General features: G+C 46.1%; 1 pseudogene; it reads left to right on the plus strand.

Moving 5' to 3' along the window:
* Nucleotides 1-44,883: 44,883 nt before the first annotated feature.
* Nucleotides 44,884-119,455, plus strand: LOC144805429 (uncharacterized; annotated as a pseudogene).
* The last annotated feature ends 18,637 nt before the right edge of the window (nucleotides 119,456-138,092 follow it).

Here is a 138,092-nt window from a genome sequence, read left to right on the forward strand (position 1 = left end):
GCTTGGAGGCCTGGAGGTCCTCAGTGAACCAGCTGGCTTTCTTGCTGGTGTGTCTGTTGGAGGGTTTCTTGATCGGGGCAAGGCTGTTGGCGCAGTCGTCGATCCATTGTCTGAGGTTGCAAGCGGCGGTGTGGGGGTCGGTGGGGTCGCTAGGTGGGCTCCGGGCGAGGGTGGTGGTTAGCTGGTCTTCAGGGACTTTGCTCCAGCAGCGTCGGGGGATCTGTTGGGTGCGGTGGTGCATAGTGGGTTTCCGGAAGGTGAAGTTGATGCAGCAATGGTCGGTCCAGTGGAGTTTGGTGGTGTGGTTGAAGGAGACATGGGAGCTTGCGGAGAAGCTGGGGTGAAGCGTGTGGCTGGCAGAGTAGGTGGGTGTTGTGACAAGTTGTCTAAGTCCGAGGTTGGCATGGTTGGCAATCAGGGTGGTGGAGTTGGTGTCGTTGTTGTTCTCGAGGTGGAAGTTCACGACCCCGAGGAGGATGTAGTCTGTGGAGGCGAGTGCGTGTGAACTGACAAAGTCAGCGATGGAGTCGCTGAACTGTGGTCGGGTCCGGGGGGTCAGTAGACGAGGGTTCCTCTGAAGGTGGTGTTGGGATCAGTGTGGATCTGGAAGTGCAGATGTTCGGCGGTGCTGAGGGTGTCGACAGGCCCAATTGAGAGTGTTTTAAGTAGCATCAAAGGTAATTATCCACAACATAATGTTCAGAAAAGCAGTAAACTGCATGTTTTCATATGTGCTTGAAGTGCTATTCCCAAAACGTGCACACAGAAAATAACAAGAGACAAAAAAGGGGTTCCAAGTCCCCAAATAGCAAAGAAAGCTTTGGGGATTCGTGGCTAGGATAACAATAAAACACTTTAAAATATGAGCACTTTGTAAAGACAAAGAAAGGAAAGGAGATAAAGGCATTCAAGCAGCAAGCATGGCGCTGCTCGTTCCAGAGGCAATACTCTATGGGAATTAATTTGCAAGAAACTGTAGTGCATGTTCCAACCATTAACCAATTGTAGGCTATGATTTTGGAATGACACAGACATAAGCTGGGATGGATCAGACCCCACAAAGTTCATACAACAGATCTTCTGGCAGCTGCGATGTCTAGGCTCGACCTAAAAAAAGAAGGAGGGATGACAATAGCTCACAGCTGAGACAAAATAATAATCTTCACAAGAAGCACCGCTGCCTAGGGAGACAAGCATTTGCAATGCATTAGGTCTCTCGTTTGCAAGAGTTTGAGCTATAGGCATTGTAAATGACAATACCTTTTATGTATGTGTTGGTTTTTAAAACATAAATTAAAGGCATTGTCATTTATAATGCCAGTAGCTTAAACTCTCGCAAGTGCAAGACCTATTGCATTGCAAATGCTTGTTTTTAGTATTGGAGTCCACCAGTGCTGGGAGCCATGCCCGATGTCTTAGGCCATCCCATGCCCATCGCACAGTCAGTCATGGTAACTTCTGTTCTTCTGTACGGGTGGGTGGTAAAGTGCCGTGGATAGGGGGGTGTGATGTACCAGGTCTGCCTCCACTGCTACGTGCGGTTGAAATTTGATGGGATATGTCCAGTTGTGGGCATAGGGAGCCTGCGCACATAGTGCATATAATAATGATAATAAAGTAATTTGTAAAGCGCCCGGCTACACCGACTGGTGTGTCCCCGCGGTATGTAAACTGTTATATGCAGGAGTCAAAGCGAGAGGCACAGCTTATAACCGGTAAAGCCAGGTTTTTAGGCCTCTGCGGAAGATGTTCTCAGATTTTTCTACACGCAGCAAAGGTGGCAGAGTGTTCCAATTTTTGTCTGCCAGATAGCCAAATGAGCATGCACCCATCCTTGCCCTTTTAAATTTCGGTACTTTGAGCACATGTGCTCCTGTCGATCTCAACTACCGATTAGGCTTGTAGTGGGTCAGGAGATCATACAGGTAGCTAGGGACTTTCCCCTGTAGACTCCGGTGACAGAAACATAAAGCTTTGAAGAGAATTCTTATACTGATTGGCAGCCAGTGAAGGGAGTCCAGAGCTTTTGTCGCTGAAGCCCGTCTAGGTAGATTGAGAATTAGGGTTATCGCTGCATTCTGAATGTGTTGCAACCGTTGCAGGCTTCATTTTGATGCTTCCAATTATTGGACATTCCCATAGTCCTGCTGCGAGGTCACCAGAGTGTGGACTAGAGTTTTGCTTGCAGAGGCGGGAAGATTGTCCAAGGTTTTCTTTAGCACTTTATGGGTGCCAAAACATATAATGTCATATCTGGGGCGTTTAATCCACCCTGCCGTAGGGGAAGGTGAGGACTTCTCATGCTATAATAGGCAGTTTCCCAGACCATGCAAATGTTATTAACAGTGATCTTAGGTGCTTTAGGAATTTGGAGGATAGAGTCGGGTTGACAAATTGATACAGGAATTTTGGTAGAACCACCATCTTGGCTATTGCCAACATTCCCGAGAGGGAGAGTGGTAGAGTCTGTCCTCTAGACAGGTGATTGCCCTACCGTAGTTTGCGGTCCACAGATCTACGCTGTTGTGGCTGAGCCATAACCCCAGATATTTGACTGGTTCGGTCACCCATGTTAGTGAGTATTCCGATTCAATTTGTGGGGAGTTTTCTGTGAGGGGGAAGATAATTGACTTAGTCCAATTAATTTTGACGCCCCACAATTCTCCGATGTGTTTGACCTCTCAGATAACCGCATCAAGGTTAATATGGTGTTCTAGAACGTTAAGGGCTATGTCACGTGCATACATGGAGACCAGAGCACTCTGCGGAGTCTGAAGTTAAACCCTCTGTGTGCGTGGTGTTGTCATAGTCGGACTGCTAGTGGTTCCATTACCATTGCAAACTTATAAGGCGAATGAATTGGGGGTAAAATCCTAATCGCCGGAGGAGACCAAACAGAAAAGGCCAATCCAGTGAATCGAACGCCTTTGTGGTGCCTAGGAGGGCAGCGCCTGTCACTAATGTGGGCTCCACACATTGTATGACTGTGAACTGTGTTCTGAGATTATGTGCTATCGACAAAGCTCGATTGGTCGGGGAGAGTTATGTCTGATAAAACGGGCCATATTCAATTGGATATCAGTTTAGCTAGGATTTTGTTATCAATGTTAATCACTGACAAGGGGCGATAAGAGTCACATAAATGTGGTGATTTACGGGGTTTCGGTATGGAAATGATCATTGCTTCTCTTAAGGAGGGTGGCAGCATTTGGGCCTCTACATAACAACCATATGGGGGACTAGCAGGGTGGCATATTCTTTATAAAAAGAGGCAGTTAGGCCGTCCAGACCAGGGGCTTTGTTGTTCTGGAGACTGCGGTTGACTTGCAGGACTTCCTCTTCAGTGAAGGGTGAGTCCAAGTACTGTCACCTCACATCGTCATGACACAGCAGTTCAATGGTATCAGAGTATTCTATTAGCATTTACTCAGGTATCTCTCCCGTAGTATGTTATGTTATGTTATGTTAACTCCATTTTTAAGCGCACAGCTGCCCCAGCTAAGGGGAGTCCCGGCGCTGCGCCTGGAAAGGAACACAACACGAACAGAAAAGAAAGAATCACAGAATGAAAAAAATTAACAGCTATTTGGGAAGATAAAAGTTTTTACAGCCTTCCTAAATAACAAGAGGTCATCAATGGCACGAATATGAGCAGAGCAGGAAGGGAATTCCACAGTTTAGGGGCAAGCACTCTGAAAGAGCGGCCACCAAACCTGCTTCTCAGAAAACGAGGGACTATAGTTAAGTTTTGTCCACAGGATCTCAGCTGACGGGAGGGAGTGTAAGGGAGAATGAGATGCTCCAAAATCAGAGGAGAAGCAAGTTTTAAAATATTAAAAGAAAGACATAAAGTCTTAAATTCTATCTTCTGAGGCACAGGCAGCCAGTGGAGCTTGGCAATATGCTTCTAACAGAACAAAATCTGGGAAGGCCAACCAAGGCCCTGGCTGCAGCGTTCTGAACATGCTGCAATCTCAAAATTTCGGCCTGATTGGCTCCAAGCACCAAAGATCTCGCATAATCGAGCCTGGAGAATATAACTGCCTGAATAATCAGTTGACGAGTCGGAGCATCAAAGAATTTCAACACCGGCCTAAGCCCACGTAAAGTGCCAAAACAAGTCGCAGCGACTTTTTTTGTGTGGCAGGAGAAACTGAGCGTCGAATCCAGCCAAACACCCAGATTTTTCACCTCAACGGCCGGGCTCGGGGTAGGGCCGAGGTCAACTGCCACCACCTGTCACCCCAAAGGTTGCTCTGTTTGCCCACGATCAATACCTCGGTTTTATTCGCATTGAGCTGCAGGCAATTTGCCACCGCACTGAGACCCTCACGGAAGTTAGAGGCCTCAGGATCAGAGTTGCCACTGAGTGCCACCGCAAGCTGCGTATCGTCAGCGTAGGACACCATAGTAAGGTCCCAACGCTTGGCGACAGCAGCCAGCGGCTGCACATAAAGATTGAAAAGCGTTGTGCTCAGTGCTGAATTCTGCGGAACTCCCTGTTCGATGAGGTGGGATTTAGATTTAAAGGGAGGTGTAGAAACCCGAAAGGTACGATCAGAAAGAAATGATCGAAACCATTCCTGAGCTAGACCCTTGACACCCACCTCATCTAGCCGCTGCAGAAGTATTGCATGGGAAACAGTGTCAAAGGCGGCACTGAGATCTAAAAGTATCAGAGCCGCCGTTTGACCCGCATCCAGCGCAGCGCGCAAGTGTTCAACCATGGAAAGAAGAGCTGTCTCAGTGCTGTGCCCAGCACGGAAGCCATTCCGCGAAGGGTCTAGTATGTTAGCAGATTGTAAATGACTGGACAGAATGCCGTTAACATGGGCTTCTGTCACCTTCGCAGTCCACGGGAGGAGGGAGATAGGATGATAATTCTCAAGCTTTAAGGGGTCCAGCGACGTATGGTAGTGATTAGAGTAGATGGAGGTCATCGTGTTGAGTATGGCCTGTGGGGAAGTCTGGTTTGTTGATTGCTCATCCTGGAGTTCCGTAATATAGTGTTGCACTCTAGGTCTGCGCAACATATCGCCTAGGATTTTGCTAGCATCTTCGCCTTCCCTGTACTGTCTCGCTTGGGATTCGCGGGTTAAATAGAGAAGTTAGTGGTTTGCTTCTTCCTCGCATTCGGTGAGTTTCTCTCATATTGACGCTAGTGTAGCAAGAGATCTCATGTCACAGAGTAGCGTTTCATTATCCCGCAGATCGTTTTCCAGCAAGTCTGGAATGGATTGCTTTTAGCACCCCAGTCTGCTTTGCGATACAAACCCCTCTTACCACAGCCTTGAAGGTTTCCCATAGTATCGGGTGAGGAGCTGACTTAGCCCCCATTGACTACAAAATATTCTGTGATGGCCTGGTGTATTTCAGCCTAGAATACCTGATCATGCAGTGCGCCGCTGCGCGTGGTGCCATGTGAAGGCGCAGTTTGAGGTCGAGAGAAGGGTGAGCACTAGAAGTACTCGAACATGGTCACACATTGTCCGATGGTGGTGTGTCATGGCTGTTGCTGTTGACCATGTAGTCACGTCTCTGGTGGTCAGCCAGTAGTCTATGCGTGACCAGGCATTGTGTGCCAATGTCACGCATGTTCTCTCCCTACGGGTCCCGTTCTTATATCTACATACATCATTTATGTTGAAATCTTGCATTAAAGCATGGAGTTGTGCCGCTGCTTTAGGGTGGGGCTGCCGAGCAGCTCCCGATCTGTCTAGTTCAGATCTAGGATTACATTAAAATCACCCCCCCAGGTTATAGCTCCATGGCCCATTTTCACTATTTGGTGCCACAGCTCAGTGTAAAAGTCTGGTTCGTCTATGTTAGGGCCACATACACAAACCAGTATGAGGGATTGCTGTTGGGGTTGTCCTGCCGCTATAACATACCGCCCCTCAGTATCCTTTTTAATCTGACTGAGCATCCATGGGATACCTTTCCTTATAAGTATTGCAGTGCCGCTGGCAAAGCTGGGATTCAGGGAGTGGTGTACCTCTGCACACCAGTGCACCTCTAGGCGAGTGGAGGTGGGTGGGGTCAGGTGTATTTCCTGAAGGGTCATCTTCTTGGTGTGCCATCTACTCGATTGGGGTAATGGTGAGCTTAGTCTGGTGTCTACCATGTTACTTTAGGGCAGTAGTATGGGATCTGTCCTATAGACTGTCTGCTTCAGTGTCTTACCTATATGTATTTGACAGGGGCCTCCTCTAAAATAATAATAATAATAATAAAACCATTTATTAAGCGCCTGGTTACACTTAACAGTGTGTCCCCGCGCTGTAGAACCACCTCATTAAACCCTCAGACCAGCCAAAGCAGTAAAATCTCCAACGCAACACAGATCATTAATCAGTAGGGAAAAGATGCGTCTTAAGTTTCATGCGGAATCTCCTCTCGGAGGTTCTATCCGTAATTCAAGGGGCAGTCTATTCCAGTAGGAGGCTGCTAGATAGCAAAATGAGCGGCCGCCCATTTTGGCTTTGAAAATGCGAGGGACTGAAAACAGCATGCTGCCCATTGATCTTAAATGACGTTTCGGGCGGTAGATGTTAAGAAGCTTGTTCAGATAAGGAGGACCTTTCCCTTGTGCAATTCGATGGGAAATGCACATGGCCTTAAAGAGTATACGCTCCTTTATAGGAAGCCAGTGCAATTTAGATAGAGCATCTTTCCCTGAAGCTCTACGGAGGAGGTTGAGAACTAGGCGGGCAGCCATATTCTGGACTCTTTATAGTTGTCTCAAGCCTTTTTGGCTCAGCCCTATAAGTAGGGCATTGCCATAGTCAAGATGGGGGGTGACTAAGGCATGTACAAGAGTTTTCCTAGAGCTCATCGGTACTAGGTCCAGAACTTTACGCAGGATTTTAAGAACTGCGTAACATTTGCCAGTAACCTTTTCAATATGCTTCACATACGAAAGTTTGGTATCTAGTAACATACCTAGATTTCTGGCTGAATTCGTAGGAACAGGGGTCTGGCCAAGTTCTGCAGGCCACCAGTCTGATGACCACACTGAAGGAACCTTCCCAACAAGTAACACTTCGGTCTTGTCTCCATTAAGACGCAGACAATTACCATTCATCCAACTCGCTACAGCTAAAAGACAGGCTGAAAAGTTGGTTGCTGTCTCTTCACCGTCTTGACTGAGTGTGATCATCAGTTGCGTATCGTCGGCGTAGGTTATAATATTAACACCAAAGGACTCAACTATACGTGCAAGGGGTTCCATATACAGATTGAACAAAGTAGGGCTCAAACTTGAGCCCTGTGGAACCCCGTGCTTCAGCTGTCTGGGAGTGGACTTGAATGGCGGACAGTGGATTTGGAAATTTCTGTTTTCCAGAAATGACTTTAGCCACTCATATGCATCTCCTTCAACTCCGATCTCAGATAGACGTGACAGCAGCGTGGAGTGTGACACAGTATCAAAAGCTGCGCTTAAGTCGAGTAACACAAGCGCTGCTGTCTGGCCTTTGTCGGCTATTTGCCTTAGTAGTTCAGTAGAGTAAATGACTGCCGATTCAGTAGAATATTGAGCTCTGAAGCCTGATTGAGTAGGGTGAAGGAATTGGCCTTGCTCAGACAAAATCTAATACTCTCAAAACAGTAGAAAAATGAACCCCCCTCCCTCTCCCACTCCAACCCCCAAAATTGGTTCAGTAATCTATCACCACCCGCTCACCAGTCTGAATAGAAGAGCGGGGACTTATCCCTGGGGGTGAAGAAGAGCCTCGCGTACACCCAGCCTTCCTCCGGCTTGGTGGCTGAAGCAGTGGCTCATGCCTTGTGGATAGCTCCATTGGCGGTAGATCACATAAACTGTGTTAAGGAACCCTGAAGTGTGCTCTGCACAGGTCGTTCCTGCCAGTTACAGTGCCGCTTTGTACTGTGGTGATTGTTTGAAGTGGATCAGAGAGGTTTGAGTTTAAAGTTCAGTCATTTTCGTCCAGATTCCCACGATCTTGATCCCTTGGAGAGTGTCTGGACAACTTTGCAATCAGCAAATCAGGAAATTTGAGCGCTGCTTTGGCCTCAGGAAACTGATGAGCTCTACCACCATGTGCTATGCGTCGTTTGGGTAGAGGGGAGTAGATTTTATCACAGCTTTTTGGAGTAATTTTTTAGTTGGTAAAAATTCCTTACAGTCAGTCTGAACTATAATCGTGAAGTCCGGGTAAAAGGAGATCGTATTTCCTTGGTGTTGTAGGTTGCCGCGTTTACTTGAAAATCGCAGCACTGTGTCTCAATCCTTGACGTTTAGGATTCACGCTATAATGGGGCGGGCGGTGCACCTGGGGGCAGTCCGGGGTCCAGCGTTGTGTGAGCCCGCTCTATTATGAATCAGGAGAGAGCACTTCTCCGAACTGTTCCTTGATCATGTTTGTTACATATTTTTCCATATTGTCAATGGCCGTGGACTTCTGGACTCCAATAATTCTCAGGTTATTTCATCTAGATTGTGCCTATAGGCCTTCGTTTTTGGCTCTTATTATTTCAAGTATTTTCTCCATCTTGAGCAGTTGTTCATTCCACTTTGTTTGGTCATTCTCTACGTCAGAGACTCTAGTTTCAAGGTGCTCTAGTCAAATATTGTATTTATCCACCTGTTCCTTCATTCTGTTGAGGTGACTGGCCATGAGCTCTAGTTTGGCATCTATGTTGCAGAGACTGGAGTTAATTTCCACCAAGATTTCTTTGATGTCGACATTATGGGTGTCTTCCTCCTAGGGGTTGTCTAGGCTGGTCGCGGGTTGTGGTGTGTCCACTTGGCCTGTCTTTTTTTCCCTTTTGAAAGGGAGTTCGGTCTGCCTAGTGTCAGGTTAGCCCATGTTGTTGAAGATTCTAGTTATTGCTTTCACTTTCCAGCCGCAGCAGGTATCTCCTCTTCTGTATGAAGATCAGCAGGGGGTCCCACGGACACTCAAAGTGCAAGTTTCACAGGTTGAGTTTTGGGTGCTAGCGCCATTGTTCTGAGCGACCTCTGTCTCATCCGGGGGCCGTCCCAGAGTCCCACGGGGCCTGCGCTCCCAGGGAGGGGGGCCACAGGAAAGCGTATATACTCTGCCCCGGTTTCTGGGTGCAATGGTGGGTCAGCTTCTCCTCAAGTGCAGCCCCATCAGGGTGAGCTGCCGGACCGCCATCCCCTCCAACAGATGTCGCGTCGTAGGAGTTATAAGGGGCCTTGCACGTCCCGCCTCGGCTTCCGCTTCGGCCGGTCTCTGGTCTTTGCGAGACCCAACCTCGTCAGGCCTGTTGCTCATCCTCAGCTTCAAAGCCCCCTCTTGTGCACTTTTTGTGGTGGGCCAGCTTGTATGTTAGTATAGCAGGTCATCTTCCTGGCATCAGTGTCAGTGGGTATTCTGTGGGTTCTAAATAGAATGGGGTGGGCAGCCGCAGCATCTATCTGCAACACTGAGGGGCATATGCTCAAGGAGCTATTGTGGAGTTAACGGCACTTTATTGCAGCCAAAGTAGTGATAAATGCATCTCCCCATTCACAAGCAGGTGTTAACAGCCCACAGCACCAGGAACAGGAACAGGAATAAGCTTTATTGTATAGTTAGTTAAAACCAGCGCCAGTTCAACTGCGATAGCAGCTGCAAAAACATTGCCACAGATGACTCCCGCAGCTATTGCTAATGAGATGCAGAGTAGGCGTTCCCGTGCCAAAAGCTGCGACAACACCACTCCACAACATTTACAACGACCAGACAGAACTGCAATAAGAACACAAAACAGGTGATAAGGCACATTACCACCAGGAAAATAACACCTTCTCTGACCTTGTGCAAATTCGGACCACAGCCTGCACCACAAAAGGGAGCACAGCCCACAGCCACATCGGAAGGGCAACAGATGCCATGGAGCCACTGGTTTTGCGGCTTAGACACCCAAGAGGGCCACATCACCCACCGCCACCACCCCAGGACCCCAACCCCCCACCCAGAACACCCCCGCTCCCCGGAACACCACAGAGGCAGCATAGACAAAGACAGCGGACCCCCAGGAACCACACCAGCCTCACAGAACCAACATCTGACAATGTCATTGCCCACTACAGGCCCAAAAGGACAACCATCCTATGGATCTTGACCAACAAGGCCAAACAGGCCGACTGAACCACCACAGCAGACAACCAACATCACACCCCACACAAAGCTGCTGGCTGTGCTGCACCTGTTGGCCCCTGGTACCCCCCAACCAAACACTCGCCAGAGTCAGAGGAGTCATACATCCAGCCACATCCAAGTCCATCACACCTGTCCTGGACATCACCACAGCCTGGTACCCCAGTCCCTAAATGTCCAACAGAATACGCAGGATCTGATGACCACTAAGCAGGGACCATAGCTGGATGCACGCACGTCTTGGGGGCAACCCACAGAACACATGTCATACCTGTGCCCCATGCCGACACAGTACACAATCACCGCAACAGAAAGCACACATCTCACATCAATGTGCAGGCAACAACAGAACACCGTGGAACCTCCACCAATGTCGCCTCCAAATACCCAATCAGTGTGCATGATTCCTCCATCCTTCGACAGTCCATCAGCAACCAGCATTCCCAGAATGGCACCAAGGGAGATGCACAATCCCTTGGCAATTTCCAAATGAACGCTCCACTCACCTCAACTCCACAACCATGCAACTCACAACCCAGGCAATACACACGTCACAAATTCACAACCAACATGCAAAACAACACGTCCACCCACCAGACACGACAGAACAACTCACAAAGATTACCTGGGCAAGCCCGGCACATGAGCCATCAATGGCATGGCTCCTCAGCTACACGCTAGCTGAATGTGGGGAGAGGTGTGGAAAATGGATATTTTTCGTTATTTATGTTCCATTATACACCCTCTCTTTCATGTCCCGAGCTCATCATGTCGGTAACTAGAAAACCCGGGCACATCAACGCAAGGTTGCACGCAAAGCAAACACATCTCTTCCTCAAACTGCAACTGTACATTCTTATGGTCAAGCCGATTCCGAGAAACGAGCCCCCGTTGTAACCACCCCGCTTATGGTCAAGGCAATTCCGAGAAATAAGCCCCCGTTTGCCAAGACACGACAACCAATTCCGAGAAACCAGCTCCTGTTTACTAAACACATGACACCAGACATCCTGTCACGACCATTTCTCCTTTTCTTATCCAAGGAACCAGCCTAGGGTTATTTCTTAACTCTCTGCCTCTGCCTCTGCCATGACTTCCTCTTTATTGTGACACAGTTTCATCTCAACTGCCATGATCTCTGTATGATCGCCATTCTTTGTAACTGACATTACTCAAGGGAAGCTCCTTCCTCTTTTTTGTGTATAATTGCCATGTTTCTGTGATTAAAGTAGAGACTATTCCCGAGCCTCCTTAGGTGACGGAGCTCTCCCTTAACTCAAGTTACTGAATAAAGACCTGAATTCTAACCACCACGGACTCTGCTCTTCATGCTTGACCTTATTTATATTATAGAAATTCCGATCAAGGTAAATTACTAAAATATTTACCACAGTTAATTGGCGCCCGAACAGGTACTTCCCTTTCTCCCCACACGCCGGTGATGCGGACCCGAACCTGTCTCTCCAGACACCGACGGACTTCCAAGTGCACACTGCAGGGTGTTCCTGCATGAACTCCTTCGTGTCGAAGAGGGACCGAGCCGTGGCCTAGCCATCCACACGAGGCGGTGAGGACGACAGCGGAAGTCTCGACCCAGAGCCCGAACATTGTGAAGTTGCCGAGTTCGAGGTCTTCAGAACCCCGACAAGTCCCTGATCAAGAGCGCAGCACAACTAGTCCAGTGACCAGATCTCCCAGATTTTCAAGGTCTTCAAGTTCTCTGCACCTCAGTGAGTACTGCTGGGAGTATATCAAGACGGGTTCTGATTTTCAGAGCACGGTCAAGACGGGTTCTAGGCTTCTAGAAAACGGTATGTTTGTATTCTGATACTCAGGGTATATCAAGTTATCAAGTGTAAATTTGTGTTTTATTTATTGACGAAAATGCCTTTGTTTTCTAAATTGTGTAATCTGGGTACCCGGAAGGGGTTACTGGAACAATCTGTACCCGTCCCCACAAAGGATACTCCTGGTTACTTCATGTATACGAAATATGGAATTGGTGCCATCTTGTATTTGGATCTTTGGGAAGGTTACACTAAAGATTTAGAAATTGCGATCAGATGGCCAAAGAGTGGCACATGGGATTTGAATTGTATCATGGCGGTTGAAAAGAAATGTTGGGAAAGGAAAGCAAGACCCTCGATGTTAGAGAGTGTCAAAATATGGCGAAAGGAAGCACATCGAAGGGAACAGAAAGAGCAAGGGAAAGTAGAGAAAAGAAAGAGAATTTCGGAAGAAAGTAGGATGAGAAAGTTACAGTAACAGAATGATGATATTAATTTCGAACAAATGAAAAGGGAGGTCTCGGCCTCTGTGACGGGTGTATATCCCGTCCTCTCGCAAAAGACAGGGTCCGAGGATAGTTCAGACCCAAATATCTCCACTGCACCTCCACGTCCTAAGGTTCCTTCCGTGCCCGAAGACTTCATTACCACCTATTTAATGGAACCCCCTTCTGCTTATACTAATCAAATAACAGCCAGACGAGTAGTTACCCAGACGGAACCCATCCCTGACACTACGGGTGGCGTTCCACCTATGTTAGAATATGAGGACGACCCCATTCCAGGGGAAGGTTCACAAGCAAATTTCTCCTATCGCTTACGGGAAGCTCTAGAAGGCATACGGGAGGTACCAAACATCACAAATTGTCTGAATAAAATTTACGAGGCTCTCCGAACAGGAGAAAATGTAGAAGTCCTACAAGAGGCTATTAAAAATAGACCTATCGCTCATAGAAAATGCCTCTCCTGATTTATGCTTACCTGTTTTATCCGCATGATCTCAAGTGCTGGAAAAAAGGTTCCCGATGATCTACTTCAGCTAGATCAAGCAGTGGTAACGGGAAGTTATAATAAAATAAAATAAATAGATCTATTTATCCCTCTCTTTACCAGTAAGGTTTCCGACTCTCACCAAAAAGATGCCCCTACCCAGGAGACCGAGAATGAGGGTACAGACGAAGACAGAGAAGAAGAAAATGCTTTTCACAGAGCAGTACGTTCCCGTATCCCTCGCTCCCTAGGTAGCGGACAATTCAGAAATAAGACTAAAAAATTGTCAGCTTCTTCAGATAGATTATTCCAACAAACACAAGAAGCTCTGGATGATTTTGATGGACGACGATCCTCCACTCACCACACAAGAAAAAGAACTTGCTCGATCAAGCACCCATTGGGTATCCCAATACTCCATATACGGCCCTGACATAGTCGCTCAAATGTTTTTATCGATCCCTCTGGCCTCTCAAAGACTAGCTAGCATCTATATGGTACAACACCTCATTTCCTTGTACGAAGACACTGGCTACCCGCCCAAAATGTTACGTCCTCTCTTACGGGATTGTCTAGAAGGAAGGTGGGTGGCAAGGGGACAAGAATTCCTCAATATTGTCCTGGATTAGCGACAACGCTATGTCCAATGCTTTTCTGATATATATGACTCAAAACCCCCATGGTACAGCCAAGGACAATTTCCCCTTCGAGAAGTACACCCTGTCATGGATTCTGCAGGAAAGCTACAACAGACATTTGTCTACACTCCCTTGACAAAATTTGAATTTTTAGAAATGAAGAAAATGGTCCCTTCACACGAAAAAGATCCTACGGGTTTCCATAGGGAACTCAAGGATATTCTTCAAATGGGTTCCTTTACTTACAAGGATCTCAACATTCTCCTAAAAGTCCTGCTACCTCAAGGAACATACGACAAACTAAAAGGAAAAGATTGGGAGGTTGAAGGGAAAAAGGTAGCATGGGCAGATTTAGAGAAAGAAGAAACTTCTCATGATCCTGTACAAGGCCTGGGATCTCTAGTTCTGGAACTCCCTCGCCTTCTCCCAAAAATACTCTCCTTATCAATAGCGGTCTCTCCTCAGGTGGAGACGCCTATAATCGATTGTTTGTCTCAAAATTTGTAGAAAATGCCTTACCTATGATCAAAAATAGAGTATTAACAGTTGAAAGCACTTGGCAAGCTAGTCCCCCTTCACAAGCACTTCAGATGCTCCAGTATCATCAAAACAGAATTAGGGACGAACAAGAACAAGAGAAAAGAAGGACAAATGATACTAAGATGAAGGTATTGGTAGCACAGACCAATACAAGTACTCAGACCCAAAAGCAACCTCCAGTACCACAAGAAAGGGTTACCTGTAATTATTGCAAAAAGCCTGGCCACTTTGTACGTGACTGTCCAGTATTACAACACAATATTGCCACTGGAAAGACACAACCTCGCACCTATACCCCTCGACCCTCTGCTCCCACATCAGCTTCCCCAGCTGATACTAAACTAGCGACACAACTCTACCAGTACCCAGTGTCGTCCTATCCTGAATTCCCCACAATTTCATGAGACAGCTGGGAGGAAAATGACAGTCGTCCACTGATCCCGATCCCGGTCGACCAAAAGGGTCCCTATGAGCATGCTAAGCTCCTAGGTAAAGAGACCACATTTCTGATAGACACCGGGGCCAGTAGGACGACAGTGCAACACAACGAAGTTCCCAAGGTACCTCTCTCTGGCTCAAATAGTATTTCCTTGGGTTTTTCAGGTACACCAGTCATCAACAAAGTTTCTGAACCAGTATCACTTCAAGTTGGCCCTCTTACAACTTCCACCGATTTGGTACTTACGAAGTCCTGTCCTGAAAATTTACGTGGCATCCAGACACTAAACCTCTCACCGTATCTTCCCGGCCAATGGGAGAGTATGCGGAAATGTTGCCTGTTATGTCCTCCCAGTAAGCGTTCGTAGAGTGGGATGGCCCGGCGTATGCCAGGCCAACATAAGGGTGTGAATAAAAAACACGTAACCCTGGGTGTGGTCCTCTGCCATGGTGGTGCCGCTCACCATTCCACAAGGGCGTCCACGTGAGCGGAGTTGCCTGCGATCCTGTGCACCTGCTGTACCCTGGCCCGCTGGACCACGAACCCATAAGGCCCGCCCCTGCACATCCAGGCCACACTGATTACCTCCCAACACCAGCGTGTGTCACGTAGGGCCCACCACATGCAGGCACAAGCTCCAAGCCCAAGGTCCACAACCCTGGCAGCCTCTCAGACCATCGCTGGCCCACATTACTCCATTCTCATTCACATACTACACCGGCATCATCTTCGGCCCAGTAGGTACCATATGTAAAACTGTGCCCTGAGGCCTGAATAGCAGTGACCTCAGCAACCCTGCGACACATGGATGAGGGACCAGTACTACCCTGCAGGCCAGTAGTTTCCACATCCAGCACCTAGTTGTGAATCGCGAATGGCAGAGTCCACACCAGTGGTCGAACGGAGAGGAGTAATAGGAAGATGGGGCTCAGTCCAGACGAAATCCGGGTCACAGTCACGAGGTGACCGAACACTAACTGACCTGGTGCCATCAACCCTGTACATCACAAGTCCACGTCCCGTGGTGCCACAGAACCTGTACTACGCAGGCTGTGGGGCCATCCAACCTATACCAGCGACACTCGGTGAATGGCCCGTGCTGACCGCTGCCACAGGCCTACAATGCGGTCCATTAGGTCACACATGTAGAACTGTGTCTTGGGTAAGATGTGGAGGACTCCACACCATTGGACAGGCCGCATCGCAGGAGGCATCCCATAACAGTACTGGTGTCACTAACTCTGTGTGCAATGAGTCATGGGCACCATCTAGTTGGACCTTGGTGGCGTCAGAGCCCATGGCCTGGTGGTTTTCTGCATCTTCTTCTGGCTGGACTGGACTTGGTGTCCAACATGTGTCTGTTCCATTTATCTCCACAATGGTGACTGTATCAGCGTGGGCCTGGCCTCTGCATCGTGCCCTGGGGGTACACCTTCCACTGTCCAATGATACACTCCGTGACAAGGTCCCTAATCATCACATGAACCTGCTCAGCACCTGTGACCTTGCCCCAGTGCACCGCAAGTCAGCGGCCCGTGGCGGCAGGCCCATGCGGGACGCAGTGCATTCGTGGCTACTAACTCTGTGCAGCACAAATCATGGGGCCTTTATGGTTGAATGGTTGTGTCCTTTATGATGTACACTGTTGTCGGTTTTTGACTGTACCAGGCCGCCCTTGCCAGCTGGTGTGCACACACCCCACACACGTCCAACACAGGTGTCACTCTGAAAGTGTTCCTAATAATAAATGTTGCCGTACGCACATGCCCGTAGCCATTTTCTCCATCTGAGCAAGTGTGCCCGTATGTTCATTGTGTCAGAATGATGGGCACGGGCCCTGCAACATCACAGTGTGCTGTCTTCATCGGACGTTGCCATGTCACCTCAGCGTTGGCAGTGACCCTTGACATGTAGCCCACACCTGCCCCCTGCATGCACAGGCTGCGTGTGCTAGTTCGGCAGTGGGGGGCAGGTTGTGGTCCGGACATGTGCCGGTGCATGAAGTATGGTAAGTGTGTCTTTGTTTTGGGGTATTGTCACCACCAGTGCCACAGTACACGATGTTGCAATGTCGCATGTACCAGGAGGGCAGGCCCGCAGGGACTGGGACATGTAGGAGCGCAACGACACTTGGTTTCTTGGCACCTGCATGCCTGGTGTCATGTGTATCAGTCTTGCGGATGCATTAGTCTTTTGCCTGGCCTCATTCGCAGCACGATCCCAGTCAGCCATGGGCTGAACACCTGTGTCCACCCTGTCCGGACCATTGGCCTACACCCAAGTGGGCGCACACCTTTGAAGGCCAGTGTTATTGTTGGCATGGCGCTGGACATGCGCCGACAGACAATAGAATGAAGTCCCGTAGGAGTGCACGTGATGCAACCGTGCAGCGCACACAAGTGTGGGTGCCCGTGGCAGGGAGGAGCAGCTGTGTGGCAATGTGACACACAGTGAGTCCGCTCATGTGCATTGTGCTGGGCATGTCATCCATGAATCCCAGGGTCCCAGACGTCCCACCACACCCACGACCGGCCTCTGTACGTCTCTTGTATGCATGCAGCTGTTGAAGTTACTGTAGGGTCGAAAGGTCTTTTCTCTGTACTATCAAGCGGTAGCACATCTGCAGCTCCGAGCAGGAACTTGCATGTGCCCAGCACCCCCTGAGAGAGGAACTTGCATGTGCCCAGCAACCCCTGACAGATACCATAGCATTTGTTTGTGACTCACACACTATGCACTGCCCGACGTGAGACCAACGTGTACACATTCCACACACAGTAGTCCTTGGTCATAGTTGGCGTGCGTGAAATGGCATTCACTCGTACTCCCACCCCAACCAAGGCCTGCACCCATTGCACACAGACACTGCTCATTGCACCGAGCTGTGCCATTTCATCCACCGGACTGTCTCAGGCCAAGCCAGTGCCGCTTCATACAGAGCCACTGACGCAATGGCAGACCATCCCAGATACATGCTGGACTCCAGTCACGTGGAGCTGTACCGTGCACGTCTGCTGCATGTACTGGGGCACCGCCGTTGGCAGGGCTGCTGGTCAGTTACCGGCTGAACTTCCGTTTGCACATGCCACCTGCATGCAGCCTCTGATGCATTGTCACTCGTGCATATTCGAGTGGCCCATGGATGTCTGCCTCTCCAAAGTAACGGTAGCTGACCTGGATTACTAGGCGTGTGTGCACCCCCTGTTGGCCCACGACCAGGAGTATCACCAGGATGACCGCTTATGGCATGCATGGATGTTTGGCCTGCAGGCTGAAAACTGGACCTGGGAGATTGCACGAGTTGTAGTGTGCAGGGAGCATATTGAGCCACTACCCGAATGGGCTTTGGTGCACATTGGGTTCAGTGGTTGGAGTCAGCACATCTGTCCGGGTCAGCTAATGGATTACATCGGCAACATGTCAGATGTGGTGGACGACGATCGCTCATTGGAGATGTTGGCCTACGCAGCTGCAGTCGCGTTCATGGACGACTGACAAAGTACCTGCGGCCACAACTGGATGTGAGCCATTGCATTTGTCCCGACACATGGTTGCATGTTGTGGGTATGGTCACCTATCCCAAGATGCCATTGGACATGGCTGCATTGGCCAGGACTCATGTTCCAGGCGCGGACAACCAACGCGGGTTGGCACTGACTTGTGTTGGGGAGGTTTTTCTTTCCTCATTCAAACATGCTGCTGCTGTTGTTTACATATCGTGGCACTTCTCTTAGCCGTACTGACTCGCACTTGTTGATAAAGTATCCGCACTTTCACTTGTCTCCAACGGTGTCGTTTCTTGATTTGTATGCCAATGTGTGTGTCACAGACTCTCTGGCTCCCTGCCATACGTGCATTGCTACACCATCAGGACAGTGTGTTTGTACTTGGGCATTATCATGTCCCTGTTTCATGCTTTGCCAGTTGCGAATGGCCGTTTACTGGCCACAGGCGGTTGCACTTGTGTCCTATGTTTGTTTGTGCACAAGTTGGTGTTTGTACCACATTGTGTTCGACGTTGGGGTGCTCTGCTTCCTATGTGTATGTGCTGCATTGTGTGTGAGATGTTCCTTCTGCTCTGATTTGGCTCACCCTTCTCCCTATCAGGCAATGTTGTCTTCACTTCCGTGCTTGTTCAGTGGTGTGACATTACCGTGTTGTGTGACTTGTGCTTCTGGTTGGTTTTGTTACTCTTGAGCATGGTTTGTCTGCAGTTGTGCTGTGCTTAGGTGTGCACATGTGCCATTGTGCCCATCTCTCCCCTTCCCTCAGTCCCTGCTGGTTCCTCTCCCTGTTGCTGTTGTGTCTGTTGTTTGGTGCAGTTTCCACTCCCTGTGTCCTGCCACCGTCTCCAGACTGATGTGGTGGACATCATTTCCTCCATGTCATCCAGTTCCTGGTGTGGCGCTGGACTCCCACCTCCAGTGTGCATTGCTGCCTTCTTGTTATTGTCATGTTTCTGCTTGTTTGTGCATTTCGCATAATTTCTGGAGTTCTGGTTTTCTGCAATTGTCCTCCTCCGCACTCAGGCTGCATTCATCTTGTGCAAGATGGCCTGCCATGTCTAATGTTTTGTTGCAAATGGGTTTGGTGGGGTTGTCTGCTGTCTCAGGTTGCCTCCATTGTATTTGGCTGTTGTTTTCTGTTTGGTCTGTCTAACTTTTTCAGGCTTTTGTTGTGCTTATTCCTGCCTGCCGTGTGTTTCATGGTCCTGGTGGTGCTTATCCCTGCTTTCCTCATCGCGAATGGGCTCATCGCACGATTTCTGGTGTTGTGGTTTGTGTTTTTATCTCCATCAGGGTGGTTGTATCTCTGACATTGGCCGCCTTTTTGGCGGACTATCGCATGCTCCTGTCATGTTGTGAATTCCATGTTAACACAGAGTTATTTTCCTGCGATGGGCTGCGATGTGTAAAGTTGCGTTAGCAATTTTTGGTGATGTTAATCAAACGTTCTTGTGAATATGCCCCTGAATTTTAGTCCTAGGCGCAGTGCATTTTTGCCACAGCCCTTAGCATGGTTCGTTTCTGCTCAGAATTGTCCCAGGTGCATTGGAGAGAAGGGGTCCCAAGCGGGATGTCCGCGCAGCCCCTGGCCCCCACCGCAGCCATATGTTGGGCACACCTCACCAAGCCCCTCAGTGGATCGTCGCTTATTGAGTGCTCTCTGTTCATCCCCCACCGTGGGCGTTTGCTGTGCCGTATCACTATATGGCCAGTGTTTGTCATTGTGGGTCAATGTCCCCGCCGATATTTCAAGTCTCCCTTTTTTCTTAGTGCTGTGTTAGTTTTTTACTAGTCTGACTGGGATCCTGGTAATCAGGACCCCAGTCTATCTGTTTTCTCCTTAAAACTGTTACACCAACGCCAACGACATCCCGCCCTCACAAGAACTGTGCGACTCGCTGGCCATCTTCTTCCACCGCAAGATCGCGAACATCCACAACAGCTTCAACACCACAACTGCCCCGACTACGCCAGACTTCACCTCCCCTGTGAACACCACCAGCGCCATCCGCCTGACCTCCTGGTCCACCGTCAATGACGACGAAACACGCAAGGTCATGAACTCCATCCACTCAGGATCTCCGTCAGACCCGTGCCAACACCACGTATTCAACAAAGCAGATGCAGCCATCGCACCACAACTACGGAAGGTCATCAACATCAAACAGCGACACGGTCTGCCATCGCACTCTAAAGACACACCTCCTAGAAGCTGGTATCCAAGAGAAGGCCCTTGACTGGACCACGTCCTTCCTCTCCGGCAGAACACAGAGCGTACGCCTCCCACCCTTCCGATCCGAAGCCACCGACATCATCTGCGGCATCGCCCAGGACTCATCCCTCAGCCCGACGCTGTTTAACATCTACATGGCCCCCCACCCACAAGTGGCCCGCCAGCACGACCTCAATATCATCTCCTACGCCGACGACACCTAGCTGATCCTCTCCCTCACCAAGGACCCCCACACCGCCAAAACCAACCTCCACGAGGGAATGAAGGCCGTCGCCGACTGAATGAGGAGCAACCATCTGAAACTGAACTCGGACAAGACGGAGGTACTCATCCTCAGACCCAACCCCCTCAGCCTGGGACGACTCCTAGTGGCCAACCACACTGGGAACAACCCCAACACCCAGCGACCATGCACGCAACCTCGACTCCTCCCTCTCCATGGCTACGCAGGTCAACGCCATCTCCTCCTCCTGCTACACCCTCCGCATGCTCCGCAGGATCTACAAGTGGATCCCGACCGAAACAAGAAGAACGGTGACACAGACCCTCGTCAGCAGCAGACTGGACTACGGCAACACACTCTACGCAGGAATCCCAGCCAAACACCTACAATGACTACAACGCATCCAAAACGCCTCCACCTGACTAATAGTCAGCGTCCCCCGCCGCATCCACATCATCCCCACCTGAGAGACCTACACTGGCTCCCCGTCGACAAGAGGATCACCTTCAAGCTCCTCACCCACGCACACAAAGCACTCCACAGCGCGGGACCAGCCTACCTGAACAGCAGACTCAGCTTCTACACCCCACGCGCCAGCTCCGCTCCGCCAGCCTCGCCCTTGCCACTGTCCCCCGCATCCAACAACCTCCAGCAGCAGATCCTTCTCGTACCTCCCCGCCAAGACCTGGAACACCCTCCCTACCCTCATACGGCAGACCCAAGACCTACTCGCCTTCAGAAGACTCCTCAAGACCTGCCTCTTTGAGCAGTAGTATTAACCCGTCCCCTCAGCGCCTTGAGGCCCTCAGGGGTAAGCAGCATGCTCTACAAGTACTCTGATTGATTGATTAATTGATATGTACTAGGTACACTCCAGATTGGATACTGGGGTACCCTTGTCAGTCCCTAGTATACAGTACACCAGGGCATAGGTAACCCAGAGGCCTCTCATGGGCTGAAGCATGTATTATGCCACCCATGAGAGGCCATGCATAATGGAACTACATGTCTGCCATAGCAGTCTGTGTAAGATTTTACGAAAGATATAGGTTTACTATATCTATTGGTCACTACACTTAAAACACCCCTATAGCAGACCTTGACAATCCTGAAGGCAGGGTGCTGGGTTTTACGTGAGAGGGTGCCCCTGCATGAGCAGAGCATCCATTTAGCATACGGAGACCCTTCTCCCGGGCTGTTGGTGACGCAACCAGACATATACATGGAGGTGCATGGTATGCTTGCGTAAAATGCTATCTCGAAAACGGCTGCAACAAACCATGTTGTGTTTGGTATCAAACACCTTGGAATCATTCCTCCATCCCAGTAACCATTGTGGGAGGTATGATTCCACCATTTTGATGCGAGCTTCGTGGGTCCCTGGTCTTTCCGGTACCACCCTTCTCGACCCAGACAGCACACAAGGGTTGCTGCCGACCAGAGACACAATTCTGCCCTCCTGCTGCTGAGCCAAGCTCAAGAAGAGGAAGGCAGAACAATAGGCATCCTGTCACAGGGAGGTGTGGCCACCACACAGACAGGATTTGGTATTGGGGTTTGGTGGGTGCACTTCCAAAGTGTCTGAAAGTCTGCACGAGGGGCACACTTGCTGTCCCTGTGCATAGTCCAGCTCAAACCATTTCTGGGAGCCGATGGCTCCCACTGTGGCGCGAACCTGGACACAAGACAGAGGAGTATCCTCCCCACTGTACAGACCCTCTCCTGGGAGGATCCCCTGAATCTGTCCAACCATCTCATTGGGTACAAAGGGGCGTACCTGGCTGTAGGACCCTGGATTTGACATGGACAAGATTCTGAACCAGAAACCACTGAACTTCGACCGTCGTGACACTTGGACTTTGCTGGACTTTGTTTGGGCCCGACTTCATCTCCCACTCAGTCTGCCGCATTGTCTGTGCCCGTGCACCGTACAGGATCTGTGCAGGACCTGTGGACCATCAAGCACAACTGAAGACATCTCCCTTGGAGCAGAGGAGTCACCCCCCTGCATCAACAGGCACCACATCCCAAAGCACCAGTCTGCTGTTCCTGAGCTCCTATGGACTCCAAAGATCCCAGCAAAACAGGAGGTAGGTCCCTGCATCTCTTAAGGCCCAAGGTGCCCTCTCACCACCTTTCAGGTCAGAATCCCTTGTGGGGGCTGCGAAACCCCTGTGCACTGCATACTTTTGCAAGTGCATATGCTTGTTGGCTGTTGCCAGACAAGTGCATTGGGCTACTGATATCCCCAATCTCTGGGCACATTTCTTACCATGATCTTTGTCCTCCTCACACTGAGTGCTCCATGGACTGTCCTCTTGTGAATCCACCTGAGGTCCTCTCGTGACTCGTGTGCCTCTGGCCTGTGAGTCCACTTGAGGGTCAACTTTGTTTTCCATTGGCTTCCCTAGTTGCTCCAGGCTTGCCCTGACTCCCCTTCCTGTGGTGAATCTCCTGGACTTTGCTGGTCCAAACTGTTACTCTTTTTGACTTTCTGCGTGGGTTGCCATTGCCAAGGCTTGTTGGTGCCCATGCAGGACACCGAACCCCCAAGCATTTGACATCCTTTATGGGACAGCTCTCATCCGGCTCCTGGTTGTCTTCGACATCTATGGGTCCCCGTGGCTGCAGATTCAAAAACACCGTCAACGCAGCTGAAGCGCCCGACATCGGCGGGCATTCGTCTACCGTGCCCCTGGTCACTCCCAGTGACCCAGACTCTGTCCCCTCTGCTTCCAGGTACACTTCATCCCAAATACACGTTTGGATTCCACCGGATGTTCTTCATCCTTCCAGCAGTGACTCTTCTTTGAAGTCTCCCATTGAGATCGACGGCGGTTTCCAACGCTACTTCAGACCTATGCACCCGGCTTCCCTGGGATAGGTAACTCTGGTACTACGGTATCCACAGATGGGGTGGCTCTCCAACCTCCTAACTTCCACGGGGTTTCTTTGAAGCACACTGAAAAGGGTCCTTAAACCTTAGAACTTCAACCGCAACTTCCTCATAGGATTGTACGGAGCACGCAGTCGTGTTCCGACACTGCACCTGTCCTCCGTGGGGGTTCGCACTTACTCACCTTGGGTGGTTCCTTGGGGTCCCAGCGATTCTACTTACTCTAGAGCTCGTCTTGACTCGAGTTGTGGTTCTTATACCACTATTTATATATGGTTTGGTCCCTCTGTGGGCTATTTGGATGGATCACTATAGGATCGAATTTAATTTGAACCTACCTATAAAGAATAAAAGACCTTTCGTTCAGTCGACAAATTCCACAAAATGTTGGAAAAAATTCTCTGTGGAAAAATTTAAAGAAGACTTTGATTATAATTTTAGTCCTGGAACTTCCAGTGAGGAAGAAATTCGTCAATTGCTTAGCAACATTGAGAAAGCGTTGGATCATTGTTCACTATCCCGTACTATAGATCGACCTAAACGAAAAATCTCAGAGAAATGGTACGGCTCAGATCTAAAAACTGTAAAAAGAAAATGTACCACATTGGAACACAAATGGAGACTAAGTAAAACGCTCGAAGACAGAGCTACTTATAAACATCAGCTGAAAGTATACAACACAGCTATACGCAAAGCAAAGAAAGACAATTTTTCCAAAAGAATACTAGACAACAAAAATTCCTCGAAGGAGCTTTTTAAAATAGTAAAAGAACTCTGTAACCCACCGTGTCTCATCTCAAACTTGACTCCCTCACATGAAAACTGCTCCAAAATTAGTGATTTTTTACGTGAAAAAATTGATAAAATCTATGCTTCCTTTGTAAATAATAGCCAGGACCATGTAGAGTATCATGTTGATTCTACTATGCAGGCCAGCTGCTCTACTTTTGGCACTTTTTCTGAAGAAGAAGTTAGCAAAGCTATATTAGAAATCAAATCAGGATCACCATGGGATGTCTGTCCACACTATATCTTCTCCCAGCTTACACCCGTAATATATCCAGCAGTTACAAAAGTTCTTAATCTTTCCTTGGACCAAGCTGAATTCCCAGAAGTCTGAAAAAATGCAGCTGTAATACCACTATTAAAAAAAGCCGGCGCGGACATAAACGATCCAGCCAATTACCGTCCCATCTCACAGCTTCCATATCTATCAAAGGTTTTAGAACGATTGGTAACTAAACAGTTGTCAAGCTTTCTGGAAACCAATAACCTGCTGGATGTTTCTCAGACTGGTTTTAGATCGAATAACAGTACTGAGACAACACTCCTGGCTGTGATGGACGACATTCGAACGTAGATTGATAAAGGCAAAACGGTCGCCCTGATATTACTTGATTTATCAGCGGCGTTTGATACCGTTTCCCACAAACTGCTAATAAATATGCTAGCTGCTAAAGGAATTCATGGTAAAGCCCTGAACTGGCTGGAGTCTTTTCTATCGAATAAATCCCAGTCCATCTGTTTAGGAAACCTTACCTCCACTCCTCGGAAGATCAAATATGGGGTGCCACAGGGAGCAACATTGAGCCCAACATTGTTCAATGTTTATGTTTCTTCATTGGCATCTATAGGCAATAAATGGGGTATCAATATCTGCTCTTATGCTGATGATACTCAGTTGATGGTAACCCTCAATGGTGAAGAGGACGCCAAAAACAGGTTACATAACTGCCTGTCAGAGCTATCTAACTGGATGCATAGGCACTACCTGAAATTAAATGCTGACAAGTCAGAAATTCTTTTATTCGGCGGATCCAAACAGCTTTGGGACAGCTCTTGGTGGCCAAATACTTTAGGTACACCACCAAACCCAACCCTGACCGCTAGAAACCTGGGAATCCATATGGACACCACTTTATCTATGAAGCATCATGTTACCACAATCTGTGGCAAAGGATTCGCCATACTAAAAATGCTGAAACGTGTTTTTCCCTGGATTCCGATGGAATGTAGACAGATTTTAGTTCAATCTTTACTGACTAGTAGGTTGGACTATGGCAACTCGCTGTTTGTTGGTATGGCGGATTATTTATTTTCCAAACTACAGCTGGTCCAGAACGCGGCAGCCAAAGCTGTCTGTGATAAGAAAAAGTACGATTCTGCTACAAACTGCCTGAGAATGTTACATTGGCTGCCTATGAGGCAAAGAGCAGTATTTAAAATGTTGTGCATTGCTCATAAAACTTTGCATAATACTGGCCCTTACATCTTGCGGAACAGAATCAAGCTCTATGCCCCAGTTCGGAATTTACGTTCACAAGCCACAGCTAAAGCAGTCACCACACGAATAAAACTATCCAGGATGGGCGGGCGGGCCTTTTCGCACCTTGCCGCTAAGTGTTGGAATGACTTGCCTATCGATCTTCGATGTACTCATTGTTACCTCACTTTCAGGAAAAAACTAAAAACTGCATTATTCCCTAAATAGAATATATAGTAGTCCCTGGTAATTTGTTTATGGTTTACTGTTTAATTTTAGCGCCGTGATATCCTTGTTGGATGAGTGTCGCGCTTTAGAAGTACATATAACAATAACAATAACAACTGTCTTTTATTGCTACTTACTATCGTTTCTGTGCTACAGTATTGTTTGCTTCGTGAATATATTCGTGTAGAAGATATTGTGTCATACTAGTGAGTGTTATATAAATAAATACATATTTTTATAACTACTGTGTGGTTCTCCTTTCATTTAATTAATACAATAAGATTGCATTCTGGTAAAACAAGCTGCTTAGCATTCCATCAAGGCTACGCCTGAAGGCTGCTCTCCACAGCTACCTCTTGGATAGCTTTCTAAGGTTATCTTTGACCTCTTAAATCAGCATAAGGGCGGTTTGGACTGGCGCGAGGTGCCCACTTTAATCAGTGGACAGCATATACCAGGTCAGCTAATCACAGGGAGGCTACTGTATTCACTACAATTGATTTGGCCAGCGCATACCAGACTCTAGGCATTGCACAGCTTTTATAACAACTGAAAGCAGGATCCAGTATAGAAGAATGCCTTTACGGTCATCAGGTGCATCTGCTGATTTTCAGAGGGAGATGTCCAGAGTATTATCAGGCATAACAGGTGGGAAGGTGTTTAGGATTACATTTTGATATTTGGAAAGGACAAAAAAGAGCATGATGGGACATTGAAGGAGGTTTTACATGCTCTAATGAAAAATGTTCTGAGTGTGAAGGAAGAGAAATGTGGTTTTGGAAAACGGCAGGTGGAATACTTGGGGCACATTATATCTAAGGAAGCCGTACGTCCAACAATCAGTCATGTTGAAGCTATCGTGAATGCTCCTGAGCCCAAGCCTAAAGAACAGTTAATGCCTTTTTTGGGGCTAACAGAGTTTAGTTCCCGTTTTGTGAAAAATGATGTCTGGAAGGTGGAAAATTTATGAGCGTTATTGAAGAAAAATGCAACATTTGGTTGTTGGCAAGGAGGAGTTTGTAGCAATCAAGAATGAGGTTGTAAATGCGCCATGGGGTTGGATTTACTATATCTGTGGATACCAGTGGTTACGGAGTAGGAGCTGTTCTATCACAAAAGAAGGATGGTAATGAGTCAATGGTTGCATAGGCATCTCGGACCCCGACACAAGTCGACAGAAATCTTTCAGTGATAGGGAAAGAATTACTCTCTCCAACTGGGGCTGTAGAGTGTTTCAGGATGTATGTTTGGTCGCAGGAAATTGGGAATCTGTGCAGACCATAACTCTTTAGTGAATATTTCAAAACCAGGAAGTAGGAAAAATATAACAACAAAGTTAGCATGATTGGCTTCAAAGTTGCAAATGTATTATTATGATATTGTATGTGTTCCAGACAAAAATACTTGTGTTGCTGATGAATTGTCACAGTTACCAGTGGAATCGTGCAATGCACAGGAAATGGATGAGAGTACACGTGATGTGGGGTACATGTATGAAGATGTGATGTGTCGTAGGGACAGAGATGTGGCAAATGGGTTAGAGTTGTCTGAGTTGAAATGGATAGAGGAAATGAAAAAAGATGTCGTGCTGTTGGTTGTAAAAAAATAATTGTAAATGGGTGGCCATTGGAATGGCAATTGCAAGCTGAATTTAGCACATTTTGGAAGGTAAAGGAGGAATTATCCGTATGTAATGGTATTGTCCTAAGAGGAGATAGGTTTGTACCTCCTATTGAGAAGCGCAAAAACATTGCCAAGTTAGGACATGAAGGCCATTGGAGGATGTCAAGCATGAGGCGGAAGGTTTAAGAAGAAATTTGGAGTCCTGGTTTGGATGGTATGGATCATTGGGTGCGGGAATCTAATGCATGCAAGTCAAGTGACAAAGTGATTAAACCAGTGGTGGTCCCTTTGCAAACAGTAGATTTATCTGATGGGCCATGGCAGAAAGTAGCAATTGATATCATGGGGCATTTTCCACGTTACCATCCAAGGAGGCATATGCCATTGTTCTCATTGGGCATTACTCTAAGTGGGCGGCAGTTCATATGGATGCCAGTGTGACCACGGAGGTGGATATTGATTGATTTTTTGGAGGATGTATTTTCCAGGGAAGGTGTACCAGAGTCGTTGGTGTCTGATAATGGGGTGGAGCTTACATCAAGTAAGATGCAGTCGTTTTTGGAAATATGTGGTGTTAATCATGTAAGGGCGTCTTTGGATTATCCCAAAAGTAATGGCCAGGTTGAGCGGTTCAATGGAATTGTCAAAGAGTCAATACAATTGGCACTTAAGTTTGGGTTATCATGGAAGAAAGCTCTTCAAAGTATGTTGTTATCAAACACGATTACACCTCATTCAGTAACAGGTAGAATGCCATTTGAGGTGTTAAGAGGAAGAAAACCTTCTTCAAAACTCGTACCTTGCGTGTTAAGGATTAAGAAGGAAGAGAAAGGGAAGTCAGAGGCTGAGCTTCTGATGAAGAGGAATGTGGAAGGTAGTCAAACTGTGGTAAATAAATAATTAATTACCGGATCTATTTTTCAGAATAATCAATAAACGGGTAGCTCAATAAATAAGAGTCAGGATTCGAGGTAGCTAGAGTTTACAGGCTTTAATCAGGCATAAAGGACAGGAACAGGACAGCCTGTACGGGAATAGGATGGCAGCTGCCGGGGGCAGGATCTGGGAGCATAAGGGAATAAGGGGGGGGGTAACTTTTAATAACAGTGCACAATATTTATAGTTAAACAAATACATTACATTCAATACAGTAGGCGTAGCATTAGGCGTGGTTTCGTAGCAGTCGCGAAAGATAAGGGTAAAATGATGTAACAAGAAGGCGTGTACAGGGCGTATACATAGACATGTGATGTAAACGTAACAGAATATGTCATAAAAGGGGCGGAAACATGGAGGGGGCTACCTGAGCAGCTGGGACCTCTAACCTAGTGGTGCGCGCAAACTGACAATGACGTGTTACCAGGGAGAACTGGGGCTATGACTTCTGTGCTAGAAGAGGAGACTAAAGTCTGGAGTGTCAGAGCGACATGTACCCAGGCATATCTAGTATCTGGTGTTTAAAGTACATGTTGATAGAATCCAAAAGTTATCAGGGTAAAGGCTAACAGACGCTAAGACTGGTGCATGCATTATTCTACATGTAGTGCGTGTGCGGGGAATATTTTATGAATATTAATACAGTATTTCTCTTACATGGAGACATAAAGGCTAGACCATGACGGAAACTATTGATGCGATTCAGTAGCTTAGGAATGCAGAGAAGGAGGGCTGAACTGATAACTAGAAACATAACATACTCTTGGCAGACTGAGAGGCAGAGCCAGGCCGGGCCGGGCACTGCGTGGCAAGAAGTAAGCTAAGGGTCAGGGATACAGGTGGGGGCTGTATCGCTCCTCGGAGAGGGTTCAGGAGACAGGAGCTGAATCTGAGTCCGGGCCCTTTTGAGGCCTAGAAACGGGGACAATTCAATGAATTAACGTGCACACTGTGAAACGTGGCAACGTAGGTTTACATAGGCCTAATATTCGTTGTTTTCACGAGGACTGGAAACTGGCATACTAGAGATGGACACAACTGTAATTGCGTCTTTAATCGATCAGAAGGGGATACATGCATATCGATCATGCACATATGACATAACATGGGGAACACGTAGGCACATACAACATGGCAAAATTTACTTTTCCACATTCCCTCCTTGTGCCCTACGTTTCCATCAGGAAACATCAATATTCATGATACCATCTATCATTTCATATAGCATCATTTGCTCGTCTCGAATTGTCTTGGAACGGGACTTAGGACTAGGAATACAAGAGGTAGCACAAATGCCGCAAATCGCAGGGCCACATTGTATACAGAGGCAGCAACTGAATATGATCATTACTGCAATACCTAGGAATGACAGTACTTTCCATCCCCAGGCAGATATAATACTCCAGAGCCAACCGGACCATGTCCAGGTGCCTGGATTCTGGTGTAACTGATGGGCAATTTTATGAAGTCTGGTTATAGCTGAATAAACAGACGGCGCGTTATTAGGAATGAAAATGCAGCAACTAGATCCGATGACTCTACATGCTCCTCCTCTATCGGCCAGTATGACGTCAAGAACGAGACGATTTTGGAGCACGACAAATCTCATAGCAGATTGTTCTTCGGTTAAGTTACCTAGAGCAGAAGTAGTCTCATTCACTACTGCTTCAAGGGTTCTGGTTAACCTACGTATTAACTTGCTATTCTGGACAGGTCCTATAAAGAAGAAGAAACCTTTATTAAAGTCTTGATACTGTTCTAGAGTAGTTTCAGTTTGATCGACAATTGGGGACTCGATCTCCCTTCTATGTCTGACGTGTACTAGATGTGTGTTTCTGTGATAATCAGATGGGGCTAGAAAAACTGGTGGCAGTAGGAAGGCAATGTAACATGTTCCATCCCAATCGAGGGGCAGACGAACATGTGCGGTCTGACCACAAACAAAATAAGAATGACGTGAAGCTTTGAAAATAGATTTCCCACTGTCACTATACTCGACAGTAGTAGTACAATCACTATGTCCTACATGTGCGGAACCATTCTTTCGGACACATAATTCGCCTTTGACTGGTAGTACTGAAATAGCAGGCAAATCTGGAGTAGTATCAGACTGAACATTCAGGACCATAAAATTCGAAGAATAATTACCCAAATCATATACTTAATTTTCTAGATCTAACCCTGTTCTATGGGAGAGACCTTGCTTGTCTGGAAAACATGTTCTATTCAGAAGAGACATATCATTAGAGGACGACGTTCACGTGGACCATGCTCCACACGAACCATTATGTGAAAATGGATAAGGAAAGAGTGGCAGAACTCCCTTCGATGTCTGGAAAGGGGGGAGTCGACCACACACCCAACAATTAGTGGCATTGCTGGTCTGGTGTGAATAGTGTAACATTCTGATGAATGTATTATTTCGCATAGCAAGACGATAAGATAGCTCGTGAGGAGGCAGATCACTAAATGTGTGCTCTACTGTAGCATTAGAAAACTTGTTTACATGTGAACTTGGAAAACATAAATGTAATGCATAACTTGTGCAGGTAACCATTAGACTTATATATAATAAAAAACTTAGAATGATTATACATCGTATAGAGTTTTGACTAACTCTCTCACTATGGGGGTCTATCTCATACATGTCAGGGACCTGTCTAACCGTTTCACCCGAGAGGGACTTAGACAATTAAACTGGCTGACTTATTTTACGAGACCGAAGCTTCAACTTATACTCCTGCTGCGGAGTTTTCTCTAACAGAGGAACTTTAAGTTCAGATTTAAATTCAGAGTCTGGTTTCAGGCAGTCCTTAGAAATGTCCTTTGCAAATGTCTTTTCACGAACTCCATGGAACTTCTTTATATGGGACAGATGGACCCACCCCTTGCGGCCCTCCAACTTCACGGCCGTGCGGGTGGTCAGGAGAACAAGTCGCGGCTCCTTCCAACGAGGCTCCAGCGGACTTGAACGATCAAAATTCCTGACGAGGACAAGGTCGCCTGGAATGACCTCATGCGGTTTCACTTCGGTATTGTCTGGGAATGCGGCGGCAACCTGTGAACGACAAGAGTGTAGGGCAGACATCAAGGAAGCTAGGTAATCTGTCAACATATTACTGGAAACATCTGTAATACTGCGGGGTCTAGGTGTACCCCACATGTTTGGGGGGCGGCCGAATACGACCTCATAAGGGGACAGACCTGATCTGGAATGTGCAACCATCCGCATGTAAAATAGGGCAACTGGCAGGGCAACTAGCCAGTCTACACCTTTCTCTTTACATATCTTGGCAATACGGATTTTCAGGGTCTGATTATGTCTCTCTACGAGATCGGCTGCTTCAGGATGGCGCACACAATGGAACTTCCACTGGTACCCTAACAAAAGGGAAACATGTTTCATGAGCTCAGATGAGAATGGCTGGCCGTTATCAGAATACACGACCCTAGGGAGTCCATAGCGGGGAAAGAATTCACGAACTAGCTGCTTGGCAGTGGTCACGGCTGTGTAATCTGGAACTGGATATGCTTCTGTCCACCTGGACAAAGCGCATACTACTACAAGGACATACTTGAAACCTCGACATCGCTCCATCTGAATATAATCCATCTGGAGGACTTCAAAAGGGTGGTCAGGAGGTTGGAATCCACCTTGTTCCACCGGGACACTTTTACCTGGATTGAACTGGCAACATATCATACAGGTACGGACTTTCTGCTTGGCTGCAGCTCGTAAATGCTTGTTGAACCAAAGGTTCTGAATACTGTCTAACATAGCTTTCTCTCCTAGATGTGCTGGACTATGTGCGGTATTAATAATGACTTGAACCATAGAGTCGGGGAGAAACCATGTGGCTTTTCCCTTCGTCAACCATCCTTGATCTGTCTGGACCCCTCCTTGTTCGGACCATTTCTTGATTTCTTCAGGAGTAGCATGTAACTGTATGTCTATGACATCTTGTGTAGGGTCCTTAACTGTCATACAAGTAGTCGGATCTGGAGTGAGTGTCTGTGTCGTGTTAACTGGAATGTCTGGAGTCTGAGCTGTAAGCTTGGCTGTTCGATCTGCTAGATCGTTACCTTGGGAAATGATGTCAGTAACTTTCGTATGTGCTTTGCACTTCATGATAGCGATAGCTGTCGGTAAATGTATTGCATCTAACAGAGCTTGAATGAGGAGACCATGCTGAATCTTGGTTCCATGAGAAGTCATGAAACCTCTCTCCTGCCAGAGCACTCCGAAGTCGTGTACAACTCCGAATGCGTAACGTGAATCTGTGTATATGTTTACTTTCAGGTTCTTGGCATGTATGCAGGCTTGGGTCAGAGCAACTAGCTCTGCTGCTTGAGCAGACAGGGTGTCAATACGATGTGTTTCTATAACTTCAGTTTCAGTAGTCACTGCATACGTGGCTACTAGTTCTCCTGTACTAGTTCTCATACATGAACCATCCACATAAAGTGTCAGGTCGGGATTAGGTAATGCAATGTCTGTCAGGTCTTGTCTTGGCTTTGTCATAGTGTTAACAACTTCCACACAGTCATGTGTGGCTGGATTTGAAGTAACTGACGGTAACAGTGTAGCAGGATTTAGAATGTTGCAGCGTCTGATTTCTATGTGCGGCTGGAACAGTGTCAGTTCATAACCTGTTAAGCGTGCGATTGTCAAGTGCTGAGTCTGTGTTCGGTTTAAAAGAACTTCCACGGAATGTGGAACTTGTACTGTCAGGGAGTGTCCTAATACTATGGAATCACTTTGTCTGATAGCTAGAGCTGTGGCTGCAACTGACTTGAGGCACGCAGGCAGAGCCTGGGCTACTGGATCTAAGGTGCTCGAAAAATAAGCACAAGGCTTGTACTGTCCTGCTTGATCTTGTGTGAGAACAGATAATGCAGTACCATCACGTTCTGTGACAAAAAGTGTAAAAGGCTTACTGTAGTTCGGTGTTGCTAGAACAGGTGCTTGGCATAAGGCTTTCTTTAATTCATTAAAACTAAGTGTATGTTCAGATGTCTAAGGGAGAACAGTCGATACGGCTGCCTCCTGTGTTGTTAACTGTATCAGTGGTTTAGCTAGAAATGCATACTGAGGAATCCATTGTCTGCAGTAAGAAGAGAGGCCAATAAAAGCTCGTACCTCCTTCTGTGTCTTGGGCTGTGGAAGACTCGCTATCAACTGGATACGGTCTGGTGTCAACTGCCTACCCCACTTGGACAGTAAGTGGCCTAAGTAGATCACTTGCTGGACACAGAACTGAAGCTTCGAAGGGGACACCTTGTGCCCCATCTCGGCTAAGAAATACAGAACTGTAAGTGACGCTCGCTCGCAGTCACGTTCAGAACGGGCTGTGATCAGTAGATCATCGACATACTGGAGCAGGGCAGTGTCAGTTGGCATGTGAATATTGTCTAGTTGTCTCTTAAGTGCTTGACTGTAAATACTAGGACTTTCTGTGAAACCTTGAGGAGCTCGTGTGAATTTATAGCTCCTTCCATTTAAACAAAAAACAAAAAGGTACTGGCTGTCTGGATGAATGGGGACACTGAAAAATGCGTTCTTGAGGTCGATAACAGTGAAAAAGGTAGCTTCAGAATCAATGGCTGTCAATAGGGAAGAAATATCTGGGACTACTGGATACTGGGGTATAATACATTTATTAAGTTCTCGAAGGTCAATTACTAATCGATATACTGGAGGTGCATTTGGATCAGTACGTTTCAAGACTGGAATGATAGGAGAATTACATACATTGGAGTCAGTTTCTACAACCACTCCTTGAGCAATAAGCTCGTCAATAATTTTGGATAAGGCTGCTACAGCCTCAGGTGGCAATCTGTACTGTCTGATTCGTGGCAAAACTATACCTTGTTTGAGAGTCACACGATGGGGTGTGATGTGCATACATCCTACATCAGTTGGACCTTGCGCCCATAAATGCTGCGGTACATTTGAGAGTCTTGGATCAAAATCACGTAATACATAGTGACCTTTAAAGTCACGCAAAAACAATCGGACTCCTTCTGGGGAGCAGCAAATTACTGCACCTAATTCTTTCAATGTTTTAATGCCTAACAAATTTTCTGGACATGATTTCGTAAGTAACAAATCAGTAGTTCGGGACAATGGACCAACTTCTAGGGAAACTGGTTTTGAAATCTCGTTAACAATAGGCTTTCCTGAAAATCCAAGGGAAACATTTCTAGAGCCTGAGAGCGGAGCCCCTGGAACCTCGTCATGACTGATAGTAGTCCTACTTGCCCCTGTATCAATCAGAAACTTTCTGTCTTTCCCTAATACTTGACTGTGTACATAGGGACCCTCTTGATCTACAGGTATCTCGATGAGAGGCAAGCCTACCTCCCTCTCTAGGCTGTTTCATGAATACTGTTGATACTCGGGATACTCTGACTGGGCATACTGGTACATCTGCTGTGTAACATGCTGTGTTGCAGCGATAGGCTGTGGTGCTGGAACTGTCTGTTGTGCATTCTGTGGTGACTGAGAAGTCTGTGAAACTTGTTCTTGTCTAGGCGGACGTGGTCTTTCTTTAGTCTTACCAGTGGCTATGTTGTGTTTCAGAACTGCACACTCGTTTATAAAATGACCTGGCTGTTTACAGTAATTGCATGTCCCTTTAACGGGAGCTGCAGGATGACTGGCTTGATTCGGACCCCCCTTCTGACTGTCTTGTGGAACAGATTGTGCAACTAATACTTTCATTTTCGTGTCTTTCATACGTCTCCTTTCGTGTTCTTGCTCTTCCCTGATTCTATTCTGGTGATACTGGAGCATCTGGAGCATTTGTGACGGGGTATTAGCTTGCCAGGTACTTTCGACTTTCAAAACTCGATTTTTAACTTGTGGACTTGAATTCTCGACTAGTTTAGTAACAAAAAGATGAGGGTACGACTCGCTACTTGTCTTCAAACCACTGTTAATAATAAAACATTTTTCAAATCTAGAATAAAAATCACTAGTGTCTTCATCCTGTTTCTGTTTACATGCTGAGATTGCATCCCAATCTTCCTTTTTCGTGGCTAGTAACCTTGGCAAAACCTGTATCAATAACTCGGGCAATTCTTTACATTTGTCCCCAAGACCGGTACCTGGTACTCGTATTTTATCTTCAGCTTCTAGAGCTGTCCAATCAATCTTTTTCTCTCCCACCTCCCATTCTTTTTCCTTGAGTTTTTCATATACCCCTGCAGGCAACAGGACCTTTAGCATTTTAATGATATCTGGATACGTGTATTCTCCCATACGGAGCATGTCTTTTAATTCTCGATGGAACCCTGCTGGATCTTTGTCGTGACAGGGAATTAACTTCTTCATCTCTAAGAGTTCCATCTTTGTGATAGGGGTGTAAACAAATACTCGTTGCATTTCACCACCCGCTGTCCTAACTGGGTGTACTTCTCGTAACGGATGCTGTCTATCTATGTAAAATGATTTACTTTCTGGAGGTGAGACGTGAACAAAATGCGGATTCAGAAACGTTCTATATTTGTGGCGCTGTTCTAGAATGACACTAATTAAGTCGGTACCTAGACCTCTCCATCTATACTGGAGTAACTCGTTCAGAACATCATGTAACGGACCTGGATCAGAATGTTGACCCTCATACAGTGTAATGAGGTGCTGGATCATATACATACCCACCAGTCGCTGCTCGGCTGGGGGCAGTTTCAGAAACATTTGTGCCACTATTTCGTCAGGAAAAGTGGTAGAATCAGTAGCCCATCGGACTGCTGATCGGGCTAGTTCTTGTTCATGCATGGTACTAAGTTCACTATAACCGATACGTGATTTCAGAATGTGATCGGTAGCTTGAAATACTTGTTCAAGAGAACCTTGTTCTGGTGCTGGAAGAGGAAAAACTTTCTTGTGTTCTAGGCGTGAATGTCGGTCGGGAAGTCTAGTTCTACCTACATACGCTATTCTGGTGGGATTCTCGTCATCTACCTCTTCGGTAGGAGAGTCGTCTTCTTTCTCGGACACTTGTGCTGCTATGCGTTTCTCGTGTACCCTTATTATTTCCTTACGAATTTTCTTGTACATACTCTCTATACTACCTAGTGTCTTGTGTCTTCCCTCGGCTATATGGTCACTCCACCTTGTCAGAACTCTCATTTCGGTCGGATCTTTGGTCGGATAATCTTGTTCCCTTATTAAACAATTAATTAGAAACTTTAAAAGCATGAGCTGAGTCTCAGCTTTCCTTTGAGACATGATTTCGCCAATACTTTCTGGATCTACTCCTGTACGGATAAAACGATATATTCTGTCTAGATCTTCTTTCATATTCGGTAGGGTGTCCAAATACTCGGTCACCCGTCTTACACGCAATGAATATATGACCATATCATTGTCGCCTGGGACTGGATCATAACGGCATTCGGTGAGAGCTCGCTTGATATCTGCAACGGACTGGGGTCTGGGCGTACGCTGTAACGCACGTTCATGTAACTCGAGAAATGACGGGCGTTTGTGTTGCGGCGGGGTACAAGGAGGACTTCCCCCCCCCGCGGCTCCTAAACTGGAATCGTCGACGGGTACTGTACGGGTTGGCAGAGTGACTGATGTAGCGGGTATTTGTACTGTAGGCTGGACCGGGGGTACCGTAACAGGTGCTATAACGGGTGCCCCGGTGGCTGGAGGAACAGGAATTACATTATTTACAGGAGCTGGCGGAACTGTATTTGCATATTCTGGGACTGTGTCGTCCAAATAGGACGAGAGAAAAATATCAGCTGCGGTTGGTTTGTGACGTAGCTTAATCGGAACTAATGGCGGCGGAAAATTACATGGTGCTTCCGGGGTTGCTTTTGGCAAGCCCTCGGCAAGAAGAGGATACATACCCTTAATAAGGGCATTTCTCTGTCTGTCTGACTGTTCGGCTTTAACTCGTTCACCTATTTCGATTAATTCCCTTTCTTGGGCTCTTTCTGAGGATTCCCTACTTAATTCTGACTTTCTGATTTCTTTTTCTGTTCTTTTATGAGATTCTTTGCGCCATAACTCGATGGCATCTTTCTGGGACTGTCTGGCTTTCTTTTTCCATAATGCTTCTTCTACTCGCATGATGCACTCGGCATCCCACGTACCTGATACGGGCCATCTATATTTCTCTTCTAATTCCTTGGTGTACTCCACCCATAAGTCTAGATATAATATGGCACTTATGCCATGCTTATGATACATAAAATGACCTGGACTGTCCCTAGGCGGGACAGGAACTGCTTCCTCTAGCAGACCTTTTCTAGTTTTTAACTGACGTAATTTCGAGAACAAAGGCATAATTTAGACTGGAGTCTGGACACAATACAATACACGATAAACACAATAATAACTTAAGAAAACAAATCACTCATACCACGACATTGAAAACACATGAAATAACATTTATAATAACAGTTCGGACAGAATACTACCTGAAATACTGAAAACAGAACACATGAATTTCTCGAGAACAGAACTTACTGGAACAGAAACTTACTAGAATGACTAGATGCACTGCTAAAACAGTACGAAACTTACCGGTCCCATAAAGAGACACGTCAGGACCCGCGTCCACCTAGGTGAACACTTCGTGTTGGATTTGCGTACCCAAACCCACGGACCAGAGACAAATCAATTGACCCTGTCTAGATACTACCCCAGCAACGGTACTCACCGGGCAGCAAGAACGGAAGGCCTCGGACTGGACTGGACTGCTACGACGACGGACGGACGAACTTCGGACTTCAGTTACAGGTGGGCCTCCGGATACCTCGGACCTTGGACTCTCGGCTTGGGCTCTGGTCGGGACTCGCCGCGTTCCTCCACCGCCTCGTCTGGATGCTGGACCGCAACCTCCGTCTCCTCCGTGGGCCTGAGGGATACTTGAAGCAGAAATATCTGCACGTGCACGGTATGGTTCCGTCACGGCTGCAGAGGATCAGGGGGCCTGCGTGGCTTCTCCGGCGCGTGGGGAAAGGGCAAGTCCCTATTCGGGCGCCATTATGTGGTAAATAAATAATTAATTACCGGATCTATTTTTCAGAATAATCAATAAACGGGTAGCTCAATAAATAAGAGTCAGGATTCGAGGTAGCTAGAGTTTACAGGCTTTAATCAGGCATAAAGGACAGGAACAGGACAGCCTGTACGGGAATAGGATGGCAGCTGCCGGGGGCAGGATCTGGGAGCATAAGGGAATAAGGGGGGGGTAACTTTTAATAACAGTGCACAATATTTATAGTTAAACAAATACATTACATTCAATACAGTAGGCGTAGCAGTAGGCGTGGTTTCGTAGCAGTCGCGAAAGATAAGGGTAAAATGATGTAACAAGAAGGCGTGTACAGGGCGTATACATAGACATGTGATGTAAACGTAACAGAATATGTCATAAAAGGGGCGGAAACATGGAGGGGGCTACCTGAGCAGCTGGGACCTCTAACCTAGTGGTGCGCGCAAACTGACAATGACGTGTTACCAGGGAGAACTGGGGCTATGACTTCTGTGCTAGAAGAGGAGACTAAAGTCTGGAGTGTCAGAGCGACATGTACCCAGGCATATCTAGTATCTGGTGTTTAAAGTACATGTTGATAGAATCCAAAAGTTATCAGGGTAAAGGCTAACAGACGCTAAGACTGGTGCATGCATTATTCTACATGTAGTGCGTGTGCGGGGAATATTTTATGAATATTAATACAGTATTTCTCTTACATGGAGACATAAAGGCTAGACCATGACGGAAACTATTGATGCGATTCAGTAGCTTAGGAATGCAGAGAAGGAGGGCTGAACTGATAACTAGAAACATAACATACTCTTGGCAGACTGAGAGGCAGAGCCAGGCCGGGCCGGGCACTGCGTGGCAAGAAGTAAGCTAAGGGTCAGGGATACAGGTGGGGGCTGTATCGCTCCTCGGAGAGGGTTCAGGAGACAGGAGCTGAATCTGAGTCCGGGCCCTTTTGAGGCCTAGTAACGGGGACAATTCAATGAATTAACGTGCACACTGTGAAACGTGGCAACGTAGGTTTACATAGGCCTAATATTCGTTGTTTTCACGAGGACTGGAAACTGGCATACTAGAGATGGACACAACTGTAATTGCGTCTTTAATCGATCAGAAGGGGATACATGCATATCGATCATGCACATATGACATAACATGGGGAACACGTAGGCACATACAACATGGCAAAATTTACTTTTCCACAAAACTCAGGTCATTAACAGAATCAAGATTATTATTATTATTATTTGAAGCTGGTAAAGAGCACAGCTACCCCCAGCGGGCGTTTCCCGGCTCTTAGACAGGTGGCAGGTGCGGGTACTCATAGAGGGCTAAGAGTGGAAAATAGCCAGGTCTTCAAGTGGCATCGGAAAATAGATTCAGATTCAGCCATCCGCAAGGACATTGGCAGGCTGTTCCAGGCTTTGGCCGTGATCACTGCGATAGCTCTGCCATCCATTCTGAAGCGGCGAAAACAGAGAGTCACCAAAAGGCGGAGATGGTTTGATCTGAGTGAGCGGTTAGACAGAGCTTGCTTAAGTCGGGCTCTAAGGTAGGTCGGTCCCAGACCCTGCATTGCTCTAAAAGCCAAAACCAGGGACTTAAACTGAATGCTCCTGGTCACTGAAAGCCAGTGAAGCTTCTTCAGGTAGGGAGAAATCGAGTGGCGATATGGGATGTTATCGATCAACCTGGCCGCCGCGTTCAAAACAATCTGTAAGCGTTTGATCAGGCAGGCAGGAGCCCCAGCGTAGAGACAGGTTGCATAGTCCAGATGTGAGGTCATCAGGGCGTGAACAATGGTCCGGCGAAATTCCCGAGGGAGAAAAAGGAGAATTTTGCGAATCATCTTTCCCTTTAAAACTGGATGCTGGGGGCGACACGCACTGGACGCGCTGACACTGAGATGCAGCTATAATGTTTTAATGGTTCGTTTTTGAGCACTTTGTAATTTGTTAGTCAGAGCGGCTAACAAGTGGCATTTTTAAATGGAAAATCTTTTTTACTTACTCAGTTCTATTCTCCTGCTCCTAACTCCCCGGTCCACCACGAGCATTGCTCAATTGTTGTGAAGGGAGTTTCTCCTTCTTTTCTATTTTTTCTCAGTGGCATTTACACACTTCCGGTAGGAAGAGGTGAGAGTTCTAGCGCTCTAACATCTTTCCCTTTAAAACCGGATGCTGGGGGGGACGTGCAGCGGACGCGCGCAGCGGGCGTGCCAAAGGCAAGCCCATCTGCGCCTGACCGTGCCAGTTCATCGCCCGGAGCCAGGACCCCTGCCGGTTTGCTTACTGGTCAATCTGTGTATTCCAGCACTATCATCACTTACTCTAGACAGGAGCTGGTTTCCATTAAAGATTGTATTTCATCTCCCTCTGCAGGTAATGAGCTTTACACTTGTATTCACCGATTTTCCCCCTCGGTTGAAGGCCCATCATCCTGCCTTCTATGTGGCTACCACAGCTTGCCACTCTCCCTGGTCAATGTCTCCTCTGTCACTGTCGATACCTACCGTGCATCTGTAACCAACTGGGATTGCTTTTTGGCGAATGTTCGCTCCCTTCCCAAGCATTCCACTAACATATGGGACCTATTCGTTACAGCTTCCTCAGACATAGGGTTCCTAACAGAAACCTGGTTAAACCCCTCCTCCGCTCCGGATATTGCTATGGCGGTTCCTGACAGATATCGCATCTTAAAACTAGATAGGCCACATAAAACTGGTGGTGGGGTTGCAATTATTTATCAAGATCCAGTAATAGCGACATTATTAGACCAATATTCTAGTGACAACATAGAGCTTCTTATATTCAGAATCGATCTTCACTCGCAATTAAGCTGGAAGGGAGCTCTTGTTTATCGCCCCCCTGGCCCGCTTGCTAATTCTATCTCACTTCTTCAGGACCTGATTGCCCCCTATGTGATATCAACAAATAAGTTCTTATTATTAGGCGATTTTAATGTTCATAGTGAAAACCCTGATGATTCGGATGCCACCACGTTCCAGAGGGAAATGTCTGCTCTTGGACTCACAAAAAGGAACAATACCCCGACACATATTGCTGGCCATGTTTTAGACCAAATCCTCTCCAATTCATCCGATATCTCGTAAAAAGCCACTATTCCTCTAACATGGTCGGATCACTCGTACATATCTTTTGATCTGACTGGCACCCGTGAACATGTATCTAAAAAGGCTTCAATAACGCGCACATACAGACAGTGGCACAAACTCTGTCCCAGTAAATTTTGTGCTGCACACACCCCTGAATATTTACCCATTTCGAACACAGTCGACAATCATTTGTCGTCCTTTCATAATACAATTAAGTTCACTCTAGATATATTAATTCCTGAGAAAAAATCCTGCGTGGCCCCCACTCGTACACAGTCACCTTGGCACACAGCGAATCTGTGCCGAGAGAAAAGCAAATGTAAAAGGTTAGAATGACAATGGCGCCGAAATAAAAATTATACAAGTAAGGAACAGTATAAAGTGGCTCCAGACATCTACCACAAACATGTAAAACTTGCACGGAAAAATCATATAGCCAGCCAGCTGGAGCAAGCAGGCAACACCCCCAAAACTCTCTTCCACATCCTCAACTCTCTCACTAATCCTAAAACGTGCAATTCAGAAGAGGAAGCAACTCAACCACTGTGCGATAATATAGCTAATCATTTCTCACAAAAAATAGAGAACATCTGCAATAAGATATTAGCTTCCCCTACTAACACTAACTACGTTTCTTCAACTGGCCACGACCCGGCTCTTAAAAATCAGCTTACCTTAAAAGAATTTCCCTTGCTCACTATTCAGGATATGGAATCATTACTAAAATCCGCCAAATCGGGCTCTACCAGAGATTTATTACCCACCAAAGAAGCAAAAAAACTTGCAGCCGAATTAGCTGAGCCTATCTGCTCCATCCTCAATTGCTCCATTAAACAGGGCCGTCTCCCTAAAGAATCGGAGGATGCGCAGATCATGTCCATTAGGAAAAATCTTAAACTATCTTCTAGTGAGGTGTCCAACTACCGCCCTATCTCTTTACTTCCTCTGTATAGCACACTATTGGAAAAGCATATTAACGTCCATCTCTCTACTTTTATAGAAGCTTTCAACTGCCTTTATCATTCCCAGTCAGGTTTCCGTCCCATGCACAGCACTGAACTAGCATTGGTGAACGTATCTGACGATATTCGATGCTGGCGGACGATGGTCAAGCAGTGATTCTTATATTGCTTGACCTGTCCGCCGCTTTTGATACCATTTCTCATCAAATCCTGCTGGACAGATTGAGCTCTAAAGGCATCCAGAATTCTGATTTGGCCTGGCTTCAGGACGCAAACAGTCAAACGTGGACCTTTTTTTTCTAAGTCCACCCAAGTCACCAAAGGGGTACCGCAGTGGTCCTGCCTGAGCCCATCCCTGTTTAATGTATATATTGCTCCTCTCTCAGCTCTGCTTAGGAAGATTGGGTTTATCCCAATCTCCTACACGGATGACACTCAACTCATCCTATCTTACAAGAAAGATACTCCTGACATCCAAAACATGTTCAGAGAAGGGATGAGAGCCACAACTTCTTGGATGTGCAGTAACTTCCTGCAGCTTAATGCAGGAAAGACTGAAGTCATACTCTTCAAAGACGCGATCACCAGTTGGTCCCCTAGTTGGTGGCCTGATGACTGGGGACCATCGCCTCTGCCAAAGAAAGTTGTCAAAAACTTAGGGGTGTTAATGGACAAAGATCTTAACAGGGATCAAATCATAGCTGCAATAAAAAAAAGCTTGTTGATTAGAGGTGGGAGTGCCTTTTGTTTGCCGTTCTGCTTCTGACTTCTGCCACCGAGGAGCCTCGCGGTACCCGCTGCGCGGGTCCCGCATCGCCCGTCTGCCTGGGCGCTTCGCTTTGCTGGGGTTTGACTTTGGACTTGAGACCTGTGGGCTGAGAGCGGACTAGCAGGGCTGCGAGCGCCAGGTGAGGGACAGGGACTCCATTTCCCAGGAGTCCCCTCGCGCTGTCATCACCTGCACCTGGACGCTCTCCTTGTTTACTCCGCCCCCAAGCACCGAGTGAAAGGTGCCTGCCTGCCTCAGCATCGTTGGGAGACGCCTTACGCCTTGCTGATTAGAGGTGGGAGAGCCTTTTGTTTGCCGTTCTGCTTCTGACTTCTGCCACCGAGGAGCCTCGCGGTACCCGCTGCGCGGGTCCCGCATCGCCCGTCTGCCTGGGCGCTTCGCTTTGCTGGGGTTTGATTTTGGACCTGAGACCTGTGGGCTGAGAGCGGACTAGCAGAGCTGCGAGTGCCAGGTGAGGGACAGGGACTCCATTTCCCAGGAGTCCCTGCGCTGTCTTCACCTGCACCTGGGCGCTCTCCCTGTAAGCTCCGCCCCCCCGAGCACCGAGTGAAAGGTCCCTGCCTGCCTCAGCATCGTTGGGAGACGCCTTACGCCTTGCTGATTAGAGGTGGGAGAGCCTTTTGTTTGCCGTTCTGCTTCTGACTTCTGCCACCGAGGAGCCTCGCGGTACCCGCTGCGCGGGTCCCGCATCGCCCGTCTGCCTGGGCGCTTTGCTTTGCTGGGGTTTGACTTTGGATCTGAGACCTGTGGGCTGAGAGCGGACTAGCAGGGCTGCGAGCGCCAGGTGAGGGACAGGGACTCCATTTCCCAGGAGTCCCTGCGCTGTCATCACCTGCACCTGGACGCTCTCCCTGTTTGCTCCGCCCCCGAACACCTCCCTCCTATAACAGGAGTTGTTTCCCCCACTGCGCGGGAGCGCGCGGGAGCGTACCGGGAGAAGCCCGGGACAAGGGCGGGACCGTCTGTGGCCATCAGGGGTCGAAGGAGGCCGGGCCGGGCCCCCCCTCTGTCATCTTGTATTTGTGACACTCAGGTCTCCTTTCATGCGTTTGTGTAGATAAAGATGGTAGGTATCGTCATTCGCATAACACTGTACTTTTATTAAATACTTACGTCACCAATTATGACATCAACTGCAACTTCCACCACCGGTATCCCTTTTCAGGCTGAGGTGGAGCCAGCAATCTCGGGCCCCTTGGATAAATATTTTTGCCGGGTAGCTAACGATATCGACAAAGAGATTGCATTGGCGGAGAGACGCGCTGAGCGTAGGTTGTCTATCGAACTTCTTAAAATATCCATGGATAAAAGACAACCGCAGGTTTTCCCAGCATTGGTTCCCCCCGGTCATCCCTATTTCTGCCAGGCGTAGCTGAAGCTCCTTATGCTTTTCCCCCTACGATGGAGTTGTTGACTGAGTCGCTTGTGGACCTTGATATTCACTCTCCCCTTACCTATTGATCCACTATTAGGGCAGCCGAAGCCAGCCCAACGGAGTGTGTTGAATCAAGTGGCAAGAGCAAAGAGCAAAGCCATGCTCCAAAAGAAAGAGATGTCCTGCTCCAAAGAAGTGCTACATGCCTAAACCCCCGAAAAAACTAAGGAAAGTTGTATTATGTGCCCGCTCTTCCCAGGAATCTATCGGGGCTGGTCCTAATGGGGAAAAGACATGCGAGGAGGGGGCTGCGGCTAGTTCTGGCTTGAATACCATCGACCCATTAGCCACGGGATTGCCAGAACTTCCACCTGCAGTCCCCCCCTTGCCTCTTGAGGAGGGTAATGTGCCAGTTAGTTCCAGCTCTAAGACCAACGACCTCCCAGAAATGGGAGTGATTGAGTCCCTACACGTCACCCCCACTCTGTTACTCGAGTTGGAGAAGTTAATGAGGTCTCTCTTGACTCCACTCGAGGAACAAGTTAAAAAACTAGCGGATAGGCTAGACCACTTTGAACAGGCAACCTTGGACAATTTTTTTAATACGAAATCACTAATCAAGTCCCACAAAAGGATAGGGGAGTGTGGTAATTGTCACCAACCTAGTGGGCAGGCGAAAGGTGTGTCGGCTGTTGTATCTCTTCTACCTGTGGATGGTACCCCAAGTAGGTCCCAGGAAAAAGGGAAAACTAAAAAGACCAATTTGGAGCTAATGAATAACCCATGCAGTAAGCCCACTAAAGAAGCTAAGCTCCCTGTCATAGTTGTTACGGGTACGGTTGCGGGTACAAAAGATGGTTCTAGTAGTGCTAGCCCCCCACCTAATGCCCCTCAAGTCCTATTGAACAAGCTAATACCCTGTAATGGTACTGCAGCCAATAGTAGCAGAAACATCTCGGGGAACAAAAACATTCTAGTAAATAGCTCCCAACCACCACACGACATCTCTTCTTCCGGATCTGTTGTTCCTGCCATAACCTGCTTAAACCATTTCCAATGAAGGCGCCGCGCAGGATACCTCCCATGAATCTCACTCCAGATTCTTTTCCTTACGTGGCTGTCCTTATAAATGTGCCACCGCTATTGGCTGGGCAAAAGGAATCCTTCCAAAAGCTAAAGAACAAGGTAATGCATTGGCTAAGGGTAAATAGACCATTGCCCGGGGAAGTTGATGGTTTGATTATTGGAGTACGAAGGACGGAGTGGATAGGTTGTACTTCTAAGAACTTGGGGGGTGACTGTATAGTTATCAATTTTCAAGATCCTAGGGTGGTAAGTCTGATAACGAAACACGTTGGGGGTACAAGTTGTGGGGGAATTGGTATTGTAGATCTTACCTTCTTTTATCCGAGATCAGCGGATGTTGAATCTCTTATGACAAAGTACCCAAGACCCTTAACCGGTGTCCCGCTTCTAGGGTTTGCCCCCTCCACTGTACCATTTGAACCAAATAGTTACTATGGTGGTACAAATACCAATCGCTTTGGAGTATTGAGGGAGCCGGGGTGGGGGTATTGACAGATGCTTGATAATTGTACAAACAAAATAGAGGGCATGACTAGCCGGAACCCATGTGGGAATTCTGTTAAATTTGTTAAGGACCAAAATGTGGAACCAAATGGAAGGAACACCGGTTTGGGGTTTGTGACTTTGGAGAATTTATGTGGGGAATGTAACCAAATATCAGGGGGTTAAGATTTAACTACTTTAAGTACCTTAGGTAATCAGGAGGTTGGACATAACAATGCAGATGTAACAAGACATAGTGTGGGAACAGATGTAACTCTGAAAAATCTGCCATTGAGGTACCCTGTAGGACTAGTGCCCAGGGACGGCCCAAGTATAGGGAAGCTTTTCTCGTGGAATATCGCCGGGCTGGCCGGCAAGCTGATGTCCCAGGATTGGATAGATTTTGTTAATGGTTTTGAAGTCTGCTTATTCCAGGAGACATGGGCATGTGATCCTATTTTTCTCCCCGGCTATCTAAATTTCTCAATCCCGGTAAGTAAAGGCACCAGGAGTCGACCAATGGGTGGCCTCACAATTTGGGTGAAACAAAGCTTACAAATTGAAGCAAAAGTGGTCGATCTGGGCTGTAGGGACATTCAAATGCTATGATTGGCTTCAGAAAAGGGGAGAGTGATAGATATTTATAATATCTATGCCAGGGGTACCAACTCAGGAAGCTCCCCCACTCTAGAGGCCCTGTCCACTTTCCTAGAATCGCAGTCCTTGGGGAACAAAATTATAGTAGCGGGTGACTTGAATAGGACTTTCGAGCCACTTGATAGTATGGATGATCCCCTGGGGCAGGATGAGGACACACAATGGGGTGTCCCGACCTTAACCTTGGCTCCTGTCAAACGGTGGACGAAAGATATCCTGTTAATGAATGCTATCAGCCTGGATTATGGGTTCAGAGCTCTCAATGGGAGAACGAAAGGTGATAGGGAAGGTGCTTGTACCTTTGACAATGGTCTTAATCATAGTAGGATAGACTATGTCATTTGCAGCCTTAGTCTATGGCAGTGGGTATGGGACATGAAAGTTGAGGGTAGATTGGAAAGTGATCACAATCCCCTCTGTGTGACCCACAATTGGTGGTCAATCACGCCTGGTAGCCAGCAACTGAATGATGATCTAATGCCCATAAAGACTAACGATATGCGTAGACTTAATTGGCCAAGTGTTTTGGCGAATGCAGATTCAATGGACTTTATAAGTTCTGAGTTGGATGCTGCAATCGCTGCAATGGAATTTGAAAAATCTGTTAACCCAGGGTCTAGGGAAATAACGAATATACATAACAAGCTCTTTACCCTTATAAGACCACATTTCATGAGAGCACGTAAGACAAACAGGAAACAACCACCTAAACCAGCTAAGTGGTTTAACCACCAGTGCAGGGTAGCCAGGCTAGCCTTAGGCAGCGCTATTAGGAATAGGGATAGGGAAGCCACTAGTAAGGCCAGGAAGCACTACAAGGCTAGTATATTACTAGCGAAAAGAACATGGGATGAAGAGTATTGGGCTGAATTGAAGGAAGCATCAGGGGTTAAGGACTCCAGGTTATTCTGGAAATTAATAAAGTGGGGTAGAGGTGGTACTCCGAACAAACCCGATAACAACGTGGCCGAGGGTGCCTGTGTGGAATACTTTAAACCCCAATATGCAGAGTCTAATGAGGTTGAGTTTGTGAAAACGATTCCAGCGGTGTTTGCAACTGGAAATGTATTCTCTTTTAAAGAATCAGAAGCTGCAATATGTGCTGCCCAAGGGGGAAGGGCCCCGGGTCTTGATGGGATACCCTCTGACGTCTTTAAAAATGACATGGGTCGGTGGGTCAGGTATGTTTCCCTTCTGGGAAATTCTATCGCCAAAGGAGCTGAAATCCCGGAAACATGGGGGGGGGGGGGCGGTCATTATACCCATATATAAAAAAGGGGATAGGTCCCTCCCGGCCAACTATAGGCCGATAAGCTTGATTGCCACCATTCAAAAAGTGGTGGGGTGAATGGTGGTGAACAAGCTAATGGATTGGGTTGAAGAGAATAGCGCATTGTCCCCTTACAAGTCCTGTTGACCAGGTGTTTCGGTTTGTTTTACTCCAATGGGGAACGGTGGTGCTTGGCGAGGGCAGCCTGTATGTCGCTTTTGTCGACTTACGGGCTGCCTTCGATCTGGTCCCAAGGGGAAAGCTTTGGGCAGTCCTGAGTGAAATTGGCCTCCCAGCCGAGTTACTTACCCTGATTATGAGGCTACACGAGGCTAATTTTGCCAGGGTCCAATGGGGCACGAACAGTGAATCTTCTGCCGACTTCCCCGTTGAACGTGGTGTTCGCCAGGGATGCACAATGGCACCCTTGCTCTTTTCGTTATTTATTAACGGAATTGTGGCTCGGATGTTGGATGTCTGTGTCGATGCACCCTCGTTGGCGGGCCTCAGGGTCCCGATCCTGATGTTCGCCGACGACACATTAATTTTGTCCAAAACACCGAGTGGCCTGCAGCGCGCCCTACATATCTTTGACAGCTTTTGTGGGGAACACGGCTTGGAAGTGAATGTGGGAAAGACCAAGCTGATGACTTTCTCGCCTAAGCGTAGAGCCCGCCCAAAAATACTTTTGAATAATAGCGAGTTAGAGGTGGTCAGTGTATTCACTTACCTCGGGATCCAGATCACTAACAATTTAAAGTGGACCTATCATATAGATAAGGCGGTCTTGAAACACCAACAGATTGCGGGAGTGTAGGAGAGTAGGGTCTGCTATCCTATGGTCACCCCAAATTTTTGCTTTTTGCTTCACTGGTTTTCGACTACTGAGGCTGTGGGCCTGCTGATCAGACCCCCAGCCTGCTGTTCTCTCACTAAATTACTGACACATGTGCTATAGGCACATACCAATTGGAAATGGACTCCTTGTCAGCCCCTGTATAATGCACTATAGGTGCCCAGGGCATAGGGGCCACCAAGGCCTACCAGGGGCTGCAGCATATCTTTTGCCACCCCTGGCTGGTTCTTAAATTGACACAACTGGCTGATCACTCAGCTGGGGTGAGGTGGTGTAATCACCCCTTGCTTAGATATAGTATACCTATATCTAAACCTATATCTGAACACATGTAAACCTGTGAGCCACTCCTATAGAAGGCCTCATCAATCCTGGAGGCAGAGTGCGTGGTTTTATGTGAGATGGAGCTCTAGCATGAGCTGAGCCTGTCTGCAGCTGTCGGGAACAACTCCCTAAGCTGTTTCAGGATAATGCCATACCATATACTCTTAAGTGCCTTATAATCCTCGCGGTTAAATAGCAACTTTGGTTTGGCTTTATCAAAACATGTCGTGTAAGGTGTCATACGATTTGGAATACTATCCCCTCGCCAGTTCTGGCGACGGGGATAGCATTCCACCCCTCTAGAGGGGTAGGACATGTTGCTTTACCTAAATGCGGTTAATTTCTCCAAAGACCTTAAGATCCACAAAATGGATGCCTCTGCCACAGACAAATGTCTGGACCCCTGCAGTTGACCGAAACTCGACCAAATGGGTCCTGGACAAAGGGTTTCCTGTCACAGGAGGGTGTCACCGCCCTCCAGACAGGAGATAGTGGATTGTAGCAGGGAGGTTTGAAAGAAACCAGACACTGCTTGGGGCGCACAAGGCTGCCCCTTGCATAATCCGGCCAAACCGGTTCTGGGGCACTCCAGCCCTCGTGCCAGGGCGGCCTGGATCAAAGGAAGGGGGTGTATCCACCCACTTCCTGGGTCCCACCCATATAGGGGGACCTAGCAGGTAATCACGCCCCCCAGATTCGAATAAGAGTGGGAGCAGTGCCAATGCACATCAGATTTCCTGGAAGAAACATTTGAAACGAAATTCTGGACCCTTCGCCCTCCATCTCAACGTGGAAGCCCGAAGAATCTCCCTTGTGGTCAAGGAGTGACCACCCTGCAGCAGCAGGCACCATCCAGCCCTCGACGTCTACTTAGTTGCAGTTCCCGCCGGAACTCGAGCGACTGAGATCGACGAGATCAAGCCTGCCTGCCTTCCAACAACCCGATTCACAGTCCCTGCAAAGCTGAGACCCGTGGAGGCGACCGGAAGCGTGGGGCACGCCATCTTGAATTGACCACGAGACGCTGACCGTGCAGCCCACGAGTGACCCTCGAAGCTGTGCACCGGGGTTTGAGAAGCCCCCACCCTGAGCTACTCCTGAGCCGAAGTTCAGCCCTCCACACTCGACGAGTGCTGCGTGGGGCCCTTCTGCTCCATTTGGCTCAACGCATTGGCCCGGTCACTTGCCAGCTGGCTAGTGGTCCCTGTGCCGACGAAACTACAAAGAAGACTCATGAATCTGGTTGCTCCAGATCCACACCAGCTCCCCTGAAAAGGAGCCCCGACTCTGACCTTCCTGGTCCGAGTGAGAAGCAATCTTCCGATCCCGCGTGGATTGCTCTTGCCAAGTGTTGTTTGCTCCAAACTTGAAGCCGACTGCACCGACGGTGAGAGCCTGCGTGGGACAGATCGTGACCTGCTCCTGGACATCGCAGATGCCCTAGAGCCCACGTGACAGCGGAGAGAAGCTCCTCGACGACCACCTGATTGCGCCCGACATTGCCTGGTTCCGTCCTGGTTCCACCCTGGTCACTGCTGAGTGACCCAGACTCTGTCCCCTCTGCTTTCAGGTACCCTTCGACTTGAGTCCACCCTTGGACTCCACCGGACACTTCATCTTTAACCCGCCTGCAGCCCTTTCAGCTTCAAGCACCAAGAGCCTGCGTGTCAAAACCCGACGCATCTTCGACCCTGTGCACCCACTTCCTGTGGGTGAGGTAACTTTGCTCCGCCGGTGTTCCCACACTGGTGCACACCTCTAGGGTCTGTGTGTTAAGGTTTGTTCCTCTAGGTTCAGCGGAAGTGTCCTTTAACTTTAACTTTACAACTTTTACGCACCATTGGTTAACATTGGTGCGTGCGTGCGCTTTCCGCACATCTCCCGAATCCCGAGGGCCATTCCCGACTTCAGCATTGCTTGTCCTGACTGCTCCCAGCGATTCCCTAGGCCCTAGGCCTAACCACTGCTCGAGTGGCATCTCTTATACCACTTGTTTAGTATATGGTTTGAGTGGCCCCCTGCCCTCATCCATAATTGTGCAACTTTGTATGTTTAAACAGTGCTTTTGATTTAACGCTTGTGCCCCTTTATTCATAAAGAATACTGGGGATTGTTTTTAGTAATAAATACATACATTTTTATAATATATACTTGTGTGGTGTCCTTTCATTTGGTATTACAGGATTGTATGTGGTAAAACAGCTCGCTTAACACGACCTCTTAAGTTAAGCCTTTAGGCTGCTTAGTCCATGCTACCCCTAGGATAGCTTGTCTAATAAGGTTGACTTACAACCAGACACCATAAGGGATTGTTTGGTCTGATAACAGGTGGTTCCAGAATTGGAAACATCACCTATCAGGCCAACTTCTCACATTGGTGAGCAGCGGTGCGGATTTGAGCTTGCTGTTGTTTTACCATTGCAATCTTTGTATCAAATTGAAAGATCACATCAAGTACCTCTAGGTACATATAAATCAAAAGCTTAGCATATTATGTTCTACTGAACTTAGTAGTTGTAGATTAAAGGGATTAGCACACCCTGACTACAACTCACTAGCAAGGTACAGTAGGAAAACACTTAGTGTAGGTAAGTGCACCACTTACACCTCACTAGCAGCTATGTCTGACACAGGAAAAGCCTCAGGGTCTACTGCTGTGACAGTTGACCTTACCCAGGCAACTTTTGGATATGACAAACTAACCCGAAGAGACTTGATTGCCTTGTGCAAAGCAAGAGGGTTAAAAAGGGGCAGAAGCCCCACCTGCCATATCCTGGTAGAAATCCTAGAGCAGGATGACTTAGAAAGGGCAAAGGAAGCTTCCCTAGAAACAGGAAATGGAGGGAACCCCCCTGTAACTGACCCCCCTCAGGAGGAAGATGAGGAAGAAGAAGAGGAGGAGGAGGACTCAGAAGTTGAGGACTTAGAAGATCAGGATCAGAGGGGTAGCCAGGTTCCAGTTGCCAGGCTTAGCCAGGCCAACTTGGACCTACTGGGGAATGGAGAGGGCCAGCACCTCCCCAGAACCCACCATGGGATTCTCCCAGGCAACAGAAGAGTGAGATCTCCCTCAGGGGACTCTCATATTTCTAGTGCCTCTAGAGAATCAGAGAGAGGCATGACTGCTTCTCAGAAAGCTGAGCATAGGGCTAGAATGAGGGCTGTCAAACTCCAAATAGAGAGAGAGGAGGTAGCCCTGAGTCAAGCTAGACTTACCTTAGCTCAAGCTAAACTTGCCTTGGCAAGAGAGCAGAAATTAAGTGGCTTAGATGCCACTGGTGGCAGCAATTTTCCAAGAGAAAAAGACAGGGGCTATGACAATAGAAACCTGACAAAAATTGTGGCCCCCTTCAAAGAAGGGGATGACATCCACAAATGGATGACTGCTCTTGAGAGAGCGTGCATGGTACAGCAGGTTCCTGAGGATCAGTGGGCTGCAATTTTGTGGTACTCCTTTTCTGAGAAAGGGAGGGACAGGCTCCTCACAGTTAGACCTGAGGATGCCAAAAACTACTCTGTTTTGAAGAGTGCACTTATTGAAGGGTTTGGCCTATCCACTGAGCAATACAGGTTGTTGTTCAGAGACACCCAAAAAGCACAGACTCAAGACTGGACTGATTTCGTTGAGTGTGCCACTAAGGCTTTGGAGGGTTGGTTGCAGGGAAGTAAAGTTTCAGACTATACAGGATTGTACAATCTTATGATGAGAGAACAGATCCTTAATAACTGCACAAACCAGCTGTTGCATCAATACCTTATTGACTCTGATCTGACCTCTCCCCAAGAATTGGGAAAGAAGGCAGACAAATGGGTCAGAACAAGGATTAAGCAGAAACCCCAGAACCAAGGTGGTGACCAGAAGAAAACAGACCAGAAGGGTGGTAATCAGAATCAGAAAGATAAAGAAAAAGACCAGAAGTCTTCAGGCCCCCAAACTAATAGTAAGGAGGGTGGTTCCCAAAATGGAAACAATAAGAAGAAGAACAAAGGTCCAAAGACACCTTGGTGTAATACCTGCAAATCAGTTTCACACTGGGGCAGTGAGTGCACCAAGGCAAATCCAGTTCCCACCACTACAGCTCCTAAAGCAACTGCAACCCCAAGTACAGTAAGCAGTGGTGGAACACAGTCCAAGGGTGTAGCTGGGTTGACCCTGGGTATTGAAGTAGGATCTGGCCTAGTCAGAATCCCTACACAGGCAGTTCTCCTGTATGATGTGGACATTGAGTTGCCCACTGCAGTAAGCCCCAGTAACCTGGGCAAATACAGGCAGACTCCCTTAATTAATGAGAAACTGGCTCAAGCCTACAGGGACACATGTGCCAGTGTCACAATGGTGACACCTGGCTTTGTGGAACCTGGACAGATTGTACTAGGTGAGACCTACCTAGTGACCAATGCAAGCAACTCCACTACTTCCCATAGTGTGGCAGTTGTGAACTTCTCCTGGGGAGGAGTTGATGGCCTAAAGAAAGTTGTGGTGAGTGCAGACCTACCAGTAGACTGTCTGTTAGGCAATGATCTGGAAATCTCAGCATGGTCAGAAGTGGAGTACAGGACTCATGCAGAAATGCTAGGGATTTCAGAGCATGTCCTTGCCATGACAAGGGCACAGGCTAAGAAGTGCCTTCCTGAACCAGTGGTGGATCTTGGAACAATAGACCAACCACAACCCAAGAGAAGGAGCAAGAGAGGAAAGGCTGAGCCTTCCACCTTGCCCCAGGTTGAGGATCAAGTTTCAGAGGAAACTGATTCTGCAGTCCAAGAGGAGACTGTCTCTGAGGAGCTTGAACCTGACCAGGTTGAGTTTCTGGGGACAGGGGGACCCTCAAGGGCAGACCTGAGGCAGGCTCAATTAGATTGCCCTTCCCTTGAACCCCTCAGACAGCAGGCTGCTGCTGAGGCTGCTGGGGATGCCCAAGGTACCCATACTGTGTATTGGGATGATGGACTCCTTTACTCAGAGGCTAGAGACCCCAAGCCTGGCATGACCAGGAGGTTGGTTATACCTCTGCAGTTTAGGGGGTTCCTTCTTACCTTGGCCCATGATATTCCCCTTGCAGGACACTTAGGCCAGAACAAGACGTGGGACAGGCTTGTTTCACACTTTCACTGGCCTCACATGTCAGAGAATGTCAAGGAGTTTTGTCGCTCCTGTGTCACTTGCCAAGCCAGTGGTAAGTCAGGTGGCACAACAAAGGCCCCCCTAATACCACTACCTGTGGTGGGGGTCCCCTTTGAGAGAGTTGGAATTGATATTGTGGGTCCAATGGACCCCCAAACAGCATCTGGGAACAGATTTATACTGGTGGTAGTGGATCATGCCACCAGGTATCCAGAGGCTATTCCCCTAAGGACCACCACAGCACCTGTGGTGGCAAAGGCCCTCATTGCAGTTTTCTCAAGAGTGGGCTTTCCTAAGGAGGTACTATCAGATAGAGGCACAAATTTTATGTCTAGCTATCTGAAAGCAATGTGGAAGGAATGTGGAGTAAACTATAAGTTTACCACCCCATATCATCCACAGTGCAATGGGCTTGTGGAGAGATTTAACAAGACCCTTAAAGGCATGATAAAGGGATTACCAGAGAAGCTCAGGCGGAAATGGGACATTCTTTTACCCTGCCTGCTCTTTGCTTACAGAGAGGTCCCACAGAAGGGGGTTGGCTACAGCCCTTTTGAACTTTTGTTTGGCCACCCTGTGAGAGGTCCATTGTGTTTGGTGAAAGAAGGATGGGAGTTACCTCTCAAACAACCCAAACTAGACATAGTGGACTATGTACTTGGTCTCCGCTCCAGGATGGCTGAGTACATGGAAAGAGCATCCAAAAACCTGGAGGCCAGCCAAGAATTACAGAAAGCTTGGCATGACCAAAAGGCTGTACTGGTAGAGTTCCAACCAGGACAGAAGGTATGGGTACTGGAGCCAGTGGCTCCAGCAGCACTCCAAGACAAATGGAGTGGACCCTATCCTATTATTGAGAAGAAGGGAGAAGTCACCTACTTGGTGGACTTTGGAACACCCAGGAGCCCTCACAGGGTAATCCATGTGAATCGCTTGAAAGCATTTGTGGACAGGGAGGACATGAGCTTGCTCATGGCCACAGATGGGGATCAGGAGGAAGAGAGTGACCCTCTCCCAGACCTGCTTTCTCAGAACCCTGATGATGGTTCAGTTGATGGAGTAGCCTTGGCAGGCAGCCTCACTGACCAGCAACAGATGGACTGCAGACAAGTTTTGCAGGCCCACAGGCATTTGTTTTCACTCACACCCAGCCAGACTGACTGGTGTACCCATGTAGTGGACACTGGTGACAGTCTGCCTGTGAAGAATAAGATCTACAGGCAACCTGACCATGTCAGGGATTGCATCAAGGCTGAGGTGCAAAAGATGTTGGAGCTTGGAGTGATTGAGCCATCAGAGAGCCCATGGGCCAGCCCAGTAGTCCTGGTGCCAAAACCTCATACCCAAGATGGAAAGAGAGAAATGAGGTTTTGCGTGGACTACAGGGGTCTCAATGCTGTCACTAGGACAGATGCTCACCCCATTCCAAGAGCAGATGAGCTCATTGACAGATTCGCTTCTGCCAAGTTTCTGAGCACATTCGATCTGACAGCTGGCTACTGGCAAATCAGATTAGCTGAGGAGTCAAAAGCCAAGACAGCATTCTCTACCCCTAGTGGACATTATCAGTTTGTGGTAATGCCCTTTGGTTTGAAGAATGCACCTGCCACTTTCCAAAGGTTGGTGAACCAAGTCCTTACTGGGTTGGATGACTTTTGCGCAGCATATCTAGATGATATTGCTGTCTTTAGCTCCACCTGGGAGGATCACCTGATCCACCTGAAGAGAGTTTTGGAGGCCCTGCAGAAGGCAGGCCTAACTATCAAGGCCACTAAGTGCCAGATAGGGCAGAGTAAGGTTGTATACCTGGGCCACCTAGTAGGTGGAGGCCAGGTTCAGCCACTGGAGAGCAAAATCCAGGCCATACAGGACTGGGCTCCTCCAGTTACCCAGACACAAGTCAGAGCCTTCTTGGGCCTGACTGGGTATTACAGGAAGTTTGTGAAGAACTATGGGTCTATAGTGACACCATTAAATGACTTGACATCCAAGAAGATGCCAAAAAAGGTTCAGTGGACAGTTAGCTGTCAGAAGGCATTTGATGACCTGAAGAAGGCCATGTGCTCTGCACCTATCCTGAAGAGTCCTGACTACTCCAAACAGTTCATTGTACAGACAGATGCTTCTGAGTTGGGGGTGGGAGCTGTGCTCTCACAACTTAATCAAGATGGTCAAGACCAGCCTATTGCTTTCATTAGCAGGAGGCTGACTCCCAGAGAGAAACGTTGGTCAGCCATTGAGAGGGAGGCCTTTGCTGTGGTTTGGGCATTAAAGAAGTTGAGGTCCTACTTGTTTGGAACTCACTTCCTGGTGCAGACAGACCATAAGCCCCTCTTATGGCTTAATCAGATGAAGGGTGAAAATCCCAAACTGCTCAGGTGGTCCATTTCCCTACAGGGGATGGACTTTACAGTGGAGCACCGCCCAGGGACTGACCATGGTAATGCAGATGGTCTCTCCCGGTACTTCCACTTAGAACATGAAGACTTATCTGGTCAAGGTTAGTTTAATGTCCCTGCGTTTGGGGGGGGGGGGTTGTGTAGGAGAGTAGGGTCTGCTATCCTATGGTCACCCCAAATTTTTGCTTTTTGCTTCACTGGTTTTCGACTACTGAGGCTGTGGGCCTGCTGATCAGACCCCCAGCCTGCTGTTCTCTCACTAAATTACTGACACATGTGCTATAGGCACATACCAATTGGAAATGGACTCCTTGTCAGCCCCTGTATAATGCACTATAGGTGCCCAGGGCATAGGGGCCACCAAGGCCTACCAGGGGCTGCAGCATATCTTTTGCCACCCCTGGCTGGTTCTTAAATTGACACAACTGGCTGATCACTCAGCTGGGGTGAGGTGGTGTAATCACCCCTTGCTTAGATATAGTATACCTATATCTAAACCTATATCTGAACACATGTAAACCTGTGAGCCACTCCTATAGAAGGCCTCATCAATCCTGGAGGCAGAGTGCGTGGTTTTATGTGAGATGGAGCTCTAGCATGAGCTGAGCCTGTCTGCAGCTGTCGGGAACAACTCCCTAAGCTGTTTCAGGATAATGCCATACCATATACTCTTAAGTGCCTTATAATCCTCGCCGTTAAATAGCAACTTTGGTTTGGCTTTATCAAAACATGTCGTGTAAGGTGTCATACGATTTGGAATACTATCCCCTCGCCAGTTCTGGCGACGGGGATAGCATTCCACCCCTCTAGAGGGGTAGGACATGTTGCTTTACCTAAATGCGGTTAATTTCTCCAAAGACCTTAAGATCCACAAAATGGATGCCTCTGCCACAGACAAATGTCTGGACCCCTGCAGTTGACCGAAACTCGACCAAATGGGTCCTGGACAAAGGGTTTCCTGTCACAGGAGGGTGTCACCGCCCTCCAGACAGGAGATAGTGGATTGTAGCAGGGAGGTTTGAAAGAAACCAGACACTGCTTGGGGCGCACAAGGCTGCCCCTTGCATAATCCGGCCAAACCGGTTCTGGGGCACTCCAGCCCTCGTGCCAGGGCGGCCTGGATCAAAGGAAGGGGGTGTATCCACCCACTTCCTGGGTCCCACCCATAGGGGGGGACCTAGCAGGTAATCACGCCCCCCAGATTCGAATAAGAGTGGGAGCAGTGCCAATGCACATCAGATTTCCTGGAAGAAACATTTGAAATGAAATTCTGGACCCTTCGCCCTCCATCTCAACGTGGAAGCCCGAAGAATCTCCCTTGTGGTCAAGGAGTGACCACCCTGCAGCAGCAGGCACCATCCAGCCCTCGACGTCTACTTAGTTTCAGTTCCCGCCGGAACTCGAGCGACTGAGATCGACGAGATTAAGCCTGCCTGCCTTCCAACAGCCCGATCCACAGTCCCTGCAAAGCTGAGACCCGTGGAGGCGACCAGAAGCGTGGGGCACGCCATCTTGAATTGACCACGAGACGCTGACCGTGCAGCCCACGAGTGACCCTCGAAGCGGTGCACCGGGGTTTGAGAAGCCCCCACCCTGAGCTACTCCTGAGCCGAAGTTCAGCCCTCCACACTCGACGAGTGCTGCGTGGGGCCCTTCTGCTCCATTTGGCTCAACGCGTTGGCCCGGTCACTTGCCAGCTGGCTAGTGGTCCCTGTGCCGACGAAACTACGAAGAAGACTCGTGAATCTGGTTGCTCCAGATCCACACCAGCTCCCCTGAAAAGGAGCCCCGACTCTGACCTTCCTGGTCCGAGTGAGAAGCAATCTTCCGATCCCGCGTGGATTGCTCTTGCCAAGTGTTGTTTGCTCCAAACTTGAAGCCGACTGCACCGACGGTGAGAGCCTGCGTGGGACAGATCGTGACCTGCTCCTGGACGTCGCAGATGCCCCAGAGCCCACGTGACAGCGGAGAGAAGCTCCTCGACGACCACCTGATTGCGCCCGACATTGCCTGGTTCCGTCCTGGTTCCACCCTGGTCACTGCTGAGTGACCCAGACTCTGTCCCCTCTGCTTTCAGGTACCCTTCGACTTGAGTCCACCCTTGGACTCCACCGGACACTTCATCTTTAACCCGCCTGCAGCCCTTTCAGCTTCAAGCACCAAGAGCCTGCGTGTCAAAACCCGACGCATCTTCGACCCTGTGCACCCACTTCCTGTGGGTGAGGTATCTTTGCTCCGCCGGTGTTCCCACACTGGTGCACACCTATAGGGTCTGTGTGTTAAGTTTTGTTCCTCTAGGTTCAGCGGAAGTGTCCTTTAACTTTAACTTTACAACTTTTACGCACCATTGGTTAACATTGGTGCGTGCGTGCGCTTTCCGCACATCTCCCGAATCCCGAGGGCCATTCCCGACTTCAGCATTGCTTGTCCTGACTGCTCCCAGCGATTCCCTAGGCCCTAGGCCTAACCACTGCTCGAGTGGCATCTCTTATACCACTTGTTTAGTATATGGTTTGAGTGGCCCCCTGCCCTCATCCATAATTGTGCAACTTTGTATATTTAAACAGTGCTTTTGATTTAACGCTTGTGCTCCTTTATTCATAAAGAATACTGGGGATTGTTTTTAGTAATAAATACATATATTTTTATAATATATACTTGTGTGGTGTCCTTTCATTTGGTATTACAGGATTGTATGTGGTAAAACAGCTCGCTTAACACGACCTCTTAAGTTAAGCCTTTAGGCTGCTTAGTCCATGCTACCCCTAGGATAGCTTGTCTAATAAGGTTGACTTACAACCAGACACCATAAGGGATTGTTTGGTCTGATAACAGGTGGTTCCAGAATTGGAAACATCACCTATCAGGCCAACTTCTCACAGGGAGCATTAAGGGTTGAACACAAAAAATCAAAATCTAAACCTATTAAACCAGTCCTGGCAGTTTATGACGCAAAGGCCATTGGGTCTGCCCTGTATGGAGCGAAACTATGGGGCTTCGACAAAGTTCTTCCCTTTCAGACATCAGAGAACAGGTTTATTAGGGGTATAACGGGACTCCCCCAGAGCACCCCACTAATCCCGCTTGGTCTTGATCTTGGGAGAAGATCAGTTAGTGACCGAGTAAGATTGCGCCCAATACTTTATTGGCGATGCCTCTGGACCACTCCAGAGATACGGCACTATGCCGATGGGTTCCTTGCAATAATCAAAGCTGATGTTTTCCATAAAATAACATGGCTCAAACACCTCAGGGCTGCTCTAGGTGACCTCGGCCTTTCCAATCTTTGGAATAATCCCTCTGGGGAAGTTTTTCCTAGTAAAAACATTATCAAAAGTTTATATTGGGATAGGATTGATGGCAGACTTTGGAGCAGAACGAGATCTGACACGATGGGGGGGCGCTTCTTGGAAATTAAACAGTGTCCATTGTTAGAGTCATACTGGGACAGTATTACCGTCCCAGGAGACAGGAAGCTATTGTTCCAGTTAAGATCTGGTTCCCTCCCCCTGAGATCTTTGACGGGCAGGTGGAGGACTACGACCACCTCGTGCTGCCCGGTGTGTGGTGCAGCCAAGGAAAGCATAGGCCACTTTTTATTTCTCTGTAAGGCATACGCAACCCCTCGAAGAGTATGGTTAGTTCCCGTTTGTAGGAACTTAGGGACATCTAATGGTGTTGAGGCGCTAAGAATTATTTGTACCTCCACTGATTTGCCAATTGTTTTGGGAACAGCAAAATACCTGGGGTGGGCATGGTCTATCAGACGGAGGGCCATCTCTTTTAATGTATATTGATTTTTGTTTAAATGTGTACTTAACTGTTTTTATTCTTTTTTTGCCAAAGCTTGCACAACGGTTTTTACTATTGAATGTATATGAGGGTCAATTTTATGTCCTGTATTTTCTAAATGTACATTGTGCTTTTATGAGTATATTGCTCGAATAAAGCTTTGAAACCGCTTGTTTCTATGCACTTAGCCTCCTCCGTAAGGTTTTTTATTTTTTACCAGTATCCACACGTAAAACCCTTGTTCACGCTCTGGTACTCAGCCGTCTGGACTTCAGCAATGCTTTGCTGATTGCCGGTAAGGAATCAGCATTGCATGGTCTTCAGGTGGTCCAGAATACTGCTGCTCGCCTGGTAACTGGCGCCCCCAACCGTGCCCCTTCACTTCCCCTGTTGCGTTTATGTTTATGTTTGTTTATGTTTATGTTTATGTAATTTGTATAGCGCAACAAATACCCTAGCGTGTCTCGGCGCTTTTGATCTTTAAGGGACAAGGGCCAGCAGATGAAGTCATTGATCGAATAACCAGGTCTTTAAGGCTCTTCGGAAGGAGATGAGTGTGGGACTGATTTTGATCGACAGGGGCAAGGAGTTCCAGAGTTTTGGGGTCGCCACCAGAAAGCGTCTATCTCCCCAAGTGGCAGTTTTAGTGCGAGGGACCGGTAGCAGGAAAGTAGAGGCTGATCACAGTGATCTTTTTGGGGCATAGATCTGAAATGCATTCCTCAGGAAGCGAGGTCCCGTCTCATGTATGGCTTTATAGGCGATGCAAAGTGCCTTAAATTTAATCCTGTTCCTAACTCGTAGCCCATGGAGGTGGCGTATTGCCAAGGAGGCAGAGTGATGTTTGGGAATACCGACCAGGACTCTAGCTGCCGCGTTCTGAATGAACTGCAGCTTGTTTAGGACTTGTTCCTGCGCGTTAAGGAATAGCGCATTACTGTAGTCCATTTTTGAGAAGACCAAGGTGGTAATCAGGGTTTTTCCTGCTGAGGCTGGCAGGTATGGAAGTAGTTTTTTGATTTTTTTCAATGTGAAAAAAGAGGAAGAGACTACTGAATTCACGTGATGTTTAAATGACAACCTGTCATCAAAGATAACTCCAAGGTTTCTGACCTTATTCACCGGGATCGGTGGGGGCCCCATTTGCTTGGGCCACCAGATGGAGGACCAGTTCGGTGAGAGGTTGCCGAAGGTCATAACCTCGGTTTTGTCGGAGTTAAGTTTCAAGCAGTTCCTCGACATCCAGGAGCAGATGGCTAGCATCCCCTCCTGGAATCTCGAGGCAACTGCTGGTCCGTCCCTATGTACCGCCAACACCAGCTGTGTGTCATCAGCGCAGGTGGTTAGAGATAAACCGTGAGTTTTTATCACTCTGGCTAGGTCCGCTACATATATATTAAATAATGTAGGGCTTAACGATGAGCCTTGGGGACGAAGTGAGAATAAAATTCCCCCAATCTCACCGCCTGTGTGCGGTTGGTCAAAAAAGAAGCGAGTAAGTCCTTGGCTGAATGGTTGACCCCCAAGGCTGCGACACGGTTGATCAAGATGTTATGATCAACCGTGTCGAAGGCGGCGGACAGATCTAAAAGTATGAGGATCGCCGCCCCACCGTGGTCTAAGATGTTCCTGATTTCATCGGAGGCCTTTATCAGGGCGGTTTCTGTTCCGTGGCCCCTCCTGAAACCAAACTGCGTGTCATCAAGAAGCTGATGCATATCAATGAATTCTGACAGCTGTTTGTTCATCACAGATTCAAAGATTTTAGCGGGGAAAGGGAGACAGGCGATAGGTCTATAATTGACAGATTCAGTAGGGTCAAGAGACGGTTTCTTGAGCAGTGGTTTGATAATTGCCTTTTTCCATATTTCCGGGTAGACTCCTGTTTGAAAGATGGAATTGCAAATGTCTGTCAAAGAGGGGGTGATAGCCTCCATAATGGAATTAGATACGGAAGGTGGGCATGGGTCTAAGGGGGATCCTGACTTTACAGATATGATGAATTTACTGATCTGTTGGGATGAGACCGGGTGAAAAGCAGAGAAAGTAGGTCTAGGGACAAGGGGCTGAAGGTGGAGCGGGGCAATTTCCGGAGAATTGGGAGTGGTAAAAGTGGAGTAGATGTTGGCGACCTTGGTTGCGAAGAATGTAGCTACAGAATTACAAAGGTCTTGAGATGCCTCAATTGGAAGGCCTGTTGGGGGATTGGCGAGGGAGTCAACAACTTGGAACAGCTTCCTGGCTGAATTCTGCGCCATGTCGATCTGGGATATAAAATACTCCCTTTTAGTTTTCAGGATAGCTCTTTTATATATTGCTAACGCATTTTTATAGATTAGTTTATCTTCGGTGCTGTAGTGTTTGCGCCAGTGCCTCTCGAGGTTCCTACAGTGCTGTCGGTGGAGTCTAAGGTCCTCGGTGAACCAAACGCAGATGGTACAGCACGGTTGGGAGAAACACGTTTGGTAGGTACTAATTGATCAACAGCCCCCTGAATCCAATCCTGGTATCTGTTAGAGGCCAGGATTCGGTCTGTGGAAGCCTCAAACGGGGAGTTAGTAAGGGTAGCAGAGAGGAGTGGGATGTCGAGATTCTTCCAGACTTTGATACTTTTAGGTGCAAGGATTCTGTTCTGTGGGGGGTTGGGGTTATGAGCTGGTAATGTGAAGATGACTGCGCAGTGGTCTGACCATGCTAGAGGGAGAATGGTAGCTACTGAGATGTGGGGATTATTAGTGAATACACCATCAAGCGCATGGCCTGCTTGGTGGGTAGAGGCCGTGACTAGTTGTTGAAGTCCAACTGCCTGTAAGTCAGAGATTAACTGAATTGTGTCCTTGTCACCTGTGTCTTCCAAATGAAAATTAAAATCACCCAAAATGGTATAGTCAAGAGGTTCTAATGAGAGTTCTATAAGTTGGTCTAGAGAAGAAAGAAAACGTGCCCGGGGTCCAGGGGGGCGATAAAGTAAGATGCCCTTGAAAGCTTGGTTATGATTAAGGGAGATGGAATAAGCCTCACATTCTAATCCGTGTATAGGTTCTATTTTTACAGAATAGATAGCTCTGTGGATGATGGCTAAGCCACCACCCTTCCCTATAGTTCTGTCTAGTCTAGCCACACAGTATCCGTCAGGAGTGGCGTCACGGAAATCAGGGCCAGAGGCCGCATCCCCCCACGATTCCGTGACGAAAAGAATGTTAAGTTCCTGATCGCCGATGCATTTGCTAATTTCTAAATGATGTTTGGGAAGGGAGCGAACGTTGGCCAATGCCATGCGGTATGTGGGTTTGGGGTCCTGGTTTTTGGTCCTGTAGTCCTTGGTCCTGGGGCATGTTGTTGTGGAAAAAAAAGGGATTTTAAAATTACATCCCGGGCAAGTTTCCGGGGCTGTGATACTGTTGGTGAGTAGTGACAGGGTCTCACAACACGGGCTGAACTTACTGGTATTAAGATCCCTTAGCTGTTTTGAGGAGTATCGTCGAGGGGTGCCAGTAAGATGGATGGACTCAGAGCCAGGGGATATGGCCCGGACAGGCGCGGACGGGTGCAGACGGGCTTGCCTTAGGCGCGCCCGCTGCGCACGTCCGCTGCGCGGCCGGGGGGGCATCCTGTTTTTATGCCGGTGTTGGTGAGCAGCTGGACTGCTAACCTCGGCGCTAACAGGAAGTGAAGTTTCAGACTTCCTGTTGGGCGATCTATCCCTCCACACAACCTGAATGCTCAGTGGTGGACCGGGGAACACGCCAAGTACTGCACAAAGTAAGTTCTTCAATCAAAATACATTTGTGGCTAAAGCAGGATATATGTGACTGTTTAAAACCGCTAGGAGCACTTCTAAACTGTGTTACCGTTGGCGCTTAAAAACAGTTAAAACAAGTATTAAACAATTTTAGAAAATAGTAATGAGCTGGGCATTGGTAGTCAATGCTCCGTTCAGCATGGTGGTGTCCCAAAATTTCACTGGCTGCCGGTTTGCAAAAGAATACATTTTAAAATCTGTTGCATCGTTTTTAAAGGCATAAACCAGATGGGCCCACCCTATCTCGCAGGTAAGCTAGTGAAATATTTACCGCCTCGCTCCCTTCGTTCTGAAGGGAAGGGCCTGCTTACGGTCCCGCGCATAAGGCAAACCAGGTTGGGAGGAAAATCTTTCTCCTATCTCGCCCCTAAACTGTGGACTCAAATGCCTCTTGAGATTCGTCTCACTACCAATTACTTAGACTTCAGAAAGAAGCTCAAAACGATACTCTTCTAATTTTGTTACCCAGCCCATCAGCTGTCCTTAGCGCAGAGATACCCCATTCGGGGTGATTCAGGCGCTTTATAAATGACGTAAATAAAAATAGAGGTGCAGGAGGGTTTTTTGATGAAACAACTGCACCTCGGTTTTATCAGAGTTGAGCCTAAGCGTGTTTGATGCCAACCGGGTGGAGATCTTGCACAAGCAGTGTCTAAAATTAGAAAGCAGAGTGATCCTTAAATGAGAACACCAATTATGTGTTGTCAGCATAAGAAATCACTCTGACACCACAAGATTCTACCACTGAGGCCAGAGGAGGGAGATATACATAAAAAAATAGCGGCCTCAGTGCAGAGCCCTGAGGAACTCCACAGTTCAGTGGTTTCTCCTCGGACACAAATGGCTGAAGAGAGACCTGTCCATCTTGAAAGGATCTGATCCAGGATAGAGGGGTACCCTAAATCCCGAGACTGTATAGTCTCTCAAGCAAAATATCATGAGAGACCGTTTCAAATGCCGCAGACAGGCCGAGAAGCACCAGAATCGCTGCTTCACCTGCGTCCAAACATTCACAAATGGTTTCAGAAACCTCCAGCCGCGCAGTCTCTGTGCTATATCCGGATCTAAACCCGGATTGTGAGTCGTGTAAATGATGGCACGTCTCAAGATAGCTCGATAATTGCTCCTGAACTACTTTTTCCAGGACTTTGGCTGGTTTAGGTAGCAGGGAAATGGGGCAGTAAATTTTAAAAACTGAAGGATCCGCATCGTTTTTTTTTCAAAATAGGTATTAGCATGGCCTGTTTCCAGGTCAAGGGAAAGAGGGAAAGCCCCAGTTCACAGGGAGGTGTTCCAAAGGAAACTCAAACGAGAGGTAATGAGGGGGGCTAAAGAGCTAAATATTAATGCCAGGCAGGGGTCCTTTGTGCAGCTTGATTTACGGGCAAGCAATTTCTGGAGTGCTAAATCAGTGAAGATCGGGTGAAAGGTGGTGAATGGCTCACTATTGGTTACCACTGAGTTTTGAACCGGGCAATCCAGTGTAGGGCCGAACGTAGAGTAAATGTATAAAATGTTATCTTGAAAGAAGTCCGATAGTCCATTGCAGAGTTCCTGAGTAGGGAAATAATGCCAGATAATGCGAACGGTTTAGTAAAATCTTTCACTATTTAAACAAGCCTTTACAATGCAATAGGTCTTGCATTTGTGAGAGAGCTATTGGCACTGAAAATGACAATGTATTTTATCTATGTGTTTTGGTTTGGAGTGGAACTATTTGTGCTGAATTGGAATTCTTAGTTGTGGAATTTTATGGGGTGGAATTGTGTGGTGTGCAGAATATTGATGTCGTGCAATTACGTCACATGTTGAATACGTGGGTGAGAGCTGTATAGAATAGATAGAAATTAAGATATAAAGGAATAGGTAGTTTATGCAAGAAGTGATGAACAAACTCTAGATGGAGTAGCAGAAAGTGTGTGAGGGAGCAAGAAAGAAGGGGAGAGCATGCTACAGATGCATAAAGAGGGAGCACCAAGTGGCAAGAAGCGTTATAAACAAGTTACCTATATTCCACTTCAACCACACCAGTTAATCAAACCCTAAAACTAACCCCACATTTACAAATCACGTCCTCTGCTTACACAAGCCCCAGATGCTCACTTGTTAGGTTGTAGAATGTGTTTGTTTTGAGCAGTGCCGAAAGGCTCCAAATACCCCATTGTACCGCTAGATCAATTCCAGGGCAAGTTTCTGCAGCATTGCAGCACCGAGAAAGTGCAAGGAAACTGCTGAACGGACCTCACTCCTAGCCCGCCTCGAAAGTGCACTCCCACCAATGTAATTCTGACATTGGACGTCTAGCCAGTAAGATGTGTACCTTGTTCCTTCACTATATGGCTGATATTAATGCCTGCTGCCAATGTATATTTAGAAAATATGTGTCTATATTTTTTATAACTATTTATATGAATCCTTTTTTTCTGGTTTAGTGACAGGTATATTGTATGCAAAAGAAAAAGTGCCATAAATCACAAAACTCTGATGAATAAATATAAGAAATGTTTAACATGATTGTCTAAATCCTATTCATTTTTTGTATGTATGCACTTTTCCCGCTTTAGTGTTTTTTGAAAGTGAGAATATTGTCAGTTTCAAGATGGCGGGTTTATTAGCGAACCACACAGTAGGGTTTGTTCTCCAAATAAGCTATAAACATTGTGCAGCTGGGATGAATTTAAATCTAATCCGGGCGGGAGGAGGTGGTGGTGGGAGGGCAGCATGGTTGAGATTAAGTGAATTGCAACAGGCACAAAAGCTTAACATGCACCCTCAGTGTAACACAAGCACGTAAAGGATTAGGAACACAAAACGAATGTAAAGCACAGCAGACTTGAAGTGTGCAGTGTGCTGAGCATGAGGCACACAAAAACAATAAGTGAGGCAGACGTGAAGTGAGCGCCACGATGAGCCAGGAGAACAAAACAGAACACTTATAAGAAGTGCTTCTGGCAGTCAGAGTGGAGAGCACGCACCCACTGTTAAACATGAGCAGGCAAGAAATAAAAAAGGAGTCCCCAAAGGAACACATAAACACCTAAAGCATAAGGATACAGGGCCTTATTTATGAATGCCTTGCGCCGCCGGTGCGTCACTTTTTCCCATTTTAAAAGTGGCGCACCGGCGGCGCAAGGCCTTCATAAATAAGGCCCACAGTACTTGGCCGGTGCTCCATGAGAGGAAACAAAAAAAGCCAAGATATACAGGATGCTATATTATGAGATTGCCTTTTGGATGAAAACAGATAAAGTCAGTAGAGGATCACTGAAATTATCTCTTTCTTGGCAAACCTCAATCTAAATCAAACAACATCCAAGTTAGTGTGGCACCTGGTGAACTGGATCATGTCTAAAGGATCATAAACACAGAATGTAACCATGAAACATTCCTTTAGTTTAACATTTCCAGTATTGGCCATGTGTTGCATTGATTGCATTTTTATAAGCAAATTAGCCGAATGGTGCAAGTCACCAAACAGGGTCAGGCAAAAGCTAGTCTTTCCTCACAGGCAAATGCTGTGCCATAAACATCCAAACCATTAGCTCTACAACAGTAACACCTGAAGGAAATGCAATGGCTGATAGACCATCATTCAGCTAGGAAAAGTGTAAAAAGATACTGTCCCAGGATGCTTGTTTCCGGTCCAAGGAAGACATAGCTTTGTTCGCCATAAATTGGCAGGGTATGCTCAGACTTGAGTCCCTTGCTCACTTTGCCACTGGATTCAAGCAAGCAAGCCGGGCTGAAGACGGCTGAAAAAAAGTGCCCGTACAATATTTTTTCATCTAATAAACTTTTTATGACTCAGAATACACTTAGGCTTCAGGTCAGTGTGTTTTCGTTTGGGGGAGGGGCCCAGGGAAAAAAACACCTTTTTTTTTCTCGGATTGGTCAAAGGTCAGGCTACCAGCTTGACTCTTGTTGCACCAGTGCTGCTTCGGCTGCACCAGTGCTGCTTCGGCTGCACTGGTGCAGCTTCTCAGACTTGAGGCGTTGCACCAGTGCAGCATAGAAAAGAAACTTTTTAATAAAAGGATTTAAAACTAATTCAAGATATACATTATCTAAGGAATGTTATAAAAACTCAGATATGGAGAATATTTTTCATTTTCGTCCATTTTTGACCGTTTTGGAGCACTTTGAAGCACTGATGCAGCTTTGGGATTTTTATGGTTATTTTGATCAGAGATGCTCCTAATGTGTTTAAAATTCATGTGGGATGTATCCAAGACACTGCCATCACACCTATATAGTTTTTAAATGATTTTGATGTATTAACATTTTGACCTCCATAAGGGGGGAAAGGTTGAACTTTTACCCCGCTCGGAGTTCCATGACTTTCGTGACCTTGTCCCCCTGAAATTTAAAATTGCATTTTCAAAGTAATGTGTACAACTATTCATTCTGTGTCATTCATTGTGTGTTTAGCATGCTATTGGGCCACTGTAGCACTTGTTTTTTTTTCGTTTTTATGCATTTTTGACCGTTTTTGAACACTTTGATGCTCCAAATGGTCTTTGGACTTAGTCACTTTTTGCTTCATGGAGACTTCAAAAGTGTTAGAAAGTCACTTTGGAGGCACACAGGACAGTGCAAATGCACCTATATAGCAATCAGGACACTCCAATCACACCTATATAGTTTTTAAATGATTTTGATGAATTAAAAATTTTGACCTCCATGAGGGGTGGAAAGTTTGAACTTTTACCCCGCTCGGATTTCCATGACTTCTGTGACCTCGTCCCCCTGAAATTTAAAATAGCATTTTCCAAGTAATTTGTAAATATATTCATTCTGGGTCATTCATTGTGTGTTTAGCTTGCTATTGGGCCAGTGTAGCACTTTGTTTTTTTCATTTTTATGCATTTGTGACCGTTTTTAAACACTTTCATGCACCAATGATGTCTTTGTACTTCGTCATTTTTCACTTCATGGAGACTTCAAAAGTGTTAGAAATTCATTTTGGAGGCACACAGAACAGTGCAAATGCAGTTACATAGCATTCAGGACACTGCAATTACACCTATATAGTTTTTAAAAGATTTTGATGTAATAAAATTTTTGACCTCCATGGGGAGGGCCTTTAAGCTGAACTTTTACCCAGCTCGGAGTTCCATGCCTTCCATGACCTTGTCCCCCTGAAATTGAAAATCGAATTTTCAAAGTGTTTAGTAAAACTGTTCATTCTGTGTCATTCATTATGTCTTTAGCCTGCTATTGGACCACTGCAGCACTATGTTTTGTTAATTTTAACCCAATGTTGACCTTTTTTGACCATTTTGATGCACCAGTGAAGTTTTTGGACTTAGTCATTTTTCACTTCATGGAGACTTCAAAAGTGTTAGAAATTCATTTTGTAAATACCTAGAACGGTGCAAATGCAGCCATATAGCATTCAGGGCACTACAATTACACCTATATAGTGTTTAAATGATTTTGATGCAATAAAATTTTTGACCTCCATGGGGAGGGCACTCAAGCTAAACTTTTACCCAGCTCCGAGTTCCACGACCTCGGGTGGAAAAAGTGACTTTGCCCCCTTAAACCCAAAAACTTCAAAAAGTCACCCCTGGAGGCCAGAAATGGGTCTTAGACACTCTTGGTATGTCATCTGAGGTATACTATGGTGTTCTTGGGTCCAGAACTAGAAATGTGATGTGACTCTGATATCTAGGGCCTATAATGGAAAAAATGAATTTGACACCAAACACCTCAAAATGTCTGAAATAGGACTCAGACATGTACCTGGAGGCTGGAAATGAGCCCTAGACACTCTTGCTATATCACCTGAGATATAATATAGGGTCCTGGTGGCCACAGGGACCCAAAAACAGTCAGGTGGGTTGATACTGAAAATTAGCAAAAATCGTCCAAAAAATTTTTTGGACAAGATTTGCTAATTTTCCAAATAGCTCAGAATGGATATCAGAGACACTGTTTGAGTGTGCAAGATATGAATACACTTGTTAGAAAGGTCAGCTCTGATGCTTTCATGTGATATATATAACTTTGATATTATATAAAGTTTTTTTTCCGCTACCAGCCAAGGGAAACACCTGATATCGTACCCGATTTTGAGAACATTGGGCTGGGTGGAAAAAGTCACCCTGCCCCCTTAAACCCAAAAACTTCAAAAAGTCACCCCTGGAGGCCAGAAATGGGTCTTAGACACTCTTGGTATGTCATCTGAGGTATACTATGGTCTTCTTGGGTCCAGAACTAGAAATCTGATGTGACTCTGATATCTAGGAGCTATAATGGAAAACAAGCATTGGAAATGCAATAGGTCTCGCAGCATTAGAGTTAGTGCTTTTAGAATTGTTTATGGGTTTTTTTTGTAAATCTTTAGCATTTTTGTTTCCTGTAGCCAATGCTAAAGAATTACAAATAAAAAAAGCCATAAACAATTCTAAAAGCTCTAACTCAAATGCTCCGAGACCTATTGCACTGTGTGAGGGTGAGGGGTTGAGGGTGAGTGAGGGTGAGTGAGGGTGAGTGAGGGTGAGTGAGGGTGAGTGAGGGTGAGTGAGGGGGAGGGGTTGAGGGGGAGGGGTCGAGGGGGAGGGGTTGAGGGTGAGTGAGGGTGAGGGGTTGAGGGTGAGTGAGGGTGAGGGGTTGAGGGTGAGGGGTTGATGGTGAGTGAGGGTGAGGGGTTGAGGGTGAGTGAGGGTGAGGGGTTGAGGGTGAGTGAGGATGAGTGAGGGTGAGTGAGGGGTTGAGGGTGAGGGGTTGAGGGTGAGTGAGGGTGAGGTGTTGAGGGTAAGTGAGGGTGAGGGTGAGTGAGGGTGAGGGGTTGAGGGTGAGTGAGGGTGAGGGTGAGTGAGGGTGAGGGTGAGTGAGGGTGAGGGTGAGGGGTTGAGGGTGAGGGGTTGAGGGTGAGTGAGGGTGAGGGGTTGAGGGTGAGGGGTTGAGGGTGAGTGTGGGTGAGGGGTTGAGGGTGAGTGAGGGTGAGTGAGGGTGAGGGTGAGGTGTTGAGGGGGAGGGGTCGAGGGTGAGGGTGAGTGAGGGTGAGGGGTTGAGGGTGAGTGAGGGTGAGGGGTTGAGGGTGAGTGAGGGGTTGAGGGTGAGTGAGGGTGAGGGGTTGAGGGTGAGTGAGGGTGAGGGGTTGAGGGTGAGTGAGGGTGAGTGGCGTCGGTGCGGTGAGAGGCGGATGTGTGGCGACACAACAACAAAGAAGCAGCGAAAACAAAGCAACATATGGCTGGGGAGTTGCAAAGACCGTAAATTAATTATAAAGGGAGGTGAGATAATGAGAGCACGTGCTCAGTCCCCTTGAAGGGGAGGGGGCAATGGCGGGCGCGAGGCAGAGACTGCAGAGTGATGCGAGGCTCCGGCGGGGTGGAGTGTGCCTTACTGGCACTATTGTCTGTTTAACACATGCCCATTGCACATCAAGTTACGCCCTTAAATTAATTTCACATTTTACCTTTCCTAACATTGATTTTTTTTTTAAACCAGAAGGAAAATGTATAATTGTAAAGTTGGCTGTCATCCTTTGCAACACTTATTGGCTTCTCAATGAGTTTGAAATGGAACGGCAGGCTTTTTTTAACCAAATTTTTCAGTGGAATATACATGTTTTAACTGAAATAACATCTCTCAGAAACATAAATAAGCGCAACAGGATACCATCGTACCTAAAGAAAGACTCAAACTGCTAGATACAAGCGGCTGGACCCATCGTAAAAAGAGGAGCAATGGGAAGCAAAGTTCTGGCAGTTTGTGCAAGCACCGATGCCACAGCTGGTAACTGTGCTAGAGGCCGGCGCTTGAGATACCATTCAAAGAGTATAACTCTGTCATAAGCAGCGAGGATACTAGGGCAGCGACGCTCAAGTCTAAATTAAACTTGTTGTTGAATGGTCTGCAGCAGATTCTTTGAAGTCACAACAGGATAAGAACGCAAACTCCGAAAGTGACGGGTGGGAACTCCAAGCTGCTGACATCACTGAGGTGCAGGAAGAGGTTGAAAAGAAGAGGTCCGAATGAACTACAGACTTGGGTATAGGTCCCGTTTTCTATTTCATGGGCGCCTTACTACATGCGGAGGAAGATGAGGATAACTACGCTCATTAAACACTACTAACACTCGCTTCCGCCAATATCCTGCATATAGGTACTGTCCGTCTTTTAACTTGCACTTACCTGGGTGTGGGCGGCCTCCCGTCTGCTTGGGGCTCACGAAGCCAGATGTTTTCCAACAAGTGGTAAAAATCCACACTGTTTTTACAGCCTTACTCGCGCCGTACCGGCCAATATGGCCTTACCACAGCCCAACAGCACGCCATAGAGACATGCGCATGCGTGTAAGGGCTGGACGAAGCGGCAGGTGTGACGTAGCCAACTCGCCAATAGACCTAACAAAAGACTGTGGGGTATACTATTAGCGGAACGACAATATTGAAGTGGTTATATTTTGATACAGACATAACTTCAAATGAAAATTGAGTTAAAGTAATATTATTTTAAGGAAAAATATACATATTTTATTATACGAGTAGAAATACTGCACTTTTCACGTTTGCAGTATACTTCGAATATGGAATCTAAACTGAGCCATTCATTATTTTTCTGAAGTCGCAATAAAAACAATACTGATAAATACAATGTTTGTTGATTTTCTTTAGTGATGGCGCCACTTGAAGGAGTAAAAAAAATGAAGGAAACTTACATCCAAAATGTTTCACCGTTTTCTACCGGGTTCCCAAAAACAAAACAAGTATTGTCCGTATTGCGGAAACCTGAATGAAGAATAAATGAATATTGTAACAAAATACAGAGAGAGTAAGAGGCAACGAGTAACGGCTTGAGGAGGTGAGGGAAGGGCTAAAGGCAACAATGTCACCGGGTGAAAAAAAAGCGAAAGAGAAAGCAGGGTAACCTGACCCAGGAGGGGGGAGGAGGGAGGAGAAATGCGTCTCGGCCGGAGCAGGGGGCGGAGCAGGGAGAGCGGGCTTTGAAATGTACTTCACACGGCCGGCCGGTCGTGAAACTGAAAGCATGGCCGGCCGGCCGTGAAAGCCTTTGATGCCGCAGGGGGTGGAGCGGCACCAGCTGGGAGAGTAGGCAAGGCAGGCGGCTGGGGGCATGTGCACGCGCTTTTAAGCTCAATGCGCATGCGCATTGAGCTTAAATTTCTCGTGCACTGCAAGGAATCGCCACGATTCCTTGCAAGTTGGATAAAGAGTGGATAAGCCACCATAGTCTCGCTTGCTCGATGCGCATGCGCATCGACAGGCGAGACCTAAAAATGAATTTGACACCAAACACCTCAAAATGTCACAAATAGGAGTCAGACATGTACCTGGAGGCTGGAAATGAGCCCTAGCCACTCTTGTTATATAATCTGAGATATATTATGGGGTCCTGGTGGCTACAGGGAACTGAAAACAGTCATGAGGGTTGATACCGAAAATTAGCAAAAATCGTCAAAAAAAGTTTTTTTGACAAGATTTGCTAGTTTTCCAAATAGCTCAGAATGGATATCACAGTCACTTTGTGAGTACCCAGGACCTAAATACACTTGTTAGAAAGCTCAGATCTGATGCTTTCATTTCATCTATCTACCTTTGCTATTATCTGAAGTTTTTTTTTCAGCTTCCAGCCATGGGAAAAACCTGACATTGTACCCGATTTTGAGCAACGTAGCCTGGATGGAAGAAGTGACTATGCCCCCTTAAACCCCAAAACTTCAAAAAGTCATCCCTGGAGGCCAGAAATGGGTCTTAGACACTCCTGGTATGTCATCTGAGGTATACTAAGGGGTCCTTAGGTCCAGAACTAGAAATTTGATGTGACTCTGAGCTCAATGTGATGTGACTCTGAGCTCTATGGCCTATATTGGGAAAAATGAGTTTGATCCCAAACACCTCGAAATGTCACAAATAGGAGTCAGACATGTACCTGGAGGCTGGAAATGAGCCCTAGCCACTCTTGTTATATCATCTGAGATATATTATGGGGTCCTGGTGGCTACAGGGACCTGAAAACAGTCATACAAAGCAATTTGAATCCATACGAGGCAATTTTTAATTTGCGGCCATCTGGTCACCCTTTGAAATGGATAGGATATACTACAGAGGATGTAGTGCACTCTATTTCTTGAAGCATATGATGTACTGACTTAATTTCAATTGCAGTATGTAGCTAAGACATTTACAATTCATAGTGGTAACTCTCATGGTTGTGGCTTATAGGGACAAGGTACAAATCAAGTGTAACCTTCAGGTAAGTTTTTATTTTTCACTTTCATGTGTGTTGTAGAACACTTTATACTTTTGGCTATAATTCATAGTCTGCACATTATAGAGACATAATTTAAACAGCACTTTGTTCCTAGTGATGTGCATCTTACCCATGTGAATTATTATGTGTGTGGCGTATTGTAAAGTTGTCAAAATTTGAGGTTGAATGTATGACGTTTTTCAATACCGTCGCATGTACGAAAAAGTATGCCTTACATTTTGTCCCATACTTCTAAAACCATACAATCTGGATCCATAATTGGAAGTGCAGCATTAAGCTAACATGATGCCACTGTCCTGTGTTCATTTTCATGCATGTGGAAAGCTTCAAAGTGGTGTGAATCTTTCAGCGATTAAACACATATTTTTAAAAAAATTCCTCCAGCTTTTGCCAAATGTGTCACGTATGTTATGTCATCAGTCAAGATCCATATTAGATAGAGCTTGATTTCCAACTGCAACACATTCTATAACATAGCCTACTACAGTGTGCCATTTTATATGCATGTGGCTCACACACAAGGTGCATACAAAGCAATTTGAATCCATACGAGGCGATTTTTAATTTGCGGCCATCTGGTCACCCATTGAAATGGATAGGATATATTACAAGGTATGTGGTGCACTATAAATCTTGAACCATATGAGGTACTGACCTAATTTCAATCACAGTATGTAGCTAAGACATGTACACTTTATAGTGGTAACTCTCATATTTGTGGCTTATAGGGACAAGGTACAAATCAAGTGTAATCTTCAGGAAAAGTTTTTATTTTTCACTTTCATGTGTGTTGAAGAACACTTTATGCTTTTGGCTACAAAATGTGAAGTTGAATGTATGATGTTTTTCAATAACGTCACATGTGTGAAAAAATATGCCTTACGTTGTGGCCCATAATTCTAAAACCATACAATCTGGATCCATAATTCTGAGTGCAGCATACAGTTACCATCATGCCACTGCCCTGTGGTCATTGTCATGCCTGTGCCATGCTTAGAAGTGGTGAGAATCATTCAGTGATTAAACGCATGTTTTATAAAATTTGCCTCCATTTTTTGCAAAATGAGTCACGTATATTGTGTCATCAGTCATGATCCATACTAGATAGAGCTTGATTTCCAACTGCAACACATTCTATAGCATACCCTACTACATTGTGTCATTTTAAATGCATGTGGCTTACACGTAAGGTACATACAACGCAATATGAATCCATACGACGCGATTTTCAATTTGCGGCCATCTGGTCGTCCCATTGAAATGGATAGGATATTATACATAGCAGAATGTGCCCTATAATTCTTGAAGCATATAAGTTAAAGACTTAATTTCAATTGCAGATTCTAGCTAAGATTCGTATGCATTATTGTACCAATTCTTATGCATGTGGCCCACATAGAAAGTGCACGAAATGGAAGTTGAATCCATACGAGGCGATTTTCGATTTCCGGCCATCTGGTCACCCAAATCTCAAAGATTATTGTTAATAATTCAGTGTGTTTTTATGCTATTTAGCTAATAATGCATGAACCTGTTTATTAACATGTGCATAATGAGATACCAAAGAGAAAATAATGAAAATGTATTGGTAAACCGTATTTTGGTAGACTTTGAAAAACCCCATTGAAAAACACATGCATCACCAATGCTGCTTTTTGCTTGTGCCTAAAACGAAAATGTGTTATTAAAAAGTGAATATAACACATAGAGATGTTTTTTCTTTTGTTTATGAAGCCTAATGTGAAGGCAGGTCACACCTATGTTTTACTTTGAAAAAATCTCTTTTCTAAAATTTACGGCGTTACCTTGTTTTTTAATATAGCTAAAAAAACAATTGTTAAAGTCGCTTATAAAAAGTGATCGTAAATGGTATTTTTTTTTTTTCAGCTTGAGGTTCAGTTTAATATGAGTCTTAATTTGATGTATCACTTGCCCTAGTAAACAATCCCCAAAGTCTATTTTTTTTCATTTTTCCAAAGCTCAATGTTAAACACATGCATCACCAATGATGCAAAAAGTCAAGTCAGAAATTTCAAACAGCAATAAAAAAGTGAGAAAAACAGATATTTGAAAAATTCCTTTTGTTTATGCGGCCTTATGTCCAAAGCCATCCAACAAGAGCATTTTTTTTTAATTCGGTCGATTTAAAAAAAATCTGCGAACTATTTTATTTCTCTCAAAAAAGTGCCAAAAAGTGACTTTTTGTGCAAAAAAGTGCCCGTACAATATTTTTTCATCTAATTAACTTTTTATGACTCAGAATACACTTAGGCTTCAGGTCAATGTGTTTTCGTTTGGGGGAGGGGCCCAGGGAAAAAAACACCTTTTTTTTTCTCGGATTGGTCAAAGGTCAGGCTACCAGCTTGACTCTTGTTGCACCAGTGCTGCTTCGGCTGCACTGGTGCAGCTTCTCAGACTTGAGGCGTTGCACCAGTGCAGCATAGAAAAGAAACTTTTTAATAAAAGGATTTAAAACTAATTCAAGATATACATTATCTAAGGAATGTTATAAAAACTCAGATATGGAGAATATTTTTCATTTTCGTCCATTTTTGACCGTTTTGGAGCACTTTGAAGCACTGATGCAGCTTTGGGATTTTTATGGTTATTTTGATCAGAGATGCTCCTAATGTGTTTAAAATTCATGTGGGATGTATCCAAGACACTGCCATCACACCTATATAGTTTTTAAATGATTTTGATGTATTAAAATTTTGACCTCCATAAGGGGGGAAAGGTTGAACTTTTACCCCGCTCGGAGTTCCATGACTTTCGTGACCTTGTCCCCCTGAAATTTAAAATTGCATTTTCAAAGTAATGTGTACAACTATTCATTCTGTGTCATTCATTGTGTGTTTAGCATGCTATTTGGCCACTGTAGCACTTGTTTTTTTTCGTTTTTATGCATTTTTGACCGTTTTTGAACACTTTGATGCTCCAAATGGTCTTTGGACTTAGTCACTTTTTGCTTCATGGAGACTTCAAAAGTGTTAGAAAGTCACTTTGGAGGCACACAGGACAGTGCAAATGCACCTATATAGCAATCAGGACACTCCAATCACACCTATATAGTTTTTAAATGATTTTGATGAATTAAAAATGTTGACCTCGATGAGGGGTGGAAAGTTTGAACTTTTACCCCGCTCGGAGTTCCATGACTTCTGTGACCTCGTCCCCCTGAAATTTAAAATAGCATTTTCCAAGTAATTTGTAAATATATTCATTCTGGGTCATTCATTGTGTGTTTAGCTTGCTATTGGGCCAGTGTAGCACTTTGTTTTTTTCATTTTTATGCATTTGTGACCGTTTTTAAACACTTTCATGCACCAATGATGTCTTTGTACTTCGTCATTTTTCACTTCATGGAGACTTCAAAAGTGTTAGAAATTCATTTTGGAGGCACACAGAACAGTGCAAATGAAGTTACATAGCATTCAGGACACTGCAATTACACCTATATAGTTTTTAAAAGATTTTGATGTAATAACATTTTTGACCTCCATGGGGAGGGCCCTTAAGCTGAACTTTTACACAGCTCGGAGTTCCATGACTTCCATGACCTTGTCCCCCTGAAATTGAAAATCGAATTTTCAAAGTGTTTAGTAAAACTGTTCATTCTGTGTCATTCATTATGTCTTTAGCCTGCTATTGGACCACTGCAGCACTATGTTTTGTTAATTTTAACCCAATGTTGACCTTTTTTGACCACTTTGATGCACCAGTGAAGTTTTTGGACTTAGTCATTTTTCACTATATGGAGACTTCAAAAGTGTTAGAAATTCATTTTGTAAATACCTAGAACGGTGCAAATGCAGCCATATAGCATTCAGGGCACTACAATTACACCTATATAGTGTTTAAATGATTTTGATGCAATACAATTTTTGACCTCCATGGGGAGGGCACTCAAGCTAAACTTTTACCCAGCTCCGAGTTCCACGACCTCGGGTGGAAAAAGTGACTTTGCCCCCTTAAACCCAAAAACTTCAAAAAGTCACCCCTGGAGGCCAGAAATGGGTCTTAGACACTCTTGGTATGTCATCTGAGGTATACTATGGTGTTCTTGGGTCCAGAACTAGAAATGTGATGTGACTCTGATATCTAGGGCCTATAATGGAAAAAATGAATTTGACACCAAACACCTCAAAATGTCTGAAATAGGACTCAGACATGTACCTGGAGGCTGGAAATGAGCCCTAGACACTCTTGCTATATCACCTGAGATATAATATAGGGTCCTGGTGGCCACAGGGACCCAAAAACAGTCAGGTGGGTTGATACTGAAAATTAGCAAAAATCGTCCAAAAATTTTTTTTGACAAGATTTGCTAATTTTCCAAATAGCTCAGAATGGATATCAGAGACACTGTTTGAGTGTGCAAGATATGAATACACTTGTTAGAAAGGTCAGCTCTGATGCTTTCATGTGATATATATAACTTTGATATTATATAAAGTTTTTTTTCCGCTACCAGCCAAGGGAAACACCTGATATCGTACCCGATTTTGAGAACATTGGGCTGGGTGGAAAAAGTCACCCTGCCCCCTTAAACCCAAAAACTTCAAAAAGTCACCCCTGGAGGCCAGAAATGGGTCTTAGACACTCTTGGTATGTCATCTGAGGTATACTATGGTCTTCTTGGGTCCAGAACTAGAAATCTGATGTGACTCTGATATCTAGGAGCTATAATGGAAAAAAATGAATTTGACACCAAACACCTCAAAATGTCACAAATAGGAGTCAGACATGTACCTGGAGGCTGGAAATGAGCCCTAGCCACTCTTGTTATATAATCTGAGATATATTATGGGGTCCTGGTGGCTACAGGGACCTGAAAACAGTCATGAGGGTTGATACCGAAAATTAGCAAAAATCGTCAAAAAAAGTTTTTTTGACAAGATTTGCTAATTTTCCAAATAGCTCAGAATGGATATCACAGTCACTTTGTGAGTACCCAGGACCTAAATATACTTGTTAGAAAGCTCAGATCTGATGCTTTCATTTCATCTATCTACCTTTGCTATTATCTGAAGTTTTTTTTTCAGCTTCCAGCCATGGGAAAAACCTGACATTGGACCCGATTTTGAGCAACGTAGCCTGGATGGAAGAAGTGACTATGCCCCCTTAAACCCCAAAACTTCAAAAAGTCATCCCTGGAGGCCAGAAATGGGTCTTAGACACTCCTGGTATGTCATCTGAGGTATACTAAGGGGTCCTTAGGTCCAGAACTAGAAATTTGATGTGACTCTGAGCTCAATGTGATGTGACTCTGAGCTCTATGGCCTATATTGGGAAAAATGAGTTTGATCCCAAACACCTCGAAATGTCACAAATAGGAGTCAGACATGTACCTGGAGGCTGGAAATGAGCCCTAGCCACTCTTGTTATATCATCTGAGATATATTATGGGGTCCTGGTGGCTACAGGGACCTGAAAACAGTCATACAAAGCAATTTGAATCCATACGAGGCAATTTTTAATTTGCGGCCATCTGGTCACCCTTTGAAATGGATAGGATATACTACAGAGGATGTAGTGCACTCTATTTCTTGAAGCATATGATGTACTGACTTAATTTCAATTGCAGTATGTAGCTAAGACATTTACAATTCATAGTGGTAACTCTCATGGTTGTGGCTTATAGGGACAAGGTACAAATCAAGTGTAACCTTCAGGTAAGTTTTTATTTTTCACTTTCATGTGTTTTGTAGAACACTTTATACTTTTGGCTATAATTCATAGTCTGTACATTATAGAGACATAATTTAAACAGCACTTTGTTCCTAGTGATGTGCATCTTACCCATGTGAATTATTATGTGTGTGGCGTATTGTAAAGTTGTCAAAATTTGAGGTTGAATGTATGACGTTTTTCAATACCGTCGCATGTACGAAAAAGTATGCCTTACATTTTGTCCCATACTTCTAAAACCATACAATCTGGATCCATAATTGGAAGTGCAGCATTAAGCTAACATGATGCCACTGTCCTGTGTTCATTTTCATGCATGTGGAAAGCTTCAAAGTGGTGTGAATCTTTCAGCGATTAAACACATATTTTAAAAAAAAATCCTCCAGCTTTTGCCAAATGTGTCACGTATGTTATGTCATCAGTCAAGATCCATATTAGATAGAGCTTGATTTCCAACTGCAACACATTCTATAACATAGCCTACTACAGTGTGCCATTTTATATGCATGTGGCTCACACACAAGGTGCATACAAAGCAATTTGAATCCATACGAGGCGATTTTTAATTTGCGGCCATCTGGTCACCCATTGAAATGGATAGGATATATTACAAGGTATGTGGTGCACTATAAATCTTGAACCATATGAGGTACTGACCTAATTTCAATCACAGTATGTAGCTAAGACATGTACACTTTATAGTGGTAACTCTCATATTTGTGGCTTATAGGGACAAGGTACAAATCAAGTGTAATCTTCAGGAAAAGTTTTTATTTTTCACTTTCATGTGTGTTGAAGAACACTTTATGCTTTTGGCTACAAAATGTGAAGTTGAATGTATGATGTTTTTCAATAACGTCACATGTGTGAAAAAATATGCCTTACGTTGTGGCCCATAATTCTAAAACCATACAATCTGGATCCATAATTCTGAGTGCAGCATACAGTTACCATCATGCCACTGCCCTGTGGTCATTGTCATGCCTGTGCCATGCTTAGAAGTGGTGAGAATCATTCAGTGATTAAACGCATGTTTTATAAAATTTGCCTCCATTTTTTTCAAAATGAGTCACGTATATTGTGTCATCAGTCATGATCCATACTAGATAGAGCTTGATTTCCAACTGCAACACATTCTATAGCATACCCTACTACATTGTGTCATTTTAAATGCATGTGGCTTACACGTAAGGTACATACAACGCAATATGAATCCATACGACGCGATTTTCAATTTGCGGCCATCTGGTCGTCCCATTGAAATGGATAGGATATTATACATAGCAGAATGTGCCCTATAATTCTTGAAGCATATAAATTAAAGACTTAATTTCAATTGCAGATTCTAGCTAAGATTCGTATGCATTATTGTACCAATTCTTATGCATGTGGCCCACATAGAAAGTGCACGAAATGGAAGTTGAATCCATACGAGGCGATTTTCGATTTCCGGCCATCTGGTCACCCAAATCTCAAAGATTATTGTTAATAATTCAGTGTGTTTTTATGCTATTTAGCTAATAATGCATGAACCTGTTTATTAACATGTGCATAATGAGATACCAAAGAGAAAATAATGAAAATGTATTGGTAAACCGTATTTTGGTAGACTTTAAAAAACCCCATTGAAAAACACATGCATCACCAATGCTGCTTTTTGCTTGTGCCTAAAACGAAAATGTGTCATTAAAAAGTGAATATAACACATAGAGATGTTTTTTCTTTTGTTTATGAAGCCTAATGTGAAGGCAGGTCACACCTATGTTTTACTTTGAAAAAATCTCTTTTCTAAAATTTACGGCGTTACCTTGTTTTTTAATATAGCTAAAAAAACAATTGTTAAAGTCGCTTATAAAAAGTGATCGTAAATGCTATTTTTTTTTTTTCAGCTTGAGGTTCAGTTTAATATGAGTCTTAATTTGATGTATCACTTGCCCTAGTAAACAATCCCCAAAGTCTATTTTTTTTCATTTTTCCAAAGCTCAATGTTAAACACATGCATCACCAATGATGCAAAAAGTCAAGTCAGAAATTTCAAACAGCAATAAAAAAGTGAGAAAAACAGATATTTGAAAAATTCCTTTTGTTTATGCGGCCTTATGTCCAAAGCCATCCAACAAGAGCATTTTTTTTTAATTCGGTCGATTTAAAAAAAATCTGCGAACTATTTTATTTCTCTCAAAAAAGTGCCAAAAAGTGACTTTTTGTGCAAAAAAGTGCCCGTACAATATTTTTTCATCTAATAAACTTTTTATGACTCAGAATACACTTAGGCTTCAGGTCAATGTGTTTTCGTTTGGGGGAGGGGCCCAGGGAAAAAAACACCTTTTTTTTTCTCGGATTGGTCAAAGGTCAGGCTACCAGCTTGACTCTTGTTGCACCAGTGCTGCTTCGGCTGCACCAGTGCTGCTTCGGCTGCACTGGTGCAGCTTCTCAGACTTGAGGCGTTGCACCAGTGCAGCATAGAAAAGAAACTTTTTAATAAAAGGATTTAAAACTAATTCAAGATATACATTATCTAAGGAATGTTATAAAAACTCAGATATGGAGAATATTTTTCATTTTCGTCCATTTTTGACCGTTTTGGAGCACTTTGAAGCACTGATGCAGCTTTGGGATTTTTATGGTTATTTTGATCAGAGATGCTCCTAATGTGTTTAAAATTCATGTGGGATGTATCCAAGACACTGCCATCACACCTATATAGTTTTTAAATGATTTTGATGTATTAAAATTTTGACCTCCATAAGGGGGGAAAGGTTGAACTTTTACCCCGCTCGGAGTTCCATGACTTTCGTGACCTTGTCCCCCTGAAATTTAAAATTGCATTTTCAAAGTAATGTGTACAACTATTCATTCTGTGTCATTCATTGTGTGTTTAGCATGCTATTGGGCCACTGTAGCACTTGTTTTTTTTTCGTTTTTATGCATTTTTGACCGTTTTTGAACACTTTGATGCTCCAAATGGTCTTTGGACGTAGTCACTTTTTGCTTCATGGAGACTTCAAAAGTGTTAGAAAGTCACTTTGGAGGCACACAGGACAGTGCAAATGCACCTATATAGCAATCAGGACACTCCAATCACACCTATATAGTTTTTAAATGATTTTGATGAATTAAAAATTTTGACCCTTCATGAGGGGTGGAAAGTTTGAACTTTTACCCCGCTCGGAGTTCCATGACTTCTGTGACCTCGTCCCCCTGAAATTTAAAATAGCATTTTCCAAGTAATTTGTAAATATATTCATTCTGGGTCATTCATTGTGTGTTTAGCTTGCTATTGGGCCAGTGTAGCACTTTGTTTTTTTCATTTTTATGCATTTGTGACCGTTTTTAAACACTTTCATGCACCAATGATGTCTTTGTACTTCGTCATTTTTCACTTCATGGAGACTTCAAAAGTGTTAGAAATTCATTTTGGAGGCACACAGAACAGTGCAAATGCAGTTACATAGCATTCAGGACACTGCAATTACACCTATATAGTTTTTAAAAGATTTTGATGTAATAACATTTTTGACCTCCATGGGGAGGGCCCTTAAGCTGAACTTTTACCCAGCTCGGAGTTCCATGACTTCCATGACCTTGTCCCCCTGAAATTGAAAATCGAATTTTCAAAGTGTTTAGTAAAACTGTTCATTCTGTGTCATTCATTATGTCTTTAGCCTGCTATTGGACCACTGCAGCAGTTTTGTTAATTTTAACCCAATGTTGACCTTTTTTGACCACTTTGATGCACCAGTGAAGTTTTTGGACTTAGTCATTTTTCACTTCATGGAGACTTCAAAAGTGTTAGAAATTCATTTTGTAAATACCTAGAACGGTGCAAATGCAGCCATATAGCATTCAGGGCACTACAATTACACCTATATAGTGTTTAAATGATTTTGATGCAATAACATTTTTGACCTCCATGGGGAGGGCACTCAAGCTAAACTTTTACACAGCTCCGAGTTCCACGACCTCGGGTGGAAAAAGTGACTTTGCCCCCTTAAACCCAAAAACTTCAAAAAGTCACCCCTGGAGGCCAGAAATGGGTCTTAGACACTCTTGGTATGTCATCTGAGGTATACTATGGTGTTCTTGGGTCCAGAACTAGAAATGTGATGTGACTCTGATATCTAGGGCCTATAATGGAAAAAATGAATTTGACACCAAACACCTCAAAATGTCTGAAATAGGACTCAGACATGTACCTGGAGGCTGGAAATGAGCCCTAGACACTCTTGCTATATCACCTGAGATATAATATAGGGTCCTGGTGGCCACAGGGACCCAAAAACAGTCAGGTGGGTTGATACTGAAAATTAGCAAAAATCGTCCAAAAATTTTTTTTGACAAGATTTGCTAATTTTCCAAATAGCTCAGAATGGATATCAGAGACACTGTTTGAGTGTGCAAGATATGAATACACTTGTTAGAAAGGTCAGCTCTGATGCTTTCATGTGATATATATAACTTTGATATTATATAAAGTTTTTTTTCCGCTACCAGCCAAGGGAAACACCTGATATCGTACCCGATTTTGAGAACATTGGGCTGGGTGGAAAAAGTCACTTTGCCCCCTTAAACCCAAAAACTTCAAAAAGTCACCCCTGGAGGCCAGAAATGGGTCTTAGACACTCTTGGTATGTCATCTGAGGTATACTATGGTCTTCTTGGGTCCAGAACTAGAAATCTGATGTGACTCTGATATCTAGGAGCTATAATGGAAAAAAATGAATTTGACACCAAACACCTCAAAATGTCACAAATAGGAGTCAGACATGTACCTGGAGGCTGGAAATGAGCCCTAGCCACTCTTGTTATATAATCTGAGATATATTATGGGGTCCTGGTGGCTACAGGGACCTGAAAACAGTCATGAGGGTTGATACCGAAAATTAGCAAAAATTGTCAAAAAAAGTTTTTTTGACAAGATTTGCTAATTTTCCAAATAGCTCAGAATGGATATCACAGTCACTTTGTGAGTACCCAGGACCTAAATATACTTGTTAGAAAGCTCAGATCTGATGCTTTCATTTCATCTATCTACCTTTGCTATTATCTGAAGGTTTTTTTTCAGCTTCCAGCCATGGAAAAACCTGACATTGTACCCGATTTTGAGCAACGTAGCCTGGATGGAAGAAGTGACTATGCCCCCTTAAACCCCAAAACTTCAAAAAGTCATCCCTGGAGGCCAGAAATGGGTCTTAGACACTCCTGGTATGTCATCTGAGGTATACTAAGGGGTCCTTAGGTCCTGAACTAGAAATTTGATGTGACTCTGAGCTCAATGTGATGTGACTCTGAGCTCTATGGCCTATATTGGGAAAAATGAGTTTGATCCCAAACACCTCGAAATGTCACAAATAGGAGTCAGACATGTACCTGGAGGCTGGAAATGAGCCCTAGCCACTCTTGTTATATCATCTGAGATATATTATGGGGTCCTGGTGGCTACAGGGACCTGAAAACAGTCATACAAAGCAATTTGAATCCATACGAGGCAATTTTTAATTTGCGGCCATCTGGTCACCCTTTGAAATGGATAGGATATACTACAGAGGATGTAGTGCACTCTATTTCTTGAAGCATATGATGTACTGACTTAATTTCAATTGCAGTATGTAGCTAAGACATTTACAATTCATAGTGGTAACTCTCATGGTTGTGGCTTATAGGGACAAGGTACAAATCAAGTGTAACCTTCAGGTAAGTTTTTATTTTTCACTTTCATGTGTGTTGTAGAACACTTTATACTTTTGGCTATAATTCATAGTCTGTACATTATAGAGACATAATTTAAACAGCGCTTTGTTCCTAGTGATGTGCATCTTACCCATGTGAATTATTATGTGTGTGGCGTATTGTAAAGTTGTCAAAATTTGAGGTTGAATGTATGACGTTTTTCAAAACCGTCGCATGTACGAAAAAGTATGCCTTACATTTTGTCCCATACTTCTAAAACCATACAAACTGGATCCATAATTGGAAGTGCAGCATTAAGCTAACATGATGCCACTGTCCTGTGTTCATTTTCATGCATGTGGAAAGCTTCAAAGTGGTGTGAATCTTTCAGCGATTAAACACATATTTTTAAAAAAATTCCTCCAGCTTTTGCCAAATGTGTCACGCATGTTATGTCATCAGTCAAGATCCATATTAGATAGAGCTTGATTTCCAACTGCAACACATTCTATAACATAGCCTACTACAGTGTGCCATTTTATATGCATGTGGCTCACACACAAGGTGCATACAAAGCAATTTGAATCCATACGAGGCGATTTTTAATTTGCGGCCATCTGGTCACCCATTGAAATGGATAGGATATATTACAAGGTATGTGGTGCACTATAAATCTTGAACCATATGAGGTACTGACCTAATTTCAATCACAGTATGTAGCTAAGACATGTACACTTTATAGTGGTAACTCTCATATTTGTGGCTTATAGGGACAAGGTACAAATCAAGTGTAATCTTCAGGAAAAGTTTTTATTTTTCACTTTCATGTGTGTTGAAGAACACTTTATGCTTTTGGCTACAAAATGTGAAGTTGAATGTATGATGTTTTTCAATAACTTCACATGTGTGAAAAAATATGCCTTACGTTGTGGCCCATAATTCTAAAACCATACAATCTGGATCCATAATTCTGAGTGCAGCATACAGTTACCATCATGCCACTGCCCTGTGGTCATTGTCATGCCTGTGCCATGCTTAGAAGTGGTGAGAATCATTCAGTGATTAAACGCATGTTTTATAAAATTTGCCTCCATTTTTTGCAAAATGAGTCACGTATATTGTGTCATCAGTCATGATCCATACTAGATAGAGCTTGATTTCCAACTGCAACACATTCTATAGCATACCCTACTACATTGTGTCATTTTAAATGCATGTGGCTTACACGTAAGGTACATACAACGCAATATGAATCCATACGACGCGATTTTCAATTTGCGGCCATCTGGTCGTCCCATTGAAATGGATAGGATATTATACATAGCAGAATGGGCCCTATAATTCTTGAAGCATATAAGTTAAAGACTTAATTTCAATTGCAGATTCTAGCTAAGATTTGTATGCATTATTGTACCAATTCTTATGCATGTGGCCCACATAGAAAGTGCACGAAATGGAAGTTGAATCCATACGAGGCGATTTTCGATTTCCGGCCATCTGGTCACCCAAATCTCAAAGATTATTGTTAATAATTCAGTGTGTTTTTATGCTATTTAGCTAATAATGCATGAACCTGTTTATTAACATGTGCATAATGAGATACCAAAGAGAAAATAATGAAAATGTATTGGTAAACCGTATTTTGGTAGACTTTAAAAAACCCCATTGAAAAACACATGCATCACCAATGCTGCTTTTTGCTTGTGCCTAAAACGAAAATGTGTTATTAAAAAGTGAATATAACACATAGAGATGTTTTTTCTTTTGTTTATGAAGCCTAATGTGAAGGCAGGTCACACCTATGTTTTACTTTGAAAAAATCTCTTTTCTAAAATTTACGGCGTTACCTTGTTTTTTAATATAGCTAAAAAAACAATTGTTAAAGTCGCTTATAAAAAGTGATCGTAAATGCTATTTTTTTTTTTTTTCAGCTTGAGGTTCAGTTTAATATGAGTCTTAATTTGATGTATCACTTGCCCTAGTAAACAATCCCCAAAGTCTATTTTTTTTCATTTTTCCAAAGCTCAATGTTAAACACATGCATCACCAATGATGCAAAAAGTCAAGTCAGAAATTTCAAACAGCAATAAAAAAGTGAGAAAAACAGATATTTGAAAAATTCCTTTTGTTTATGCGGCCTTATGTCCAAAGCCATCCAACAAGAGCATTTTTTTTTAATTCGGTCGATTTAAAAAAAATCTGCGAACTATTTTATTTCTCTCAAAAAAGTGCCAAAAAGTGACTTTTTGTGCAAAAAAGTGCCCGTACAATATTTTTTCATCTAATAAACTTTTTATGACTCAGAATACACTTAGGCTTCAGGTCAATGTGTTTTCGTTTGGGGGAGGGGCCCAGGGAAAAAAACACCTTTTTTTTCTCGGATTGGTCAAAGGTCAGGCTACCAGCTTGACTCTTGTTGCACCAGTGATGCTTCAGACACATTAGTGTAATTTCTGCTGGTCTCTGAACATGTCAAGCACATACATGCTTCAGACACATTAGTCACAAAGCAGAACAAGGAAACCCTACCCACTAGGGAACCAGGGTATATCGTTTATATCGGAAACAACGGTTCCAGTGGCACAACAAATGTATGATTAATAATCAATACAATCTAAGTTAATTAATAACAATTCTAGGGTTAAAGGAGGATGTCCGAAGGAGAAACGGCTCTACACCATAGATTTCCATACCATCATTAAGATTTTATTTTACAACAGTCAACAATTATTTATACACATAGTGTTCCAAAAATAAGTGCAGAATTAGTTAGTGTAATTTCTGCTGGTGTATGAACATGTCAAGCACATACATGCTTCAAACACATTAGTGTAATTTATGCTGGTCTGTTAACATGTCAAGCACATACATTTTTCAGACACATTAGAGGTTACTTTCCTTCCCTTTCAGCTCTGATCTTTCCTGACTGGGAAGGAGAATCAGACCTGCCTGTCTTCAGCAGGAAACGAGCAGAGGAGGCAAAATAGAGCAGGAAACGAGCAGAGGAGGCAAAACAGAGCAGGAAACGAGCAGAGGAGGTGCAACAGAGCAGAAAAACAAGCAGAAGAGGCAAAACAGAGCAGGAAACGAGCATAGGAGGCAAAACAGAGCAGGAAACGAGCAGGGGAGGTGCAACAGAGCAGGAAATGAGCAGAGGAGGCAAAACAGAGTAGGAAACGAGCAGAGGAGGTGCAACAGAGCAGGAAACGAGCAGAGGAGGCAAAACAAAGCAGGAAACGAGCAGAGGAGGTGCAACAGAGCAGGAAACGAGCAGAGGAGGTGCAAAAGAGCAGGAAAGGAGCAGAGGATGCACAACAGAGCAGGAAAAGAGTAGAGGAGGCACAACAGAGCAGGAAAGGAGCAGAGGAGATAAACCAGAGCAGGAAATGAGCAGAGGAGGCGCAAATTAGGGCAGCAGGTAGACAATGCATCAGAGCGTAGCGGACTGTGGGCAAGCTGGATGGAAGAACTGTCACAGGGGGAACTGGCACAAGGACTTGCACAGTCCTGGACCTGTGAGCTGAAGGGGCACATGAAGTGTAACCTCAGTTTTCGGACAATGGACACCGTCCGTGTCATGGGTGTAGCGTGTAGATTGATTGGGGCCATGTACCATGTTTTGTGAATCAGTAGTTGTGACCATACCTTTTTATATGTGTCACCGGAGTGGTTGCCTACCAGCTCATTCGTGTGAAGTTCGTCTTTTGTACGTTAACCCAGGCCATAGTGACGGACTGACTATTTATCTCATCTGCAATTTCCCTGGCAGGCTGGAGATCTCGGAGTCCAGAGTGTAAGGCCCACATCCGCTGCTGGTGTCTTTGTCACTTATTTCAGCAGCCACAGTGGGAGGCATAGCAGCAAAGAGAGAGAAGGGAAATAAAGAGAATGGCGAAAGATCCGAGAGAGAAAAAACAGAGAAGACAGACGGGCGAGACAGGAAATGGGTGGATGAAAATGGCTGGCGTGAGCGTTATCATCAGTGCTGATTTTTGTTCCCAGTGCAACCCTACCAGACCTTGCTCTAACATCCCAAGTGTCCAATGTGCGTGTATGTGTATGTGACATGTGAGGAACATGCATAGTGTGTCTCAATAAACGAGAATGATGGAGCCCTGTGTCTGTCATTTTGGAACCCCATGGCCCGCTCATGTACACAGGAGGGAAGTGAGGTCATATTCATACACAGCCAAAGTGTATTGCTGAGGTTCCTAAAGCTGGGCAGAGGAGATCCCTGTGGGGAGAGAGGAGATGGGGCTCTTTTAAGAATTTAGTCAGATCCTTCTGCTGCGAGGTGCTGCTTGTTAGTCTTCCTGTGCACTGCCATTTGGTAGATGGGGTGAAGGGTCTCTGTACAGAGTGTGAAGAGTCCTTTATGTGAAGCATACTATTTTGTCAGTTCCCTGGTGACGTGTGTGAAGATTATGAAAGGCAAGTGCAGAAAGCTTACACCCCATTGTGCCTGTTGTGAGAACTCCAGGCTCAAGACTACACTACTTCTGAAGTAAGAACCACTCCAAATCAGTTCTGAAAGTACAGAGACGGCTTCAGCTGTATAAAAGTAGGAGCCACTAATCCACGTATTATTACAGTTCCAAGTTCTCTTTGACCGCGGAAGGGAGTGCACCACGGAGTACTCAAAGGATTGCTGTGCTAGTAGATCTCCTGTCTGCCTGACACCCAGCCTCAAAGAGGTGAGTCCACAACACCTGTAGTCTGACTTGGAAGTAAGATGCTGCTCCCCTGTCCTCAAGCGCCTGGAAGCCAACCTGCCTGCTGAGAGAGGGAAGGAGCTTGCCAATCTTGCAGAAGTTGTTAGTGATCAGGTAGAGCGAGTAGCAGCTTGACCTCAAAGCATTGAGAGTCTGTCTGCCCAGGGAGACTTAGGGGAGCAATGTGTGTGGTCTTAGAATCATCAGTCCGGTCACTCCCGACAAACCGAGCTGTGATGCCGCATTTCCATCCTATGCCCAGCGGCCTGTGCCTCAACATCTGTGGACCAGGCCTGAGTGACCCATGCTGTTGAATCGAAGAGGTGTCCCGTGATGGAGTTGCGCCACCTTAAGAATGCTGCATCATAGCGTCCCGTGACCCTAGAAACAGTGGCCTTCAGACCCACCTCATCTGAAGCCCAGAACCAGTCAGACCCTTGCAACGACACCAAAGCCCAGACACCAGCACAGAGTTTGTGCACCTCCATTGCTGTCTGCTGCATAACATAACATAACATGTGTATTTGTAAAGCGCACGTTCACCCAGAGGTCTCTTGGCGCTGAATAACAGATGTTCATTGTTACCCATCTCAATAGTACTCATGTTATCGACCTCAGATGGATGAAAGGCTGAGTGGACCTGCCGGGATTTGAACCTGTGACCATGAGGTCGAACACAGGCCCCTGGAATGGACACATTAGTCCACTGAGCCACCAGACACAGCAGCTGGCATGTCTCTTCTGAAAGAGAGTGGACCAGAAGCACTGATGGACTCTGCTGCCGAAGAACATAACCTGTGGGGACTCGTAGGTGAACCGAGTGCAAGAACTAAGAGAGGTAAACTGCAGTTACAGTGAGAGAACTCAGATCCAAGCTAATGGGAGAGAGATTACTCCAACCCCTGGGTATAGTGGGTGTGCACAAACACAACAAGAAGATGGACAGAGCGCTGAAACCTTTCAACCAGTCACCCCCAGTCAAGAGATCTGGCTGAAATCCATGGCACCCACTAAGCTCTCACAGCTGCTGCATTTTGTGTGTAGTATCTGACAAAGTGAAGATCTGAGTTGGACAATCCATGATTGCACTGCTGGGTTATTGTTGAGTTCTGAGCTTGAGAAGCCTGATCATCATCCTTACCACTGGGTGGGGGGGTACACTTGGCCTAGTCCTCAGAGCCACAGTAGGAAGGACCCCGGGCATCAGAGGCAAACGACCCCCGTCCCAGTGCTCACGGCCTACTAGCCCTTGGCACACCAAGTGGGCTCTGAAGAAATCCACCCAAGCTAGTTTGAGTATTTGATGTGTGTAATATTTATTAAAGTTATGAAGGAGTGAACCCAAAGACACTGAAATATCAGACAGGGCGAAAAGCTGTTAGCAGTCAAAGTGTGAAACATCACACGTCCCTCAGCTGACCCCTCCTTTTCCTTGGATCACAGTCGCTCTTCAGACACATTAGTGTCATTTCTGCTGGTCTATGAACATGTCAAGCACGTACATGCTTCAGACACATTAGTGTCATTTCTGCTGGTCTGTGAACATGTGAAGCACATACATGCTTCAGACACATTAGTGTTATTTCTGCTGGTCTGTGAACATGTCTAGCACATACATGCTTCAGACACATTAGTGTCATTTCTGCTGGTCTGTGAATATGTCTAGCACATACAAGCTTCAGACACATTAGTGTAATTTCTGCTGATCTGTGAACATGTCAAGCACGTACATGCTTCAGACACATTAGTGTCATTTCTGCTGGTCTGTGAACATGTCTAGCACATACATGCTTTAGACACATTAGTGTAATTTCTGCTGGTCTGTGAACATGTCAAGCACATACATGTTTCAGACACATTAGTGTCATTTCTGCTGTTCTGTGAACATGTCTAGCACATACATGCTTCAGACACACTGTAGTTTCTGCTGGTCTGTGAACATGTCTAGCAAATACAAGCTTCAGATACAGTGTAGTTTGTGCTGGTCTGTGAACATGTCTAGCACATACATGCTTCAGACACATCAGTGTCATTTCAGTTGGTCTGTGAACATGTTTAGCACATACATGCTTCAGACACATTAGTGTTATTTCTGCTGGTCTGTGAACATGTCTAGCACATGCATGCTTCAGACACATTAGTGTCATTTCTGCTGGTCTGTGAACATGTCTAGCATATACATGCTTCATACACATTAGTGTCATTTCTGCTGGTCTGTGGACATGTCAAGCACATACATGCTTCAGACACATTAGTGTCATTTCTGCTGTTCTGTGAACATGTCTAGCACATACATGCTTCAGACACAGTGTAGTTTCTGCTGGTCTGTGAACATGTCTATCAAATACAAGCTTCAGATACAGTGTAGTTTGTGCTGGTCTGTCAACATGTCTAGCACATACATGCTTCAGACACATTAGTGTCATTTCAGTTGGTCTGTGAACATGTCTAGCACATACATGCTTCAGACACATTAGTGTTATTTCTGATGGTCTGTGAACATGTCTAGCACATACATGTTTCAGACACAGTGTCATTTCTGCTGGTCTGTGAACATTTCTAGCACATGCATGCTTCAGACACATTAGTGTCATATGTGCTGTTCTGTGAACATGTCTAGCACATACATGCTTCAGACACATTAGTGTCATTTCTGCTGGTCTGTGAACATGTCTAGCACATAAATGCTTCAGACACATTAGTGTCATTTCTGCTGGTCTGTGAACATGTCTAGCACATACATTCCTCAAACACAATAGTGTCATATCTGCTGGTCTGTGAACATGTCTAGCACATACATGCTTCAGACACAATAGTGTCATTTCTGCTGGTCTGTGAACATGTCTAGCACATACATGCTTCCGACCGAAACATTAATCTAATTTCTGCTGGTTTGTGAACATGTCAAGCACGTACATGCTTCAGACACATTAGTGTCATTTCTGCTGGTCTGTGAACATGTCTAGCACATACATACTTCAAACACAATAGTGTCATTTCTGCTGGTCTGTGAACATGTCTAGCACATACATGCTTCAGACACAATAGTGTCATTTCTGCTGGTCTGTGAACATGTCTAGCACATACATGCTTCCGACAGAAACATTAATCTAATTTCTGCTGGTTTGTGAACATGTCAAGCACGTACATGCTTCAGACACTTTAGAGGTTACTTTCCTTCACTTTCAGTTGTGATCCTCCCTGACTGGGAAGGAGGTCAGACCCGCCTGTCTTCAAAGTGATGCACCCTCCCCTAACTCCCTCCCTACCCCCCCCCCCGCCCCCGTTCATTCCCTCCATGTCACTGAAAGGCCCTTTATAACATTCTGTGGACATTGTGTCCTTCTGTGTCTGCCCTTTCCTCTGTGGGGATCTTTCAGGCGCTTTTGAGTCTCATTTCATTTGTTTTTTTTTTACAGTAATGGCAGATTCTAAGCCTGCTCCTTTATCAAGAGACAAGGAAGGGCCCCAGCACTGCCCGGTGGAGTGTCCGGACCCCGAGAAGAGTCGAAGTGTCAGGGTTCTTATAGGTGAGTAGATATCTCCCCCACAGTACGAGCATTCCGCTTTCCCAAGTGTTCGACTAGTAATAATACTCCTCTGTGGGTTTGATCTGCTTGTCTCTGGTTTGTTACTCTTTCCTCCTCTGTTCTCCAGTCGGTGTCGCCTCTGACCCTTTATGGACATTACTTCAGTGCTCTCGTCTTCCTCTGTTCCTTTGGCGGCTCTACTTTCCCTCACCTCTGCATTGTTTTCATCATTAGTCAAATCCCGGCAGGATCTGCACATAAAACTACTTATGACGTTCATGCTTCTACATTTTTAGCCAGTTAACTACGTACATAATAGGATTGACATACTCTGTACAAAAGTCATCGCTATCTTCATCCACGGGCAGCAGGACTATTTTGCATAATTGCAATTATTGATTTAGGTTAATTTGCATACTCGCAATCATAACATATCGATTTAGGTAGAACCCTTTGACTACCTCCTGGTATAGAAGAACCACAACTTTACTAGGTAAGAAGAGGAGATGCTTCTACGCTGACACTGACTCGGAGGTCCCTGCACGCTGAGGCCTCAACACACAGCGGCCTGGCATCCCTTGTGGGGTGTCAAACTTGTGACCAAGATGGGGTCCTTCATTCTCTCCTATCAGGTAAGGGGGTTGCCTCTTTCCTAGGGGATTCTTGGCTTCACACCCACATACATGCTAGGTGCACTTAGGTACACTTAAGTAGGGTCCGCATTGTAAGAGTACGCTTGATTACCGTCATGTTTATATGCCTGAATATATTCACTGTTTTAGCACCTTGGTAGAATTCTACCTTCTATTCACGATGTTGGTGCTTGTAATCATATACATTTGCTTCTGTCTATTGATGGTCGCAGCAAACATGTTTTATACTAGAATGGTGCTGGATCAATAAATGCTTATTGAAAACATTCCCAACGTTTCTTCTGTGTATCTCTCTGAGACTAAGTGAGCACGATTGAGCGAAAAGTATTGTACTGTTTCCACGATCCCTGAAGGGGTTGTCATGTTCAATGGTTGCCAGAAACGATTCACTCCTTGGTAGGGCTTGGGGGCTTATAGGGGCACTGTGAGCTAGCTGGTCTATAGGTCTATAGGCTGACATATCCTGTGGGAGGGGGGGGTCCGGAATCAATCTAGACACCAATCCCTCAGTTTATGTTGTCCAACAAACGCGCTGATCCTATGTATTTATAGGAACTACACAACATCACCCACCTCACCAACCGGCTCTACCCCACCTCCCCTCACCACCCCGCTCTACCCCATCTGCCCTCACCACCCCGCTCTACCCCACCTCCCCTCACTACCCCTCTCTACCCCACCTGCCCTTCCCATCCCATTCTACCCCACCTCCCTTCCCACCCCGCTCTACCCCACCTGCTCTCACCACCCCGCTCTACCCCACCGGCCCTTCCCATCCCATTCTACCCCACCTTCCCTTCCCACCCCGCTCTACCCCACCTGCTCTCACCACCCCGCTCTACCCCACCGGCCCTTCCCATCCCATTCTACCCCACCTCCCTTCCCACCCCGCTCTACCCCACCTCCCCTCACCACCCCGCTCTACCCCACCTGCCCTCACCACCCCGCTCTACCCCATCTGCCCTCACCACCCCGCTCTACCCCACCTCCCCTCACCACCCCGCTCTACCCCACCTGCCCTTCCCATCCCATTCTACCCCACCTCCCTTCCCACCCCGCTCTACCCCACCTCCCCTCACCACCCCGCTCTACCCCACCTGCCCTCACCACCCCGCTCTACCCCACCTGCCCTCACCACCCCGCTCTACCCCACCTGCCCTTCCCATCCCATTCTACCCCACCTCCCTTCCCACCCCGCTCTACCCCACCTGCTCTCACCACCCCGCTCTACCCCACCGGCCCTTCCCATCCCATTCTACCCCACCTTCCCTTCCCACCCCGCTCTACCCCACCTGCCCTCACCACCCTGCTCTACCCCACCTGCCCTCACTACCCCACTCTACCCCACCTGCCCTCACCACCCCGCTCTACCCCACCTGCCCTCACCACACCGCTCTACCCCACCTGCCCTTCCCATCCCATTTTACCCCATCATTCCTACCCACCCCACTCTACCCCACCTGCCCTCACCACCCCACCTGCCCTTCCCATCCCATTTTACCTCATCTTTTATTCCCACCCCATTCTACCCCACCTGCCTTTCCCAATGCACTCTATCTCTTTCTACCCCCACCTGCCTTCCCACCCCGCTCAGTCTCTTTCTTCCACTCCCAAAGAAATAGGTTGCCCTGGATTTCTGGGTAGGGTTTTGAGTTCTCTGAGGTTCCGTTCGCTGACCTCTCCACCCTAGAGGTAGGGTTAGAGGAAACCTGTGCTTTTCAGTGTCTTCTTCACTTGTGTCTCCACAGCGCTGTTCCATATAGGCCACCAACATGAAAAGAACATCGAACACTGTGCAGCAAGCTTTAAACTTTTTTTTATCATTCCGATAAGGTTGGATAAGATTTCCGCTTTTAGGCGCTGGCAGATCATTATTGCTCACTGCGCTGCGTGGTGAGGCTGTTTGCTTTTTAAAATCCCGTTTTGTATTTCTGTTCGTTTTTTAGTTCTCTTGACCCTGCTTTTATTAGAGGCATTTCCTGGGCTCCCCACTTACCTGCATATTAATTGGCAAGCATCGCTGCTCGAGCGGGTCCGGTTCTGGGGTGGTCGGGGGTTTACCGAGTTGGTTGCACGGCCGCCATTTTGGGAAGGGCATTGACGCTCTTTGAGCGCCATCTTGAGTGTCCTGGTGGTGTGCTTTGCCCCTCACCTGGAGACACTATTTAAACCAGTCCCTGAGCGTAGCGGGTTCGCGTAGCGGGTCGGCCTTCGCTGTGCCTGAGTCGTGCCGGAGTCCTGCCCGTCTGCGCCCGTCTGCGCCCGTCAGCGTCCCGGAGGCGTCGGGGCGGCGGGGGACGCCGGTCCGGCGACATTCTGGCGGTGATGATTTGTTACTCCTCTGCGATGCTGCGGGATATGCGGGGCCACTCTAGCTCCTGCCGCTCCGTTTTTCCGGGGCGATTTAAGGGTAAACGACGTTGCCCGGGTTGTGGCTGGACGCCTTCCTGGACCCGTGCCATTGTTCCTCGTCCAGCAACAGCTGGCGTACAGCATCTCTGCTTGTTGCTGAATACGAGGTCGGTAGGTTGCCATGCCCTGCATATTTATGACCTTCTTGTTAGGGAAAATCCCCTATGTCTGCTACTGACCGAAACCTGGTTGGGAGAGGCCTCCAACCCGGATGTCTTCTCAGCCATTCCTCCGGCGTACAATATCTTCCGGCAGGATAGAGGGAAGGGAAGAGGTGGGGGAGTGGCGGTAGTGGTGAAAAAGAGCGTTTCCTGCTCAGTGCTTCCCCTGAACCCCATTGGGAGCACTGAGTCGCTCGCCTTCACGCTCAGACTGTCCCCGGGCCAGGCTCTGAAGGTGCTGCTGGTTTATAGACCACCAGGCCCTGTGGGTTCCTTCCTGGAAGATCTGCAGACAGCTGTCTCTGAGTTGGTGCTGACCTCACAGCATTGCGTCGTGGCTGGTGATTTCAACTTCCACCTCGACGCAGCGGATGACCCGGATGCGGCCAAATTGTTGGATATCACATCTCCGCTGGGTCTTACACCGTTCGTATCAGGACCAACACATGAGAAGGGGCACACCCTGGATCAGGTGTTTTCGTCTGTCCCTCTTATGGAGGTTGACACCCTGCCGGTGCTCTGGACTGATCACAGGTTGATCAGATTTTCGGTGCTGGAGAGTGCGCGGCTGGATAACAGCACATCTGTCCTGTCTAGACCAGCCTCGAGAGCGCTGTACAGAGTGACACCTGATATGCTGGAACAGGCGTTTCTGGGTCACCCTTGCCATCTTTCGGGCGATCTGGAACGCGACACGGAGGCTTTGCAGCTATGGCTCATTGATAGGCTGGATGATCTGGCCCCCAAGGCAGCCCCCCGGTCCACGGCAGCACGGCAATCTGCACCGTGGTTTACAGAGGCGCTTCGTGTGGCTCGCAGCCAATGCAAGGCGGCCGAGAGGGCCTGTCGCCTTCTGTATGATGGGGAGGCTACACTCGCCTATAAGGCGGTGGTGAAGGCCTACCATCGGGACATCTTGGGAGCTAAGAGGGACTATTTGGCTAGGAGGATCGAGGCCTCGGCGAACTCCTGTAAGGAGATCTTCACTATTGTGAAGGAGTTCACGACCCCTAGCTTCCAATCGCCCCCTCTAGTCTCTTCGGATGCGTGGGCATGTGATCTTGCCGGTTTCTTTACTAATAAGATCAAGGCGATTCAGGCCTCCTTTGTGGAAGGACCGGAGGATGGAAGCGGCGTCACCGGGGCGGGCTGCGGACTTCCGCATACACCTGCGGCGGTGCTGTCTGATTTACCTGCTGTATCCAGCGATGCGTCCAGGCAGCTGTTGGCCAATCTGAAATCTGGCTCGCCACTTGACCCCTGCCCCGCCAAATTCTTGGCTGGGATGGCGGCGGTGGTGAACCCGCTGGTAAATCCCATCCTCAATTCCTCCTTGAGGGAGGGGAGGGTCCCTAGCTCTTGGAAAAGAGCGATGGTGATCCCCCTCCTAAAGAAACCTGGTCTCGACGCCGAGGTTCTGGCCAATTATAGGCCAATTTCACTTCTTCCGGCCCTCGCGAAGATCACGGAAAAACACGTCCACGGTGCCCTGTCGAGCTTTCTGGAAGCTAGCAATCTGCTCCACCCATCTCAATCCGGTTTCCGTCCTAATTTTAGTACGGAAACGGCCTTGCTAGAAGTTACTGAGGTCATCAGGGAGACTCTGGATGTCGGCGGGAGGGCCATGTTGGTCATGTTAGATCTATCGGCGGCCTTCGACACCGTCCCCCATAGGGCGCTCCTAGCGAGGCTTTATGACATCGGCCTTAGGGGGACGGCGCTCAGGTGGTTTACATCTTTCCTTGAAGACCGCCGCCAGACGGTCTGGGTTTCCCAGAGCTCTGCCGAGATGCCACCACTGGGAGTTGGGGTTCCACAGGGTTCTGTGTTGAGCCCCACGTTGTTTAACATCTTTATGTCCCCTTTGGCGGCCTTGGTGGAAGCATATGGGGCCCAGATCGTCTCCTACGCCGACGACACGCAACTCCTCTTCACATGCGGGAAAGACCAGGAGTTTGACGGAGGGAGAATTCGGGACTGTCTTGCTCTGGTCTTTGACTGGTTCCAACGGAACAGTCTAAGGGCCAATTCAAGCAAGTCCGAGGTTCTATTCTTTGGTTGCGTAGCCGATCCGGAGTGGCAGCATTGGTGGCCGTCTGATATGAGCCCTCCTGCACAGTCTTCCTTGGTAGCAAAAAATCTGGGTGTCAAGCTAGACAACCAGCTGTCGCTGAGAACTCACATTCTGGGTCTGGCTGGCTCCTGCTATGGAATTTTGAAAATGCTTCGCAAATTCCTGCCCCTGTTGTCTGAGGAGCACAGGCGGATTACTGTGCAGGCTCTCGTTGGCTCAAGGCTAGACTACGCCAATGCCCTTTTTCTTGGCCTCCCTGATTACCTAGTCCAGCGCCTACAGGTGGTACAGAATTCGGCCGCCCGGGCCATTTTTGGCCTGCGCAGACGAGCCCGAGCCTCCGGGCTGCTACAGGCGTTACACTGGCTGCCCATCCGGAAGCGGATCCAGTTCAAATCCCTGACCCTGATGCACAAAGCCCTGCATGGATCAGGGGCCAGATACCTGCGGCGGAGACTCGCCTTCTATCGACCAGTCCGCTCATTGCGTTCAGAATCCCTTTATAAAGCGGTGGTCCCGCGGGTGAGGAAGGCTCGCGCGGGAGGGCGCTCTTTCAGCTGCAAAGCTCCCCAGCTGTGGAATTCGCTCCCTCTCACGCTTCGCAGCACTGCCAATTTGTTCCAGTTCAGGAAGAGCCTGAAGACCTGGCTTTTTAATCTTTAGGCTGTTCTCACCGTTTTCTGTTTAGATCTTTTCTTGTATTTGCTGTGTTGTGTTATTTTTATCCTGAGCTGCTGGTGGAAAGCGCCGGGACACTCTTTTCGAGTAGCCGTGCGCTATACAAAAACGTTATAACATAACATAACATAACATAACATAAGGTGTGATTTGATTTAGCATTTCTTTGGTTCGATATTGGGTCTCTTCCTTCTTAACGGAAAGGAGTTAGGCACACTCTGACCTATGCCCTGGTGACGCTATAAGTGCCCCTCCCTTTGGTACTAGTGTGCCCGGGAATCCATGGTGGGGTGCTCTGTTCCGGGGTGCTCTGGCGGGGTCTCATTGCGGAACTCTGGCTGCCACAGAAGCATTCGCTGGCGGTGGTTCAACAATGGAGCTGTCACAGCTAGAGGGCACCCTATGTATCCCAGAGTTATGTCCATACAACAGCTTGTTATTAGTTTCTTCTGCTGACAGAACCCTCTTCAGCAGCATTAACTGAGCTCTAGAGAAACTCCCTCAATCTGGATGAATACATTAAAAAAGCCATTAGGGGACCTCTTGTCTCCAATAATCAGATATTCTCTTGCCATCTTTGTTAACGTTCCCAACTTGAGCTCATGGTTGGCACCGCCCTGCAACACACAAAAAAAGTTTGATGCCAAAAAAGCTTCGAAGAAGTTAGAAGAGACCATATCAGTGTTTATGTCCTTGAACAAAATGAAAAAATAGTAAAGGTCAAAAAGACAAAAAAACTTTCCCAAAGAAAGAAAAGGCAGATACAAACCCCTTAAGTTGAACAACAACGCCATTGGAGGAGAGTTAACAATCCAAAGATGGTTCTTCTGTCAGTGATGCTGACTCCCCTTCAGAAGGCGTTAGCACCAGTAACTCTCCAGTTTGCCTGCACAGACCTGTGTGTTTTAGACCAACAATGATACAGAGGACAGGGCAGAGCAGAGACAAGCCTGTGGCAACTGTTATTATAAGCCTCAGGGAGGACAGGCATATCACCGCTACATAGCCGGACATTTAATCTGTCTTGAATACACAGCAAGCGTAACATGATAAAAATATATTTGAAAGGCATATTTATTGCTCATTTGCCTGCTCAACTCCCACACTTCTATACGGTGCCAGGTGCCTCGGTCGAGGAGGGGGGGAGGAAGAGAAGGAGACGTGAGGGCTCTGATGCTCTCATCTTTCTCACAGGGTGCACACTGGTCTTGGCAAGCAGGCAGACGCTGGTGCGCCGGGGACAGGTGGTCTTGAATTCCCTGGGTGATGTCCCTTCACCCAGCTGAGAGTCTGGCGGCCATAGCTTCCATTCCAGGTCACAGGCAGCAACGCTGTAAAGAGAAACACAAAAGAAAACACCCAAAGAACTCTAACACTGTGAAGAGAAACAAGGGAGTAACGCACCTCCAGAACTCTAACACAGTGAAGAGAAACAAGGGAGTAACACACCTCCAGAACTCTAACACTGTGAAGAGAAACAAGGGAGTAACGCACTTCCAGAACTCTAACACTGTGAAGAGAAACAAGGGAGTAACGCACCTCCAGAACTCTAACACTGTGAAGAGAAACAAGGGAGTAACGCACCTCCAGAACTCTAACACTGTGAAGAGAAACAAGGGAGTAACGCACCTCCAGAACTCTAACACTGTGAAGAGAAACAAGGGAGTAACGCACCTCCAGAACTCTAACACTGTGAAGAGAAACAAGGGAGTAACGCACCTCCAGAACTCTAACACTGTGAAGAAGAACAAGGGAGTAACACACCTCCAGAGCTCTAACACTGTGAAGAGAAACAAGGGAGTAACGCACCTCCAGAACTCTAACACTGTGAAGAAGAACAAGGGAGTAACGCACCTCCAGAACTCTAACACTGTGAAGAGAAACAAGGGAGTAACGCACCTCCAGAACTCCAACACTGTGAAGAGAAACAAGGGAGTAACGCACCTCCAGAGCTCTAACACTGTGAAGAAGAACAAGGGAGTAACGCACCTCCAGAGCTCTAACACTGTGAAGAGAAACAAGGGAGTAACGCACCTACAGAACTCTAACACAGTGAAGAGAAACAAGGGAGAAACGCACCTCCAGAGCTCTAACACTGTGAAGAGAAACAAGGGAGTAACGCACCTCCAGAGCTCTAACACAGTGAAGAGAAACAAGGGAGTAACGCACCTCCAGAACTCTAACACTGTGAAGAAGAACAAGGGAGTAACGCACCTCCAGAGCTCTAACACTGTGAAGAGAAACAAGGGAGTTACGCACCTCCAGAACTCTAACACAGTGAAGAGAAACAAGGGAGTAACGCACCTCCAGAGCTCTAACACTGTGAAGAGAAACAAGGGAGTAACGCACCTCCAGAACTCTAACACAGTGAAGAGAAACAAGGGAGTAACGCACCTCCAGAGCTCTAACACTGTGAAGAGAAACAAGGGAGTAACGTACCTCCAGAACTCTAACACAGTGAAGAGAAACAAGGGAGTAACGCACCTCCAGAGCTCTAACACTGTGAAGAGAAACAAGGGAGTAACGCACCTCCAGAACTCTAACACTGTGAAGAGAAACAAGGGAGTAACGCACCTCCAGAACTCTAACACTGTGAAGAGAAACAAGGGAGTAACGCACCTCCAGAACTCTAACACTGTGAAGAGAAACAAGGGAGTAACGCACCTCCAGAACTCTAACACTGTGAAGAGAAACAAGGGAGTAACGCACCTCCAGAAATCTATCACTGTGAAGAGGAACAAGGGAGTAACGCACCTCCAGAACTCTAACACTGTGAAGAGAAACAAGGGAGTAACGCACCTCCAGAACTCTAACACTGTGAAGAGAAACAAGGGAGTAACGCACCTCCAGAACTCTAACACTGTGAAGAGAAACGAAGGAGTAACGCACCTCCAGAACTCTAACACTGTGAAGAGAAACAAGGGAGTAACGCACCTCCAGAACTCTAACACTGTGAAGAGAAACACGGGAGTAACGCACCTCCAGAACTCTAACACTGTGAAGAGAAACAAGGGAGTAACGCACCTCCAGAACTCTAACACTGTGAAGAGAAACACGGGACTAACGCACCTCCAGAACTCCAACACTGTGAAGAGAAACAAGGGAGTAACGCACCTCCAGACCTCTAACACTGTGAAGAGAAACAAGGGAGTAACGCACCTCCAGAACTCTAACACTATGATGAGAAACAAGGGAGTAACGCACCTCCAGAACTCTAACACAGTGAAGAGAAACAAGGGAGTAACGCACCTCCAGAACTCTAACACTGTGAAGAGAAACAAGGGAGTAACGAACCTCCAGAACTCTAACACTGTGAAGAGAAACAAGGGAGTAACGCACCTCCAGAACTCCAACACTATGAAGAGAAACAAGGGAGTAACGCACCTCCAGAACTCTAACACTGTGAAGAAGAACAAGGGAGTAACGCACCTCCAGAACTCTAACACTGTGAAGAGAAACAAGGGAGTAACGCACCTCCAGAACTCTAACACAGTGAACAGAAACAAGGGAGTAATGCACCTCCAGAACTCTAACACAGTGAAGAGAAACAAGGGAGTAACTCACCTCCAGAGCTCTAACACTGTGAAGAGAAACAAGGGAGTAACGCACCTCCAGAACTCTAACACAGTGAAGAGAAACAAGGGACTAGCGCACCTCCAGAGAACTCTAACACTGTGAAGAGAAACAAGGGAGTAACGCACCTCCAGAACCCTAACACTGTGAAGAGAAACAAGGGAGTAACGCACCTCCAGAACTCCAACACTATGAAGAGAAACAAGGGAGTAACGCACCTCCAGAACTCTAACACTGTGAATGGAAACAAGGGAGTAACGCACCTCCAGAACTCTAACACTGTGAAGAGAAACAAGGGAGTAATGCACCTCCAGAAGTCTAACACTGTGAAGAGAAACAAGGGAGTAACGCACCTCCAGAACTCAAACACTGTGAAGAGAAACAAGGGAGTAACGCACCTCCAGAACTCTAACACTGTGAAGAGAAACAAGGGAGTAACACACCTCCAGAACTCTAACACTGTGAAGAAGAACAAGGGAGTAACGCACCTCCAGAACTCTAACACTGTGAAGAGAAACAAGGGAGTAACGCACCTCCAGAACTCCAACACTATGAAGAGAAACAAGGGAGTAACACACCTCCAGAACTCTAACCCTGTGAAGAGAAACAAGGGAGTAACGCACCTCCAGAACTCTAACACTGTGAAGAAGAACAAGGGAGTAACGCACCTCCAGAGCTCTAACACTGTGAAGAGAAACAAGGGAGTAACGCACCTCCAGAACTCTAACACAGTGAAGAGAAACAAGGGAGTAACGCACCTCCAGAGCTCTAACACTGTGAAGAGAAACAAGGGAGTAACGCACCTCCAGAGCTCTAACACAGTGAAGAGAAACAAGGGAGTAACGCACCTCCAGAACTCTAACACTGTGAAGAAGAACAAGAGAGTAACGCACCTCCAGAACTCTAACACTGTGAAGAGAAACAAGGGAGTAACGCACCTCCAGAACTCTAACACTGTGAAGAAGAACAAGGGAGTAACGCACCTCCAGAACTCTAACACTGTGAAGAGAAACAAGGGAGTAACGCACCTCCAGAACTCCAACACTATGAAGAGAAACAAGGGAGTAACACACCTCCAGAACTCTAACCCTGTGAAGAGAAACAAGGGAGTAACGCACCTCCAGAACTCTAACACTGTGAAGAAGAACAAGGGAGTAACGCACCTCCAGAGCTCTAACACTGTGAAGAGAAACAAGGGAGTAACGCACCTCCAGAACTCTAACACTGTGAAGAGAAACAAGGGAGTAACGCACCTCCAGAACTCTAACACTGTGAAGAAGAACAAGGGAGTAACACACCTCCAGAGCTCTAACACTGTGAAGAGAAACAAGGGAGTAACGCACCTCCAGAACTCTAACACTGTGAAGAAGAACAAGGGAGTAACGCTCCTCCAGAGCTCTAACACTGTGAAGAGAAACAAGGGAGTAACGCACCTCCAGAACTCTAACACAGTGAAGAGAAACAAGGGAGTAACGCACCTCCAGAGCTCTAACACTGTGAAGAGAAACAAGGGAGTAACGCACCTCCAGAACTCCAACACAGTGAAGAGAAACAAGGGAGTAACGCACCTCCAGAGCTCTAACACTGTGAAGAGAAACAAGGGAGTAACACACCTCCAGAACTCTAACACTATGAAGAGAAACAAGGGAGTAACGCACCTCCAGAACTCTAACACAGTGAAGAGAAACAAGGGAGTAACGCACCTCCAGAACTCTAACACTGTGAAGAGAAACAAGGGAGTAACGCACTTCCAGAACTCTAACACTGTGAAGAGAAACAAGGGAGTAACGCACCTCCAGAACTCTAACACTGTGAAGAGAAACAAGGGAGTAACGCACCTCCAGAACTCTAACACTGTGAAGAGAAACAAGGGAGTAACGCACCTCCAGAACTCTAACACAGTGAAGAGAAACAAGGGAGTAACGCACCTCCAGAGCTCTAACACTGTGAAGAGAAACAAGGGAGTAACGCACCTCCAGAACTCCAACACAGTGAAGAGAAACAAGGGAGTAACGCACCTCCAGAGCTCTAACACTGTGAAGAGTAACAAGGGAGTAACGCACCTCCAGAACTCTAACACAGTGAAGAGAAACAAGGGAGTAACGCACCTCCAGAACTCTAACACTGTGAAGAGAAATAAGGGAGTAACGCACCTCCAGAGCTTTAACACTGTGAAGAGAAACAAGGGAGTAACGCACCTCCAGAGCTCTAACACTGTGAAGAGAAACAAGGGAGTAACGCACCTCCAGACCTCTAACACTGTGAAGAGAAACAAGGGAGTAACGCACCTCCAGAACTCTAACACTATGAAGAGAAACAAGGGAGTAACGCACCTCCAGAACTCTAACACAGTGAAGAGAAACAAGGGAGTAACGCACCTCCAGAACTCTAACACTGTGAAGAGAAACAAGGGAGTAACGCACTTCCAGAACTCTAACACTGTGAAGAGAAACAAGGGAGTAACGCACCTCCAGAACTCTAACACTGTGAAGAGAAACAAGGGAGTAACGCACCTCCAGAACTCTAACACTGTGAAGAGAAACAAGGGAGTAACGCACCTCCAGAACTCTAACACTGTGAAGAGAAACAAGGGAGTAACGCACCTCCAGAACTCTAACACTGTGAAGAGAAACAAGGGAGTAACGCACCTCCAGAACTCTAACACTGTGAAGAAGAACAAGGGAGTAACACACCTCCAGAGCTCTAACACTGTGAAGAGAAACAAGGGAGTAACGCACCTCCAGAACTCTAACACTGTGAAGAAGAACAAGGGAGTAACGCACCTCCAGAACTCTAACACTGTGAAGAGAAACAAGGGAGTAACGCACCTCCAGAACTCCAACACTGTGAAGAGAAACAAGGGAGTAACGCACCTCCAGAGCTCTAACACTGTGAAGAAGAACAAGGGAGTAACGCACCTCCAGAGCTCTAACACTGTGAAGAGAAACAAGGGAGTAACGCACCTACAGAACTCTAACACAGTGAAGAGAAACAAGGGAGAAACGCACCTCCAGAGCTCTAACACTGTGAAGAGAAACAAGGGAGTAACGCACCTCCAGAGCTCTAACACAGTGAAGAGAAACAAGGGAGTAACGCACCTCCAGAACTCTAACACTGTGAAGAAGAACAAGGGAGTAACGCACCTCCAGAGCTCTAACACTGTGAAGAGAAACAAGGGAGTTACGCACCTCCAGAACTCTAACACAGTGAAGAGAAACAAGGGAGTAACGCACCTCCAGAGCTCTAACACTGTGAAGAGAAACAAGGGAGTTACGCACCTCCAGAACTCTAACACAGTGAAGAGAAACAAGGGTGTAACGCACCTCCAGAGCTCTAACACTGTGAAGAGAAACAAGGGAGTAACGTACCTCCAGAACTCTAACACAGTGAAGAGAAACAAGGGAGTAACGCACCTCCAGAGCTCTAACACTGTGAAGAGAAACAAGGGAGTAACGCACCTCCAGAACTCTAACACTGTGAAGAGAAACAAGGGAGTAACGCACCTCCAGAACTCTAACACTGTGAAGAGAAACAAGGGAGTAACGCACCTCCAGAACTCTAACACTGTGAAGAGAAACAAGGGAGTAACGCACCTCCAGAACTCTAACACAGTGAAGAGAAACAAGGGAGTAACGCACCTCCAGAACTCTAACACTGTGAAGAGAAACAAGGGAGTAACGCACCTCCAGAAATCTATCACTGTGAAGAGGAACAAGGGAGTAACGCACCTCCAGAACTCTAACACTGTGAAGAGAAACAAGGGAGTAACGCACCTCCAGAACTCTAACACTGTGAAGAGAAACAAGGGAGTAACGCACCTCCAGAACTCTAACACTGTGAAGAGAAACGAAGGAGTAACGCACCTCCAGAACTCTAACACTGTGAAGAGAAACAAGGGAGTAACGCACCTCCAGAACTCTAACACTGTGAAGAGAAACACGGGAGTAACACACCTCCAGAACTCTAACACTGTGAAGAGAAACAAGGGAGTAACGCACCTCCAGAACTCTAACACTGTGAAGAGAAACACGGGACTAACGCACCTCCAGAACTCCAACACTGTGAAGAGAAACAAGGGAGTAACGCACCTCCAGACCTCTAACACTGTGAAGAGAAACAAGGGAGTAACGCACCTCCAGAACTCTAACACTATGATGAGAAACAAGGGAGTAACGCACCTCCAGAACTCTAACACAGTGAAGAGAAACAAGGGAGTAACGCACCTCCAGAACTCTAACACTGTGAAGAGAAACAAGGGAGTAACGCACCTCCAGAACTCTAACACTGTGAAGAGAAACAAGGGAGTAACGCACCTCCAGAACTCTTACACTGTGAAGAGAAACAAGGGAGTAACGCACCTCCAGAACTCTAACACTGTGAAGAAGAACAAGGGAGTAACACACCTCCAGAGCTCTAACACTGTGAAGAGAAACAAGGGAGTAACGCACCTCCAGAACTCTAACACTGTGAAGAAGAACAAGGGAGTAACGCACCTCCAGAACTCTAACACTGTGAAGAGAAACAAGGGAGTAACGCACCTCCAGAACTCCAAAACTGTGAAGAGAAACAAGGGAGTAACGCACCTCCAGAGCTCTAACACTGTGAAGAAGAACAAGGGAGTAACGCACCTCCAGAGCTCTAACACTGTGAAGAGAAACAAGGGAGTAACGCACCTACAGAACTCTAACACAGTGAAGAGAAACAAGGGAGAAACGCACCTCCAGAGCTCTAACACTGTGAAGAGAAACAAGGGAGTAACGCACCTCCAGAGCTCTAACACAGTGAAGAATAACAAGGGAGTAACGCACCTCCAGAACTCTAACACTGTGAAGAAGAACAAGGGAGTAACGCACCTCCAGAGCTCTAACACTGTGAAGAGAAACAAGGGAGTAACGCACCTCCAGAACTCTAACACTGTGAAGAAGAACAAGGGAGTAACGCACCTCCAGAGCTCTAACACTGTGAAGAGAAACAAGGGAGTTACGCACCTCCAGAACTCTAACACAGTGAAGAGAAACAAGGGCGTAACGCACCTCCAGAGCTCTAACACTGTGAAGAGAAACAAGGGAGTAACACACCTCCAGAACTCTAACATAGTGAAGAGAAACAAGGGAGTAACGCACCTCCAGAGCTCTAACACTGTGAAGAGAAACAAGGGAGTAACGTACCTCCCGAACTCTAACACAGTGAAGAGAAACAAGGGAGTAACGCACCTCCAGAGCTCTAACACTGTGAAGAGAAACAAGGGAGTAACGCACCTCCAGAGCTCTAACACTGTGAAGAGAAACAAGGGAGTAACGCACCTTAAGAACTCTAACACTGTGAAGAGAAACAAGGGAGTAACGTACCTCCCGAACTCTAACACAGTGAAGAGAAACAAGGGAGTAACGCACCTCCAGAGCTCTAACACTGTGAAGAGAAACAAGGGAGTAACGCACCTCCAGAGCTCTAACACTGTGAAGAGAAACAAGGGAGTAACGCACCTTAAGAACTCTAACACTGTGAAGAGAAACAAGGGAGTAACGCACCTCCAGAACTCTAACACTGTGAAGAGAAACAAGGGAGTAACGCACCTCCAGAACTCTAACACTGTGAAGAGAAACAAGGGAGTAACGCACCTCCAGAACTCTAACACTGTGAAGAGAAACAAGGGAGTAACGCACCTCCAGAACTCGAACACTGTGAAGAGAAACAAGGGAGTAACGCACCTCCAGAACTCTATCACTGTGAAGAGAAACAAGGGAGTAACGTACCTCCCGAACTCTAACACAGTGAAGAGAAACAAGGGAGTAACGCACCTCCAGAGCTCTAACACTGTGAAGAGAAACAAGGGAGTAACGCACCTCCAGAGCTCTAACACTGTGAAGAGAAACAAGGGAGTAACGCACCTTAAGAACTCTAACACTGTGAAGAGAAACAAGGGAGTAACGCACCTCCAGAACTCTAACACTGTGAAGAGAAACAAGGGAGTAACGCACCTCCAGAACTCTAACACTGTGAAGAGAAACAAGGGAGTAACGCACCTCCAGAACTCTAACACTGTGAAGAGAAACAAGGGAGTAACGCACCTCCAGAACTCGAACACTGTGAAGAGAAACAAGGGAGTAACGCACCTCCAGAACTCTATCACTGTGAAGAGAAACAAGGGAGTAACGCACCTCCAGAACTCTAACACTGTGAAGAGAAACAAGGGAGTAACGCACCTCCAGAACTCTAACACTGTGAAGAGAAACAAGGGAGTAACGCACCTCCAGAACTCTAACACTGTGAAGAGAAACAAGGGAGTAACGCACCTCCAGAACTCTAACACTGTGAAGAGAAACAAGGGAGTAACGCACCTCCAGAACTCTAACACTGTGAAGAGAAACACGGGACTAACGCACCTCCAGAACTCCAACACTGTGAAGAGAAACAAGGGAGTAACGCACCTCCAGACCTCTAACACTGTGAAGAGAAACAAGGGAGTAACGCACCTCCAGAACTCTAACACTATGAAGAGAAACAAGGGAGTAACGCACCTCCAGAACTCTAACACAGTGAAGAGAAACAAGGGAGTAACGCACCTCCAGAACTCTAACACTGTGAAGAGAAACAAGGGAGTAACGCACCTCCAGAACTCTAACACTGTGAAGAGAAACAAGGGAGTAACGCACCTCCAGAACTCTAACACTGTGAAGAGAAACAAGGGAGTAACGCACCTCCAGAACTCTAACACTGTGAAGAGAAACAAGGGAGTAACGCACCTCCAGAACTCCAACACTGTGAAGAGAAACAAGGGAGTAACGCACCTCCAGAACTCTAACACAGTGAAGAGAAACAAGGGAGTAACGCACCTCCAGAACTCTAACACTGTGGAGAGAAACAAGGGAGCAACGCACCTCCAGAACTCTAACACTGTGGAGAGAAACAAGGGAGTAACGCACCTCCAGAACTCTAACACTGTGAAGAGAAACAAGGGAGAAACGCACCTCCAGAACTCTAACATTGTGAAGAGAAACAAGAGAGTAACGCACCTCCAGAACTCTAACACTGTGAAGAGAAACAAGGGAGTAACGCACCTCCAGAACTCTAACACTGTGGGTGGACTGCATTCATGTACCTGCTCCTTATGTAAGGAACAAAACCATGTAAGATATGGAGAAGGGACAGTAACTCAACTTGCCACCCCTGATGTAAGGAGCCATAAATACAAAAATGGGACTGTAAGCCATAACATAAACTTAGTAGATAGGACTCAACCCATTACAACGTCAGGAAACTTTGGAGTGAAAAAATGGGACAGTGACCCATGATGCAAACTATGTAGATGAGACAAACCCCACTACAACAAACAAAATGTGAAGTACAAAGTGACATACACACTACATGATCAGCATGAAGCACATGGTGACTTACACACATGAGGAACATGACAACATTGCTTTAAATGAGACAGACGCCCATAAACTGAGAAAAAGGGAGAGACACCCCTTAAACCACCCCTCATATAAGGGAAAAGTGGCTACAACGTGGAAGTGGGAGTAAAACCCATTCCCATCCCTCAAGAACGGGATACTGACACGAAAAACAAGCCAAAACCCATGTGCAGCACAAGGTAACTCATGCACTAAGACAACACAAACAGGAGAAATGTAACTAAAACAGCGTAAGATGTAAAGAAACCTATCACCATAGCCACACAAAGAAATATTTGAAAAGGTGGCTGCTACTAAGTGCAGAGCCTTAGGCAGTAAACGGATTTAAGAATAACAGGTTGAAAACAAAGAGTGTGGAAGCAATCTAAAGTGTGAAGACACCAGAAACAGCAAGAGCTGAAGAAGATCATACACAAATTGAAAAACACAACCCTCAAAACGCATGGTGCTGCGTGGTACAAAAGGACTTACTGAAAGAAGAAATCTTTAAAGGAAATCTATAGAAACTAAGATAAAGTCTCTAGTTTGAAGATCTGATAGAGACTACTAGCCACAGATTCCTTAACGTAAGGCGTGAGTCTGGACCCGGAAAATGTTTTGCCCAGCATCCCTGCCGGCCGAGGGGACGGCATCACGCGGCTCCACCCCGGCGTCGTCCACGTACGTAACATCAGCGAGGTCACATAAGTTCCACCCCGGCGCCCCTATGTCAGTTTTTTCCTTTTCCACGTGCAACGCGGATCCGGTTCGTGGTCTGGGCCTGTTTAGGCCCCTTTTTTCCACGATCTTAAGTGTGTGGGAACAGTGTGCGATGCCTTCGGGCTTCAAGACTTGTTCGTCTTGTGGACGTTTGATGTCGACGACGGACCCTCACCTCATTTGCATTTGGTGCTTGGGGGAGGATCACGGCTCCACCGATTGCGAGTCGTGCTAAAGGTTGAAGCCGAAGTCCCGGCGGGAGCGCTGGATGAAATTTCTTTTGGCTCGCATGTTTCTTTTTGGCTCGCATGTCCAGCTCGGCTTCGTCACCTCGCTCGACTTCAGCGGCTTTTGGAGCAGCCCTCATCGTCGTCGTCCACATCCCTCTCCTGTGCCGCAGGAGTGTCGCTCCCCTGTTGGTAAATGTCGCAGTTTGTACCTGAGGGCTGGTTTCCGGCCTGTTGGGGGAGTGGGCTCTCCCCAGGAGATGCGGCCCCACGTATCATCCCCCTATCCACCGTCTCCCGGTGAAGGGGCGTCGAGAGACCAAATGGAGACATATGTGGTGACTTTACAGGCCTCGCTGGCTTCTCCTCCTCCTCCTTCCCCTTCTGGGACGTCGGCGGATCCCTTGCGCTCTGCGGGGCCCTCCGCGGCGTTGCCGGTTGCTTCGGCCCCGGTGCCGACTGGTTCGGCTCAAGGCTCGGAGGATGTGGTGCCGTTGGGGTGTGGCCATTCGGGGGTCCCTCCTTCAGACCACGGCACCTCTGCTTCGCCGCACACTCCTGTGGGAGTCCCTGTGGTGTCGCGGGAGGTCGCCGGGGCTCGGGTCGCATCCCCGAGGCCCATTCGGCCCTTTCGGCAGGTGGTGGTTCTGCCTGAGGCCAAGGTGACGTCTCCTCCTGTTATGGGTCGAGGCTGGAAGGGAACCCCTCGCCCCTCCCCGGGCCCTTCCCGTCCCTCCACTCAGGCGGCTGCCTCGTCGGAGGTCGGGTCGGCCTCGGCGGCACCACAGGGGTCAGCGAGCCCCTCTCATCCCCTTGTGGGTCGAGGCTGGCGGGGGACTCCTTGTAAGTCCCCGGGTTCCTTTCGTCCCTCCTTGCAGGCGGCTGCCTCGCCAGAGGTCGAGTCGGCCTTGGCTTCGCCATGGGGGTCGGCGGACCCCTCAGTGACCGGTGAGTTGGGCTAGTTCTTGTTGATGCTCCTCCTTTTGGGCGAGTCGCCCACGTTGTTGTAGTTCTGTGTGCTTTATGGCCACTAGAGTCCTCCTTGTTGAGGCTGTGGTTCTGTTGGCTGCTGGACGGCCCTTCTTCACTGTGTGTGTTTTTACTTTACCTGTACCAGGTTGGCCCTGAGATTAGGCCTCCTGTTTTTTCTCTTGGGCTGGTTGATAAGCCTTCCGCAACCTTTTCTGTTGTCCTCTGCTGCGGAAGTTTCTTCCAAAGAGGATTCCCATCTCTTGGGACTTAACTTACCCTATGTGGGGTAGTGGTAGCTGTTATATAGCTAATGCTGTGCTGGGGAGTTGTGGTCGCCTTTGGGCCTCTGCTCTCCATGGCGTTTATGTATGTTGCAGGTACAATTCCCCTTGCTGGATTGGAATGCCTTGGTGGTGCCCCGGGGTGTCTTCCGTGGGGTTGCTGCGCTGTTTACTAGGTCTGACCTTCTGTCTGCGGCCTGGCATCGTGGCTCTGGTTCTGCTTTTCTTGCGTCGTGTGCGCATACCTCTCGCTGAGGTGTGTCCGGGCTCTTCTTCTTCCTCGCCGCCTTCATGTCCTCTGTCCTGGGGGCTGCAGTAGTTTTGTGTTTTTCCTTCTTTCAGGCGCAGCCTGGCCGGTCTTCTGGCGGGCTCTAGGCTCTTCTTCCTGCTTCCGACTGCTTTCTGGCTGTCGGCTCCGTTCTGTCTGGTCTGTTGCTCGCCTGTGGTGGGCTCGCCTTCTTTTCCCTCGTTTCCTTGGACCCTCTAGGCTTCCTTGTCCTGGCATTGGATGGAGGTTCTGTTGTCTTGTAGGGGTGTGGGGTGTTTCTTCCTCCTCTGTTGCGTGAGAACGGGCTTCCTCTTTCTTTTTTTCTTCTCCCCAAACCCCTCTTGGGGTCGGTGGTGTTCTGCTTGTGCAGGGTTTTTCCTCTTGTCTGGAGGGGCGGGGCTCCTCGCCCTGTCTGTTGGACTAGTCCCCTGTGGGGCCCCCTGCTTTGTCCTGGCTGGTGGGGTCCTTCGCAGACCCTCCTTCCCCGGGGGTATGGCTAAGGTATCTATTCCACGTTAAGGAATCTGCGGCTAGTAGTCTCTATCAGATGTACGAGTTACTTACCTTTGGTAACAATGTTTCTGGTATAGACGATTCTAGCCGCAGATTCCTTCACGACCCGCCCTTCTTCCCCGTTCTGCAAGGACCTTGGGCTTCGTCTTCTACATTCGCCTCCCGGTGGGTGGCTATGTCTTTTGTGAGTGCATTCATTCTTCTTTTGACAGGATGGTTGTCTTGTTTCTTGTTCCTTTTCACCTCTATTGGTGCTTGGAGGATGGGTCTATGGGTACTCCTGTGCCCCTCTGTTCTGGTTGTTCCTTGCCTTTCCTCTCGTCCCTTCCCTCCCTCCCTCCCTCCCTCTTTGTTCCTATGGGTCCTAGCCCCTCTGCTAACCCCTGGATTGGAGTCATTTGGCCGTGCCTTGCCCTTTGTCCCTTTAGGGGGTGGTTGTCGCACTCTGTGCTGGGGTTGCCTTGCAGGTTTGTCGTTCCCTCTTTGTCTTGGAACTGGTGCCCCTTCGTTGTTCTTGGGTGGGGCTGTGGTACTGATACATGTTGTCCTGACATTTTGCATGAGTCCTTGTCTCAAGGGGGGAACTGTTTTCATACTGGTAGGGTGGCTACTCAGGGCTGTTCTCTGTTCTTTCTCCCCTCCCTGCTTTTGGGCACTGCAGTGTTGGCACTGCTCCTTCTGGTGTTGTTCATCACCATTCCCTTTTTTCCTTTTTCTGTTCTTTCGCACACTGTTCCCATACTCCCACAGTTTTTGTCTGGTGGCTCCGTGTTGTGGAGCAGAAAAGTTCTCCGAAGAAAACTGGGCGTGCCAGAGTGGGACTTATGTGACCTCGCGGACGACGCATGGGCGGAGCCGCGTGATGCTGTCCCCCCGGCGCGCAGGGATGCTGGACAATTTTTTTTCCGGGTCCAGACTCACGCCTGGGGATAATTCTACGTTAAGGAATCTGCAGCTAGAATCGTCTCTACCAGATACATCGTTACCGAAGATAAGTAACTCGTACTACAAGGCATGCCAGCCCCACCGGTGTCCTTTTCACCGGACAGGCCCAGCATGTGTGTACTTCATTGGCTTAAAGATTTAGGAATTTTTTCTACAATGACAGTTTGTGTGATCCTGAGCACTACACCAGTGTCCTTGTCAGCGGAAAGCCCCATCCTGTACATGCTTCATATGCGGAGGAGTCTTGGAGTTCATTCAAACTGGAAATTAATGTGGGTTATGGTTCTTCAATCTAAATTACACGTTCTTCTACAGTACGTTTTAATCTGCCTGTGGTTGCTTACAAGGTACTGTGACACTCTTATGGTGAAGCGTTATCCTCTAAAGGACGCAATTTGATTTAAAGGTATATCTGAGATGGAAACTAGTGGCATGTATACTATTAATCAATGTGTGTGCACTGTATCGGAGATTGCTGCACACTGCCTCTTCGTGCCATCTATGTCGACAAGTGCAGGTTTGGATTTCAAGAACGTGTTTCTTGTGGACATTATTTTTGATGAAAGATATTGTAGCATGCTCCGCAAAGCTGTCTTCTCTCCGTGTGTTTCCATTGCTGGGGAATGCGCGATGTTTCAAGTGGAGCATGGTCGCGGTGCAAAGAGCGGTACTTCTGCAGTGAGTACAGTCTTCTGCTGTTTATTTGTAATCCTTTGTGAAACTTTAGTAAAACTATCACGTTACCGGCGGTTTGTGTGGGACTTTTCTTGTCAGGCAACTATGGCAGTTCAGACTAGGCAGAGCCTCCTATACAATGACAGACCATACCATACTATGCTATACAATGACAGGCCATACCATACTATGCTATACAATGACAGGCCATACCATACTATGCTAAACAATGACAGGCCATACCATACTATGCTATACAATGACAGGCCATACCATACTATGCTATACAATGACAGGCCATACCATACTATGCTATACAATGACAGGCCATACCATACTGTGCTATACAATGACAGACCACACCATACTATGCTATACAATGACAGGCCATACCATACTATGCTATACTATGCAGTTCGCGTAGTGCTACGCGTAGTTCGCGTAGTGCGAAGTTCACTTCGCGTAGCGCTACTTAACGAACTACATCCAGGGTTAATTTTAATGTATATGTTATGCCCCTTGTGCGTTTGATCACCTCCAATGACTCCTCGTTTGTGTAGTATGCTAATGGCTCCCTTGCAATGCATAACCAGTGTTGTTTGCTGGATGAAAAATAGCACCCTCAACCTTAACAACAATACAACTTAAATGTAGATCCTTGACACCTCTTATTCCATGTGGGGATTCCATCCACTCCTGTACACTCCACCAAATATCCAGGGGTTCAGATTGATTTTGAACTCCACTTTTCTCTTCAAATAAATAAGGTAACATCCTCCTGCTTCTTTCACATATGTATTCTCAGGAAAATCTTTCCAGCCCCAAATCATGTATATCTCAGGTTAGTTATCAAGGGTTCTATTTGTATCTCGAATTAATAATTACAATGCCCTTTACTTTGCTTTACATTAATATTCAGTTCACAAACTACAGCTCACCCTGAACATGGGAGTTAATTCCTGCTGTACCTGCCGGTTCATCCATGTGACTCCTCTCTTCTGTTTGATCTGCACTGGCTTCTGGTGGACAGACTTTATATTTAAGAGCCTCCTGATTTGCAAGGGGCAGATACTGAGCCGGGTTGTTCTTTTATCCAACTCATGTTAATATGCTTTTCTCCTCCTGGATTGTTGCATTCTTCCTTGGCTCATCGTTTATGATTGCCCTTATTCCAAAACTCTGTATGGGCAATAGTTCTTTCTCTTACTTGGTTCCTGTATAATGGCATCCCCCCTCCCTCCTATACACTCTGATCAAGTATATACACCCTTTCGAAAATAATCAAAAACTGTCTCTTTGGATAACTGATCTAATTTGAGTCTATAATTCTTCAAGCAACAGGACACTGTAGCTGGTTAACAGCATTCTGCTAATTATTATTCATTCCTCTATTTATTCGATTACACGAGTATCATTGTATTGTACTAGAAGGATATTACCAAGGGTTGATTAAAAATGAATAAGAAATTAAGCAGACGTACAAACATTCCTGTCGTTCTTTTTAGAAAACATATCATTTAAATTTTAAAGCTATTTGTAGTGAAAGCAAACATTGTTAAGATCTTATCTCTGAGGAAAACAGAGGAGTTGTAATTCTGGCGCCGACTCTCTAAGACTCCTAAAGCTTATGTGATCGCTGGACTGAAGGACACAGCACAACTGCTTGGAGATTGTTCATTAGACACCATCCAGCCGACACATGCCCTTTCTGCCTATCACTCGACTGCCGCATGCCACCATACATCCTGACACTTGTCTTGTTAGTCAGATGTAGACAGCATATAGTTTCTTGGGCTTACCACAAAAAATAAATCTGGGGCTCACATCAGATTGGACAGTAGGTATCCTTTTGAAACTTAAGTCGTGCATCTCTCAGAGATGTCAGTGTTTTGCAGATCTGATTAGATTGCCTTTCTCTTGCAGATGCTCTATCGCTAAACCTCAGCATGTCACAGAACTGTATGATGTTAGTTAATCTCCTCACTACTAGATTAATCTTCCTGTAACGAAACTGTCCACCGTTGAGATATAGTGTTACAGGAATGTGCTTATAATTTATTAATGTGTTTCTGACATATAATCTTATATATTTTTGTTTTATTCTGCAGTTCACCAATCAAAGACGGGAGAAAAGAAAGATTTCTACAACTTGCTCTGAAAGCAAAATGAAATTTACCCACAAGTCCTTCTTAAAAAGACATCAAGAAATCCACAGGAGTTAAAAAATATTTCCTTGCACCGACTGTGAGAAGAGATTTACCAGTAATGCACTTCTTGTGGTGCATAAGAGAATTCATACAGGACAGAGACCGTTTCCCTGCACGGAATGTGGAAAGAGCTTCACTGCAAAGTCGTATCTTCGACAACATCAACAAAAACACGCAGGAGTGAAGCCCTTTCACTGCATTAAATGTGGCAAAGCCTTTGCTCAACAGAAAAGTCTTCAACGTCACCAAAAAACATATGGTTTCAGGCCTTTTCAATGCACTGAGTGTGAAAAAAGCTTCACGGAAATGTCTGTTCTGCAACAGCATCAAAGAACACACTCAAAAGTGAGGCCCTTTCGCTGCAATGAGTGCGAGAAAAGCTTCAATGAAAAGTCATATCTTCTGCTACACCAAAGAATACACACAGGAGTGCGGCCCTTTCACTGCACAGAGTGTGACAAAAGTTTTACTCGAAAGTCAAATCTTCGCATGCATCAAAAGATACACACAGGAAATAGGCCTTTTCACTGCACCGAGTGCCAGAAAACCTTTATTCATAAGACAGCTCTTCTAGTGCACCAAAGAATACATACCAGAATGAGACCCTTTCACTGCACTGAGTGTGGGAAGAACTTCATGCATAAGTCACATCTGATACAACACCAAAGAAAACCACACAGGGGTGAAGCCCGTTCAGTGCAATGAAAGTGAAAAGACCTTTACTAAAAAGACAAGTCTTCTGTATCACCAAAGAAGGCACGCAGGAGTGAGGCCCTTTCATTGCACTGAATGTGAAAAGACCTTTAAGCAAAAGACACATCTTATGTATCATCAAAGAATACATACAGAAGTGAGGCCATATCGCTGCAGCGAGTGTGACAAAGGTTTTACACAAAAATGCAATCTCCTGCAGCATAAAAAAATCCACGCAAGAGTGAGCCCATTGCGCTGCAATCAGTGTGACGAAAGCTTCACTCGTAAGTCACATCTTCGGACTCATCAGAGAATACACACCGGAGTGAGCCTCCATCAGTGCAGTGAATGTGAAAAAAGCTTTGCTGGAAAGTCAAGTCTTGTTCCTCACCAAATAATACACACCAGAGTGAGACCCTTTTGGTGCACTGAGTGTGAAAAGAGCTTTCCCCCAAAAGGCAAATCTTCTACAGCATGAAAGGATACACACAGGGCTGAAGCCCTTTCAATGCACTGAGTGTGAAAAGCGCTTCACTCGAAAAGTGGGCCTCCTATATCATCAAAGAAGACACACAGGAATGCGGCACTTTCACTGCACTCAGTGTGGAAAGAGCTTCACTAAAAAGACACATCTGCTGTTTCATCAGCGAATACATGCAGGTGTGAGACCATTTCACTGCACTTAGTGTGAGAAAAGATTTACATGCAAGTCACATCTTGTCAATCACCAGAGAACGCACACACTATGAAGCCATTTCCATGCATTGAAAATCAGAAGAACTAAATTAGAAACTGGACCTTCTTTGGCACCTAAATATCCACATGTGATGAGAAAATGATGCACAACAATTTTACTGTGAAGCCTGGTGTTCAACATCACATCTGTGATATGACGTTAAGGGACTGCATACAGTCTTACAAAGATGAAACCTTTACAGTGTTAATGCATATTTTTATTTATGTCCCTTCAACTCCCTTAGGATCTGATCCAATTATTCCAGAAAGCCTGTTGTAATAAAGTCATTTCTATTTTTGCAAAATAATGACATTTTTAATTGTTTCTGGCTATGCCTGAAACTAATGAAAGTGCAGTCGCCTAGTCAAAAAGGAATCCCAGGGCAACCAATCAAGGTCATTTTATCTACAATTTGCAATAGTGCAAATCACTGAGTAAGTAGATTTGCACCATTTCCTGGGTCTGGAATAAGGAATAAGGAATGGAGTAAAGATGATTTGCCACTGTTGACATGTTATGTTATGTTATGTTATATTTAATTTGTAGAGCGCACGGCTACTTTGGGAGTGTCCCGGCGCTAGCTTCCAAAATAGAGAGATGCCCGCACAACTGATTAAAAAAGCAGAGTTATAAGTTTCTTCCTGAACACCAGTGGGTCTTGCATGCTTCGTAAGGCTAGATGCAGCAAGTTCCAGGCCAGAACAGCCCTGCGCACAAAGGAATTACCTTCCAGGCGCTGGCGCTTAAACTTCGGGGTCTGCATCAGCAATAGAGCAGAGGACCGAAGCTGTCTCCCAGGAATCTCATCTGCAGGTAAACAGGTCCTGTGCCATACAGGGCCCAATGCGCTATAGTCAACATTTTAAATTTCAGGCTCGATTCCACTGGTAGTCAGTGTAGGGCGCGCAGATGTAGCCTGACACTGTCCCTGGGAGACAGGCCCACGAGGAGTCTAACCGCAGAGTTTTGGACCACTTGTAATATTTTTACCAGGGACCCCGGACAACCGACCAAAAGGGCATTGGCGTAGTCCAGACGGGAAAGAATTAACGCACCGACCACTGTTTCTCTTGAAGTGCTAGGCAAGAAAGGAAGAAGCTTCCTCAGACTCTTGAGCATGCCAAAGCAGGATCCGGATAGTTTCTTCACATGCGTTGTGAAGTTCAAGTTTTCGTCAAACCAGACTCCAAGATTTTTTACGGCTCCAGTTCTTTCAGAGGGACGAGGGAAGCCTGGAGGCCAAAACCTTTCTCTGAAATCCGGGGGAAAGGAACCAAACAACAGAACCTCGGACTTTCCCTCATTACATTTCAGCTGGGCCATGGCCAACCAGTGGAAGACTGAAGAAAGGCAGTGTTGGGCCATCTCCACGGAAACTTCCCCCTTGGGCTAAGTAAACAGCAGCTGTGTATCATCAGCGTATGCCATAACCTTAGCCCCCAGTGACTCCGCCAGAGCCACCAGCGAAGTCACGTAGAGGTTAAACAGGAGGGGGTTAAGTGATGAACCCTGCGGCACGCCTGTAGTCACAGGCATGGACGCAGAGGCACACGGTGGGAGCCAGACCTGCTGCTGCCGGCCCTCCAGAAAGTAGCTGATCCATTGCATGGCACTGCCAGAGATACCAATGGCGGATAGGCGATTAAGAAGCAAGGCATGAGGGACAGTGTTGAATGCCGCCGAGAGATCAAGCATAACCAATGCTGCTCTACCGCCGGCATCCAAACACGCCCTAATAGCCTCGTCACCTCCAGTAGCGCTGATTCCGACTATGCGCAGCACGGAAGCCCGACTGAGCCGGATGAAGCCTATTTTCATCCTCAACAAAATTGGTGAGTTGGAAAGTAACAGCCTTTTCGCAGACTTTCGCCAGACTAGGAAGCAACGAGATGGGACGGTAATTTGCTGTTAGTGAGGGGTCCAGAGAAGGTTTCTTTATTAAGGGAAGAATCAAGGCATGTTTCCAAGCCATAGGCACACAAGCCAAACAGAATGATTTATTGATCATACAATTCACTTCAGTGTTTAAAGTGTCGGCCAGATCCGACAAAAGCCTGGCAGCGCAGGGATCAATGGGAGAGCCAGACTTGAGGACCTTCACAATCTTAAGGGAGGTGGCCAGATCAATTGGCCTAAACTCCGAGAAGGTAGAGAGTGGCTCAGCCCTGCTCCCCGGTGAAGAGAACGCCGCATCGGGAATCTCAGGAGAGATGCATAGCGATTCTTGAATGCTAGTTATTTTATCCTTAAAAAAGGACGCCAAGGAGTTGCACCAAGTATCAGAAACCGGAGCAGCAGCCGCCTGTGCCCTAGGAGCCAAAAAGCTTTGAACAACAGAGAAGATCTCTTTAGAGTTATTTTTAGCACGATCAATGCGCTTAGCAAAATACTGGCCTTTGGTCTCCCCAATGGCCGCGTAATAGAGTCTTTATTTAGCACTGAGAGAGTTTTTATCAATTGGGCGATAGCCCCTGACCCGCCAAGCTCTCTCAGCTGTTTTGCACTCATGTTTCATAGTAGCCAGTTTAGAGGAAAACCAAGGCTTGGAGGGGGACTCTCTCCTAAATTTGGACTTGCAGGGAGCACACGAAGACACAAGTGAGCAAGTAATCCAATTGTCAAACTGGACTATGTTATCTTCCAAGTCCCCTGTAAGGGAGGGGCGAGAGGCGGCCAGCGACGTACCAAGTGTCTCTAGGTCCAATCTCCCAAAGGCTGGGGGGCGATGGCAATGGACCTGTCATGAGAGATTATTCGTGGCCCAAGAAAAGTAGATAGGAAAATGGTCGGACCAAGCAACCGGCCTTGGTCTTTTCACCAATAAAGGGAAATTTGCCCCGATGATATCTAGGGTGTGACCTCCAAGATGGGTGGGAAACAGGACTCTTTGAGAGAGGTTCGCCAAGTGGAAAGTGGTCCAGAAGGATTAAGGAGTCAGGCGCCTCCGCGTGGATATTAACATCACGGAGAAACACATACTTGGAGAAACGCAAAGCACGCTCTGCCAAAGCGTCCCCTGATGAGTCCCAAAAATTCTTAAATGGTCCGGGTGGACGATAGACCAGGGACCCCCCAAGCGTAAAATGGGCAGAGAATTGTATGCTTAAGGGAAGAACCTCACAGTCCCCAAAAAGGGAGGATGGTTCGCTACGAAGAACCCAGTCGTCCCTGAGCCAAATGGCGAGGCCACTACCTCTGCCCATCTGGCGATCCACCCGATGGACTTTGAAACCAGCAGGTGTGGCCAGAGCAACTATGGGGTTAGAGTGGGCAAACAGAATATTGTTGTAAATGAAGCAAAGTGGTCAATAAAGGAATATAAGGCATTTATTATGCACTACAGAGAATAACTGGTGGTCCCATCAGAAAGCAGGGAGCTAACTGACTGGAGAGAACACAGTGGAAGATGACATCAGGAAAATGGAATGTATGACTTAAAGGGGTACAGTAAAACATAAGTGCAGAGAATACAACATATCCTCTTCCCTTCATATATGTGAAACAAAAAATTAAAATAAAACAAAATACAAAGCACATGCCCTCCATTACAGAAAGTGACCTTAATTGCAAACAAAATCATGTAAGTAACCTGGAGGTCTTCTCACTCTCTGAGTTCTGCCACCACTAATCTCATTAGGAGGCACATTACTCCCAGACTCAGCCTTTTTGTATAGTGCTACACGCCTCAAATTCCAACTTTCACCGTTAAATAAAGTCACGAACCTTTTGTGGACAGATTTGACCTTAAATGGTCCTCTGAACTTTGTCAACCCTACGCCAACTCGACCAGGTTTGACTTTCACCCAATCATTCACTGCTAATTTACACCCTCCATCTAATTCACTCATATTGTCAGGATTGTCAGAGCCAACGGGACTGTCAGCACTCAGATACTCTTTCATCCATGCAGCAACAAGTTTGGTACCAGCTGGACGCCCCCTCATGACACTAAAAGGAATCGTGCCAGTCACACCATTTTCGGTAGTTCTGTAGGCCCAAACCAGGTCATTAACCAATCCTTTCACATCTGTCCTAGAAGAGATCGCCATCTGAATCGCTCCTTTAACCATCCGGTTCGCCCTCTCAACTATTCCATTCCCCTGGGGATTGTAAAGTGAGGTCCTTGAATGTGCAATGCCACACTTCCCCAAAAAATTAGCCATCTCTAGGGAGGTCAATTGCGTCCCATTATCAGTGATAATCCTTGTTGGAAAACCTTCCTCTCTAAAAATGTCACTCAACACAGTAATAGTGCTGTTCGTAGTGATCTCCTTCATGAATTTCCACTTCGACGAAACATCAACTACTACTAACCCAAACTTCATATCCTGACTCAACTGGTAAAACGGGCCAATGAAATCCAAACATATGGTGTGCCATGGGCACCCTGGGTCTACTATTGAACCACAACCAGCATGACTGCTGACTTTAAGCCTCTTCTCGCTCTCTAAGCAGTCTGTACATTTTTCCACCCACTGAGAGATTTCTAAGTCCATCCCGGGCCACCAAAAATTCTCCCTAACCCTCCTCTTAGTGAGGGACTGCCCTAGGTGACCCTCATGGGCTAACTTGAATATAGTAAACCTCACTTCCTGTGGGGGAATAAATTTGTCTGCCATTAAAATCAAGAAACCATCCTTGTCTAAGACAGACAATTGTTCCAGGACCTTCAAATAAGGTCGAAGTGCAGGGGATAAGCAACTCTCTCTCCTTGCGCCCTTCACAATCAGGTCCTTGACTTCACTTAACACTACATCTTTAGCCATGGAGGTATTCCACCAACTCCTACTAATTGCTCCAGCACACATATCCACTATCTCATCCACCGCAGCCACAGACCCTTCTGAATTGAGTGATTCTACCCCTAACTTGTCTACTGTTTCCCAAGGTAGTGGAAGTCTAGAGAGCCCATCAGCCTGGCAGTTCCTCCAACCTGGAATATACTCAACAGTGTACAAATACTCTTGAATTCTGGCAGCGAGTCTAGCCAATCTCTCAGAACCCTTGCCAGCCCCACCAGGAGAAAGGATTTTGATTAAGGGTTTGTGATCTGTTAACAACGTAAACTTGAACCCCCACAAGTACATTCTGTAATACTCGCAACCCCACGCTGCAGCCAAAGCTTCTCGCTCAATTATAGAGTAATTCCTCTCTGCCGTTGTGAGCGTCCTTGAAGCAAAAGTCCAGATTCATGTACTTGAACTAACACCGCACCAACTCCCACAGCACTCGCATCTACCGTCAAGACTGACTTACGGTTGGTGTCAAACGGTGTTAGGATGCCTGCCTCACAAATTTCTACTTTGATTTTTCTAAAACACTCTTCCTGTTCCACACCCCACACAAACTTGCATCCTTTCCTCAACAACACCTTAATCTTTTCGGTTTTCTCTGCAAAATCTCTTACAAATTTAGCATAGTACTCGATGAGGCCGAGAAAAGACCTCAACTGATCTTTGTCACATGGTGCTGGTGCATTCCTGATAGAATCCAATAAGTCTCTCTTGGGTTTGACCCCGTCAACAGACAAAGTAAATCCAAGGTATTCAACCTCTTCCACCGCAAATTTACATTTCTCTTTCTTTAGAGTCAATCCGGCTTGTTCCATCCTTTCCAAAACAGTTTTTAAGATCAAATTGTGTTCTTCGACAGACTCTCCAAATATCAAAACATCGTCCTGGAAATACACTACGTTGTCCACACCTTTCAGAACAGCTCCCATCATCCTTTGAAAAACTCCAGCTGCAGAAGCAAGTCCAAAAGGCATACGTGTGAATTGATATACCCCTTCAGTTGTTATAAAGGCTGTCAGTGCTTTTGAGTCCTGATGCAGCTTTATTTGGTGATAAGCGCTGCGGAGATCCAGCTTAGAAAAGTACTTTCCTCCTTTCAGTGACAAGACTAACTCGTTGATATTTGGTAACGGAAAGTTGTCTACTACAATGTTTTGGTTTAAGGTGCGAAGGTCTACACAAAAACGAAATTTTCCGTCCGATTTGGTCGTAATAACTACGGGAGAAATCCAGGGTGACGTTTCAATCTGTTCTATCACCCCTTGATCAAGCATTTACTTCAACATCTTCTTCACTTCCTCACGTGCTATAAATGGAACCTTCCTCACCCTGTGTTGCATGGGCACGGCATTATCACACAGTACTATTTTATGCACATAACCCTTCAACTCTCCAATGTGCTCATCAAACAAACCATTCATCCCTTCAACAATCGAATCTGTGGTTATACTATCTACAACCATCACCTGCTGTGCTGCCCTTGGATTGATGATTATACCGAGGTCGTATTGTTGTCCCCACCCCAAAATTGCAGGACCCGATCTAGCTACATACACCTTCCCTTTGGCGGAACGGTCCTTAAATGATAAAACACATATCATAAATCCAATCACCTCTATACTCTCACCCTGATATCCACAGGGACTAATATCACTAGCTAATAATTGCACGTCCTTCCAATATTCTAAGTACATATCTCTGGGGATAATAGTCCACAATGACCCCGGATCATCCATCAACTGGACCTCAATTTCATTGATGCGAAATTGGGCTTTAGGTCTGTTTCTTCTACCAGGCACACCCTCTCTCACACCATCTTCGCCCAAACATAATATTTTGTTGACACCCTCAACACCAATAATGTCTCTCACTGCTTCTTTGTTTTCCACTACAGCTACTTTATCGGCATTTGTACTCCTACACATTTTAGCGAAGTGTCCTTTCCTTCCACACTTTCTACAGACTTGGTCAATAGCAAAGCACTTCCTAAAATCTGAGTTGTGGAAAGTACTCCCGCATCTACTGCACATTCTCCCATGGAATCTATTCCTGTCATTGCCTGAAAACCCACTGTTGAATCTCTTCGGACCTCTGTCACTCAAATCTACACTTTTCTTGTTCACAGCAGCCACTTCAACATGCTCAACACAAGAAACACCATTCCCTTGTACATTTTCCTTTGCGTTATCTTTTCTCTCCATCTCTCTCATGCATGCATTTGATTCCTCAACTACTTTCGCTATATCAATAGCCATTTGCAAGGTGGGATTTTTTGCCGCCCACAGTTTTTCCTGCATCTTTTTATTCCGGCATTGAACTATCAACTGATCACGTATCATTTCGTCTCTTATCTCTCCAAAATTACACTTAATGGACAACTCACGTAACCTAGCCACAAATTGGTCCACTGATTCCTCATTCCTTTGGGGTTGAGTGTAAAATTTGTGTCTCGCCATGACAATATTTACTTCTTTTGCATACTGCTTCTTCATGCGAGCTTTTGCTTCAGTGTACACGTTGGTTATTGCTCTTCCATCTTGGCTCAGTCCTACTGGAAGATATTTAAACGAACGTTGACCTTCTTTGCCCAAAGCACTTAACAAAAGGGCTTTTTTTCTAGTTGCGCTGAAATCCTTCCCATCAAGCGCTTCTATATAATTCTCAAAAATGTCTATCCATTCATCCCACTCAATGGGTGGATCTCCAGTAGATTGTAGGAACATAGGAGGTACAATAACATTAAGGTTCTCCATTTTGAATGTTATTTGATATATAACTTGTAAAGTGCAGTGACTACTCTTCTCTAGGTGTAAGCGGCTGTTTTCATTGATGTTGCCACACCAAACACACAGACAAACAGTTATTAATTTTCAAATGTCGTGGGTTTAGTATATTAAGTTGGTCATTCAGTCTAATGTTAAAGTATAGGTAATTTAGCAATGTGGGATGTGTCAAAGGCTACTTGACATTATTGTGCTTTGGTTATTTCAGATTATTCTCTCACCGTTTATATTACTTCCCTTGTTGTTCACTGTTATTCGTCTTTTGAATGATTCACTACGGAGTGTGTCCGGCTGCCACGATGCTTTAATTACACGTTTAGTTTCCAGGAACAGCGCTCGTACAACGCGTTGCCTGGTTACCGTGTACGATGCTTCAATTACACGTTTAGTTTCCAGGAACAGCGCTCGTACAACGCGTTGCCTGGTTACCGTGTAAACAAAATGGCGTCTACGTTGCGTCAATGCGTAATGCCGCCTGACGTTGCTTGTCTCAGTATGCTCCGTGGTAGACGTTCGGTGTGACGTCTCTGGTGTGAATGGCCGGTTCGAGCAGTGACACGAGGAAGGATAAGGTAGGCTTGCTCGCGCTTGTGCTTTAAAAGATGCAAACTGATTCAAATAATGCAGGAGACTGTTTTCCGACGATTACTCATAACGTTGGTGTCTAATGGAGTAGAAATTGCGCATTTCCTTTGAAAGTAAGCAATCAATCCACAGGCAGACGAAGGGGAACATAATAGTCCGTTTTGATTAAATGTCTAGTTGTAATGACGATTCTCCATTACTCCCAAGGGACACATTCAGACTCAAAATTAAAGTAAAATGTCTCTCGAACTCACCAATAGTTTGAATAAACAGTCGGAGCTACCAGTCTGTTTCCTTTGATGAAGCCACAAGTTGATTTCACTTTACTCTTCTGTTGTTCTTCTTTTTTTTTTTTTTTTTTAAATGTCACTGTCTTTACTGGAACTTCTCTATGAGAGTAAAGTACTTTTCTTCGAGATGGTTTGAAATAATTCGTGTGCAATTTTCTTCTGGTGGTATCTTTCTCCTTAATTTCTTTTTTTTCTTTTAAACTCCTTTGTCAAATCCTTCACCAGTCTCATATATATATATTTCTTTTATTGCGTGGTTCTTCTCTCACCAGTGGAGTTCTTCTCCCTCTGCAGTTGTTTAGCTCGCTCTGCCCATCGTCGCCATGTGTTGTAAATGAAGCAAAGTGGTCAATAAAGGAATATAAGGCATTTATTATGCACTACAGAGAATAACTGGTGGTCCCATCAGAAAGCAGGGAGCTAACTGACTGGAGAGAACACAGTGGAAGATGACATCAGGAAAATGGAATGTATGACTTAAAGGGGTACAGTAAAACATAAGTGCAGAGAATACAACAAATATCCAGGCCATTATCCATAATCAAATCGGCAATATCCACATAGTGCTTATTCACCGATCTGGCATTAATAAGGCAGGCGCTGATGTCCCGCGCCTTGGGAACATTAGCAGCTAAAGGCGTTGCCTGGGGCTCAGAAACAAATATGAAACCACAGTCTGCACAGGAAAAGTCCTTGGAAGGCCCCGTGGACCAAACACTGTGGGAAGGACAGGGGGGGCGTGGGGGTCAAAAGTTTCAATCCCTCACTGGTAAAAACGGTCCAAATCACCTGCAATCCGGACAGAGTGACTGGCCCTGAGCGCTGACTTAGCGCGGACGGGCGCAGACGGGCATGCCATAGATGCGCCGAATCGGCGCTCGTCTGCTGCGCTTCCGGGCAGGCCTCGTCTTAAGAGGGTGTGGCTGGAGCTGGTGAGCAGCGTGAGTCATCTAGATTGCTGACCGCTGTCAACGCGTGTAGCGTCCAAGATGGCCGCTGTCTCGCGTATTATCCCCCGAAGTACCACTCAGGAGCGAGGGGAATGAGCACTGGGGATTAAGCTCAGGAATCAATTTAAAAACACAAAAGTGCAAATGAAAAGCTACTTCTGCAGGACTCCCTACAAAGAGGCAGCGAGGTGCAGGATTAAAAAAAATTCCCCCCAAGCAGCCAATAAACCTCCCCCCAAATTCCCGCTAACACACACCAAAAAACTAAATTAATAAAAATCAGGGCATCGATCAAGCTACATTAAACATTTAGCCCTGGAGTTAAAATAATGGAAACACACAGTGAAGCCATTTTATAAAATATATTTTTCATTTGTTATTATTACTTTTGAATCATTAGCAAACAAAACTTGGCCCATAAATAACTTTAAAGAGAAAATAAGTGAACTGATTTTGCACTGTTTGACTATTTCAGCAGTATTAAATTAACCAAACCTATTTTAATGCCAGTTAAGGTGTGCCCTATTTTATACCCTGGGTCACAAACTGATTTACTCCATTTTCTGAAGTGTATGTTCAATGGCCTCCGTTCTCCTGTTTGTTGACAACATATGCTAGCCATCTGAATTCGTAACTCTAAACTGCAAGGAGTTAGCAGAAATCTTCCTTAAATATTTTAAATTGTACTTCGCCCCTGGCAAGTAGCAAAAGCAATGTTTAAACATGGAGTAAGAATTTACATTAAAAACACCAACCTGAAGGGCACATGCAGCGTAAAAGAACTAGAATGCAACGGAGTCATAAATGCACTGAGAATGGATGTTGGACATTGGAGGGAGTTCTTATTAAACCATACCCTAGGAAAGCAGTATGTCTCATATACAAAAAAATAGCTACTCTACGGGCTCGCACTATAAGTTCAAGGAGAAATGGGTGCAAATCTTGAAGCTATAGTTGAGGAGGAATGGGGCAGGGCACTTCAGAGAACGAGAGGAGTCTTGAACTAAACTGTGTTCTAGTTTTTACAATTAAAAATCCTGCACAGGAGCTATTACACCAGGATACCGATTAACAGATGTGGATTAGTCGGCTCAGATAAGTGCCTTAGGGGCTGTGGTCATCCAGGGACATTAACTCACACACTGTATGATTGCTCCTGCTCAAGACCCTATTGACAAAGGGTGGCTGGGTGTTTGAGAAGGCCTCAGGGGCTGCCACAAAGTCTGTTGCAAACTTTTTTGTCTTGAGAATGTGGGATGATGAAACACTACCCAGATATCAGAAAATATTTCATAATCTCGGATTGATGGTAACCAGATGTAACGTGGGCAGATTAGGGGGTGCTAAACCCCTCTGGCCACCGTGTTTTAAACATTGGAAAAAAGATATGGGCTTGTGGATGGGGGTGGAAAATGTGTATATGAAGGAATAGGATGACAAAACATGTTTGAAATGAGATGGGGTCAGGCAGACATTCAGAGGGTTCAGTTTGATCAGCTTTGAGACACAGACAGATGAAGTGTGTCAGAGAAGTATTAAGTGTCAGAGATTTCACCACAGGATCACTGGAGAAAATCAAAGCGGATTATTGGAGCCACTGATTGATGAAACTAACAGATAATGAAGCTGAAGCTTCTGTCATACTTGATAGTGTAGCCAGATTATTTCATGAAAACAAAAAAGATGATTTAAAATACAAATCCACTGTTATATATTATTGGTTAGAACTAAATCCCGGTAGTGCTGCTGGGCTGTGAGGGGCAAAGATGTCACTAATCAGGTAGCTTGCAGGATGTCTAAGGCCTGGGGTTGCTGTTAGGGATTTTTAATATGTTATTCATATTTTCAACATAACATACATTACCCATTAGCTCATAAGACTTTCATCACTAATACTCAGCAGTGCCAACACAATATACAGATGTATTTCCTTCACTGCTGGAGTTTTTATCTAATATACAAATATAATAATGTATCCCAATTGTCATCATCTCATCCAGTTTAAAACCATGTAGCTTCTTGTGCCTTCCTTCCCCCTCCTCAAATCTTCCCATTTGCATATTAAGCAACCGTTTATTTTTGTCTCAAATAGGCTCTATACGGTTCCCACAAGTCTTTTGGCTGTGACGTGGGATGTAATAGCTTGCTAGATTGGGTAATTAATATCCGTTATTATGAGCATTCACATGAAACCATTAGGACACGCTTCTAACACGGATTATTCAATCATTTACAGGTGCTCTCTCACACTGTCCTGATGAAGACCCCACACTAAGGATTGAACTACCTTGAACATTTAAGGGGTCGAAACGTTGACCATTACCCACCTTAAGACAAGCTCTGACGACTGAAATTTATTATCAGTGTCCTTATAGTGCTATGTGTATATACTTGAATATTTGTCCTGTTATAGGCCAGACAGGTTTCATTATGTATATTTAATGTATATATGTCACATTACCTCTCCCTTATCTATTACCTTCACTCACTCACTTTGATCCAGAACACTCCTACCCCTCCTCCTGCACTAGAGCACCATTATTGCAAATAGAATCTTGTTCCGCATATATGAATAACTGTGTTGTCCATAACAAGTTATCGATGCTTTGAAAATAAATCGCATACATTGCGGATTTGCAGGTTTGGTGTTGTGAATGCCACCATTTCTTTCGTACTGTTAAATTGTTGCTACACCGACCAATTGTTTATTGTACTGCAGTTTTGACCCCGGTCAGGTAGCATTTCGGGTTACCCCATTGTTACTTAACAAAATCCACAGGTAGGCACATTAATAAAAACATGTCTGTGCCTAGTGAGCTTTCTGCCGCCCTGGTGGGGTAATCAGGTAGGGATCTGCCCTGTTATGCCCCCAAGGTGGCTTGGGGGGTCGGGGCATTGGTATGCCAATTCTGTACAGCCTCCACCCCCACGCATTAAAAGGCCAGAGTAATCACTGCATACATAGGGGTGGGAGCTGCCCAGAATGTCTGCAGCAGAGGGATAAAGGGCCAGATCTATCAAGCTAAATTGAGATTGCAAAAGCTAAAATTCGCAGAATTTCAGCAATTGCAATTTAGCGGTGTGCAATGTAGGTAGGCACAAACCTACTTGCAAAATAAGGAATCACAAAAATTGCAATTCCCTATTTTGCGCATGCATTTAGAGAATCGCAATATGCGATTCCCTAAATGCTATGCTAGTAGGCATTGCTAATTGGGATATTACCTTAAGGAATCCCAAATTACCACGCACTTCAAGTTGGTGGTAATTTGCGATTTCCTAGAAAAAAGCACTTTTTTGCTCTTTTCAAAATGCCATGTGGCACACATACATGCCCTTACGGCATGTATGTGTGCCACATGTGCACACATGCACATTTCAGGGGTGCAACAGGGTGTCCTTTTGGAACCCTTGCACCCTTGAAATTGCGTGCGCAATATGCGAGTACCTATTGGGTACCCCGTCCCATTTGGGAATGCATGGGAAAATACTTTTTAAGGGCAGGCAGTGGTCCTAGGGACCTTTAAGGGAAACGGCCTGTATTTTTTAAAAAACTGCTTTATTTAAAAGCAGCCCCAGACATGGAGGTCTGCTGAGCCCAGCAGGCCACCGTCTCTGGGAGGGCCAGCCATTCCCAACGGGGTCACAAATTGCAAGTGGCTCATTAATATTCATGAGCCTCGCATTTTGCGACCCCATTGGAAATCGCTAACAGTATCTCTGACACTGTTGTACATTGGGTTTTGCGGCTCCCAATTTTCGCAATTTGCGAGTCGCAAAAGCCAAAAGGCCTCCATGAGTACAGCACGCGCTCCTGCAGCACAGTTCAATATTCATGAATGCTTTTAGGACTTGCACCCAAGATGTAAACCTATAGATCAGTTGACCTCATAAAAATGCATACACATACTAATAATGTATATTTCTGCAAAATCAAGGCTACCAATAGACAGATTATAGTTAATCATGTTGTATCAATAGCTGTAGTGCATTATAATTGAAATCCAATTTAACCGGCTCTGCCAGTATCGCGTAAAGCAACAAACTAGAAATCTAAACCAGAAGAGAAAGTACCCAAAGGGATATCAATCTGAGGTGTAAGAGCACCAGTAATCATAGAACTATCATTCATGTAAAACACAGATGAGCTCAAATCACCTTACGTAGGAGGAGATATAAATATTTGTGAGAGGGACATGACTCAAGAAACAAATCTTCAGGGTTCACTATATGCTAAGAAGAAGATAACATACCCAGGTTTAAAGACAAGATGGAGTCTTCAGAATAAAGCAATTATTCCAGTTTTGTTACTAAGAAAATGTACGGAGAGCAGGTGATCAGGGGCTGGAGCAAACCGCACGCCCTTCCTGGACCAGATTAGTCAGAGATAAGAATGTAAATACTCTGTCACAGGTGTATTGTGGGAAAGTCAATTGGAGACCAGTTGCAGGTTGATCCTTCCCACATGTTGGTTGAATTTCAGAGCCAGCATTTCCCTTTAGGAACAGAAAAACAATGAGGCATAGAATGTCCCACCACTTGTGTTAAGGAAGCAGGCTGTCACCAGCCATCTGGTGACCAGGAAGCCACCCAAGAGTCAAACAATCCTGGTGTCTTCACTCCAGCGACGACAGTTAGGGCAAAAACGAAAGGTAAGCAGACTTTATTTCAGAAATCAAAGGCTCATAGGCATCTGACACCAGTCAGATCAAAGGTCCAGCTCTGTTTCACCCACGTCCAACTTCGATGAAAGATGAAGAGGGCAAGAGATACGTCTGGGGCTATATTGAGGAGGCGTGATGACATGAGTCTGACCTCAGGCTGAGTTGAGGAACCAAGCAGAAATCCAAGAAGAATCAGCACCCGCCTTGCCATCAATTTACAGACAGGCAGAGAGGCGAGTACGTGAGAGACTCCATTATCCCTGAGAGACCTGTAGGAAACCTATACTGTCCAACAGGTGGTAACGCGGACCTAAGAGCTGAGGGCCATCTGCACACCACACAAGCCAGATAAACCCAGGAGTACTGGGTGAGGGAGAATGGTTCCACTCCCAAGACTGATACTCATGCCGGGTTCATCAACACCGCTACTACAAGAATAAACTGAGAGACAGCAGAGAGCAGGGAGAGGTTAAGCATGGCCAGGGAGTTTCCTGATCTGGTATTACAGAGCTCTGCGCACTCTAAAGAAAAGAGGTCTACCCTGACTTCCACCTACCTCGACCCTGAGGGTGGCACCACTGTCTGTGGGCAAGGGACTTGCACCATAAGCTACCAGAGAGGGTCTTTGAGGAGCACCGGACAAAATCGTCTACGCCTGACGTGCACTCTGAGGACAAAAGTGGGATCCGTGGTTTGTCACTATTAGGAGAAACCTACAGGACAGACCAATATAGAGGAGCCGCAGGGGGAGGAAAGCAAAACCTCTCAGCTAACGGGGGCACAGAGATCCCTCACTTAAAAAACAGAAACACTGATGACAAACAAAGGGACAGCTGAGAAGTCAACAGACTTGGTCCCCTGGGACCAATGTCACCCAAGATTCTCTGCTTCAGATTTTGGAAAGACTCAAGAAGGAGGAAGGCGTTATAAGGGGAGACCTACTAGAGTATCTCCGGGAAATGAAATTTGACAAACTGGTAGTCTGAGTCATCAACCTTGAACAGTGGATTAAAGATCAGAAAAGATACATCACAAAGGGAAATAAGATTTTGACCCTAGCAGACTAGTACAGCCAACTCTTGCTCAGTGATTGAGACACAACATTAGAATCAGGAGTCTTCTAAGAGGCGTGTAGGAAATCGGATATCCAAGCGTATGAGCATAAGACCCTACACCACATCTGGAGTTGCTTGGAGGACACACCCATACACCAGGATTGTACATACTGGAGTGATGGATGGGCCCCCACTAGCAAAGTCCTCGGACTATGTCTCATACACGGCCATTAAGTCAACAGTAACCTGGCAGCGTCCACATTAAAACAAAGAAAATAAGAGGGGCACATCACAGACTTCCTTCTCAAGAATGACACACCATCCCAGTGGGTCCCCTTCAGACTCATATTTGTCTGAAATTCGCAAAAGCACTATGACAAGTCCCTGGGAGAAGCCAAATTGACTCTATGAATCTGTAGTAAAATGTTCCTAGATAACGAGCCTCCTTCCAGCCTAACTCCGAGCTGTGGCAAATCATTCAATGAAGACAGAAAGAAATCACTCCCACACAGAGAGAGATCGAAAGACCTAGAGATGACGCGGGTCAAGAAGTAGAAACACCTCAAGGAGCAGGTGTTTCTCTATACCCCTGGATGATGGCAGAATTGAGAGGACCGGTGGAACCAGCAATCTCAGACCCAGAAGACTGAACCTATGGGGTAAAAAGGTGGATAAGAAGCAGAGGGTCGAGGAATGGCCCCAGTAGGACTCTTGGTTTATTGAAGATGACCAATGCCACCTTGAGAAGCCGGGGCGGGGAACTTTAATTGAGCCTTGCTCATGTTCACAAAGTTGGAGACTTGAAGCTAAAGAGAGGTTCAGAGCGGCTGATGATGGGCACCATTAGATTCATTAAGGACACCAGCCGCACTTCCACTCACATCAGAAAGGATTCCACTTGGAGGGGCTATCTTTAGAGTTAAAAAAATGGAAACACTGGGGAGTAGACAGAAGACAGGATTGCAAAATGATATTCAAAAAGCGTTGACGTAAAGAAAACATACTTTGGCCAACTGGAAGAGAGATAAGAAGTTGGGAGCAATAGATTCAGTTAGAGACCCGGGTGTAAATAACTCAATATTAAAGATCCGAATGCTCCAGCCAATGGGCTAGTGATCTTCTACTGAGACTCAGGAGGGTGATGTTTCACTCCTGCAAGAGACCCGCTTACTTAAGGGAGATTGACCTAAAATGACACCTTAATTTTTCCTGGTCATTTCTGATGGTTGCCCACAAGCTTTAGTTGCCAGTTAACGTACATCAATCTACTCAGGGTGAGGTATTTCTCTCCCTTTGCCGCATATGTATCCATTTTGGATTCACTCTGGGTCAGTATTGATGGCTTTCTCACAGTTCTTCAGCTTGCTGTAGGTCCAGCTCACAAAGGCCCTGCCCTACGGCATTGACTACGATTGGGTGGTGGCCCTCAGCCGCGGGCCTGCGTCATATGGAACTACCGTTCAACTTAACCCTTGAGGCCAAATACCAAACACCAGGCTTAACCAAGCGCCTTCATTCGAGAACTTTCCTCGCCCCATGACATGTCCCGCCCTTATAAGGAATTCACTTTGAGGTCCAGTTGGCCCTCTCCCATGACTGCTCGTGACTGATTGCTTGTTCTGATGATGGTCTTAAGTAGAGGATGAAATGTCTTTGACTCGTATCTATCCAGGCTCCCTGGCCATGACTATTTATGTATCTAAAATATGAATGTCAGAGGCTCCCAAGACAGCAATGCAGAATGCAGCTCCTTATTGTTGCATTACACATTCATTACAATTGACACATTATAACATGTGCACACATTACTTCTAAATACAAAACAACTTATACATTTGTTACCTAATAGTGTTCAGAACCAGATGATAATGGATATTGAGGCACATGAGGTTCTGACATATAGTTTATCACAAATAAGAGGTCAAACCGCAAGACAGGCAACATGTCGCTTTTTCAAGGTTGCAAAATAAAAGACAAAGACCCAAATATAACAAGTCCTAATACATAACAGACATCAGATAAACTAATGTAAATGTAGTTAACCATCAGTCCCTATTTACATGTGGTAAATTCAATCTTCTGTGCTTAGTTTATCTGACCTCTTCCTTTTACATATTATACCCACTTAATAAAATGGGACGCGCAACTACATAATTTTCTAAAGCGAATACATATATCTGGCTCAAAGTTGAGATATGCCAAATTGAAGATCAGTGTAATAGTATTCAATGTAATTGCTCTAACATCTGTAGATGCTGCTACTGAATACATATCTCAATTTTAATAAAAGTGTAAAACCACACCATAATTAAGTATGGGCAACTTCCAAAACAGTTTTTCCTACTGGAGACTGTATTCTCTGCGTTTTGTAATATGATCAGAATGTTTATAGTTTAAACGCCAGCTATGGTGCGTGGGAGTTCTGCATAAAAGCTCGCTAGATACCGTCTGACACCTGGTGGATATTTTAAGGTGAGGAATCTGCATTTAGAACTACCCCTCAGAGCAGGGTGAGTGCCAATTGTTTGCCTGCCATGAATTTGTGAGACCTTCCACCTTGGTGGCGTTGTGTGGCTTTTTGCTGACACCCGCACGTGATGGAGGAGCCTAGACCTGCAGAATTGATGTAAGTTCCTTTCTTTCCACACCCTCCAATGTGGTTACAGAGTTCCATTCGTCTTCTGATGACTCTAAACAATTTTATAACAGTGTGCTATGGAATGATGTCTCCACCAAAAGGATATGATTCAAGTTGTGCCAGGACTGGAGGAAGCAGGAGTCAGGAGCCTAGGCTATCCCACTCCAACCACTGACCGCTGCACTTCCCTCTCAAAATCTTCAGGTAAGTCAAAGTCTGCCCATCCGGCCAACCTGACACCATAGAAATCTACAAGGGTGTCAACATTTAAGTCGCACTTCCTCAAGATTTCCAGCCACAGAACCGATTCCTTTGTTGCTCGCGATATGCCCAGACATCCCCAGGCCATTGCCGACCCGCAGCAGATTAAGGACTTTAAAGGGGTCATCCTGCTAATCTTCAGTGTGACCACAGTGGTCTCCAGTCAGGTTCTGGCAAGCAGGTCCTTCTCATGTGGCAGCTGTCCACTTGGGACCAGTGATCTGACTTATACCATCTGGGGGTCACACTTCCACTATGAGAACCAAGTCCTGTGCACACGTTTAGGTAGATGGTTTTAGTGTAAACAACGCTATTTAAGTACTTGTCGTTCAGAAAATATGAAGGTTGACATCAAGAGGGTTTCGGTTAAGGACAGGAAGAAATGGAGCTCAAGCAGGTACGCAATGGAGTCTATGGAAGTGGTTAATGAGACGAAACACGTGTCGGCTTGTTGTTCTTTCTGTATTGATCTGATTGATATATAAATATCATCGCAAAGACTCTCCTGATGTCAACTAAAAATACTTAAATAGCAGTTTTTACACTAAAACCATGTACCTAAATGGGC

The sequence above is a fragment of the Lissotriton helveticus genome (assembly GCF_964261635.1).
Source record: "Lissotriton helveticus chromosome 1_1 unlocalized genomic scaffold, aLisHel1.1 SUPER_1_unloc_1, whole genome shotgun sequence".
Classification (NCBI taxonomy): domain Eukaryota; kingdom Metazoa; phylum Chordata; class Amphibia; order Caudata; family Salamandridae; genus Lissotriton; species Lissotriton helveticus.